The 135,688-nt window shown below is 46.1% G+C and overlaps 18 protein-coding genes, 2 long non-coding RNA genes and 1 pseudogene across 36 annotated transcripts; 9 read left to right on the forward strand and 12 right to left on the reverse strand.

Annotated features, from left to right (window-relative positions):
- Window positions 1-657: 657 nt before the first annotated feature.
- Window positions 658-42,636, reverse strand: LOC117892902 (calcium-transporting ATPase type 2C member 1). Of its 5 annotated transcripts, XM_034799201.1 has the most exons (5): window positions 41,920-42,636; window positions 8,641-10,354; window positions 2,623-2,938; window positions 1,536-2,555; window positions 658-962 (listed from the first exon to the last, which is right to left on the reverse strand). In XM_034799201.1, the coding sequence occupies exons 1-4, from the start codon at window positions 42,262-42,264 to the stop codon at window positions 1,856-1,858; spliced, it is 3,075 nt and encodes a 1,024-aa protein (XP_034655092.1). In that variant the 5' UTR covers window positions 42,265-42,636; the 3' UTR covers window positions 658-962; window positions 1,536-1,855. The 5 variants fall into 5 exon arrangements, with proteins under 5 accessions (XP_034655092.1, XP_034655093.1, XP_034655097.1 ...); XM_034799202.1 differs by lacking the exons at window positions 658-962; window positions 41,920-42,636 and adding an exon at window positions 27,532-27,815 and having other exon boundaries at window positions 1,789-2,555; XM_034799206.1 differs by lacking the exons at window positions 658-962; window positions 41,920-42,636 and adding an exon at window positions 14,715-14,848 and having other exon boundaries at window positions 1,789-2,555.
- A 768-nt stretch (window positions 42,637-43,404) lies between these two features.
- Window positions 43,405-49,428, reverse strand: LOC117894045 (ras-GEF domain-containing family member 1B). Its single transcript, XM_034800896.1, has 5 exons — window positions 48,631-49,428; window positions 45,246-46,715; window positions 45,018-45,161; window positions 44,732-44,934; window positions 43,405-44,663 (listed from the first exon to the last, which is right to left on the reverse strand). The coding sequence occupies exons 2-5, from the start codon at window positions 46,635-46,637 to the stop codon at window positions 44,375-44,377; spliced, it is 2,028 nt and encodes a 675-aa protein (XP_034656787.1). The 5' UTR covers window positions 46,638-46,715; window positions 48,631-49,428; the 3' UTR covers window positions 43,405-44,374.
- An 809-nt stretch (window positions 49,429-50,237) lies between these two features.
- LOC117893002 lies at window positions 50,238-52,840 on the forward strand. Its single transcript, XM_034799356.1, has 4 exons — window positions 50,238-51,177; window positions 51,256-52,103; window positions 52,161-52,345; window positions 52,415-52,840. The coding sequence occupies exons 1-4, from the start codon at window positions 50,478-50,480 to the stop codon at window positions 52,527-52,529; spliced, it is 1,848 nt and encodes a 615-aa protein (XP_034655247.1). The 5' UTR covers window positions 50,238-50,477; the 3' UTR covers window positions 52,530-52,840.
- A 481-nt stretch (window positions 52,841-53,321) lies between these two features.
- On the forward strand, window positions 53,322-57,196 carry LOC117893003 (alanine--glyoxylate aminotransferase 2, mitochondrial). Of its 2 annotated transcripts, none has more exons than XM_034799357.1 (4): window positions 53,322-53,504; window positions 54,678-55,005; window positions 55,081-56,161; window positions 56,749-57,196. In XM_034799357.1, exons 1-4 carry the CDS (start codon window positions 53,483-53,485, stop codon window positions 56,890-56,892), a joined length of 1,575 nt encoding a protein of 524 aa, XP_034655248.1. In that variant the 5' UTR covers window positions 53,322-53,482; the 3' UTR covers window positions 56,893-57,196. The 2 variants fall into 2 exon arrangements, with proteins under 2 accessions (XP_034655248.1, XP_034655250.1); XM_034799359.1 differs by lacking the exon at window positions 56,749-57,196 and adding an exon at window positions 56,395-56,619 and having other exon boundaries at window positions 53,324-53,504.
- A 158-nt stretch (window positions 57,197-57,354) lies between these two features.
- LOC117893004 (transmembrane protein 64) lies at window positions 57,355-61,257 on the reverse strand. The gene is made up of 4 exons (XM_034799360.1): window positions 60,235-61,257; window positions 59,182-59,305; window positions 58,619-58,780; window positions 57,355-57,521 (listed from the first exon to the last, which is right to left on the reverse strand). The coding sequence occupies exons 1-4, from the start codon at window positions 60,927-60,929 to the stop codon at window positions 57,393-57,395; spliced, it is 1,110 nt and encodes a 369-aa protein (XP_034655251.1). The 5' UTR covers window positions 60,930-61,257; the 3' UTR covers window positions 57,355-57,392.
- A 253-nt stretch (window positions 61,258-61,510) lies between these two features.
- LOC117893699 lies at window positions 61,511-63,668 on the forward strand. Of its 2 annotated transcripts, none has more exons than XR_004648813.1 (4): window positions 61,511-61,764; window positions 61,882-62,076; window positions 62,133-62,393; window positions 62,453-63,668. It is a non-coding gene; the product is annotated as an uncharacterized LOC117893699 (long non-coding RNA). The 2 variants fall into 2 exon arrangements; XR_004648812.1 differs by having other exon boundaries at window positions 61,913-62,076.
- A 1,590-nt stretch (window positions 63,669-65,258) lies between these two features.
- LOC117895617 (transcription elongation factor, mitochondrial) lies at window positions 65,259-66,690 on the forward strand. The gene is made up of 2 exons (XM_034803367.1): window positions 65,259-65,508; window positions 65,586-66,690. The coding sequence occupies exons 1-2, from the start codon at window positions 65,324-65,326 to the stop codon at window positions 66,550-66,552; spliced, it is 1,152 nt and encodes a 383-aa protein (XP_034659258.1). The 5' UTR covers window positions 65,259-65,323; the 3' UTR covers window positions 66,553-66,690.
- LOC117895616 (protein maelstrom 2) lies at window positions 66,603-68,901 on the reverse strand. Of its 2 annotated transcripts, XM_034803366.1 has the most exons (6): window positions 68,688-68,901; window positions 68,188-68,431; window positions 67,924-68,128; window positions 67,712-67,861; window positions 67,223-67,647; window positions 66,603-67,160 (listed from the first exon to the last, which is right to left on the reverse strand). In XM_034803366.1, the coding sequence occupies exons 2-6, from the start codon at window positions 68,305-68,307 to the stop codon at window positions 66,723-66,725; spliced, it is 1,338 nt and encodes a 445-aa protein (XP_034659257.1). In that variant the 5' UTR covers window positions 68,308-68,431; window positions 68,688-68,901; the 3' UTR covers window positions 66,603-66,722. The 2 variants fall into 2 exon arrangements, with proteins under 2 accessions (XP_034659257.1, XP_034659256.1); XM_034803365.1 differs by lacking the exon at window positions 68,688-68,901 and having other exon boundaries at window positions 67,712-67,863; window positions 67,920-68,128; window positions 68,188-68,483.
- Window positions 68,902-69,966: 1,065 nt separating this feature from the next.
- Window positions 69,967-72,079, reverse strand: LOC117895612 (serine/arginine repetitive matrix protein 2). Its single transcript, XM_034803361.1, has 2 exons — window positions 71,993-72,079; window positions 69,967-71,893 (listed from the first exon to the last, which is right to left on the reverse strand). The coding sequence occupies exons 1-2, from the start codon at window positions 72,011-72,013 to the stop codon at window positions 70,100-70,102; spliced, it is 1,815 nt and encodes a 604-aa protein (XP_034659252.1). The 5' UTR covers window positions 72,014-72,079; the 3' UTR covers window positions 69,967-70,099.
- A 932-nt stretch (window positions 72,080-73,011) lies between these two features.
- Window positions 73,012-74,678, forward strand: LOC117895614 (annotated as a pseudogene).
- Window positions 74,679-74,842: 164 nt separating this feature from the next.
- LOC117895613 (ADP-ribosylation factor GTPase-activating protein 2) lies at window positions 74,843-77,678 on the forward strand. 3 transcript variants are annotated; one of them, XM_034803362.1, is made up of 7 exons: window positions 74,847-74,933; window positions 74,998-75,176; window positions 75,269-75,592; window positions 75,778-75,912; window positions 76,024-76,167; window positions 76,229-77,096; window positions 77,157-77,678. In XM_034803362.1, the coding sequence occupies exons 2-7, from the start codon at window positions 75,096-75,098 to the stop codon at window positions 77,318-77,320; spliced, it is 1,716 nt and encodes a 571-aa protein (XP_034659253.1). In that variant the 5' UTR covers window positions 74,847-74,933; window positions 74,998-75,095; the 3' UTR covers window positions 77,321-77,678. The 3 variants fall into 3 exon arrangements, with proteins under 3 accessions (XP_034659255.1, XP_034659254.1, XP_034659253.1); XM_034803363.1 differs by lacking the exon at window positions 75,778-75,912 and having other exon boundaries at window positions 74,844-74,933; XM_034803364.1 differs by lacking the exons at window positions 75,269-75,592; window positions 75,778-75,912 and having other exon boundaries at window positions 74,843-74,933.
- Window positions 77,679-77,843: 165 nt separating this feature from the next.
- LOC117895618 (transcriptional regulatory protein AlgP) lies at window positions 77,844-79,347 on the reverse strand. Of its 4 annotated transcripts, none has more exons than XM_034803370.1 (3): window positions 79,129-79,347; window positions 78,803-78,994; window positions 77,844-78,727 (listed from the first exon to the last, which is right to left on the reverse strand). In XM_034803370.1, the coding sequence occupies exons 1-3, from the start codon at window positions 79,205-79,207 to the stop codon at window positions 77,976-77,978; spliced, it is 1,023 nt and encodes a 340-aa protein (XP_034659261.1). In that variant the 5' UTR covers window positions 79,208-79,347; the 3' UTR covers window positions 77,844-77,975. The 4 variants fall into 4 exon arrangements, with proteins under 4 accessions (XP_034659261.1, XP_034659260.1, XP_034659263.1 ...); XM_034803369.1 differs by having other exon boundaries at window positions 77,844-78,742; XM_034803372.1 differs by having other exon boundaries at window positions 78,803-78,973; window positions 79,129-79,346.
- A 1,939-nt stretch (window positions 79,348-81,286) lies between these two features.
- On the reverse strand, window positions 81,287-84,024 carry LOC117895625. 4 transcript variants are annotated; one of them, XR_004648943.1, is made up of 4 exons: window positions 83,786-84,024; window positions 82,757-83,487; window positions 82,439-82,700; window positions 81,287-82,358 (listed from the first exon to the last, which is right to left on the reverse strand). It is a non-coding gene; the product is annotated as an uncharacterized LOC117895625 (long non-coding RNA). The 4 variants fall into 4 exon arrangements; XR_004648942.1 differs by having other exon boundaries at window positions 82,439-82,705; XR_004648940.1 differs by having other exon boundaries at window positions 82,439-83,487.
- Window positions 84,025-91,847: 7,823 nt separating this feature from the next.
- LOC117895624 (spore coat protein SP65-like) lies at window positions 91,848-93,614 on the reverse strand. Of its 2 annotated transcripts, XM_034803378.1 has the most exons (2): window positions 93,222-93,614; window positions 91,848-92,019 (listed from the first exon to the last, which is right to left on the reverse strand). In XM_034803378.1, exons 1-2 carry the CDS (start codon window positions 93,478-93,480, stop codon window positions 91,886-91,888), a joined length of 393 nt encoding a protein of 130 aa, XP_034659269.1. In that variant the 5' UTR covers window positions 93,481-93,614; the 3' UTR covers window positions 91,848-91,885. The 2 variants fall into 2 exon arrangements, with proteins under 2 accessions (XP_034659269.1, XP_034659268.1); XM_034803377.1 differs by lacking the exon at window positions 91,848-92,019 and having other exon boundaries at window positions 93,010-93,590.
- Window positions 93,615-94,365: 751 nt separating this feature from the next.
- Window positions 94,366-94,758, reverse strand: LOC117893216 (osteocalcin 2-like). Its single transcript, XM_034799751.1, has one exon. It carries the CDS (start codon window positions 94,756-94,758, stop codon window positions 94,366-94,368), a length of 393 nt encoding a protein of 130 aa, XP_034655642.1.
- A 177-nt stretch (window positions 94,759-94,935) lies between these two features.
- Window positions 94,936-95,559, forward strand: LOC117895621 (general transcriptional corepressor trfA-like). The gene has a single exon (XM_034803375.1). It carries the CDS (start codon window positions 94,981-94,983, stop codon window positions 95,449-95,451), a length of 471 nt encoding a protein of 156 aa, XP_034659266.1. The 5' UTR covers window positions 94,936-94,980; the 3' UTR covers window positions 95,452-95,559.
- Window positions 95,560-96,164: 605 nt separating this feature from the next.
- Window positions 96,165-96,724, forward strand: LOC117895622 (spore coat protein SP65-like). The gene has a single exon (XM_034803376.1). It carries the CDS (start codon window positions 96,291-96,293, stop codon window positions 96,666-96,668), a length of 378 nt encoding a protein of 125 aa, XP_034659267.1. The 5' UTR covers window positions 96,165-96,290; the 3' UTR covers window positions 96,669-96,724.
- Window positions 96,725-100,616: 3,892 nt separating this feature from the next.
- Window positions 100,617-101,700, reverse strand: LOC117895619. Its single transcript, XM_034803373.1, has 3 exons — window positions 101,504-101,700; window positions 101,128-101,442; window positions 100,617-101,007 (listed from the first exon to the last, which is right to left on the reverse strand). The coding sequence occupies exons 1-3, from the start codon at window positions 101,567-101,569 to the stop codon at window positions 100,792-100,794; spliced, it is 597 nt and encodes a 198-aa protein (XP_034659264.1). The 5' UTR covers window positions 101,570-101,700; the 3' UTR covers window positions 100,617-100,791.
- Window positions 101,701-101,741: 41 nt separating this feature from the next.
- LOC117895620 lies at window positions 101,742-102,625 on the forward strand. Its single transcript, XM_034803374.1, has 2 exons — window positions 101,742-102,013; window positions 102,094-102,625. Exons 1-2 carry the CDS (start codon window positions 101,933-101,935, stop codon window positions 102,598-102,600), a joined length of 588 nt encoding a protein of 195 aa, XP_034659265.1. The 5' UTR covers window positions 101,742-101,932; the 3' UTR covers window positions 102,601-102,625.
- A 7,001-nt stretch (window positions 102,626-109,626) lies between these two features.
- LOC117893218 (circadian clock-controlled protein) lies at window positions 109,627-110,716 on the reverse strand (the record flags this gene model as incomplete). The annotated part of the gene is made up of 4 exons (XM_034799752.1): window positions 109,627-109,945; window positions 110,007-110,290; window positions 110,349-110,502; window positions 110,560-110,716. Coding segments are annotated over 4 exons (795 nt in total), but the record flags the coding sequence as incomplete, so codon positions are not given.
- Window positions 110,717-132,882: 22,166 nt separating this feature from the next.
- LOC117893715 (S-phase kinase-associated protein 1-like) lies at window positions 132,883-134,200 on the reverse strand. Its single transcript, XM_034800403.1, has 2 exons — window positions 134,110-134,200; window positions 132,883-133,452 (listed from the first exon to the last, which is right to left on the reverse strand). Exon 2 carries the CDS (start codon window positions 133,432-133,434, stop codon window positions 132,973-132,975), a length of 462 nt encoding a protein of 153 aa, XP_034656294.1. The 5' UTR covers window positions 133,435-133,452; window positions 134,110-134,200; the 3' UTR covers window positions 132,883-132,972.
- Between the last annotated feature and the right edge of the window lie 1,488 nt (window positions 134,201-135,688).

A 135,688-nucleotide genomic window follows, 5' to 3' on the forward strand; every position in this document is an offset into this window, starting at 1 on the left:
GATGATATGAATCGAATGTCGATGATATTGGGAGGATTCAACAATAAAAGGGAGATTACACGTTTTAGTTACTATTACTTTTAGATCTTGTGTCTACAAATTCACTTTAATATATATGTATATTCTTCTTAATACGGTCTCAAAATGTATTAATTGACTATTATTTTGGTTTTCGTTTTTTGATTTTCCCATTGAAACTGTCTTTTTGAGGGGGGAGATCTTTTTTGACTTTTCAAATTGTTTCGCTTATTGCTTTTCTGTTCAATGTTATGTTCAACCTCGATACTGTAGGGTCGTAAGTACATTGGGTTACTTGCTACGAATACCTTTTGAATTTAATATACGAGTATATTTGAATATATTTGAATAAAATACGTTACTTTCCAGTATTCTGGTGCTGCTATGAGAGGAATTGGCTTTGCCTAGCTTCACATTCTGCTCATTGTTCTGTGCATTATTTTGTTTCATTTGCTTGCGTTTAGTGGCAAACTATAAAACAAATTTGGTCCACCTAGGACTCTCAAATTCAAATGATTCAAATATTAACACACGTATGTAATATGCAAAATCATTGTTTTATATACGCGTAGTATTTGTTTTGGCGATCCCCAGTCTCCCTTTGATGGTGATCGGGGGCTGGAATCGCTGATTAAATTGTTTTGGCTGCTAGCGCGCCAGAGACTCGTTTTGCTGTTGTTGTACACAAATTTGTTGCTTGTTTTCTCAAACACCGAATAAATTAGATAACAAAATTACTAAAAACCATTTTCTTTACTCCACTGCGCCTGGGATCCGTCCTTGTCTTATTTATGGCCTCCTGCGACTCCTGCACATTTATTTTACATTTTAATCGGATAGGGGATGGATATTAAGTAGGTTGTGGGTTGCATCTACATCTGTTGGAGTGATCTGGTACACTTAAACGATTGCTCGGCTGAATTTCTCTCGTTCTTGGCTCGCTGCTGTGGGATAGAGACCAGGTCGATTATTATAAAACAGAGAATCTCTTGAGGATTTGCTGCAGTTTGCTTTTATTGTTGTCAAAATGAAAATATTTGGCGCCACGAGCCGAGAAGCAATCCAACTTAAAAGAAAACTTAAATTTGCGATCCGCTCACTTGCAGGCTGCTGTTGTCTATGAGCTTAAAATAATATCACATTAAAAATGTTTCGCCGACATACTCGTATCAAACAAACACTTTGAAATGACTTGATTCGCCAGCTTAGGAGCTTAAACTAGAGCAGCACATGGAGCTTTAATGGAAATGGGTGGCAAGTATGAGAAAATAGAGCTTGGCCTGAGGCCTGCTGGAGCCAATGGGGTGCGATGTACGCTGAGAAATTAAAAAGAGTTTTAGAGACGTTTGGCTTTTTCAAATACTTGGACATCCATGAACATAATACGCGAAGCGAAAAAAACTAAAATACCTCTACAAATTGTCTACTTAAGAACTAAATACAATACGATACAATAAAATAAGACAATACAACTGAACAAAGTAAAATAAAGGTAGTAGAATCTATGCAAAACTTACATAGAGCTAACGCGAAACCTTGAGGCTTACGTCGAATATATTTATATATGAAATATGGGAATATATGAATCCGGAATGGGGCGCATTCGCCCAACTTTGCTTTGCTGACTAAATATTGGCTAACTTTCGAGTCGAGTCAAATGTAAAACTAAACACACACTTCGCTGCTCTCGTGCTTCTCTCCTGCTGCTGCTCCTCGGTCCAGTCCACCACGCTCCTCCCTTGGTTTTGGCATGGTTTTGCTCTTTTTTTGTGTTATTTTTTTGTTATTTAATTTACTCGGCTTTCGGGTGCAACTCGTCTCTAGCGCTTGCGTTTTGTCATACGAAGTCCAGCTCGGAGCGGGTGCTGTACATCTTGCGCTCCATGGTGCGCTCGAACCATTTCTTGATCTCAGAGACGACTAGCACAGAGGAGGTGAGCGAGACCAGAAAGAGTATATCGTAGGGCGTCAGGGCCTCCGTTTGGAAGACCATCTGCAGCGGTGGAAAATACACGACCAGCATTTGGCCAATGATCGAGAAGGCCACGGCCAGCAGGAACATGCGGTTGGTAGTCAGGCCGATAGTGAACACGCTCTTTGTCTGCGATCGGCACGACAGGGCGTTGAACATGTCAAAGAATACGAAACACGTGAAGGTCATGGTCGTGTCCCGCTTGGTCTTCCCCAAAGTCCCGTCGGCCATTTCACGCTGGAACACCCACAGCGTACCCAGCACTATGATGCTGGCACTCAGCAGCACATTCGCCACCACCGACTTGGTGATCATCGGCTGCTTCACGTTTCGCGGCTTCTGCTTCAGAACGTCGTGGTCCACGGGCTCCACGCCCAGCGACTGAGCGGGCGGTCCGTCCATTATAATGTTGATCCACAGAATCTGCATGGCATTCAACGGATTGGCAATGTCCATCAGCGTGGCCAGAGCGATCAAAGCCAAGGCAGCGATTGAGGTGCTCAGCTGAAAGCGCACAAAGTTCCGGATGTTGTAGAAGATGCCCTTGCCCTCTTCGATGGCAGCTCTGCATGGAAAATGAAAGAAAAATCGGTTAGAGGCTGACTGCTACAATGGCTGCAATGGCTACTCACATGATGGTGTGGAAATCGTCGTTGACCAGTATCATGTCGGCCGCCTCCTTGCACACATCCGTGCCATTCTTGCCCATGGCAATGCCAATGTCTGCCTTCTTCAGGGCCACGCCGTCGTTCACCCCGTCGCCAGTCATGCCCACAATGTTCCCGGTGCGCTGCAGCGACTTGACTATCTCCAGCTTGTGGCGCGGCGAGACACGGTAGAAGACGCTCACATTGTTGGCCACTTTGTCCAGCTGGTGTTCGTTCAGCTGATCCATCTCCTGTCCGGACAGCGTCTGGTGGTGGATGGTGTCGATGCCTATGAGGTTGGCTGCAAATAAAAAATTAAACACGCTTAGAAATACTCGTCTGTGCTGTATGCGATTACAGGTCGCCGCTGCCTGGATGTATAGTACATTTAATTGCATGGTGTGGGAGCTTCTATCTTGGCGTAATTCTCCCTTCATCCTTGAGTCCACTTCTAAGCCCTTGTAATCCCTCACCTGCCATGGCACCGGGGCTCCTCCGCTTGCTCTGTTGTTCCAGGGCAGTCGAGTAAATCGTCTTTCATTGCATTTTCCAAGCAATTGGCGATGAACTGTGCAAAGCAACAGGCAAGTGGAGCTGCCTCTTGGCGCGTGTGTGCCGGCACACAGCTTGATGCCGTCGACTTTGGCTGTAATCCGTGGAGCCAATGCAAAAACAATTGTTAATTTGTCGGGTGTGTTGGCTGTTGGCAGGCAGGTTCCCTCTTTGCAAATTCAATTGTAAGCCAGGCAATAAACTTGAAAAACTCCAGAGGGAATGGCTCCCAATGCCTCGCCTCAGGCATCGTTTCCCCATTTCCCATGTCTCGATTTTGTTTTTTTGTTTGTGTACTTGAGCGCATTTATGAAGTTCGCAGAAGAGGAAGCGCGGCAGCTGGCGGAGACACAGAGGGTACACTTTTACGAAGAGCCGCGACGCCATTTTTCATTATGGCGCCCTCGAATTTGTCTTTCCGCGGTGCGGGGGGACTGACTCTGTCATCCGCCATCCTGCCAACCATTGGACGCCATCGCATCCTACTCCATCCGTGGGCTCTGTTTGTATAACATTTTTAGCTAGAGTGCGCTGAAGTATATTATAACAAACAGCAGGAACAACAGCCACGGGACGGAACAATGGAGAGATGCGCGGCAAAATGAGCAACAGCAAAACGTAATTAAAACGCATTCAGAACGCTGCTGCCCATCATCTCCTGCTTCTCTTGCTGCCTCTACCTCTGCTCCTTCTTCTCGTCTGGGTGCTCTTTCAGCTCCCAGACAATTAAAGGCTGCATCGCCATCTCCTTCGCCATCCGAGTATCCTGCGTCTCGGCTTCCTGCTGCAGGAAATGACAGAGGTGGCCAGCAGCAGCGGCATCTCTATCTCTCTCCCTGAGATCTCCATGGGAATGTTTCAGTTTCATTTTTCTTTTGCTTTGCTGCTCTATTTTGGCTTGGTCTGCTGGCTTAATGGCCCAGACGATAGACGCTAGACGGCGGTCGCCTTGGCGCAAAATTAAAATGAATGCAAACTTCAATGAGGGCCATTATCTTGGCCAAGCTGCAGTTTTGTGGTTCCCGGTTATGATTCTCTGCTTTAAGGGTTGGCCAGAAAGGTACGGAGATACTCAGAGCTCCTCAGTCTGTTAGAGATTCCCATGTTTTTCGGTTTCAATTTTAATTTAAAATTCATCATCACTCTGGCACCATACAGGAATTCCGCCTTCAACCTCCATATCTGTCCGCCATTGACCGCAAAAACTAATCATCTGATTTTAATTTTCACGCGAAAAAACCATAGAGATATGAGAGAGGGTTCAGACTGCTATCGGCATGCTACAAGGATATCATCCATCATGCTCACCTGTCTACGCAGGGGGAAAACTGCAATTTCGATTTTAGTTTCAATTTCTGCTGATGACAGCCGCTCGTCCGGCATGCCAGAAAACCTTCATAAGCAATGCATAAAAAATTCGATTTGTCGCCATTCTCGCCGTTTGGAGAAGCGCGATAAAAAAACATAAATAAAACAAGAGAATACTGCTTGCATGTCCTGACCATGAGATACCCGCTACTTAGCCATTCAATTTGGACCAATAAACAAAACAACAACAAAAATCAGCCCATATCCGTCGGCAGTCGAAGAATAAATCTCGGAGCAATGCTAGCAGTTGGGATCAAGGATGTGCCCACCGCTGATCCAAAATATTCAAGCAACTCCTTCATTTTGAGTTATAAACTGATACTTTGAAGAATTTTGTTAGATTAATGGATAATGTGCTAATGTATGCTTAATCAAATACAAGCGTAGTTTTAAATCAAGCGGTGGGCACGTATACAAATGTACATCCATATGTAGGTGCGTATAAATTGCATTTAAATTGTAATTATTGATCCAAATTAATTCAAATTCATTTTTCTATCCCTAAAATTGTAAATCTGTTAACACATGCATTTTCTCTGAAACAATATACCCCTGCTGTCTTTTGGAATAATGGGTCTAAAAATGAAACAAACGGCATAATTGCAACTCGTGTTTTTTACTGCTTTTACAGAGTTTTTCCCTCTTACCCCACCTCTCTGCGGCAGCATCAACATTGCATGCTGATTGAACAATTCTCTTCCCACATTGACTTTGACACGCGCAGTGGATGCGACGGACGGACGCACAGTGGGTGGAATTTGATAGTTGTTTCTCTCCCAACAGGTGGAAAGGTTCTTGGCTCTTCCGGGTGAATGGATTCGAAGGTGTCCAGAAATAATAAGAAATACTGACTTAGCAACGAAACTTCCTTTATTGAGAGAGTACACGCTCGTCTATAACTGGTCATTAAAAATGATTTAAAAGATCATTAGTCTCGAAATATATTTATCTTTTTGGGGACCGTACTTCTCTTCGCCGAGCATGGATGCCCAGAGTAAACGAACAGCTGTCGTCAAAACCAAACAAAAAAGTTTGTAATAAAAAAATCTGGAAACTACTCGGCAAAACCCAAGGAAAAGGCAACACGATTCTCGGAGAAACTTTGCTTTGGCCTGATAAACAGAGCCTCGAAAATGGAACCAGACCAAACTTGCAGCAGCTTATAAAATTCATCACCAGGCAGACCGCAAGCCGAAATCGGATTAGACAGAAGAGGAGTCTTGTGTGCTCATGAAAGCAAAAGTTGTTGCACCGAAAGCGCTGCCAAGTTTATGAAACTGTCGAGCAGAGCCTAAGACCGTGCAGCAAGCATTTTGCTTACCACTTCAGCTGCCACTTTGAAAGCCGAAACCATCCGGCAAGAAAGAGCCTGGCCAAACGGGAAAAAATCAAAGCAAAATTGTGCACAATGGCGGAAAAAACAAAGCAGCTAACAAAAGAGGAAAAGCAAAGGCAAAGCAAGGTCTCATTTGGTAATTGAAGGCTCCACATGGGTAGGGCCGTGGGGCACAAGTGGGGGGAAATTGAAAGTTGTGCCCGCCTGCCAGTGAGTGACATTTGCATTTGTATCAGCAGCTGTCGGGAGCAACAGAAGCAGCAGCAGCAGCAGCAGCAGTAGCTTCAGCTTCAGGAGCAGCATTATTCGGATAGCAAGATGCTGCTCCTTGCTCTTGCCTGGCCCTGTTTATTAAGCGTGTTCATGTACGTGACAATTTCTTTCGACTCTTCAACCCGTCATACGGCTGTGCACTGTAGTGCGCTAGGAGTATGATTATCTCCCGTTCTTGCAATCAACATGCAGAGGATGTATGTTCCCGTTCCCGTTCCCCACACCCCACACACCACAATCGCTCCGGGCGGATACCGATTGTCAGTTGTGCCGAGTTTTGCATCGGATTGTGGAGTGCATTTGAGAGTGCACTCCGCTAATTGGATGTGTGTCATGTTTGAGGGGCATCGACATCCCCAAACAGAGTTGATTAAGATGGCGGAGCCGTAGGCTCAGGGAAGCCATGGGGAAAGTGTAAGCCGCAGATTTGATCTGGAAACGTGACCAACAGTTGTTTCCCATCTCAAGATATCAAATCCAAATCAAACTCTAATCGATCTGGCAAGGGGCGGCAAGAAAAGAGAGTGCCCTGGACCTGAGCCACTTTAAACGAGCCACAAACTCAATTACGAGCAGCCACAGCTCTTGGCTTAAGCAGGGAGTGGTACTGGCGCATACATTGCCCAGCAAATTGAAAATGAAATACATTGACTCAATTATGCCTTCCCACAGCAACAGCAGAAGCAGCAGCAGTTCCGCAGTCCATCCATCTTCGTTTCCATGCACCATCAAACGTACAAATTGTCTGGGATTAGCCGATGCAATTGGCACCCCAAACTGCTGCGCAACTGTATATACAATAGCCCCGGGGGCACGGGCACAACTTGCACGTGGAATGAATGGTGCCTCGAATGGGTGGTATCCCGGCCAATTAGGTAGCCCATAAGCGGATTGTCGACTGAAATAACAAAGCAAAGTGTAGAGACCGACAGACAGAGAGAAGGAGAGATACAGAGTGGAATGGAGTTCAATCAATATGCAAGGGCAAACTGAAAATTAAATATTTTAAATCAAATTTCACAAAGATGGAAAAACGAGAAAGGAGCAGAAGAAGCAAAACCACCAAACTGAATAGAGAAGTTTTTCCATCTAGTGGAGCTTCGAGTCCCGCAGCTAGTCCACAGTCCATGCAGATGATGAAATCATGTCCGCAGCAGATGCGCCACTGATGAGAAAGATGTACGAGGATGTAGATGACGATGAGGACGATGATGATGATGATGATGGTGATGATGACAAGAAGAGGGATGAGGACCCTCCGGCTCGTGAGAGGTGGAGCCACAGTTAATTATTTCTACGACTGACAACGATGTAGATGTGGCTGCTGTGCTGCTGTTTTGTGCCCTCTTCTGCTCCTTTCTCGTGCTGTGCGTTTCAGGATATTAGATGTGGGGCTGCATGGAGGCCCAAAGGAGCTGGTTACCTGCGCAGGAGTAGCTTCCATTTTCGGCTTGCCGCTTTTCGTGGTCTCTGCCGTTGTGCTTTGTGTGCGCCATCTTTTCCAATTTACTGCGCTTGCTTTTTGTATCTATTCGGCAGGTCCTTCACTGTCGAATTTAAATATATATTCCCCTGCCCTGCCTTCCTTTTCCAGTCCTGCCCTACCCGATGCACTTGCCATTAATAGGTAAGTTTCTCTCGAGTCCACACTGGGAACAATTTCACGCAACCTCAACTTCAGCTCCACTTGGAGAGTTTCCAACTTGAGGAAGCTCCACGGCCAAGTGCAGTCCTCGACATACACACACGCAAACGGCATCGTACAGTGAAGAGAAGAGGCTGCGCCGGAAGAAAAACTCCTTGAGCCCAAGTTTTGGGTTTGAAAACTTGTAAACTGCTCCCCAGATGCCACAACCCAGACCCCTTTCCTCTCCACCCCTGACCAATGGCTCTATGGTTAATTAATTCTGTTTGCATACTTTTAGGCTGTCCAGCAGGACGTTGCGTTTCATTGTGTGGTCCCGAAGAGCACTTCTTTGACTTCTCCTGCCAAAGCAGAGGTCTCGGTCTCGGTCTCTGCCTCGGCCTGGCGCTAGGTATACCGCTCGCATGTCCCACTTGTGGCACAGCCAGTTCAGAGTTCATGCATCCGCAGTGGAATATCTCCATGGCAAACATACATAAATTGCGGCTAAGCCAGAGCAGGGCTTGTGCCGTGCGAGCCATGCCACTTTTAATTACGTGCCACGGACAAATTTATTTGCATAGTTTCGGACGGCTCAGCACTTTAGTTAAAGCCAACAATTTGTGGCAAGAAAAGGGTCCAGAAGAAGAGTCCGGTGTGTCTTTGTCTGCTTAAAGAGTTTATAATTGAGTTTTGAGCTGAGGTAATCATCCAGGAGAGTGGATTTTTGTGGGTTTTCAAGAGAGCGAATCTGATTTAGGATTAAGTTTCCACTTGTATCAGTTGAAATGTTGACAGGAATATCCCTTGAGAATACTAATACTACTATGTGCATAAATAATCTACTCACCAATGGCCAAAGCCGTTTCCTGGGCATCGCCTGTAACCATCTTTACCCGGACACCGCTTTGCATGAGCAGCTCGATGGATTCCCTCACCAGGGGCCGCGGTGGATCGGTGATGCCCACCAGGCCACAGTAGATCAGATCCTGCATGGACCGTCCCTTGGCCAGGGCCAGCACTCTGAGGCCCTTGCGTCCAATCTCGTATGCCTCGGCCAGAAACTCCGCCTCGTTCTGCTTGGTTAGGGGCACGGTCTGCGTGCCGAATTGGTACTTGGTGCACTGCGGCAGGAGGGTCTCCAGCGCCCCCTTGGCGAAGAAGAACTCCTCCTTGTTGTTGTTGTACTTGTGGATGCACTTGACGGCCATCATCTTCTGCTCGGAGCTGAACGGATACTCCTGGATGCGGACGTAGTTTTCAGCCGTGGCGTACATGCCGTTCTTCATGGCAACCGCCACCAGAGCACCCTCCGTTGGCTGGCCCAGGAGCGTGCCATTCTGGATATAAGCATTGTTGCAGACAGCTCCTATCTCGAGGAGATTCGTGATGTTGGTCTTGGCCATTTCCACGTTGTTGCAGTGCCGGATGTGGATCTCGCCTTGATCGTTGTACCCGGCGCCAGTCACGTCCGCCATGTAGCCGTCGGAGGTGATGATGATCGTGGCCGTCATCTCATTCTTGGTCAAAGTGCCCGTCTTGTCCGAGCAAATGACATTTACGCAGCCCAGGGTCTCGACGGTGGGCAGCTTCTTAACGATCGCGTTGCGCTTGGCCATCCGCATGACGCCCAGGGCCAGGGTGACGGTCACGACGATGGGCAGGCCTTCGGGTATGGCAGCCACTGCCAGCGAGACGCTGATGTTGAACATCTCCGAGAGCGGCTTGCCCTGAAGCCAGCCCAGCAGCATGATGACGCCGATAATGAGGAACGAGTAGAAGCTCAGCTGTGCGCCCAGAATGTCCATCGACTTCTGGAGCGGCGTTTTTGGGGCCTCCTCTGCCTGCATCATCTTGAAGACCTCGCCGAACTCGCTGCGCTCCCCGGTGCTGACCACGATGCCCTTGCCGTTGCCACACCGCACCAGTGTGCCCATGAAGGCAATGTTCTTCATGTTGCTGTGGTCCTTGACGTTCGTGTTGTTCAGCAGGACGTCGGTGATCTTCCGGGCTGGCTCTGTTTCGCCAGTAAAGCTGCTCTCGTCTATCGAGAGATCCACGGCCTCGAACAGACGCACATCGGCGGGCACACGGTCGCCCACGTTTAGATGCACCACATCGCCAGGCACCAGTTCGCGGGCCAGGAACGTGTCGAGGCGTCCCTCACGCAGACAGTGACACTCGGGGGGCACCAGCTTCTTCAGCTCCTCCAGACTCTTCTCGGAGCGATACTCCTGTATGAAGGCCACAGTGACCACGATTAATATGGCAATGGTTATGCTGACGGCATCGTCGAACTGTTTCATGATCACCGAGACCAAAGCGGAGCCGAGCAGCAGCAGGATGAGAGGGTTTCTGAACTGCTCGATGTACTTCTTCCAGGTGGGCTCCTCCTCAATCAGCAGCAGCTCATTATGGCCAATGATCTTGGCCCGGTACTTGGCCTCTGTCCATTTGAGACCGGTCCGCACGTCGACCTGCAGTCGACCGGCAACCTCGGAGGCGCTGTGCGTCGATGACTCCGAGGTGGAGAGCAGCATCTCGGGCGTGAGGGTTAAACCCGTCTGCGAGTGAGAAATAAGTGAATTAATATCCGGAAAAATACATACATAGGAAATCATATATAGAAAAAGCAGCTTAATGCTACAGCTTGGAAATTGAGAGGATTTTTCTCATTGTAAAGCAAGCACTGCCTCCTGACCAACTCTTCACCAACATTACTGCCAGCCAATCTTCTCGACTCTTGTTCCCATTTCCCATTTCGTCCTGGCCACAAATTGAATGCCCTTCGCTTTTCACTCCACTCCACTTCTCGCCCCTGACCACTTGCAGCTAATTTGCAGTCGTCAACAAGTTTGTCATCATTCATGGCACAAAGCCAGACAGCAGACACAAGACAGTCCACACTCCAACTCCCACACATGGACTACCACAACGAACTCCTATCTCCGAGAATTGTCATCTCTTGTTACATCCTGCTCTCGGTCTGCCTCTGTCGTGTCCATGTCCTGACTGTGGGAGGGATTGCAAAACGTGACTTACGGGCACTGCCTCTGGCGACGTTTTCTTATTTTAATTTATTTTTCGTCTTTTTGAGGGGAGTACTCCCCCTCAGGAAAATTAAAGCGTAAATTTCCGGTCACGTTACAGGACTCCCGAGAATGAATCTCCGATTTTAATCAGACTTTAAAATATGAACTGTTTTCGTGCAGTTCCACCTCTGTGGTCCCATCTCTCACAAAGTTTTCCCACTCGCAAGCTCCATTAATGAGCTCCTTCCGAGCGAGGGGATTCCCCTGAAGGGAATCATCATCCATCTTCTAACTGGGAGTCATCTTCTGGCTTTATGGTGTGCATTTTAATTAAACGAATTCTGTTTGCAGTTTTTGGGGCCAGTGAGCAGTGGGCAATGGTCAGTGGGGCCATTGATGCACACAAAATGCAAATTACCGTGCTTCATATTATGCAGTGCCCATGGATGCGGCGGGTGGGTGGTGGTGGTAGATGGATAAATGGTTTTTTAGTTTTTGTTCAACTTCATGCATCATTTAAGCATAAAAACTATCATTTTCTGTGGCTTGGCATGGGCTCACAAATAATATGCGAACATTTTATAATATACAGATGATTATTTAATTTTTGTGCCTTTTGTATGTAGTTGTTCGTCTGTGTCGATTGGGGTTAAGTGAAATGGAACAAACTGGTATTCCGGCAATTACATCCATGAGTCGCCCTCCCCAAACTCTGCTGCCAATCCACAACCAACAGCTTTGGGGTCCAAGCCCGAAAACTCATCAACAAGTCAAGTGACACGTCAAATATTCCGCCCTCCAGCTGGCTGTGAACGAATTTAGCCATGCCATATACGATACGCGGCCCGAGGCCGCATTCTATTCCCTATTCGCAACGAGAAGCGTCGCATGAGCCACTCCAATAGCCATTTCCATTTGCCTCGACTGACGTTTACCCATGTGTGTGTGTACGTATGGTATGCAAACTTTTCTTGTTTTTATTGGCCCACATTGAACTTTGGTGCCCTACCGGCCGTAATAGTCTCTTTTTGGCCCTATGTGTATTCAAATGCCGACGAACTGGTTCACAGTTGTCACTTTTTGAAAGGTAAATAGTTTGGGCTTTGTAAGGCGTTTTAGCTGGAATTGTGCACTTGAATGCGGTGCCTCTTTGGAAAACATTCTGTTCGTAGAATGGGCGAACAAGAATTGGGTGTTGGGGCAACGTTCTTGGCACACTAAAAGAACTCCCATTCCAAATGGATGCTAAACTCCGCCACTGAGAAGCTAATGAGAGGGAAGCACATATCGCTCCAGACACAATGGCTTCTCCGAGAGGTTCCCACTAATATTCATATGTATTTTATACTTGGGTTAATCGCTCATCAGCATGACAGCGACTGGAGGGTACCAGGCAGTGGCAGTCCCTTCCTCGGAAACCGGATAGATCCCGCACCAGGGAGCAGGGCTTTGTGGTTCATAATAATTATACAACAGAATCAAGCGATTTGCAACCAGGTCTCTCAGGTCTTGGGCCATAAATTCCAAACTCGACTCAGATTTGCATTTCAAAAGTATTCGCGGAAACTTCAATTATTCGTAGATGCATAAACCGCAGAGCGGCACGTGCCACAGCCCAGATAAGCGAATGGGCCCAAAGTACAATAAGTATCTGTGTGGAATACTGGATGGGTGTACCTGCTCATCATCAATGTATATACTAATAGCGCGCCTAGCCCTGAGCATCTTTCAGTGCTTTTCTGCAAGTAGTAGAGGGGGAACTTTTAAATAGTGGACAGAACATGACCTTCACCACAAGACATGACCACTGACGAACAATCGTTGGACAATCACTTAAAGTTAAGTCCACAACCAGTTAGAAACCATCGAAAAAATAAAACGAGAAGGGACGTGTGAGACGCTTCTTACGCGTCAAAACTTTTATACACGGCACTCAGTACTACATCTGCACTGTAGCGGTTATTTGTCAAATTTTAAATTTTTTCTTCATCTGTCATCTACATCAACAACACTGCTCACGCCAACACGCTCCTTTAGCTCGCCACCCTCCCCTATAGACACACACTGCAGAGTCGCGGCAGAGGCAGAGACGTGTCAGGGGGAGAGGCCATAAACAGCGTGAAGCAGAGTGTGAATGCTGCGGGACGGGGTGGGTTTGGCCACTGCAAATTAATTTCTTCATTGTGGCTATAATAATGATCCAATCGGATCCCAATTTGGTGATCTGATAGATATGGTCATTCCCTACGGAATGTTGCATAGTTAGTTTTCTGTTATCTTCAAAATTGTAGATTTGGGAAGTTTTTCGCCCTTTTGCGGGGGCGGAAGGAGGCGGGGCTAATTTTTGAAATACACTGGTTTCAGTGTGAGCATACAGCAGTCTGGTGCCAAAATTTGGTGGCTGTAGCTCTTATAGTCTCTGAGAACTAGCCGACAAACAAGACGGACGGACAGACAGACATGGCTCAATCGACTCGGCTATTGATGCTGATCAAGAATATATATACTTTATGGGGTCGGAAACGTTTCCTTCTGTGCGTTACATACAACCGTTATCCGCACAAATACAATATACCCTATTTACTCTTCGAGTACCGGGTATAAAAAGAGGAACCAAACAACATACAAACATATGAGATATGAATATGAGGTAGGTAGGGGAATTTCTGTGTGGAAACCACTTACGTCAAAGGCATTGATGACTATCATTTTGGTAGAACAGAAACGACGACTCTGGGGCGAGTTCTTATCATTAGCGTGAGAGGAGGGGATGGATGCCGTCCGTTCGGACCCGCTCTCACTCTACATTTAGTGGATGTCTAACGGAACGCCAATCGATTCGGCTTGCGCTGGCGATTAGATTTAGTGGCTTGTCCAATTATCTTTTTGATCACGCACGGAACGCCAACATGAATATTAAAATTTATCTGGTTTCAAAATACGAAGTAACTATCTCTTCATACGTGCACTGGAACAGGAGTAGCGCCAATCGAACTTATTCTTCCAGAGTGACTGAGAAAGAGAGAAAAGACAGTTCCTTATCTAATTTCCACGGACAGTTATCACAGAGTGTCATCAATCGCAACAAAAGCAAACCAAACAACGAAAGGTGACAGATCAAATCAGGCACATTGATAAGGAAAATATCGAGTCGCAATCAGACGACGTGGGTCATTGACAGATGAATAAAGCTTTTGATGATTCGACCGGCACTTCTTTGATCAACAGTTGAATAGAAAATTCGCCAACAAGAATGCTTCCTTACGAACTGGACCAGAGGGAATTTCAGACGGTGAATTTCTGGGGAATTCGAATCAAGTTTTTTCTTCTTGTTAGAAACCCGATGTTTGGCAGACAGCAAGAGAGAGCAGTGGCGGCCTGCTGCAATTGATTTATTGGTTTGCTTTCGTTGCTGATCTATATTTTTGCACAGGCACTGGCACTAGCACTGGCACACTTTCACTTGGTATGTACGTTGGAATAAGATCTCCGATCGTAATATCAGTTCGATATTGAACTGTAAGAGATGCTTGAGACTTGAGAATTTCCCGGTGTAGCGTCGGTGCCACCTAGAACCCGACTAAACAAATACTTCTCGACAAAAACTTGTAAGGTTGTTGGGCAAATGAATTGATGTTTGAAATGCGAATGTGTGGTAGGCGCGGAGCGATAAAAGACAATTGGAGATGGAGACGGACAGAAACTCAAACGCAGACGGCTGGCTGTACACAGGTAGAAAAACAGAGGCAAAGATAAATGAAACTGCGAGAATCGACAATCACGGCACAGCAGCAACAACAACAAATACATAGTAGCAAAAACAGTTCCCGTGAGACAGAGAGAGACGCGTCAAGAGAGCGGCGCTGCCAGCAGCACTTTCTTTCAAACTCACGCGACAATTGTTGTTTTCGAAGCGGAACGGGTAGGAGATTCAATTGTATGGTATCACATGGGCCTGACTTTACACAGACTTTTTACTTTATTGTTCTTTTGATTACTTTTCCTTATTAATTCCTCAATAATTTGTTCTGTACGAGCGGACAGAAAACAGAAAACAGAAAACAGAAAACAATGACGAATGTGGATCGGAGGCAACGTGTACAGCGGCAGAGAGCGAAATTCCGATCAACAGTCAACAGTGAGAGACATCAGTGGTGCTATTTAAGCCTTTTTAGCGCTATGTCTGAAATTTTGTAAAGTGCAAGTTCTCGTCCACTTTTTAAAATTTTCTTAAGTTTTATACATAAAGCATTTTTTGTTAATTTGTTTAGCTTCTTTTTCCTTTGCATGTTCATTTACTTTATTAATTGTATGCTGCATAAGAAAAATCAAAACTATTCTTGTTGGCAGCACTGACAATATGAGAGAGGGGTATTGGACAGCACAAAATGTGCTGTTGCGCGCAAAAGCTTGTTTGGTTCTTAGAGCAAGAGAGTGACAAATAGAGAGAGGAGAGCAGTGTTGCCAATTTAGCTATTTTCCCACACGATCTAGCGTTTTTAAGTGGCAAATGCTAGATACATTGTAATATTGAGTATTGACATCTGACAACTTCCAGTACCATTTTTTCCATTTGAATGGTAAAACAAGATCAATAATTCAAAAGAACACTCAACTAACTCTGGTTTTACACTGTCATTGACGAAATATTTTACAATTTATGAATCGATCGCGAGTGTCAGGTGAGAATGCCTAAGGATATAAGTATATGCAAAAACCGCGTCATGCCCGGGTGCAAGACACCGCATTCAACGTTCTTCTTAGCTACCATTACCATTTTTAATTATTTTTTGCGACCCGAAGAGTGCAGCCTGCACTGTAGGAGAGACGGACGTGCCTTCAAATTGAATTCCAGCAAGCTTGCATTTTGTGCATGCGTGTGTGTATGGGTCAAGTTCAGATGATAATGCACATGCATATGCATGTACATATGTATGTATATTTATGTAAAACACCCAAAAGTAGGGGGTCGGTGTGGCGGTTTCATTTACAATTGTTTCGCCACCAATAATTACTCAATTACATTGCTGCACAACTATCTATCCCGATCTTCGGCGATCGTAACAAACCTTTAATTGGCTGTCCATTATTTTTGGGAAAGTGCTGTTGTTCATTGTATCCCCAATCGCTGATCTTCAATTAGCATATGCAAATGAGCCGAGTTCAGTCTAATCGGAGCCGCATAGTATGTGCGGTAAAAATGTGTGAGATTTTCTCGATTCGCTTCTCCATTAGCACCCCTTAGATATGTTTGGGAATATTACCAAACAACACAAATGATCGTTAACAATTATTGACTAGTAGTTGAGGGAATTGTGGTTATGATTAGTTGTTTGCAAGGCAGAGCTGGGAAAAATCTGGTCAATGAAATATATAGATTCTGTATCTTAAACATTTTATTTTTTATTTATTTTTAAAATAATATAGATAAAAATCGCATGATTTTATCATATATGTATCTACATATGTACATATGTATACTATACATTGTACATATAGCCACCGATTACAATGCCGATACCTGCTTCAGGAAAGATTTGCTTAGGGTTTGAAGCCGCTAAAGCTCGCATTCGTTTCTTTTCGTCTTTTAATCGCCTCAGACTAAGTCCCGTGACTAAGTAAATCACGATTACGTAACCATGAGATTATCTAAAGGCGACTGGAGGAAGGTTGTAAAAAAAACGAATCAGCCAAAGAAAGAATCAGCTTCGCTAATTGATGCCACAAGACATGGGCCAGGCCAAGTGAAAGGAGTCTTTGCGGCTGTGACGGACTTCTTTGAGCGCGAAAATAGTTTAAGCAAATTTTAATTACGCTAATCAAGTCTTTTACTTCACCTTCAACATTGGCAGCTCTTACACTTCTCTGCCTTTCAGTCGCCTGCTACCTTGGTGCCTTATTGTCTGAGCGTCTGTGTTTCGGGTAAGCTTTTGTCGGCGAACCTTTCCCGTTTCCGTTTGTACTTTGGTGGAAAACAGCGTTGACTAATGACGCCACCCTGACAGCCGTTGTCTTGACAGTTCCCTCCCCTCCGCAATTGTGGCTCTCCAGAGGCAACAATGCCGTGTGCACAGCAACAGAGGCGCCCAATTCGTTGTGGGTGTGGGTGTGGGTGGCACTTGCACCGCACAAAAACAATTGGCATTGACTTCGAGTTATTATTTATTTACGCTGTTTTCTTGGGATGGGCGAACAGTTGCAGCCAAAAAGGATGCTTTCAAAAGATAGCTGCAACAATTTCCGGCATCAATTACCTGGTCATCACAGGGAAGGGAGCAGATTGTGCTGGAACAATTGTGCTTAATAGTAGAGAAAACCTTGATGAAAAGTTTACGTAAGCTGCTTACGTTCTCGGTATACTTCGGGTCAGCAAAGAATATGAAACTAAACAAGTTTTCAGGTCGTACAAAAAATTTAAAATTAGCGTTCGATTTGGGCCAAGGCACTTCACCGTTCCGCCCACTCCCGCTACCTCATGCAACTGTTTCGATTCGAAGTGCCACCGCCTCGTTGCTCGTCCTCCTCTGTGGCACTTTGCAGACGTAGCCACATCTTGCGGTGTGAATGGCGTCAAATTGGCATGAATATTTCATGGGCATAATGATCTGAGCAGGATGGATAAGCTCTCCATTAAAGCAATTGAAGCTTTAAGCTGACGCCCACGCTGAGCCCACATGGCCACACAGCCCGTCTGTCCTGCATCCTGTTTCGTGGGGTCGGTCCTCAGTCAATGTCCATCGACAATTGTCATGCATTTTCTATCACAGTAATTGCAATCAAGCGAGTACTCAGATTGCAATTGTTTATTTGCTGCTGGGCCAGGGTCAGGCAGCAGGGTGCAGAGTCTAGGGTCCGTTTTGCTGGACAGGAATTGCTGAAATTCGTTCTGTTATCCCAAAAATCACACTTGGTTGCCCCTTTGCACAGCCGAACGAGTGACAGGCAACGATTTGGGGCTTTCGACCAGGACTGGCTGCTTAGCAGCTTCATTCAATTTCGAATCTGTCGCATTAGTGCGGTTCGGTTTGCATGGTGCCCAGTTCTGACCAGTCAGCCGTTCCCCCCGCAAACTGTTGCTTGGACACTGCTCCGATTGTCTTTATGCCCGTACAACCCCTAGGACACAACACCTCAGATAACGTGATTTGAATAACAATTGAGGAACATTCAACTGCAAAACATTTCAAACCATTTAATACAGTTTTAGCCCGGTTAAGAATTATTCACAAAAATCAGAGCCAAGTATACACCAAGTTGTGATTAAACAAAGAACCCGGATTCATAAAATGAATAAACTACCTTTCGGAAGCCCAAGGAATAGCTCAAGATCCGACTCGTTAACTAAAATCAGTCACGTTTTGTCCAATTTATGGGCAACTGACTGAAAAAATGGCCAACCATTATTTTTAAACGTTTTAGGCAATTGAGTAGGGTACAACTCAGCTATTATTTCGCATGCCATTGCTATGGTTGGCTAAACTGTGGCTTTGCATCCTCCTCGCTCGAGTGTAAAGCTACAAATATAAATCTGACCACTAGACGAGACGCATTCATCATCCAAATGCCATCGCTCAAGCTGGGGCAGACGACGCAGATGGCGATGCAAAGCTGGGTTGGATGCGGAGCTGGGTTTCAGGGCGTTTTCGTGCCACGTAAATGCTGCGTTACTTAACGGGCGGTTGGTCTCCATAGCCATCAAAAATGGAGAGCAAGTGCAGCCATTATTCTTGCCGTTAGCCCGAGTGGAGGGGCCTGTGCAGACCATTATTATGTTTGCGTAGCAAATGTCTCATGGAGCTGAAACTGAAGCCAGAGCTGGAAAAACCAACTCCCACGGAAAAGTAAAATTCTAACGAGCTGGCCGGATGTGTAGAGGGGAAGAGAAAGGAAATGACAAGCTCAAGAGGGCACTCACAGCGACAGAGGAGTGGGAATTTGGGGAAAGAGAATGAAGAGGTGCGAAAAAATGTTGAATTCTTATTCGCCGTTCAATACTCCAGAACGAGGCACAAGCGGATCCGCTAATGATGAGCAAATAGTCTCGTTAAAGATGTCAAACCATCAAAATATGCAAATGAGGTATGACATTCCTCTTAAAACGAGGGAGCTCCAGAAAATGCAGAATCTGATAGCATGCAAAAAGGACTTATATCTAAAGGTTCCACTAACGACTTGCTATCGATTCAGCCGCCAATCCATCGCGATTTTCATCACAGAAATTCGACAAAGGCTTGGCTGCACTCTCCATTATTGGAACCTGAAATGTTCTTCTGGGAGTTCTTGTCTGCAAGTTTTCTAAGAGAAGCCCTAGCCAGGGAGAGCTCATACATCGTATGTTATTGTACTTCAATTTCAACCGAATAACCTTCCCCAGTCAGAGCTTGGATACACATAATCACACAAGGCACAAAAACCAAGGTCAGATGCGATCTGGAAGCCAATAACGCCAGACTATCAACGGAAATCGGTAATAATCAAATTTCTTTTAGAACTTTAGGAATTTGCCGAGCCGAATGACAACAGTATTCAGTGTTCAGTGGGCGCCCCTGCCGCCACATTCCTCTTGCCACTTGAGAGCATAGTTTATGGCTTGTAAGCTGCTTACCCTAATGGCTTCCCCTGGACACGATGTTTATGCCCCAGGCTTTGAGTGCAGGCTGGCTGTGGCCTGGCCGTGGGATCTTTAACATTTTCTGCACTATTAAATGTAACTCGAGTTGACGTTGGAAGGTTGAAAGGTTAAAGCGAGCTTTAACTACAGGTCCTCGTTAGGCCCCGAATCAATCTGCAACCCTAGTCGAGTAAAGGCGAGCCGAGCCGAGCCAAGCCAAACAAATGCGCCGCATTTGATTTGCAATCCAATCTAGCTGCTGGCTCCGTGGTCGGCTGCCAGCTCCAGCTCGCAGCCGGATTTCGTGAGAGCCCAGTCCAGCCGAGCCTTAATGGAACCCTTAAAAATAGGCAGGCTGTCACTTTTGGCCCCGAAACGAAAAGCTTTTTAAGAGCCGAAGTGACCGTCCTCGTCCTCCCACCTGGCAGGGGCAATTACATGCAACTTCCTCTTCAGTTTTCTGGATGGAGTAGCAATTTTGTGTCCACCTTTTGCTTGAATTTTCAGCGTGCCATAATAAATAGCAGAGCACTCCGCATTACATTGAATTTCAGCGGGTTCTTCGTTCGCTAGGCTCCAATTACTTTCACAATGTCATAATCACACTTGGCAGACCGTTCGAGGCACGAACGGGGCAAGCACTTAACTTTGTATCCAACGAAGGATGCAGAGGAAGTACAAACACAGGGCGGGAGACGCAATAATGGATTGCATTCGATCTGATCGAATTGGATTCCCAGTGCTGGGTGTTGCATTTACATATGAACGTCCCTGGACCCAGACATGAAAGCCAGAAGCTGAGAACCATACAGGGATGCACTCCCGTCTAAGAAGACGGGGGAACGGTGTGTAGGACGGCAGTCACAGTAATGGAAACGAATAAATCCTGAATGGATCAGTTACTTGCAGAAGGCGTTGTCTCCGCCGATGTGTGTATGTGTGTGTGTAGCCTCATGTTGCAAGCAATAACAAAACAAACAAATTTCTATACAACACTTGTAGCAGGGGATGCAGTGGCACAAGAAAAGAAATGGCGGAATGGAGGACCATTATAATAGTTTACAACGCCTGCAGCAGCATGCGAAGGAGTTGGAAGCTGTTGGAGAAGTCTCCACTTTGACACTCGGGAGCCGCAACGAGATAAAAATGGCAGACATTCAGAAGAACGGGTAACGGCGATGGAGGCGGTGCCTTGTCTCGTCTTGTCCTGGGGTCGCATTCCCGGCATGCACAGACGCCTTCGAGGACGACGACGACGACAAGGCCAGGCATTGCATATAAATGAAAGTGGGGAGCGGTTTCCCACCCGACCATACTTTTAACCTACCCTAAACAAGTAAGACAACGCTTTTAAGGAACTCTTCGAACTATAAAATACCTCCACTAAAATTCAATTTCTTATGGACTCTTTCTTAAGTCGAATGCAAGTGAGAACGAATTCCAAAGCCTACATTTCGATTGTATAATCTCCCTCCATTTTGGTTGTGCCAGAAGGTTTGCTAGCGAATGACAAGATATTCATATATTTTACTCGTGCCCACCTAAATACCATCTGTTGATTTCCTGATAATATTCAGTATTTTTATTAACTGATCTGCTTGTTTCCATACGAAAGTCATCCCTGTTTTCGGTAGCTATCTGTCTGAGCAGAATTTGTACAAATTGTGGATGACCTGGATACATACAAATATTTTATATATACATACATATATGTATATGTACGAATAATTATGTAATTTGTGTAGTAAATACATTTTCAAGAATAGAACATACCCTTGCTGGGTCTGGGTATGGGAGCATCGTTGAAATTCGATTCTCTAAGTCGGGGTTTTTGCTGCAGTGTCTGGCTTACAAAGTCTCCGATCTAGCTCTTGTCACATGAATACACCCCGAATTGATGCATTCCAGAGAGCTTTAAGCCTGGGCGCGACCACTTAAAAACTTGATAACTATGATTGGAAACTGCTGCTACTGCGAACCAGCCAGACTCCACCTCCACTCTCTTCTGTTATTGCGTATCCAATGATCTGTGTGTGTATTTATGGCCTCCGGCGCGACGGCAGGGGAGAGATGCAAATTGTCAATTTTTTCCGTTTTTGTGGAGCGCAAGAGACGAAAGAAGTTGAGTGAAAAAATGGAAATTCAGACGGAAAAAGTTGCACTCTTTCTATGTTTTGTCTGTTGTCTGTTGCAAGCTTCATTATGTCGGAGTTACAACTGGGGGTGATGGGCGTTAGTGTTCCCGAAAATTGTTGCCTTCAAATTTATTTGCCTCTCAGCACCACTGGCGGAGATTGGGGCGTTTTGGTTGAAGTTTTGGCTGTAGTTTTAGTTTTTGATTTGTTTTTTGGAATGTGTGACACTTTGGTGTGACAGCAGCTGTCGCAACTGTGCCGCTGTTGTGCCCTCCCCTACTAAGCTCGGTCCAGAGGCCGAAACTCTCCCATTAGAGTAATTACATCCCACAGACAATGAGAGATAATGGGGGGAAGTGCATCTCATCGCTGGTGGCATATCAAGAAAATTTAGCCAGACACCAAATGTAATTCACTGAAAAACATTTTCAAGTTCAGAGACAGACAATGGGGGGAATATAGAAAAATTCCGATAGCTTATTGTTTTGCAAATATATTTATGAATGTATTTGTGTTTGCGGGGGGCTATCCGATGCATCCGCGTATAAGTTACAATCCACAATCAAAACGTTCGGAAAATTGTGCAATAAGCAGTCGAACAATTTTTATCAATGCCAGAATACAATGCGTGAAACCGAAAATAGGGAGCGTAAATATGGAAAAATTATCGTATAATAAATATGAGGCAACATATGGCTCCGGCTTAATCGGTGGCTCGTAGGGGGGAAATTAAATTGGAAACTGTCATCCCAATTGCTGCAGCAGCACACTGCCACGGAATTTATGTGCGGCAGGGACAGATAATTTACATATAATTGACTGCCCGTACAGGTCCCTTTGTCCGCCTCCCAGACCCTTTCTCCCATATGCAATTATCGGAGATGTGGGGCCATTTTTTCAATGGAAATTCATGCACACTTAATGGCCACGCCTCTGACCGCAGACAACGGCTGGCCACGCCCACTATCCTACCAACCCACTCGCCCACATCCTGTCGATCTGTTGAATGCGCTCGTTAAGGGTCCAGAATCTCAACGAAATTTTCCTTCACTTGCAATGAATTATGCTTTTATTTTATTTCACTTTTCACTGTCCCTCCGTAGCCACAGTGCTCCCTCTGTCCCACTACCTCACTCTGTCCTCTTGGTTTTCCCTGTTCCGTTTTCCTTTTTCCTTGCGGTTTGTCGCATTTTAACATCCAGTTACGTGTCCATTCGAGACCTAAAGAGTCCTGTGCAAGAACATTGTGAATTGAGTTCTGGTTCCTTCATTTTCTTTCTCTGTTCATTTTTTGTTGTTTCCCTCCCGCAGATTCAAAGTGGCTCATTCCATTTGTGGTTTTCTGGCGAAGCACTTTCGGATTCATCCTTTCGTGTGCATTATTCAATTAAATTGCATTCATCCGATCAAAGGTGCGTGGACAAGGGACTTCTCTGCATCCTTTGCTCTTTAATAAAACTCTAATTGACTGATGCTACTAGCCCATAGCTTAAAAAGTTCACATATGTATGTGAATGAAATAGAACGAAGGGAAGGCACTCGACCCGAATGATTCAGGCTTCAATTAGTCGAAAAAAATAGAAAAGCCACCACCAGTCGATGTTATTGAAACCCCTTTCATTGGCGATTGTTGACAATGGGGTGGTGGAACCATAGTTGAACCTCTGACGCACCACACCACGCAATTTTCCACATAATTTATGCAACACCAATTTCTGGCTTTCCCCATTGCAAAAAGTTGAAAAATAACCAACAAAATAATAACAATTGAGGAGGGGAAAAAACATAACTTTGGCAGCGACAAAAGACAGGCAATGCGGCAGTAAATTTGTGTGCCACTGCAAGAAGCGCAACAACTCCATTGCAAAGTTGTGAAGGTACTCTGGGATGGGTTGGGTATGGGTACGCTTCGTGGAGGTTCCCCAGGGACATGGACAGGAGTGTACGAAACGGGACGTAAAGTTTGCCGTATTTTACTTATTTTCGTCTGAACTGAGTTGAAAAGTTATTGCAAAATGAAAATAATGCGCGCACAATTGCCGGAAAAGTGGCGTCCAAAAAAAAAGAATATAGAAATAATAATGGAAATTGTTTTAGCCGAAAAGGGAAAATGCACAATAGCAAAGTTTTCCTTGGTCTGAAAAATATTCATTGCAAAGTTGTTAAAGGAACGAAGACAGGAACAGAATCTGGTATATGCTCTTTCTGTTGACCCCGAGCAATACCATTTCTATTCCGGTTCCATTTCGCTCCAATCCGAAACAAATGGCCTCTTCCCAAGACGTTTCCTGCTGTTCACTTAACTTAATTCATTCGGCACATAAATCTCACCTGGTTGAAAGTGCAGGCAGCATGTAGAATGCCCACGGGGCTGGGCTGTTGCTTTGAAAGGGAAATCTCATTAAAACTGCATGAGTCTCGTTGCTCGAATGATTTGCCAGCATAACACAGCACCCATGGCAACTAATTTGTTGAGTTTATCAAAGCGGGTGCCTCAGATATGTTCGCACTGCCTTTGGCCTGCCCTGCAATCAATAATGCCCATTCTGGACGGCAGGTGCCGGGGACATCCGGCACATCCTGCCGCTGGCCCATTTAATTTCATTTTTCAATTAGCAAAATCAACAGCGGAAAAAGGTGAAAACAATGCATTCACACGGCGAGAGTTTTAATTGCATTCACAGCCGCGCAACCAGAGAGCATTCTGTTTTTGTTTGCCCAATGGGAATGCAATCAGCGACACCGAAGAGCGACTGCCAAAGCGACAGAGATAATGATAGTGCAATTCTATTCCTGTCCATTTTTATTTCCGATCTCTACCACCTTAATCCTCAGAAAATGTTCTGCGGATAGGGCCGAGGGCAATTTCTATTCATTGACCACAACTCGCCAATTCATTATACCCATTACAAAGGGCTTTCTGAACCAATAAGGTACATCAGCATTCTGTATGCATATTGATCTCTTTGAACAAGTAAGAGTAGAATTATACCCACTTGTAATATTTTCACCTTTACAGCTCAAGGCTTTTTTATGTCTATATATGAACATATGTACAAATCTATTTCTATAGATTAGCCTAGATCATCTTCGACTCGACACGCGCAAATGCTGAAAAAAAGAGAATGGTGTGTATTTGTGTGTGCAAAGAGTATCCTGCACTGAATATCAGGGTATTTCAATGTAGAGCCACTCGACCATAGCCCGACTCTGTTGATTATTTAATTTTAATTGTTTCAAACAAGCGAAGCGGACATTATTAATGCAGAAAACGTGTCGGCCGCTCAATAAATGCATAATCCGTGGCAGAAAGAGTGGCACGAATAGTTATTAAATTTATAAACATTTTGTCAGCAGAAGCCGCATAATTAGTTGGGCAAAATGATCTCCGCGGCATGAACTCGGTGGCCCGAATGCGGAGAGGGTGCGTGGAATAAATAATGTGGTGCAGTCTCCCTGCCTACTAGCTATGCCTCCGGCTTTTGTGGATGATAAATTATGGAGCACAGTATTTGTTAAGCTATAAAATCGAAATGAATTGCGATTGCCACACGATTGCTATAGATTGGATAAACTATAGATACTTATTAATTATTAAACTAATCCCCGCCGAAACAAAGACATTTCTCTGTTTGTTTGCAACAATTTTCACCCCGATTGGCTAATTTTGTGCTGGGAAAGTGCATCCAGTGGAAACAGAGAAGATGCGAGCCATTCTGCAAATACAAATCCAGGTCAATGCATCGCAGGTATGGGAAGAGTTGGAAAATCAATTTCCATACACATAGACCAGACCGTACCAATCCACTTGCTCTTCCTCAGAGATGAAGAAGGAGGCGTGCAATGCACTCGGCTGCACCCCAAAAGAATGCGGAAAGAAAGTAGAGTTAAGGGGCGCTACTGCATGCAGTAATTTCCAGCCACTTACATCATCTAGAACAAGTTTGCAACTCCATAAAGTTCGTTCCCACGTCTCAGCCATTCATCCAATCCAATGAAAGCCGTTAAGTGCCCCATGAGCGACCTACCAAGTACCAAGGAGTCCACAAGTCCTCCATTAGGCAAGCATGGCGGAAAAGCCGCAAAAAGTAATATGCCAGCGAAAGGACCGGCAGAACCTTCCGCCCACCAGTAGTGGATGGTGGTGGCAGGCGAAAAAGCAAAACCCATCGACCCGAGAAAAGTGTTGATTTAAAGACGGACACCCGCCACACGGTGCACGGAGCACGGTGCACGGCTGGGGCGTAGTTAAACAAAAGCCTCGCCTGGCTGCACCGAAATCAATATTGATGTTCATTCGATTGTGCCACAGTGGAGTGGGAGATTGGAGCGGAAGGCAAAGTGTCACTGGGCGGCGGCGGTTGGTTCTGCATCTTACAACACGAAGAAAACCCCAGCTGGCGAAGCAACTTATGGAAATAATCAATAGCGTGGAGCCGATGACTTTTTTCCCTATTCTATAAGTAAGCAGCCCTTCCTGTGAGAAGAGCAACTTTGAGGGCCGAAGATAGATGTAAGCCGGCTGTAACATGCAGTAGCAAAAGGATATATTGCATGGAGTGGATATCTGCGCAAAAAGTTAAGCACCCAAAAGTGTAAGTAAAGCAAAGGCTTCATTCCGTACCTTCTCAAGATAATAATATTCTCGGAAAGGTTATAGCAGTTTAACTTGCACCTCATCTATCCATGTACGCCTCCTGCAGCTGCTGCCCCTCATTAGCACACCATTCATCAGGGCAGCAAGCAGAGCCATGGAAAGTAAATCGAGAAGCCAGCAGAAACTTTCGTTCTGCTCGCGCACTGAAATAACTACAAAATAATCGAAAAACTTTTTAATGTGCCACATTTTTTCTTCGGCCCCAACTATGCCATTTACTTCCGTTTCCTGCTCCCTCCCTCCCCTTTGTTGCATTTAGCTCTCACTAATTCAGCATTTCCTGTACCCCGCTACGCCTTTCTAGTGGACCCAAAGTAATTGAAAAGCCGCGTTAATTGCAGACTCTCCTACTCCTGGCCCAGATTCCGCCCTGATGCTCCTTCGGCTCTGCGTTTCGTCGTGCTTTAACTTTAAGTCGATTGTCAGTGAGTGATGTCGAGCTATTCTCACAGCCAATTGAGCGAGAAGTATATCGGGCCACAGCCATCCTCTCTGGCCGCCCTGTCGTATTCGTAGTATCCCCTCTCTGTCGCTGCCGTGACTTTTTCAGGGCCATTTGCTACAACGTGCTCCACGGTGGAGCCGAGACGCCTCGAGACTCCACAAACACAAACACACACACACACACATACACACACCGACACACACTAGCCGTGGATGTGGATCAGAATGAGGTTGAGCCTTTGTAAATTTGATTATACGCCTGTTCTCTGTCTCAGGGAAACCCGACTCCGCCCTGACTTTTGTGGCGGTTTCTGTGAGACTTTCTCCGTCTTCTGTTCTGTTTTCTTTTGGGTAATTATTTTTGGTGTGAATTATGCTTAGGGGAGCGTTACCTTGATTGTTTTCTCTCTGCTTTGCTTGTTTTTCTTACGCTTCTCGTCCGATACAGGGGCTCAATGAACAGACACTCGAGAGAGGGTGTGTCTACCCTCTTGAAAATGATTGGGAAACTTCAACGGGACTCACCTGCAAAGATTAAAGGAGTTGGGAATTAATTAAATGTTAAGAGAGAGCACTCAAAGGCAAACACACCCTGTAATTCCACAGAAAAAAGCGAATAATTATACGAAATTGCGGGAAATGAGCAACAATCGTGTTAATTTTCCTAACGTGTAGCCCCCACTGTGATGTCAAACGAAGACACGTGTGTGTGTGTAATTAATGGATCCACGAGTGTGCCCCGAAAATTATGCAAAGCCACGTCTAGGTCGGGCAGCTGTGGCGGGTCCTTTGTTTCCAAAAACAAACAAAGTACAGCAGCAGAGCAGGTCTGAATCAAAAAACGGCTTCCACCGACTCTCACCTGCCTGACAAAATCCATTGCCGAGTCATATACATCGATAGTTCTACGTGGATTGAGATTCAGGCCCGCATCCACATCGCCGTCCTCATCTGCTGGCAGCAGCTGCAGCTTGGAGGAGCTCTGGGCCCGCGAGCTGCCACGGCTGCCATCCTGCTCCTTGCGATTGCGCAACAAATTCACTTTTTCCGGATACTCCTCCGCAGCCAGGTCCGTGCCCACGAGCAGGAGCTCCGTTGAGCGGCTAAGTGGCAGACCGACTCGATTCTTCCTCGTTTTGCGTGTTGGGGACTGAGACATTTGACATAAGACTCAATGAACCCGTGTGGAGACAGGGGCAACAGTGGAGCTTCGAGCTGCCATTCTCATCCCCAATTGCCAGTCGCCAGCTATTAATGACCTGTGCATGTTGTCCTGCTGATAATGTCCATAAAATTACCCAAAGCCTGGCAATAAGTAATGTGATTAACGGCCTAGCATCCGGGAATGGGTTCTGTTTGCCAGAGCAGTTGGAAGGAGGTCATGTCCAGATCATCGGGGTGGGTGGGATGAGGGCATAGAATTGCGATACAAACTTTCTTCCCGCTGCCTACAAATTCAAGCTGGAAAACACACAACAGCCGCAGCAGCGACAACCGCAAAGCCGCTCAAAAGGGAGCCTGCCTGTCGCCGTGCCACCTGGATTCCAGCTCGCATAGTTGTGTGGTCGCGGGGCAAACATGCAGCGTGCAACAACTGCAACACGGCCCTCCGACATCCACCATCCGCACCGCATTCCATCGCGCCAACTCAATCCCGAAATGAGTCGCGTGGAAATATTGAGACAATTAAATTGCCACGGGAACGAGCATGGGGAAGACAGGGGACACTCAGGTGGAGTCGTGGCAGGACCGGGTGCTTGTAGTTAGTTTTCCCGTTAACCACAGATCCCTTCCCTTCACACCATCCCCCATCTGACAGTTGTCGCAGCCACCGATACATACGATGCATAAGGGGGGGGCATAAGTTATTTATTGGAATTTGAGTGTCACTGTAAACGGAGCCGGGGGCTGTGAGTGGAGTGGAGGGGCGGTACCGGGAGTGTGGTCGTTGGCTGCAAAACCGCAACGCATTGAGGTTCTCGCCCCAACATAAAATATTGCCCGCCTTCTAAGTGGCATGCAACACGGTCGGAGAGGGGAGGAAAATTGACATTACCCTGGGGTGTGGATGGGGCACACGAATGGGTGATGTTAAAGGTTTAAAGCGCCGTGCCACACTCTTTTGTTTCAGCTCAAATGCATTCAAGTAGTGTTTTCATTACTCAGACCAACCATCCATTCATCCATCCATTTCTCCATTCAGAGATAGACGCAAGTTTTAAATACGACGCTAGCTTGGGGGAAAAGTTTTAAGCTGCCTGCACAGAGCTGAAGTGCAATCATAAATAGTTAACTTGCCGTTTCTTTTCCTTTTTTTGCACTGTGCCGAATGGAAAGTTTTCCAATTTGGATTTATAAACCGACATAACGGTGCAGCACTTGCCACATAAAGCACTGCGATGTGTTTAAATGGAGATTCCCCGATCCCCCAGAGAGCCAAAACGCAGAGACAACGAAAGAGTAGTGAAAGTTACCCTGGGTCAGCGGCAAACGAAAAAGTTCTCCTCTCTGGTATAGCCACAGATCCAGACAAAATTGCACCGCATCTAATTTTCAAGCGATTTGGGGCAGATGTTGCTTCTACTTCCAATTCTGGACGGGCAGACCACCAATGCCACTTCCTTGCTCAAAAATGATGCCAAATATACAGCGAGATTTTCTCTTCGTGCCGGTAACGCCACTCCCCCGTCTCTAGCAGTACTAACCAAATTTGTATCTGTTTCCCAGGCTGCGTGCGGCTTGCCGCTGACAGACATTAGCACGGCTTATGTCTGCCCCACCCACGGACACCTACCGACACATCTGCATTTGCAAATTGTGAAAACTGCAAGCTGAAAGTGGAATTTTCCTGCATGAGAGGTGCGTTGCCTCTGTGTATGTACATATGTATGTACATCTACATGTACATGTGCATGTGCATGTGTATGTATCTGGCAGATACGAGCTAGAGTTATTTTCATAAACTTCTCTTTTCTGCTGCGTGCAGTGCTGTGCTGTGCTGTCCCCTGACCCATGTCCCCTGTCCACTGTCGGTGTCCGCTTATCTGACGGTAGCCCTGGGGCAGACAATGTTTCGGTGTTGCCAGTCAAATGAAATTCTAGTTATTCCTGTTTAGGATTCATTCCATCTCCATCAATGGCCATTATCTAGCTCTTAGCTCTTAGCTGCTTCGCTACTACGATATTCGTACTTAAAGCTTGAATATTCAGTTGGGAATATTGCATACTTCTGAGCGAACACGAATTCTCAAAAAAATACTTGACTACTGTCGAGAATTCCTGGCACTACCTCTGCAGAAGGGTAATATCATTTAGAAAGACAGGTTTTTGCCACACAGAAAAAGGGATCAAATTTGTACAGGTTTGTACTTTATCTTTAATGTTCCCTTAAATATAAATATAACATTAAATCTATGTGCCAGAAAAGTATTGAAACTAACTTATATCAAGCAGCTAGCAGCTATTCGTTCCAAGAATCAATTGAAAAGACTTTGTGTAAAAAAGTTTCGATCTTTAGGTAGGGTATCTGAATTTTCGCCATCAAAGCTCGAAGCCTTTCTTTGTTGAAAATATGTACATACTTCTAGGCATTCCCCAAGGTAGCTTCCTCTTCCACATTATGTCACCAGCATTTGCCAATCTTCATCAAAATGCGCATCAGGACCTGGCGCTCAATCGCACTGCCTTTCGCTTGTCGTAACTGAACTTTACGTGTGCTTGGCGCTGCCTGATAACAGCGTTAAAGGGAGCAGGAGAGCAAGAGGGTAGCTGGGACGAAAATATTACCCATGCCGGAGACGTAAACCTGATGCTATTGACACAGCCCCAACCCGCTTCATACAGCAACATGTCAACGATGTTGGTGCGGGGACGTGGACCGGCAGAGTGCTGAGTCAGGCAGACGTACACATAGGGGACATACATACATATGTATGTATGTATGTACATACATATGTACAAACATAGGAAAATATTCCATTCCTTCTATCTCTCGAAATTTTAATTGTTTTTGCAGCTTGCTTCTGCTCTTTCCCCTTCTTTCCCTTTTATTCACAGCGATCCAGTTAAGATTTTTTTTAGGAATAGTTACACGACAGGTTTTATGCTGCAGAACAAAATCGCGCCTCTAAATCGAGCGAAATCCTCAAGCAACTAAGGATGTAGCTTTTGTCGGGACATGCCGCTCGATAAGAGCATTCAAATGAGCTTCCGCTTATTGCCAGTGGTATTATACAGTACATTGTACTGCCCACTCTACTGTACCACTGTTGCATATGCTTGCGCAGGGTTGCCTTGGCTGTGCCGTTATTTATTTCTCCTCATCTCGGCCAGCTCTCTCCCACTCTTTTGAGCTCTCGCTTTTCTTTCTTAGATTCACCTTCATTGCGGACACGGTTATTGTTTGGCCTGCCTCCCCTTTGAATTAACTGTGAACTAGTCTTCAACTGACATCGTTTTGATCTTACTCTCATATACTATCTACAACAAATGTATTTAAAAACAGATATACAACATACACATGCTCAAAATACTTTTCAGCTATTAGCCAAGCCACATGCTGTACTATTACATACTGTGCAATAAATCTAAACATTTAAAAATTGGGTTGTTGTCCCAATATAACTTCTTAAATTATATTTGCATTACATGTCATCGAGCCCACATAATTATTTGTTTTTGCTATTGGTTGTAATTACTTATCGCTCTATTAGATCTCTCGCTCTAAAGCTTGCGCTCTGCGCAACAAATCGTTAGCTTTAATCGCACTGCCTTTGATCTGAGCTTTTGGCTGCTGCTGCATTTCGGAGCGCTGTTGGAGCTAAGTTTAGCTCCGACCACAAGCATACAATAAAGATAACCAGGAACTCGCCCAAAGAACCTATAGGGCTGTGATCCCTAAAACGGTCGGTGTAAAACGTATCGTGAAACAGCAAGCCCTTAATTTTCCCATTCACTATTCCCTGCAGAAGTTTCAATTTTTTCCATGCGTTTACCAACTGGCACTTTTTTCCAAGAGCAAGCAGTAGCAATACGGGTGAGGGTAAGGGTGCGGGCATGTCTGTTGTAGCTTTTGTCGGTATAGCTGTTAGTGGTAGTGGCCATAACTACACATTGCACATGCAGCAATCATTGTCATCCCCATCATCTCGAATCCTGCCTGGAGGCATCCCACCGCACCGCACCGCACCGCACCGAATCGTTCCTCCTCTTCCATCATCATAAATTTCAGGGCTTTGTGGTCATGTTCCTTCTACAAAACGTTGTATACATGTGTTCTGTGGTCTGTTTGTGCACTGGCGTGTTCCATCCTGTTGCCACATTCTTTTTTAATCCCTCCTGGTGGCCCCTCTCCTTCGGCTGTTCAAACAGCTTGCAGAATTGCAAGGCCAGCATTCGCTTATCCGAAGCTTAAAGCTTTCCTGCGATTCGGTTTGAGGGTCCTGTCCTATAACGACGCCGCCAATCATAAAGCTCACCATTAATGCAATTATTCTAATGAAAATTGATGGCTAATTATAATGTTTGACTGAAAATTCAATGAAAATTTCGGGTACCATTATCATAATGGTAACCATCGTGCGGTACGATGCTGCGCGGTGATGTTCGGTTCACTGATGTACGGTGGAGCTCTGTTTAAAGAGCTGTTCCCTGCTCCGGACATCCCAAAAAATTATCAGCGGAAGTGCAGAATATTTGTCGTTTTGTGCGTTGACACAGTACTCGTAAAGGGAGAGCAGAGATACAGGGATGAAAGAGTTGGGTTCTGGGAAAGGCTGTGAGGAGGATGGTTGAATGGTTCAATGGTAAGCCAACCCACAACCGACATTGGAACAATGCAGGTCGGAGGCATTCAGGCATATGGAATGTTCACAGCCCGATAGGCCTGGTTTTCTCGACTCTACATTCACTCTCTCGTTCTTTTTGCTCTATTGTACCATTTCCCTATCAGTGGGCGGAGCCAGCCTCCCCCATATGTTGCTCTTGGTTTTTAATCCATTTTTTGTCTGCTTCTCCAGCGGACTGCCTCTACTCGTAAGTTGGAGGCTAATCCTTGCAGGCTTTCCATCCTTTGTTAAGGTCAGCGGACAGTGTACCTCCTTTACGAGAGTACTGCCTTGGAAGTGTGCTCGTATTTTTATTATGTCTGACATGTCGCTCTTCATACTTACTCGTATATTTTGATGGGATTTTCTTTTGTGCGCTGCACAAGCTTAATATTTGTATAAGGGGCTTACCATCCATCCATCAGAACCATCATCATCAGAAGCAGCAGCAGCAGCGGCACAGTTGACGTTGACATTGCATGGCAAATATTTATTTTATTTCTTCAGTGCAACATATCGAAGTGGGCTTGCGGTGTCTCAAGGAAATGCTCAACATTTCACTCGGATTATGCCAGGTGCGGGGGAATGGGAATCAACGGCTGTGGTTCGGCTGATAACTTGCCCATGAATGATGTATGCTTATAAACAGAAAATCAAATTAATTGGCCAATGCATTATTCAAGTGCAACTGCAGCTGCAGAGTCCCTGGCATGCACACAGGACAGCCATGGATAAATATGATTCCCATATGATAGCAGAACGAGCCGGGGGGGAGGGGAGCAGCAGAAAGGGATTTCCTCCAATCAATTAATACAATATATTTGTCCTCTGTGTGGACTTTGGCTTTTGTTCGTCAAAGGATATTGAATGAACGTGTAAAAGAACAGCCGTTGACAGTCGCACAAAGGAGATGGATAGCCTGAAAATGTCAATGAGTGGACGTGGAGTGCTCATAAGGCAGCAACAGACAGAACTGAACAAGAACGAGGACCCGACCATTCCGACCTCGACTTTTTCCAGCAAATCCTTCTGGGTAGCCGCAAACAAAGAGCAGAGCTCCCACACCCACCCACAGCAGCCAACCCAAACTCTCGAATAAATCATGGAAATTCAATTTGCTGTAAATGTACATTCGACTGGCTGCCTGTCAGAGTTATGGCTGACACTAAACGTCAGTTTCCCTCTCGACAAGGGCCTGGGCTTGGCTGGCCTGCTGTCTGCTGTCTGCCTGTCTGGAGGAATATGCAAAAGATTTCAACAGTCACATTACGGTCTAATGGCATTTGTGCTGATGCTGAACGTGTAGGGGCGATGCCCCAGTCCTTCCCATCTCAAATCGGTGCTTATCGAGGGAACCATCCCACGCTGCGATGTAGCAAAAGGAATCTCTAATTTTCGCTACTCGAAAAAGTGAGGCATTAGAGTCAAGTTCCCTACTAAAGTGCAACGCAGATTGCCACAACTCAAGGGCTCAAGGGGGGCCATTTGCCAACGCTAAGCGGCCATAAAATATTCCAAATTATGTCCAACAATGTGGCCAGCAGTGGTCAAGGAGAAGCAAATTGAATTCCATTGAAAAGTTCTGAGCTTGTTAGCGCCGAGCAGTCCCACCGGAAGGTAGTGGGGTATGTGAGAAGGTGGGACTCCCTACGTCCTGGCTGCTAATGTTAGCAGCTGCTACTCGCTGCTGAGTGTGCGTCAGTTCCGTCCACCTATTGTTTGGAATTTCTCTTCCTTCATGGCATGTGCGTCACTCGCATGGTACCCAAAATACTCGGCATATGGAGCTCAGCCTGTCAATGCCCAAGTTGATATTATGAAATGTCAGTTAAAGTGACAGCTGTCACCTGCTTCAATCCATGCCAGAGACATGAGCTTCTGCCTGACTGTACATATGTGTCTTTGGCAGGGGCTAAGCTGGGCGATCTTTACTTCTCAGACTCCTCAGTAGTGTATTGTGCCACCTCCATCGAATCGTTCATCCCTAGAAACCCTAATCAGTGGCATTGGACCCGCTGCACCGACCTCGATTCACTTGTTTACTAATCTGTGAATTTGTTGCCCTTCTTTCTGGCCCCGAGTGTTGATGAATGCTGAATAAATTTCCAAGGGTCTCCGCTGGGCTAGCATTTAGCCATGCCCGTGTTTTGGCTGCCACTTCGGGCCACTCTGCGGAGACATTCAAATTTTGTTTGGTTCTGTTTGGTCATGCTTCATAAGCTTTAACGCGTCAATTCGCGTCGGATTTGTACAGTGTACAGATGAAGATGGAGTTCAGGAAGACTGGCGGACGGACAGTGAAGAGTCCTACGACGCAAGGATGGTGTGTCTCCGACAAAGTGGCTGGCAAATAATTTAAAGTGCATAATCCGCTTACGGGCAGGCGAGCAAACAAAGGCGAGGAAAATAGTGCGAAAGCAACATGCTGCTAATGTCCTTTGGCAAGGACAGCCAGAGCAAACGTCTTGGCGAAGTGGAAAGCAGCGGGCGACAGGAAAGAACAGAACAGAACAGAGCAGGCCCAGACACAAGACACAGGACACGACAAGACAGGCCATAGAAGCTTCAGTCATTTTTCACCTCCACCAATTGCACTTGCTCGACCCTCCGCTTCTACACTTTGCTGTTGGCCCTGGATCCAGGACGAGGCTGGGACACTCTTCTGGACGATGCTCACATTTTACTTAGCAACAATTAATTTTCCATTAGCCTGCCCTACGCCCCATGCCCCTTCCCCTTCAGCTGCTTTGCCCTCTGCCCAAATGTCAATCAAAATTATTTCAGCTTGTCATAACAATGCGGAGGATGGCTTGACAGCCCCCTCCCCACCTTATTGCCTGCTCACGTTTTCACTGACGTCAAAAGTATGAAAATTGGATTGCTATGTGAAAAATGTATTATTTCCTTTTAGTGCTCTTATGTGTGTTTGGTCTGTGGGGCACACAGCACAGTCTCTGGATATCATTAAAACTGTCAACAGAAAAATGTTTACTGAAACTCTCTGTCCTCTCTTCAAAGTGACACTTGCAGCTGTCTCCCTGCTACCCAGCATGGCCCCATCCCCGCCGCCCCTTTCTCGGGCAGACCATTTCAAACTGTCATTTGCTGCAAGTGGCGCTTGAGGCGAGTGAATTACAGTTATTGCTCGCACTCTACTCAAGCAGTGTGACCACATTTGCGTACGACCACCACTGTGACCCGATTGGTAGGTAGCCACTGCCACTACGGACATCCCTGTACTCTGCATTCAATGCCACTCTTAGTGGTGGAAGTGGAGGCTCAATTAGTGAAGGAGAACGAACTGCCATGCACACAAATGCACACTTCCATGCTGCGGACAACTGTACTCTCCAGTCCATTCAATCCGCATTTATTGAAGGAAACTAGACTCCCCATTAAAGTATTGTTCATGCCACAGATGCAAATCAATTCAACGTGTTGCATTAATTAAATAAATCCGCACACTTTCGGCAGCCAGGAAAACAAACTATCCATTAACTGAATGAAAAAGTGTGTGTGTTTTCGTTTTAATACTTTCCCAATTTCCTGTTAAGCAAACTCTCAACATTTATTCGGAATTTAAACATTTTTTGGACCCACTGCAGTGGTAGTATTTATTCGCTCGCCTGTACTTACAGGCCTTCGCTACCGAAGGGAGTTCTGCTTTTCTTTTTTTTTGGGAATGTCAATACGAAAAGAAAGAAAATTAAATTTGTTTGAGCCGTTGTGGTGCTCTGTCGAAATATGCCACAAACTGCGTGCCACAAGAAGCAACATAGGCAGCCCTATAAAGGGGAACCTGCCATTTTGGGTCCCGTCCCTGCTGTGCCGAATTGCCGCCTCCCCGCGGGCTCGTTTTTCTGGGCTGAGATTTTCGCTCGTTCTTTGTCACCTCGTCCTCGTTATGACTCCTGACTGCCGTCTGCCGGCTGCTCCCTGCTCCCTGCTGTCTCGTTCCTTTGTTGTGGGACCTAAATTGTCAATTTTTGCATGTTTACAAGCCAGAGGCAGAGGCGGAGACAGACACACACACATACACATACACTGAGTCAGAGTCAGGGGCAAAGCCAGAAGCAGGAGTCAGCCACAGTTGCAAGTTGTTTAGCACTGACGAGAGTTTTTTCCGAAATCCTTTATCTGGCTGCCGCTGAAGCTGCCGAGTAGAGCGGAAGTGGCGCACTAAGGACACACGTGAAGACCTACCGAACCGAACCCACTTCCTGTTGTTTGTGTTGTCTACGATTGGTCCCAGTCTCTCAGTCCTCGACTCCTTGGCTCCTAGGCTGGGAGACATAATCCTCAGCGAGTCTTGCACCAAGACGGCATCGTTTAAAATATATTTATGCGGATATGAAATTATCTAGAGCTCAACTTTGGTTTCAGTTCAGTTTCAGGTTCTGTTTCCGCTCCTGTTGTTATGCTAATACTCCTCTCGAAATCGGGGTCTCTGCCCGTTCCGCTCTGCAGCTTTCATTCGTTATTATTTGCCTCAAAAATCGTTTTCCCGCAGACCCTTCTGGCAGCTATTTTTCTACAACTTTTCAAAGGATGGCCGCAAAGGGAAGAGGCTAAGGGAAAGGAAGGATGTCCAACCGACAGTTAGTGGCTTTATGCTCTCTACACTTTTATATTTTCGGCATTTTGCACGCAATTAATTCAATTTGTAAAGTTTGTGGCTGATAAAACATTTTTGCGGTATAGTCTAACAAAAAATGTGAGCTTTTTAAGTTAAAAGTGAAGTTTAAAGTTGAAACCTGTGCGCCTCCAATCAGATGATGTGTCCGAGAATATGCCAGAGATCAGAGCGAAATATGAAGTTGCTGCCTCTGGGGCAGAATGAGATGCGATTATGAAATAAAATACAAAAATAGCAAGAGTAAAAGTCTGAAATCCGAGTCCGAATGGCAATAAGCATAATATTCCGACATTGGTTAGTCCGTTTTCTGACTGTTCTGTGGAGTTGCGGGTGCGCCAGTCCCACACCGTAACCGAAAACACGGAAAAGGGGGAAAGCACCTAAAAGCATTTTGATGTCAGGTTTACGGGGCATTACAGTAGAATGGCAATGAGGTGGCGGGGGAGACATTATTGTAAGCCACGAATAAAATGCAAATTTTAGCGCCAGCATTTATGACAACAATTGCAACACACGAAGCAGTTGTGGCAGAGCATAAAATTACGAGGATGTACAGGAGAAAGTTGAGAGTCACCGCCCGCAGCTGCCACACACTGCATGCAGCCTGCACCCCTTATTCCCTGCCACTTTCTCGCTCTTTTACGGCTAATTAAAAGTGCAAATTATATTTGTCCAAGTAAATGCGGAATGCAGCACAAAAACAAGTTTTTAACTTTCTAATTATGCGGCACGGACCGTGCTCGAACAGAGCGACGCAGCCGAGATATCCAACCATCCAGAGATACTGAAGCCACCCCATCGATGGAAACATGATCCATAGGATCTGGAAATCTTGTCGAGTTGTGTGCCAAAACTTTGGCCCATTGTCGCTCCATTCAAATTATGGAAGTTGTGGAAATGTAGAGCAGAGCTGGAAGAGGAGCTGGGCGAAGCCAACTTCCGCTCCAGCTGCAGCTGCAGACCATGGAGCATCTCCCAACGACAATGCATAATAATGCAGTTTTGTAGTTTATGATTATAATAAATGCTCTTAAATGCCGCCCGTCACTTTTCTGTCCTGCCGCTATCACTGCCCTGCCCTTCCCAGCCCGGCATATCTCAGACAGCCCGATTCTAGATGGTAAATGAGAGAGGGCCATGTAAGCGGGCAGGATGATAAATTCATTTTGTGCAACTGCACTTTATGCATAAATTTGCATGTCACAAAAGCAACAATAGCGAAAAGCCAGCGCCACAAAGAAGAGAGGCATGCAACAGAGTGACGGCGCGCCCCAACAACCAAACGCCTATCCAGTGCCACAAAGGACCAGACACGTCCTGCGTCCTCCATCCACCGCCCATCGCTTTGCGCCTTCGTTGCTGTGCCATTGTGTGCCCGTATACTGAAAATAAACAGACGCCACAGCGAAAATAAAACAACAGCAAACGACTTGGCCCCAAAATGAAGCTTAGCACGTACCACATGGTGTATGCAACTGCGTGCAACTGCAGCTACAGCGACGACTCGTTGCCACAAATGTAGGTTAGATTGCGAGCAGGTCGTACTCGTAATGAGGTGCACTTGCACACACACCAACACACGCATATGTACATTAATTGGTTACGAAAGGTGAGAGGAGAGACCCCCAAACGAACCGGGCCAAAGTGCCCTGAAAGACTGACTGTATGTACAAGACTTTTTGAATGGAGACGCATCCGAGTGGGCCAGAAGGAGAACTGGAGCACTGAGCTGAGAGCACTGGGTAATCGCCAGCCTGAATCGACTGATACGACGGACACTAGTGACCAGGTCAAGAGTCGCCCCCGACCCGGTTGAAATTGCGTTGCTTTGATTTCCATTGAATTGAGATTCAGTCTGGGTGAGAGGAAACTTTTCACTGCCAGACTCTTTTCAGACTTGAAACGATATGTTGGTGTTCCCCAGTGATAACCGCTTCATCAGGCTCTAATCGGAGAGATGAGAATTGTTCCATTTATTCATCAGTTGCATTCTGACATTTGGAGTGCGCGAATCCTCTTTGTGGTTTCTCTAGCCATAGCTGCTGGAAAGTCATGCAAATCAATCAAGTTTGGCGAATTTTTTAAATATTTACTCAATTATTTTCAGCCATCATGGTCCCGAATAGTCCCATGTTGTCCCATGTCGGAGCGGCAGGGACACTTACCGCTAGTCGGCCTATTTATACCTAATTATACTGCCATTAAAGCCTTTTTCCATTACTCCTAATTATAGTCCAGGTCTATTTATTGGGAACGAGGGAACCATCAACGCTGTCAGTAACCGCCGGAAGGGCGTTAGGCGGATTGTGGAGCCATGGTCGAAACAGTTTTCGGAATAAGCTTTATGAAAGAATAAACTAGAAAGAATTATACTCTTCGAAACCCGAAACTCTAGATACCTTTGCGGATTTTTCGCTCAATTAAATATGCAAAAATCAAATCAGCTACAGCTTAAACTATCTTCAAGATTGGAGGATATCCGTTTAAAAGTAGTTTCGGTATGTTAGTTCTGCTGCTCCGCTACATTTACTTATCTAAAAGCGTAATACACTCTGCAAAGGGTATGCGCATTACAGCAGCTAATTGCAAAGGCCGGATGAGAGAGATGGCATGCGTGTAATCCCCTGGTTGTGGATGTGGTTCTGTTACTCAGAATACCTTGCAATCATACCATACCGCAGGGGCGGAATGGACCCTGTTTTGTTTCCATTATGCCTATTTCTGCCCACTACGGGGTATCGCACCAGTCGAGGCACTACACAACCCACCAAATGTTACTTTTTCATCGCTACCACATACGCAGCATATTCAGAAGCTCCAATGAGATTGACAAGCTTGTCAAAGCTTTTCCGTCGGCAAACCGCACCGAAGGGTCGGGCAGAAGTAAGTACAACAATTCAATCGCTGGAGCTGATTGGGGGCAAGGGAACTGGAACTGGACGCAAAATGGCACGCAATATGACTGTCCAGTGCAGCCGCTAGAGGGAGCTGGTGACACAATTAACGGTAGTGGCAGGAAGGAGGGGTGGGAGTGTGGGACACGCAACGTTATGATTGACACGGGTCTGACGCATTATCGATTGGGGCACGCGTCTAGCTTTCGGTGTGGGGGAGTGGGTACAGGAGGTACGGACCCTATACTTTCCATCAAATGAACTGAATTATTTATTTATACTCGCATACAACTCGTAACGAGTTCTGGCTGGGCGGAAATTATAGATTTTTTGATTGATTTTCCGGGGGATTGCGCGTGCCCTATCTAGAACGTTCGGATCGCCGCTTTAGCCACTTGAAAGATAATCCAAAGCAAGGAAAATTGATGGCTTGGTCGAAGAAAAACGAGGAGGGGCGTGTGAGACGCTTTTTACGCGTCACAACTTTTATACCCGCTACTCAGTAGTACTTCTGTACCTAAGCACTCTTTACGCTCGCCCCACTCCGACAGACATGGCTATATCGACTCGGCTACTTCTGTGCGTTACATACATCCACTTTTGTGCATAAATACTCTTCGAGTACCGGGTATTAAAAGAAACGACTAGAAGTGAGAAAAGACAGCTTATCTTCATCTGCGGCCCTGCGAACATTCTGGGAGGACAGACATCATTACGGCACCTAGCGGTAACGATGACTCGACTTTGTCAACACAAATTCCATTAATATCGGACCGCATTAACATCACGGACATTTTCGTTGGCTAAATCTGTCCACCCACTACGACCAGCAATTTTCTTGGCTTTCCTTCTGGCTTCTACAATTGCGTGACATTTTGAATTACTTACTCGGTGTCATTTCCCACAGTTCCCCCTCCCACTCGGTCTGCGATTAAAAGTTAACAGGGATTTGTTTGGGAAAAACCTTTGGGGCAGGTGGTGGGGACGGAGAGGGCAGGGCTGAGTCAGAAAACGGAAAGATATTTCTTTGTTGCTTATCGATTTTTTTCTGAATCTGCTTCTATTCACCGCCCCACCGCGCCAAGACTGTTTTGTTTTTGTAGGAATTTCGCTTTGTTACAAGCATAACCTTGTAGAAAGTATTTGTATTTTTACCAAAGGTTTGCAACGCAGAGAAAGTGGAGCAATGCCTCATAGCGTATAGCAGGTAAGACTTAAGATACTATTATTCCCAAATTACTAACGCGACCTTCGGCCCACAACATCCTAAAAACACAAATTTGAAGGCTTACCAATACAAGAAAAACTATATGCAACTATAATCAATTATAATTATTAAATATTTTTTTTGAAAACTTCTCTAAAAATGTATGTTTTCTTCTCGCTCCTGTGGCTGTAATGATATATGTACATACATATGTACATATGTATGTACATATGTACGTAGGTTATTCCTACGATTCCTACGAATAGACCTACTTACATATGTCTGTAGCTATAAACTACATATATTCATTGGTCCCATAAGTCCCACATCCTGATACGCAACCTTTTCAATCACATAATTATATAAATTTTCATTTGAGCGGTAAGGGTATCTAAGTCTTCGGACCCCTCTGCTTAGAACATAGAAAGAATGCTATGTTGCTTTGTTTTCCTTTGTTGTGTGGCATGTTCATTGCTGTTCCCGTTGTGGGTCGCATTTTTCAGATTGCGCCAGAGTATATTCGGGAAAAAGGAATGCGTCTGGGCCCCAGACAAGGGTGAATCAGCCACAAGTTGCACTCTGGCATGAGCTCTGTCATGGTGCGACTTGTATGGGGGCGAACGGAGCGTACCGGAGAAAACTGTGAGCTCTGATAACAAATGCAATTCTACCGACTTTTCTGACTCACCTCGATAACACTGTCGCTGCCAAGACCGCAGATTTTGTTCTTGCTGTGGAAGTTTTGCTCTTCCAAGGGGTTTTTGCGCTGCTTGGCTTTTGGTGCTAGACGCAGGCCACCCTTGCCACCACCGCTACCGGCGCCGCTGCCACCGCCACTAGTGGCAATCACAATCTCGTCGTCCTCGTCGTCGAGGAGGTCCAGAGCGGCGGGCGAACTCAGGTTGAGGGCATCCACGTCCACATCTATGTCGAGATCGATGTCTGCCGCTGTGTCCGGTAGCAGGTCCAGATCGCTTTGGAAACTCAAATCGAGGTCTTGGGGCAACTTGGCGTACTTATTGTGGCTTTTCATTGTTGCAGCCGTGCATGAGTCATGTGGCCGTGTCGGTGGCCGAGCGGGGGGAATGCAGGAATCGCGTAACGAAGCCGTCAACCAAAACAAAAACAATGAAATGAGAACAATCGATTTTTCCGCCTAAAATTTACCGCTAGAACACTAATCGAAAGCGCTGCAACAACAACAGGTTTTTTCCCCGCGAATGTCGCGATTTGAAGGCGATTCTACCACACGGAGACGCGCAAATTGTCACTGGAGAATCCTTCCTGCCCACCTTCCGGCACTATATTCCGATTTGATCTGCCAGTGCTCTTGATTGGAGTTCAATATTTCATCCGGTCCGAGACTTCCGCGAATCCAATAACAGCTGAATTGGCGGCGAAGAACCGTTCGTTTTCTGCGCATGCATGGTATAACTTTATTAGGTTTGGCCACCAGTCTACTTTTTGGCTACGTAACAAATTGTCCGCTCTTTGCGTCTTGCGTCGACGCAAGAAGTTTGCATGGTATAACTATAAATGTGAGGCACCACTCAAAGGCCTCTTAGGCAGGACACAAGTACTAATGACATGTACTTATGTATTATTGTCTCAGAGAGGGATGACCCTACCTAATATTAACAACAAGGGTAAACGCATTTTTATTGTTGTTCTCGATAAAAACTCACAACAAAAATTTAAGAAACACGAATGAACTTTAAACAGATTATGGAATAGAAAATTTGTTATTAATTTTTTCCCAAAATTGTATGTTGTTAGAGATAAAAAATTAAATTTGACAGCTGTCTTCTGCCTTTTGACATCGCTTTCTTCGATTAATTGCTAAATAGAATTATCTAGATAAACAACAAGTTTTCTTCACCTCTTTTAAAAGAGATTCCACGTGAGGGTTATGACGGTCCGGGAAATATATTAAGGCAGCACTAGAAATATACAAAATAAATATATACGACAAGCTGATAACTTTTGTTTGTAATTTTGATTCAAATTCGATATGTATCGATTCATATAAACGGTGTCGCTGCACTTGTGGCACTTGCAACCAAATACGCCAGGTGGCGTAATAGTGCGTAACAGTCAAAAACAAATGGCGGTATGTTCAAATTAAAAAAAAAAACCATTCACTTGATGAAAGCGAATAAGTAACCCGGACGAATTTGTTTTGAGAATTGTTGTTGTTCATTTCTTTATTCGAAAGCAGTTTTTAAATCAATAATGTTGTTTTTAGACCCTTTATAGTTAATATCATCTATGACCATCCACAATTTCACTTAATTATGCAAATTTGTTTAAAATAAAATTCTTAAAATAAGAAGCATCTTTTGGAGCTACCACAAGGTGTACTTTCTGTTCTTGTTGTTTTTGTTGTTTTTGTTGTTCTTAAGTATATGAAACTGTTTTTGCTCAGCGAATGCTTTGCAATAGAGATTTTCCTGAAGCATGAAAAAGCCTCGAGACAAAAGCATCCAATCTGTCAGATACTAATCGGATATAATCGTTATAGAATATCCAAAAAGATTTCATTTAGCTATAAAATTGTGTATGTATATATAAATATAAATACTGTTCACTTACAAATATCGCGCACTCGTGCGCTTTGTCAGATGGTTTTGAACATAAATTATGACATCAAAAATGTTTTGTGTAACAAAAAATATTACTTGTTAAGAAACTAAACTAGTTGCATTAGCTGGTTGTTAGCAGTAAAATGCTTTAAGTACATACATTCGCTTTGCTTCGGTTCGATTCGACTCGCCGTTGCTAATATTTGCTTAATAGTTAAATAATTTAAATTACTGGCAACATTTCGGAGATGCTTTGCGTTCGTTCGTTTGTTCGATTGGGGGAAATCAGGGGACATCAGTGCTTACAAATTCAGGAGGATCCAATTGAGAGAGGGTTGACAAGACAATGGTTAATACATAGCTTCAGAAGCTTTACTTTCTCCAAGAGAGGCTAAGAAGGGCTTGCGGATGGGTCGGGAGGGTCTTACTTCTACCTGCTCCTGTTACTCCATCGATTCAACTTAGGCTAACAAACTGTCCCCAATCTTACACATCTAATAGAAGATACAATCATGGCAAGCGCTTAAGCGTAGCTTAGTCTACCCCTCTAAATAGTGGCTACTACTGCGACTGGTGCTGCTGCTGCTCCTGCAACTGCTGCAAAAGTTGTTGTTTCGTCTCGGCTTTCACCGTTTTGTAGCGATCCTTCTCCTCTGTGTTCTCGGGAGGCTCACACTCGAAGGAGGCCATCGAGAGGGTGTTCTCATTGAGTACTGCGCTGTGCTGCAGATAGGCAATGACATTCGGAAGCTTCTCGAAGGGACAGGTCACCTTCTTCCACTCGTTGAACTCCGTCACCTGTTTGGCCAACTGGGAGCACTTTTCAAAGTTGATATGATTGTTTGGCAGCCTAAGGGGGACGAGAAGAAGAGAATGATCAATCATCTATCCTGCTTTGTGGCTAATGATTTTACTCACCGATTGGAGCAGCCCTCGTTTAAAAAGTACAAGTCCTTAACAAATAAACTAAAGAATGGAATGATTATGCGTTCGCGTTCCTCTGTGGCACCCTCGGAGCGCCACATAGCAGCTTTGAGCGTCGAGCGATAGCTATTGAAGTTTGATGTTGGATCCATTTGATGTTCCAGCACTGAGAATTTGGCCGATTGCACTTTCGACCACTAATTATGAGATGAGTTCAAAGCAGAATTATAGTGTAAAATATATTTGCATATACGAATAGTTATATCCCCTTTAAACTTACTGTCTTCTTGAGCCTGCCTATTGGCGCCAGATTTAGACCTGCTATTATGGCCATCAGACTGTTGAAGTTGCCAATGTTGAAGCACTCACGGGCCGTCTCGATCCAGTACTCGATGATGCGAACACGCTGTTTCTTCTTCGGATACTGCAAGCAAAGGATGGACGTAATAACAAAACCACGTATGACATATGCTCGGCCGGGAGGGATTTGCTTCCGCCAGCTACCCACCTTGACAATCTCGCTGGCCGTCAAGTAGCTGAGGCGATTAAACCACTGCACATACGACTCCAGGTTGCGCGTCTTTTTCATATCGTTCAATGAACTCTTGCCTCCACTGCCTGCTCCATCCTTGACCTGCTGCTGGGGGTAATCCTTGGCAAACGCCTGGACAAACTCCTCTGGCCCAATGTGCGACAGACGCTCCAGTTCGATGGCCGTCAACTGGTGGGCCAAGTGGGCGCAGCTCGGACACATGTCCATGATGCCAAAGACTTCGTCTGGCTGAGGGGTGGTCGAGTTTGAGTTGGATGTGGAGGATGAGGTGTTGCCGATGGAGTAGGAGGAGTTGGATGTTCCGCTGGCCGAGCCCCCACCGCCCACGCCATTGGCATGCGAGTGCGAGCTGCCCAGAAAAGTTTGAAAGGGATTATGCAAATGATGATGGTGATGGTTATGGTGGTGTTGACTTTGGCCAGCAGCCACCGCCCCAACCTCCCGCTCGCTGGCCTCTGTGGTGAGCGTCAGCAGAAACTCCTCGTACTGCTCCAGGGCCGTCAGACGGGACACGAGCAGCTGTAGAATGCGAGAGACCTGCTTGCCCAACGAGTTGTCAATGTAGACGCATTTCCGGGCCAGGATGCGCACCTGCTGCATCAGACGCTCATCTCTGAAGTCGTACGGGAAGATCTCGATCCACTCCGAGAGCAGCCGTATGCAGTGCTGGGCCGACCGCTGTGTACTCGTCCGCTGCTGCGGCTTTGGCTCCAGCTCCGTACTCGTAGCCGCCGATGCCGCTGCTGCTCCTCCCTTTCTCTGGGTCAGAGGCGAGGCAGAGTTAATACTGAGGTACAGCACCTGTCCGGCATCGTCCACTACATCGCATCCGCCTCCTGCTCCCTGCTGCTGCTCCCAAGTCGTTGAAATCTGCGCCAACAGCTCGTGCGGCCGCACAAAGAGCCTGGCACTGAGCAGGAAGGCAAAGACAAAGCTCTCGTCCGGGTAGTACTCGTGGGTGGGTACCATGTGGGTGATGAGCGACTTCAACGGGCCCGAGTGGAGCTTTCCCTCACAGTATACCAAGTGGCCCTCCTTGGGTTCCTTTCCCGTGGCCCGACTCTGGGCCGGGGCATAGCTGAGCGGCTTTTCTGGCGGCTTCTCCGTGGGTGCGACTCTCCTGTTGCCGGAGTAGGTCTCCTGGCTGTGACAGACGCTGTTGCTCCGCTGCGTCTTCAGGTCCGGCAGTGTTTTGTGTGTAATTGACGTGGTTGTGGCGCTTGTTGAAACTGCTGCCGCTCCTCCAGCCGCAGGCGCCTTGATATTAAGGCTGATGTTGGCACTGCCGGTGCTACCACTGCGGCCATTCGTGGCGGCACTATTTATGCCGCCGTTGCTCGACGACATCTGGACTCTTCCCAATCCCAATCCGTCCGCTAGAGCATCTAAGTCTCGCGCATTGGGGAGCCAAAGGGAGAGCTGCTGCTGAAAAGGCATAAAGAAGACGGTAACCGGAGTGTTAATCGAGGCAAACTGTGGCTCCAAGAAGCCGTACGAAATAGCAATTAGAGACAAGGAAAGCAAACAAAGGAATAGCTTAATGAATCGAATTTCCAGTCTGTCTGTGAGGAGATGTGTATGGGAAGGCGATGTGAAGAGGGAGATTGCGAAGGCAAACAAAGTGAGGAGATCTCTCTCAGATCTTGGCTATCCCAACCAACTGAAGCACCATTGAAGCAGCACGGATTTGAGCTTAGCAAAGCGAAAAATCGGCAAGCAAAGTGGAAAACTAGAAAAGTGCCATTGAATGGCAGTTCAGAGAAAAGACCCAACGTCAACGTTATTGATCGCTGGAATGGGGGCACCACATCACTTAGCATAGCGTACGGTAGCCACATTGCCAAATGGGAGAAGAAAGTGGATGGTCCTTCTCCCCCTCCCGATTGGCTCAGAACCCACAACTCATACACAGACACTAGACTAATAGTATCAGGAAGATAATGAAACTATAAACTGGAAACTAAACTGTTCATTTCTGATGAAAATCATTCGGCAGCGAAGTGGAGCGGGAGATGCGGTGGGAGCGGGGCTTATCACAGGCCACCGAGCAACGAGAAACGGAAAATAAACGAAACTAAATGAAGCTAGGCAACGACCCTCGACGGAACTAAACGACACATGAGACTTCCAATATTAATTAACAGCAAAACAGAAATACCATAAATATGGGTCAACATATTCTTTGGCCGGGGTGGAGGAAGGGTGGAGCGATGCAAGGGTAGGGGAGGGAAAGGAAACGAGAGGCATGCTAAACACGTTAATTGAATTACCAAGACGCCAATGGAAGGTAGGAGCCAAAAGGAGAATAAGTTGCCGAAGATGGGGGTGTCTTGCTCCACCAACCACCCACCAACAAGTAAAAAAGGGAAGGGCATTTTCACTTTTCTTGCGATATTGCATGCTTCACAGAACACCACCAGGAGCAGGAGGGGGGGCTGGGGGTATAAATTATTAACTGCAGACGAAAATTGTAATCAATTTTCAAATGCGGTAGGCAAAAAAAACAACAACCAAAGTAAGCAAAAAGCATATTAAGGTCTATATTTATCCCATTTATAAAACAACAACGAATACAACTACAACAAATGAGTGGAATGCACTGCCATAAAAGCTTAAAACAACAAAATGCAACAACAACTGTAAAAACAAGAACAGCAACAGCAAAAACAACAACACCATAATTTGTATACAAAACGCAAGAGAAGAGAAGAAGAAGCAGCATCAATGACAGACGTGAAAGGCAAAGGCCGGCGCGCACAGTGGAGTTAATTAGTAACTGATCAATATACACATAAACATACACCATATGGGTAATTCAGAAAAGACTAATTTATTTTTGGTATACCCTTTTAGTATGCTCTTCCAACAGTTTTAAGTGGTTGATCTCAACATTAGATGTACAGATTTATGGGTATACATACATATGTACATATTTATGTATGTACATATGGTAAATTCGTTATAATGAATATCATGTACGACTACTTCTGAACAAGTAACTTTAGTCCGTTTAAAAAGACTTAACAAATGTAATTTTATTCTGCACCACCGTGCAACGACGTGAAAGAAAGGCAAAGGCCGACGCGTGTAGAAATGCAGGGGGAAAAGCCAAGAGGCCAGCAAAGAAGTCAACAAGAGGAACAAGGACAGATAGAGAGAGAGAGAGAGAGACAAGTCAATAAATGGGGCTGAGGCCCGACCCGTCCCGTCCATTGCTGCTTTCCCATTTCCCACTTGAAACGCACGAGTCGAGAGGGGTGTGGGAACGAAAGGAGGACAAGATGCAGATGTACTCAGTTAATGGGAAATGTCTAATTGGACCTCGGTTTTATTTGCTTACCTGGAGCAGCTCCCATGCATTTCGCAATTATCCTGGCCCAGAATCTCTTGAACCATCCACGCCGCACACCGCACGCACACACCACAGAGCACACGCCCCGCCCGAACGAAAGAAATTTGTCCTGGTTGCACTTGCCTCCTGGTGGCAGAGGAAATCAGGACAGTGCGTCGCGTCGCTGCTCGTGGCGACGGCGATGCTCTCTGCCTATCAAAAGTGGAACACACGATTCCAGCAAAAGAGGGAGAAGGGAGTTGGTTGTATTCCTTTATCTGCTTGTTTGTGTTTGCAAAAACAATTTACAATACGCGAACGGCAAACATTTCAGTTTCAGCTTTCAGAGCACCCCACCTTTGCACCTTCACCCCCGCAGCAGTCGCATATGGCCGCCTTTTGCGTCGCCGTCTGCTTGGCACAGAAAAATTATGGATATGGCAAGCAAATACTATATTTCAATAAATTCAATGTCTCAGTGCTTTTTGTGTCACACGAAATGCGTTTCCTCGACTTTGATAGCGCTTTTTCCCCGAGCACATACGGGTTTTTGTTTGCATATGTGTGTGTTAAAGAGCGCCGACCGGTTTGTTTGCTACGCAGAATTTTCTTTACACACAAAACAATAAAACTTGTCTTGTAATAACGCTGGCCACCGTTCACTTTTCAATAATTTATACAAATCGTTGCCCCGCGGCATATTGTGTGGTTTCGTTGTTGCCTTTCGCTTTTATTGCATTTACATTTATAACAAATGCGCTTACGTTACGACGCGCAGACACCGTTTTGTTTTATTCTATTTACTTTATTTACTTTATATATACACCGTGTTAGAGCTGGGAATAATTCGATTCAAACATCAATTTAATCGATTGTTTTTGTTTTGGTGTAAACATCGGTTCTTGTTTTGTGACCACTTAAAAAAAGTTCCATCACCTCTCTGCCACAATTGAACGCGAATTTGAGTGAAGTGAAGCAGATCCTAGACTCAGATCCGAAAAAAGAGAGCCGCTAGAAAAATCAGGGATGATATTCGTATTTAACCGATAAGAAATGTTGTCGAGCACACAACCCTTTCTAAATGCAGTACTCAGAACCGAAAAAAGAACTTGCCGATGAATAATAAGAAAATCAACCGATGGGATTTTATGGCATTCGATGGCACTTTGCTAGCACCTCGAAAAAGATAGATTTGTTCCATCTTCCGCCAGGGTATCTAGCAAACAGAAAGTATAGTCTCAATAAAATGGTGGGAAAACCCCGACAAAGTGGCTTGAGGCCAACAAAAAAAGCTTCATATATTTCCGTTCAAGATGGGAGTTTAATGTCGGTTGTTTTTCAGTTATATTTTCTTTTGATCTGAGTACACAACTGCGAAAAGCAGGCTGTGAAATTTTCTGTCGAACAAAAAACAGGTATGATTTCTAATTGTTTTCATACGAATATTATCCCTGATTCAGTCGACCGAACACTTATCGCATCTAAGTACTTGTCTTCAGTTTTGAAATCAGTTGTCTGTTAAAACTATCGATGGGTGAAAGACATCGTTATGCATACTGGTGTGGCCAGCCGTGGTTAGGGCGAAGATATCGCGAAGTGGATGCTCCACCAGTGCTGCAAAATGCGACTCTGCCTTCACAAATCTGCACAGAAACCAAGAGAAAAGAGAAATGAGATGAGAAATTAGAAAAGTCGAGGAAAAGCATCAACAAAGGAAGCAGCACAACGGTCGAAGACAGCAGGAAGCGCAGACCCTCACTCATTCAGGCAGGACAGCCTCGTAGGGAGTTCAACAGAGTGACAAACGAGATTCCAAGCAGTCAACTCGCAGTGCACGCTCCAGTGTGTGCAATTAAATGGCAAATGGGAGTGCTAACGATGCGACAACGGCTACCCAGGAGGAGCAACAAGCGCCACAGAAGGAGCAGCAGTCCCTCCTGACAGGAGTAGGACGAGGCAAGGCGCCCCAGAGGGAGGAGCCATGCTCGTCGACATCCAGAGGAGTGAACGACCTGGTGGCAGACCTCTGCCTGAATGGGAGTCTCTCTGGCAGCGGCAGCAGTCGCAGTGATTACACGAATACACGGGCCAGCACATCCACCGGAGCTACAACGGGAGCCACTGGGAGCTCCTTTTCCTCGTCTTCGTTCTCATTCAAGCACTTTCTCAACAGCAGTGGCACTGTGACCGCGCCCTCAAGCACGGTAACGTCAGTGGATACCACAGCCGCAGTTCAGACATCGACGGGAGCCCGGCCCAAGGTGCCGCAGTCGACCTCGGGCTCGCTCATGCAGCCACCGGACGCAAACGGGAGCAGTGCCTCCTCCAAGATGAAGCGCTCTCCGCGCTTCAGTTCCTTTGACTCGCAGGCGAGTCTGGCCGAGTACGCGGCCTGTGGAGGAGGAGCTGCAGCACCCAGCAGCAGCGGATCCCGTCAGCGCCCGGACCTGCGTCTGGGCCATGATGATGTCCATGCCCTAGACAATGACGACGACGATCACGTGTCTCTGGCCCAGGTGCGAAACAACAAGCTGTTCGACGAGCGCATAGACGACGGTGAGTGGATCTAAACTTAAAACCTACAAAGGATCCCCAACTGAGCTGACTTTTTTATCCAACTCTCCAAACCGACAGACATCTTTCCGTCGGCATCCTCAAATTTGAATTCAAGCAGTTCCAGCTCGCGGTACGTGCCGCGCTCCTACTCCAGCTACGACATGCCGCCCCATGTTCCATGTCCTTCATCCTCGCCTCGACGACGACCGGCCGGAAATCGGGATTTGCGTCCCAACCGGTTGGTTCTGACTGCTGCTCCCAAAATGAAGCTGGACCTGCCACTGGATACAGCAAACATGACAGCATCCGGACCTGGTTGTGCTGTTGGTGGAGGCGGAGCAGCAGCTGCACTGCCAGACTTTGTGCAGGACCACTTGCCGGATGCGTGGTGCGCCGTACAGGATGCACACCTGCGCTCGCCACCAAACTCTCCGTTGGGTGCTGCCGAGGCTCCTAGCGGCGCAGTTGGTGGCGGCCTGCTGCCATCAGCGCTTGCCTCGCTTGGCCTGCCTGGTGTTGCTTCCCTGCCCGGTCCACCAGGTGGATCGTCGGGCGAGTCCGGCCCAGGACCGTCCGCTGGTTCCACAGCCAAAATGCTGCCCGACTTCCTCTCCGATGGCCCCATCATTCACTCGTCCCAGCGCCTGGCCGATGTGGCCATTGGGCTGCCATCCAATTCTATTGACTCGCCGCCCCAGGAGGCGGCCGGCCCGTTGCAGCTGTCGACGATGCGCCAGGAGAACGAACGACTGCAGCGTGAGCTGCAAGAGACTCGAGTGGAACTGAATGCTCAGACCAGGAGAGCTCACGATTTTGAACAGCAGCTTCTTCAGCTAACGGAGGCCTCGCGACGGCGAGAGACGCTAGCCACGACGGCCAACACACAGAACACGCAGCGTCTGCGACGACAGGTTGCCCAGTTGGAGGTGAGTCTTGAATCTATAACCAAAAGGGACCTTTCTTATCCTATGCTTTTTTTTCAGGCGGAACTCTTTGCTCTGCGTGGTGGCACGGATGGCGCCATGGGAGGAGCTAGCGTCGGTACTCCTGGTGGTTCCAGTGGCAGTGGCACCGGCAGTAGCGCGAGTAGCACAACGCGTCCGTCCAGAACGCATCAAGTGTCGCGGGATCTACGGAGTGCCGCCGACAACGCTGAACAGAATTTAAGGTGAGTGCGGTGCAGTGCCCTGCCGACTGCCTTTTCAATAATTCGCTCCCTTCGTCTTTCGTCTTGCAGGCAACTGCTGACTGGCGTGGAAAATCTGCGCCAGATTGCGGCCAGCCTCGAACAGTCAACAGCCCAGTCAACAGCCACGCCAAGAAGTCCAGATCTGTATCCCGAATTCAACTGAGCGACCACCGCAGCAGCAGCAGAAGATTGAACAGAACTCGGAAAGAGCAGCAGCTGCTCCTCCAGTGTTTCGGTTATTGTTGTTTGTGTCATCATTGCAGGCCCCGGATGCCGCCTAGAGCTTGTTTTTAGAGAACCCCCGCCCCCGCGCATAGTTTATGTTTCTCGTCGTCTCGTATATTTTTTGCAAAGGGTTGCGTTAGGTCGGATAGGGGTAAGGGTCGACAGGATGGACTATGTGAGAATCAAAGCGCAAACTCGTGATGTTGATTGATAAAGGAAAATCCATATATTATATTATATTACACTATATAAACCAATGTATTGTAGCATATTGGTAGAAAAGTCACACAGAATATCAAAAAGAAAAGAAGAAAAGAAAAGCAAATGTAAATGTAAATTAAAACCGAATGTTAATTCCAATCGCAGAATAACCTGCACATTGCAAGTCAGAGTCGAGCGATCATCCAAAGGGATCTGGACCGATCCCATGCCGAGAAGATATACATACATACATATATTTTTTGTTAGAAACAAAACAAAGGATTACCTGTGCGCACTTCTGTTTTTGTGCTGCTTGAGTACACAGCGAACAAGAATTGAAATAAATTATTATGAGAAAACCGCACCTGCCCACCGCACCTCGCCGAACAAAAGTGAGAGCTTTCCAACACAACCTTGACATTGTAGGGCCCGCTCTCTCCGCTCAAACACAGATAACATTACCCAGCCGAAGCTATGCCAGCGCTTATCACGAACGATCGCAGCCGAGCCAAAGTCACTGGCTGTGGCACCTCCACTGTTTAGTTGCTTTGTCGACGTCGTTACGCGCGGACGGGTTTTCAGATTTGGCTTCGTGTGAGATCGACACCGGCATTGAGATCAGTCAGAGCAGCTTCTATTACGGATCATATCAGGAAATTAAAGTATTGCACACTAGGAACGTGAATAAATATGATGTCCAAGCGCTTGCTGGGTGAGTTTTTGTCTGACAAGGCAGGGATCGCTTCATCTAATTCCTGACGTCAGCAAAAGTTTGTATTCTAATCTCTTGGGATCAATTTGAATGCTACAAATTAGAATGTTGGATGAACCCTTGGGGTCATCCACTCACCCGTTCATTCATCCTCGCACCTCACTCTCACTCATTTGAACTAAAGCATCGTCTGATCACGGATATTTCTCACATCTACGTACCAACTTATCTATGGCTGCTGTCCCCTAATCATGCTTTTATCACGCGGCGACTCGCGTGGCACCATCGCCCGCTTTGGATCTAAGTATATGGCCAAACATTTGAGTGTGTGTTGATAAAGCGCAAGTTGATAATTCGGCAGGTGGATGGAGCAGCTCTGCTCCCAAGGTACCGAGGTACACTGATTGTTCGGGTGGCCTAGGCTGTCCGCAGGGGGCCAGGCCAGACCAGGCCAGGCGCTTATCATCTCAAATGGGGGCAAGTCGTAAGACTATTTATAGTCGTACATTCAATTATGCTTCCAACTGCGCATTAGAGGAGGACAACAGCCAGAAGAATAGAAATGCGAATGGGAATACCCTCCTGTGCATGTAGGGTACATTATTTTAGGCATTCTTCCGTGCCATTGAACTGTTGAAAGTCTGTTCAGGTTCCTGCTGGTATCACTTTTATGTGGACAAGTGCAGTTTCAGCTGGCAGACTTTGCATAGCAAATTGCGCCTCGGATCAATTAATTCTATATAATACACATAGTACAGTACCAAATCACTTGGAAGGGCACTCTGAAGTGGTAATGCCTGGAATAGATAATACGTAAAATAAGTGGTCCAAGGAAACACAGCATTGCATGGGAAATTGGGGCATAGAAAATAAAATGTTTTTTTTTGGTCGATGGGCAGAGCTTTTACTGTACTCGCATCGCATTTCATTTCATGGATTCCCACAATACGTGTTCGGTTCCCGGCGACCTCGCACTTGAATTCCGCTTGTCCGCTGCTCCGACCACACATCAATTTGCATATCATCAGGTTCGCGCCGACACTTCCACAAGTGTGCCTGCGCTCTCCCACAGGCGTAGCAGAGGGTCACGTCACGTGTTCTGATAGGAGCATCTTGATCCCATTCACCGTAAATGTTAATTAATAATAAAAACATGTCCGATCTGTCATGCAGCTCACACGAGGCGGGTGATGCCGAGCTCCTCCTCGAGCCGATTCAGCTCTAGCACCACCCTCCACTCCAAGGCGGCTCCAGCCGTGATGAACCTCGTGCAGAGCGAGATGCCCGAGACGGGGCATCGGCCCAGTGGCTACGTGGGACCCAGCTACGAGCAGATCCTTGAAACGCGCAAGACCCATTTGACGCCCAATTTGGTGGCCCACTTCAAGAAGCCATTGGTCATCCACGAAGGCCACATGCAGTGGCTGTACGACCACGAGGGTCGTCGCTATCTGGACATGTTCGGGGGCATTGTAACCGTCTCCGTGGGACACTGTCATCCGTAAGAAAACAAATCTGTTAAGATCGATTTTCACAGTCATTCATTTGGATTCCCCCTTCTTCCCCTACGGCGCAGCAAGGTGAACCAGGCGCTGAGCGAACAGATCTCCAAGTTGTGGCACACGACGAACATCTACATGCACCCCAAGATCCACGAATACGCAGAGCGGCTGGTGGCCAAGTTCCCGGGTAACCTGAAGAGCGTCTGCTTCGTCAATTCCGGCTCGGAGGCCAACGATCTGGCCATGCTAATGGCACGCGTACACACGGGCAACCAGGACATTCTCTCGTTCCGCAATGCCTACCACGGAATGTCGCCGTACACCATGGGCCTGACGGCCCACTCCACCTGGCGCTTCCCGCTGGCGGGAGTGAACAACGGACTGGTGCACGTGATGAATCCCGATCCGTATCAAGGCATCTGGGGCGGCGCCGCCTGCCGAGACTCGCCCGTGCAGACGACGCGCAGCTGCCAGTGCCAGGAGGGCGGCGGCTGTCAGGCAGGCTCAGCGTACTACAACGAGCTGGAGGAGACCTTCAAGTACAGCTTGCCCCGTGGCAAGGTGGCGGCTATGTTTGCAGAGTCCATTCAGGGAGTGGGCGGCACAGTGCAGTTCCCCAAGGGCTACCTGAAGCGGGCAGCCGCGCTGGTCAGGGCCAACGGCGGACTCTTCGTGGCGGATGAGGTGCAGACGGGATTCGGCCGCACGGGAGAGCACTTCTGGGGCTTCGAGGGGCATGACTATGTGCCGGATATCGTGACAATGGCCAAGGGCATTGGCAACGGCTTCCCCCTGGCCGCCGTTGTCACCACCCCCGAGATCGCCGCCTCCCTGGGGCAGGCGCTGCATTTCAACACCTACGGAGGCAATCCCATGGCCAGTGCGGTGGGCATCGCCGTGCTGGACGTGATCGAGGAGGAGCAGCTACAGCGCAACTCCCTGGAGGTGGGCACCTACTTCCTCAAGTGCTTGGAGGAGCTGCAGCAACGCTTCGAGATTGTCGGCGATGTCCGGGGCAAGGGACTGATGATCGGCGTCGAGCTGGTCGAAGATCGCGAGAAACGCACGCCCCTGGCCACTCCCCACGTGCTGGAGATCTGGGAGACGTGCAAGGACCTTGGTGTGCTCTTCGGACGCGGTGGCCTCCACGGCAACGTAAGTAGAAAAAATCAACCATCACGAGTGATGAGTGCATCCGCATCTGGGATATTCCGTTCCATTTTTGGGCACATCTGACTAACCAGAAAGCACGCACCAGTCCCTGTTAAGGAAGGGGCTCCCAGAGCATAGAGCCAGAGCTTTGCCGCTCCTCTTTGGGGGCTCTTTCCGGGGCAAATCGCACCTCTTTCCGTCTCTATCTGTGCATCCCTTTTCGTGCATCTCCACAGGTCCTGCGCATCAAGCCGCCCATGTGCATCGATCGATCGGATGTGAAGTTTGCCGTGGATGTGCTGGACCGAGCCATCACGGCATCTCTGGCCAAGAAGAAGTAGGGCGTGCAGCTGCCGCCGCCAGTGAAGAGGAAATGATTTCTCAGGGTTCTCAGGTCACAAACGAATGCATTTATTAACAAAATTAACTGAAATAAAATCCAATATCAAGTCATGATCTAATATTCTCCTGTTCCTCTAACCACTTCCTCTGCTAACCCATTCGTATGTACATAGTCGTATTATGTGTGGTGGCGTTCCTCTAAGAGCTCATGCTTTGACATTCTTTCCTCTTGTTACTCCCACTCTCAGGTGCTGAGTTTCAGGCCTCCGCTCTGCGTGGGCTTCGAGGACGTGGAGTTAGCTCTGAATACGCTCGAGACCGCCTTCCAGCAGCACATGAGCAAACGACTACGCGGCTGGAGATACGGCCAGGCCCAAAGCAGGAGCTGCTAGCCTGGTTGTACTTCAGATTGGCTCATTTATTGGCTAAGCTTATTCCGCTAGTAATTGAACAACGTTTATAGAGCAGCATTATGACCGCAAGAGCGAGGCTTCTTCGACTTAGTTTTCGATATTCCTAATACTAGTATATATATGTATGTATATATAAATCCTTAGTCTGAGCACTGTGTGGTGTGTGGTGTGTGTGGGTGGGTGTGTGGGTGTGTGTGTGTGAGGGATGCGGAATGTGTGAAATGCGGTGTCATGGATAGGATAGCAATAAACCGTTATCCGTAGCAGTATAAAGGTAGCATTAGCTTAATGTTTGGCATCAATGGCATCACCTGAACTCTGCAAGTTACTCTTAACCTACAACAAATCCAACTCCAGTTCCACTTATAAAAACTAATTAATGCACAGTTGCAGTCTTGTGCGACTCCTGCGGAGATTCAGTCGGGGAGCGGGCAGTTCTAGGGGATTGCCTGCAGGCAATCCTCCTTACAGGCGCTTTGCTATACCTGGATGTCCGGATGCTTTCCCTCGTTGCTGCTGCTGCTGTATTCCGATGCGAGCAGCGTCTCGGAGAGTTCTTTGCGCGCCTTCTGCACCACCCAAAACATCAGAACTACGCCACAGATAACCTTAAATGAAGAAAATAACTGATATACAATCAAATTGACAAGCACGATTTACAAGGTATGTGTTTATGTGATGCATACAAAGATTTTCAGGCATTTCTTGCTGTCGCTAAGAAGCGAAACATGTCCAAATTGATGGCAAGGCAACTTGCAAAATGTTCGAATATATTTCCGCAAATCTACCAAGAATTGAATGCTGTCTCATGTTGGTAAATAAAGCAGATTTGTTCTACAGAATAAGAATCACATATTATTAAATACATTTGTATGTATATAAAACCTGACCTTATTTAAAGCTTGAAAAATAAGCTAATACATTTTGTATATTCGCTGATTAAATTATTAACTAGTAACTAGTCGTATGACATACTTTTTATCATTGTATATCTCTATGTTTATATAAGGACCATTGGTATTCGATAGGTGATTGGAAGCTTACTCGATATGTACACACTACATTCACTTTATTTTGATTCTACCCAGTTCAGTTCAGCCCAAAAACTATGCTATGAATTTTAGGAAATAAGAATATTTACCATACAAATATTTTATTTTTGTCAATTCCTTTGTGATCTCTGTGAAATGAAATGACTATTGTGGGAAAGGCGTTACCTCTAAAATTAGCTAATTAAAAAATCAGTTTAGAGGACACGAAATAACAAAAGTTAAAGATACTTTCAAAGCACAGTCAACATTAAAGGTAGGTGCTATGAAACTATCAGAGTTGTCTGCTATGACACCATAGAAGCTGGCTGCTACATATTTCGTCTAACGGAGATTTTTCCCTGTGCGTTGTGCCATGGAATCTTCTGAATCAGAGCAAATATACAAATACCAAATGTTGGACATATGTACATTGGCATTGGAACCATAGATCAAAAAATTACTTTCGTTTGAGAAAACTGATGGAAAATTCATATAAAATTAGACCCAATTCTGAACCTTAAGCTCTTTTCTCAAACTCGTGAAAACATTTTGGCAAACTCCTCTCCCCAATTTTGTGCACTAATGAAAATGACAAACTTTAAAGTAAGCACGCAAAGTGGGGGACAAATCAATGGGTAAGCATTACCGAATCGGCGTAAGAGGAGGAAACTCACCTCGAGAACAAAGCTAATGTAGCCCGTCAGCTTGGTGTCGTTGTCGTTGAGAACCTCGTGCATGGATCGCAGAGTGGAGCCCAGGTAGACATTGATGGTCTGGGCAGGCAGCAGGCCCAGCAACGTGGCCACATGGTAATCCCTCGTGTTGATGGAACTGATCTGTAAAAGGCAAGAGTAGCTATAATATATGTACCTATGATATACATATATCGTTGAACTGAAGCGCTGAAGGGAGGTGGGGAAACCTGTTTAATTTCAAGTTCAAATTGTATTTGCTCCAGCGACATTTACGGGACGACTATGAATAAATAATGGGGCTAAGTAAGAGTGTGACTAACGATAAGTGTGACTGAATATCATATGAGGTTTACTCAGGTGTTCTCAGCCAAAGAAAAATGTTAGAAAAGTCCGGAGGCAGTCAGGAAATGTTGCCAATGATACTCATATTCACACAGACCCACGGATCGTGAGAGGGTAATGGAATTTACGTGGAAATTAACTACTCTGAGTAGTTGAACAAACGCATATGACCCATCGTAAATTCAGATCTGATTACTTACTCCGAATATCACATTTTGCAGTCCAAAGGGGATGGGCGTGAGGCGGGTGAAGAGCACCACACGGAAGGCCCTCGGTCCAGATATCACTCGCAGTATGGCCCGACCCGTATCGTTCTTGACCAGCCTGAAAATAGAATCAAATTGAACGGAACAAATCAGTGGGGCATATAAGGGGGGGGCACATCAGACACACAAACAAATCTATAATCAAGTGAAATGGCACATATGTACATACTTTTATACGTTCGAAAAGATATCTATTGCCCGACATGCCGCCACTGTCTGCGTTTATCCAAGCAATCATCAATTATGGCTTTGTTGCCCAATTATGAGGGGCAGTAAACCCGTCCACCCATTTACCATCCCCCATAAATGATAGCCACCTGACCAGGTTTTAGTGGGGCAATGTTTTCACTTGATTAACCAGTCATTACGTAGGCCTACATGACTCGCAAATCATTTCTGATGGATTGGAGTGGCCGCATACTCTACATTACCCCCCACCGTTTGTAAGTACGAGGGAGTATTGTGTCGCTAATTGGAAAATCAAACAAAACACTTATGGAATTTGTATCACTCTCCCCTCTGGTTTAGGTGCGGAAGTGTACAAACTTGTCGTTATCAAGTTTCGCTCTGTGCCATTATTTCTCCAAGTTTCGCAATAAATACGAATATGTATTTATAAATAAGTACGCGTCGTACGAGTGCTGAGGCCTGATAAGACCAACGCAGCAATAGGCGACAGCTGACAGACTGCGAAACACGACAATTAGACTGTCATTGCAATAGTGGACCATAAACTAACGAAATATTTAGTGTAGTCGCGGGGAACCATCCTCATCAGGCATAGCGTTAATGATACATCGGATTTTAGGGCCGAGCTCCGCATGGGACGAGGAAATTTAACGACATATCTCGATACGGTGCCTGCCGTTATCAGTGGTGGATTCCTCAAGCAAATTCCATTATGAAATCCCCCTACCTTGAGGGCTCAACAGTCGGGGGTACGACCGGGTGGGGATCAAAGCAAAGCGACTCCCCAGTTCTACTCACTTCTGCACTGGTATCCGATGACGACAGCTCCGAATGGTGGCATGTGCAATAGCTATGCCTAGATTGGCGCCCAGTATTACGGTGAACCATCCGCGGAGGCAGCCAAAGAGGTACCCGGCCGTGATGAGCAGTACAAAGTAGCCGACCACGACGGGAAAGCTGACCACTGTGAACAGGGCCATGAAGATGGCAAATATCAGCCAGGCGTTCTGAGTCTCTATCCAGAAGAGAAGTTGCTTGGCATAGTCGCGGGTCATCCAGCCGACGAAAAGCAGGGCACCCAGGATGGAGGCGGGCACCAGGCAGCCCAAGTACCAGTTGCGTGTTACAAATGATTGGGCGCGCATCCAGCAGGAGTTGCGCATCTTGCCGCGGTACAATGTGGATGAGGGTCGGTTCGTTCGCCGACTGCCGCTGGACGGCCCGCTGCTTCTACTGCTCCCCACACTGCCTATGAGGAAGGTATCGCATTCTGTGCTGTCCTCGTTGACATTCACGGAACAGTCCTGTACAGGCAGGAGCGTTGATGCTGTAGCAGATGTATTCCCTTCGCTGGCTGTCAAGTCCATCTCCAGAAAGGCGTTGGAAGGCGCCGAGGCTATGGGGGAGGCAGTCCCTGATTTTTGGAGGATGCTGTTGTTGTTGGCATATCTGTATGTGTTGTTGTTGCTGGTGGTGGTGTTAGTCGTCGTCATGGCTACGCTGGATGTCGGGATTTCTCTCTTTGGATTCCCTCCTCTTCGTTTTCTCTTTCACTTTTGCGTTGTTTGCTCTCCAACCGAAACGAAATTTCACTTTTATGCACCCGCATCGGCGCTGGAGCACAGATGTTCGCTTTTGTTGCAATTGTATGTCACAGTTTTAAAATAATGTATGCGAGTCGAGTGTATTTTGTGTCAGAAATGGCAAGGCAACCGAGAGTCTGTTCACAACTTGTTGTTGCTTGCCTTCGTTATTGTTTTAATTCAATTAAGTTTACGATTCCATGGGTTGATTTATTTATTCCGCAACTCAACACGACGTGTTTCCGAAGCTTTTAAGCTTTTTGATTTTGTTTACTTCAAACCAGAGAGCCAGTGGGACCGCGGCATCATGGATGGAACATACCGTCTGACCCTCAAAAATATACCGAAATGTACCTTGTTATTTTCAAAATATACCCTGTATATACCGTAAATCCTAAAACATATTCCCAAATTTTAATATTCGATTTAATATTGCAAGCCATTATAATTCTAGTGTTCGTTCGGCAAACAACTCTTTTTTGAGTTCAAAATTTTCAGTAACTTTTTATAATATTCAACACAAAACTGAAGTATCTGGTCAATGCGGACTAATCTCTGCGACCAACCAATTTCGCTGTAGCGATTAAATATAAAAAAAAAAAAAATAATATTGCAAGCTATTTTGGACTCTCAGCACTGAACTTAGTATTTTATCAGATGGACCAATCCATTTTCTACACGTTTGGTTCATTTCAACATCTCTTTTTATTGTATTGTTTATAAAAAGAAAGTTTAAACAAAGAAGGTACAAGTATTTTACGTAGTACATATACGGTAACCACAAGACAACCATTTATTGGTGGAGGATGAACCAAATCAATACCCTATTTCCATTAATTATTGTTGAAATTCTGTTTACCAGGCCTATTTGAATAATAAAAACTCCTTCGCAGATTGACATGAGTCCGATATAATTTTAGACTTATGTATACAGATTGTTAAACGAAATACCTTACCATTAAGGCGTAGGAAAATACAGGATTTAAGTACCAATGTAGTCTGCAAGACATTTAGCATGAGAAGAAATGCTAAATCGGTCATGTCTCCCAGCTAAGAGGTAAACTGTTTCAATTGTTGTTTGCAAAAATAATATTGCATATGCAACCATATTAGATCGAAAACAATGCAAACAAAAGCAGATGCGTACTTCCAACACATCTTTCACGATGATCCCATCAAACAAATGACTATCACTAAATTTTGCGATGCGCCTTCCCGCCATTTTGATGCTTATATACAAAAAATCCAAAAACTAATTAAAACTATAATCCACACAAACTTTGCAATTAGCCATAGCGCATTAGAATGGCGGAGCAAGTGACGCATGTATCTGTAAGATCTGTATAAATCGGAGAACGACAGAAACATTTACAAGTAAGTGAAAATTTGTAACAAGAGGGTCTCAATTCTCGATACTTAATTGCCCCGTTTAGATCTCTTGTGCTAGGCTAAACGTTCTGATAGTCTGGGTACCACCAGTCCACATCGGTCGACACCCTCTACTCACCGACCCACGCATCTATCAGGGCCTGGCCCACCTTCTGGACCATATGATCTTCATGGGCAGCATTAACTGGGATAACATGACATCGCTTAAGGAAAACGTTTCTACGCATACCTAGAGCGTCGAAACTGGGCATGTCATCTCGACGCTGGCATAGACGAGACCAGATAATCTACATTCTATCCACTCCATGCAAATCGATGTGCTGACCGACACCTTTGCCTATTTAAAGCTCTTCTCAAACTGTTCCATCAGTTGTGCGTCAGTTGTCGAAGAGCAGCAGTAGAGTAAGGCCGCGAAATTTCGTATCCCGGATCGTCTCTATTGCCATGATCCCGATGGACTGGTCTTCAGACGCAAATACTATCCCTATAGGATATACTCACCGCCAGGGAGCTCACATACGAGATTGACGAGAAGTCCCTTCCTGAATTGATCAGACACCACAATAGTTTTAAATTGAATCTAATGATTACCTCGCAATAGCCTTTCGAGGGCATGCCCTTCGTCAAGCGGAATTAGTGGTTCGGCACTGAATGCGCCTTTTCACCTTTTCCATGCCATGGATGAATTACATATTTCTTCCCAAAGCCAATCTCTTTGTGGCCCACGACTTAAACCTGATCAGGAATGAGCAGAGTAAGCCCAAGCTGCTTAGAACGGACACCAGCGAGCTGTGGTTCCGACACGATGACAACTTCAACAAGCCCCAGGCCTGCTGCGGCAACATCTGGCCAAATGCCTTCAGATCCTCCAGAGTCTCTGGGAAATTACACGGAGGTGTCGCAGATTGGCGCAGATCGAGAACTACTTTCAAAAAGGAGAGAAAACAAAGACAACTTTGACTAAATCATATCCGGGTACTAAATCTTCGGTCGTAATTAAAGCGGATATATGTAATAGTTTCCTGAACGACACGGAAGGCTCCAATTTGCGCAAGCTATCGGTTCAGATCATTGAGCGACGGCCAGAGGTACAATTCTTAGACCAGAACCAGGATCCCAATTGAAATGACTTCAATATAGTATTCCTGTCAGAAGACAGGGACGGAGATATTGTCGATATTGCCAATTTTAATTTTTATACAGCCTGCGCGCGAATTACTAATATAAATATTAAAAATAAACACACATTTATGTATAAAAGTTTTCCGAATCGAGGTACCAAGTCAGGCAAGGGATGTATTACCTTAGCTTACACACACACATCTGTTCAAATGGAACAAGTTTAATTAAAACGAGAAGGGACGTGTGAGACGCTTCTTACGCGTCACAACTTTTATACCCGGCACTCAGTACTACATCTGTACATTAGCGGTTATTTGTTAAATTTTTTCTTCATCTGTCATCTACATCAACAACACTACTCACGCCAACACGCTCCTTTAGCTCGTCTCCCTTCCCTAGACCCACACACTGCAGACTCACGGCAGAGGCAGAGCCAGCGGCAGAGGCAGAGCCAGCGGCAGACGGCCAGTGTACGGCCACTGCGCGAAGCAGAGTGTGAATGAGAGAATGTGCAAAACACAAATATAAGCTGCGGGACGGGGTGGGTTTAGCCACGGCTATGGCAGAGGCGGAGGAACGGCAGGGGCAGACGCCACACATTGCGCGAAGCAAATATAAGCTGCGGAACGGGGTGGGTTTGGCCACTGCCAATTAATTTCTTCATTGTGGCTATAATAAAGCTCCAATAATGCCCCAATGGTGAGCTGATAGATATGGTCATTCCCTACGGAATGGCGTTTTTAGTTTTCTGCTATCTTCTAAATTGTAGATTTGGGAGGTTTTCGCCCTTTGCGGAGGCGGAAGGGGGCGTTGATCTTTTTTGAAATACACTTGTAACAGTGTGAGCACACAGAAGTATGGATGCAAAATTTGGTGGCTCTAGCTTTTATGGTCTCTGAGATCCAGGCGCTCAACAAGACGGACGGACAGACAGACATGGCTCAATCGACTCGGCTATTGATGCTGATCAAGAATATATGTACATATACATACATATGTATACTTTATGGGGTCGGAGACGTTTCCTTCTGTGCGTTACATACATTCACTTTGTGCACAAATACAATATACCCTATTTACTCTTCGAGTACCGGGTATAAATATATAATATTAACAGTAAATGTCTATATATTTATCATCTTCACAAATGAATCTGTTCCAGTTAAAAAGGAAATCTCTACAATAAGTCCATACGAATACTGCTGCTGCCATTTAAACAGGCCGCAATGTTATTCACGCATGTTATTCTCGAACTATAACCTTAAGCGGCACTGTGTGTCATTATTGAAAATCAAGGCTCTTAACATTGAAGGTATGTTTGAAATCTTAACGAAATTTTTACATTTAAGAACTGTGAATGTATTGAGATCGAGATATGTATACATGGAAAGAATATGACTTAAAAAAGAGCTATTCTAAGATTAAGAATGGAAAACAGAATTTTAACATCAATAAACTAGCAACAAATTACGTAACATTACGTTCCCGCTTACGTTACGTTTTTATTCTTTGTTGTTGACATTTTGAGCTTGAGCCTTACTTTTTAAACAATACAATTTAAGGAAGCAATGAATTTTGTGGAGAGTTGAGTCATCAGTCAGATAAAAGTTAAGTTTTGGACTTTCAGCACTAAGTCAATCAAAACGGAGGAAAATTTACGCTATATGCATTTTGAAAAAGAGTGGGTATATTTTAGTATGTTTTTTATGGTCATGCTGTATATTTGATCGATAAGTTCGCGGTCACACTATCGCAATGTTCGCCAATGTTATTATTTACAAATTAAATTAAATATGCTGACTTACAACCGTGCACTCTGGTGTCTGCCCGGCAAACTTATGCGGAACCTTTCGACGGCTGGGACACCGGTTTTGACCGAAAATGACCAGACCAACAGCTTGCTGCCGGCTTATACTGATGAGGAACGCCAGAAGATACTTGCGAGGATCAACGACACCAGCATCGATCATATGCTCAGGTTGGTATGCATGGCACCACAAAACCTCTCCCCTAGACACCAGTTATCAAGAAGAATAATCTTTCTGCACACCACAGCTACGACATAACCAAGGGGCGAGCCAGCAAACTGCATAGCTGGAGGACGCGCAATGGTCCACTGCGTGATGTGAACGACATCTTGTTTGTGGAGGGCTTTGGCCTGAAGGTAGCAAAAAAGTTCTTCAGAAGCCTACTGGAACCAGAGGGCGCCAGAAGAGGCAGCGAGGGAAATTCCATCCAGAAACCCAAGTCCATCCGAACGGCTCCCTTCATAACTCCTGGAATGGACGAGGGACAGCGTACGCAGATTGTGTCCAGCGTGGGAGTTCGCATTGGCGTGACCAGCGTTAGTTGGGCACGAATTGAGATTGGAAAGAATGACAATGAGCCCTGCCGCCTCACCCATTGGCAGCATCACGAGCTGAACGACAAGAAGCTGCACTTGGCCGAGCTGGCCCGACGCTGCCTGTACGTGACCCACCAAATGCCACAGGCGGACTGCTATGTTCTAGAAAACCCACAGATGGCCCAGGCCAGCAGCAACCCGGGCAGCATCGATCAGCAGAATGTCAACATCCAGAAATCCCAAGTGACGGCCATATTGAGCTATGCCCTGCTGTCCCGGGCCGATCCAGACGCGACCAAGTGCAACAACCTCTACTACATGCGGCGCTTTCTCACAGCACGACTCTTCAACCACTTGGTGGGCACAGAGAGGGTCTCCTCAGAGGACACAATCCTGTCCATGATGCGCACCCACTATAACATGGAGGACCAGATAGAGGCGACGCCGCAGGCACACGCAGGAATACGCAGTCAGGTTCAGTTCCCTGCCGACCTGAGAAACATGTTCTCGCAGCTGGAACGCTATCAGCGTGAGCTGCTGGGCCAGGCTTTTCTGCTTAACTTGGCATTTGCACGACTCGTTCTCCTGCAGGATCCGTTGAGCATTTCAACAGTTTCGCGCAGCCCAAAAAGTTCCCTCCTTCCCAGTGCCGACGGCTGTGAGGCAATTGTTCAATAGCCGATTAGATATGTATATTTGTTTGAACTGTTTCTTATTCCTACAGAATAAATGTCATTTCCTTCGCAGAAGGGATGTGTAATAATACAAAAATGTCTTGCTTCGGGCGAGCGAGTTCAAGAACTGATTATGATGATAGTAAAGTAACAATGTATTTGGGAAAATGGCAATTAGAAGGGATGGTTTTTGCCATTCCCCATATTGAAATTACTTTTGGCAGGAGGCTTGGGACGGCGGCCACCTAGACTGGGAAATTCGCCTTCGTTGCTTAACCCGCCGTCGAAGGTGGTATGGTCTCGGGGCACATAGGAACTTGATACCGAATTACGTGATACCGTACGGCTGCTGGTTGCCGATAAATCACGCGATCCCATTTCCGTTTTGATTTGCGATGGAGCCGAATAGTATGAACCATCCGAAATCTCATCAAAGTTTGACGAGGAGTCCCCAGGAATGACGGTGTAGTTGGGCTTGACCTTGGGAGGCATGTGCTTGCCAGGCAGGAGCCGAATGGCCAGGTCTGCGCAAATGTAGTCGCTAAAGATGAATCCCCAACGCATGACCATGCTCTTGGTGCAGTATTTGGAGCGATCGATGTTCTCATGGTACTGGAAATAAAATTCTATGCTTGCCACTTCACTAAAACTAGAAATGTCAACTCGATACTTACGTCGCACGCAATATCAGCGGTAAATTCAAAAAAGTCTTTGGCGAAGAAGTTTTTGGTTACATGGAAGTTGAGGTTTTCGTTTGAAACGCCAGCCATGTCCAACACATTCTTCTTCAAGGTGTAAAACAAGTGGTAGATGTCATACACCACAATCTTTCGAGCATCTTTGTCGGTGGGGACATCGCATGCCAGATAACGGAAGCAAGACTTTACCACCGGCATTAGCTCTGCGGTCGTGTAGATAATGACCGTATCGTGGTCATTTTGTTCGTCTTTCTGATCATTGCCCACGGATAACCAACTCAATATATCCATGTACAATTTTATCATGTTAGTCTCGCCCATGGCCTTCGGCGGCAAGGGCAGCTTGTGGGTGGTTAGCGAATGATGTTGGGCATCGCTGCTTTGTCCAAAGGTAATTTGACCTGAGAAGAAATTGCGGTGAGAACGTGGACTAGCTCATTGGGCTCACATCCACTTTATGCTTACCCGGATTAATCATGGTGCTGTAAGTGGAGCTTATGCCCCCCTTCAGAGAGTAGCGGCATGCGGAAAACTCGGCGGGTACGTAAATATCCGCATTCAGGGCCTTGGTAAAATAATTGAAGCTGGCAAACACAAATTCCTCATTCTCCAACTCTGCAAGCAAAAATCAGCACCGATTTTTATTGATGACTGTCATTGAGAACAAATTGACTTACCCAAAGAATTCTTTGCGTTCAAAATAATGCGTTCGATCTTGCGCTTCATTTGAAGCTCCGCATTTGTGGCCTCGTTTTTCTCCATTTCTATTTTTGAGACGGGATCGCCCAGACATGTGAGTCGCTCTTTCTTTGCTGCTCTATTCAGCACGTTGGAATTCTTAGCCATTGAGTGGTAAGGGCCACGTTCCTGCTCGCTCATTTTCTAAAATCGAGACGCCAGTTTACAAGATGCTACTGACCACCGCGCGCAATAACACTTACCCTCCAAAAAGGCCCACACTTAGACACCGCCTCAGAAATGTTTAGGGCACGACCCTCGGGGTTGTTTGCACGCCAGGCTGAGACAAACGCCATGAACCCATTTACCTTTTTCGAGGCCATTTTGAACGCCTGTAAATCGGGCTAGGGGCGTGGATAATACGCTGGAAAAGCAAGAATGGCAGCAATCAACTGATAACCGTAAAGATGAGCAAGAAAGGTGAGCGTGAACGAGACAGCTTGGGCACTGAAAAACCAATGGAAAGAGCTGCAGCCGGTTTTTACTTAAGATATTGAGAAGTACATATGTGCATATGTATGTATGCATGTACATTTGTATATGTTCGTATGCCACACACACATGCATATGCGGCAATATTTTACAAGAAACGATTCGGATAGAAAAGACAGAAAGCCTCGTAGAATATTACTTCAGCATTATCAAATGAATGCGATGATCCTTATTTTATGTAAGCGGAGACAATAATTTCACAAACATTTACCTATTTGTTATATATAAGCCGACGCAACGAAAATAAGCTTCTGCACGAATTAGGCTTTGTTGAATAAGCGCATGAGCTATAAAATTGGTATAATGATCTTCACGCAAATTGAAATAATGCTCCTACGAATCTTTACTTTACTTTAATTGTGTATTGTGCGCAGCACAAATCTCTGGAGCAGAAATAAAAATTAGCCGACACAGCGAATTACAAGTGAAAAGAAATCAAAAAATAGACGCCGCCATAATTCGTTCGGTTTTACAGCACTTATTTCATAGCGAAGTTTGTCAACACTGGCGATATGCGGTTCTTAGAACTTTTGGCGAATTTAAATTTTTAAAGGAAACATTTGCTCAGTGTGAAGACCAATTGTCCCAGCGGCGGCATAGCACTCCATAAGGACTCTATAGGGAGACATATGATTAACTACTCTGTCGTGAAACGGTGTGTAAAATTCCGTAGGAAGCACAAGCGCAGCTACGCCTGCCAGGAGTTTTTCTGTAATTTGTGCAAATGCACATTCTTTTGCAACTCATCCATGGCCAAGCACATGACTACTTTGACCAGTAGTAGCGCGTCAATATCTGAGAAATATATTGAGGATATGGAGCAATTAATTTGCAGAATAAAATCTAAAGAGTTCCAGTTCGAATCGCTGATTGAAAAGATAGCCGACATTCTCTTCTATGGTTATGAGCACGAGCAACTTTGATATTTCAAATGTAACGACGATCTAAAAATAAATTCATTTTCCATCACTGATCACTCAGGGTTGCTTTTTTTGGTTCTTGGTGTCGGCGTCGCTGCTCAGAGCAGGCTGAGCCGTTTTGTTTACTTTTTCCTTGGAATCTCCCACAACAGGCCCACCACAGTATCCCCGGCATCTGCAGAATGTCGGAAGGGACGAGCCAAGACGTAAGGGCGCCGAAGCCCCCTGAAATTCACATCGAACGCTACTTCACAAACCTACGCTGGTCCATGGATAACGACAACAAGAAGTCGACTTCGGATATCGATTTCAGCATGAACGGCGGGCTGTTGGAATTTTTAAAGTCCAAATCGAAAGAGGCGTCGGAGCCGAAGCCGGAGCCAGACACTCTCTTGACATCGCCTGCGGAGAGCTCGGCACCACCAAGCGATCTACCCTGGATGAGGTGCTGCGGTCGCAACTTTAAGAGTTCCATATTCTCCCTCCAGCCCGCAGAGCCGAAGCGTCGTAGCTTTAGCCGCATTCCGCCACGTGCCCCAAATGGACACTTAAATTCAACTCGCTAGAATAATAATACGAGGAAGCCTTTGTATGATTATTATTGACACTGATGGAGAATCAAAATGCAAAAAATAAAGCGGTTCTCGGTTCACGGTTCTTGACCATCTATTAAAAATAAGTTTTAAACAGAATTCTTTGATATTTACAAAAAGTAGCCATTTGTGAAATATTGGCTCGGATAGCCCGTCTGGCCGAAGGTAGTTGTACTGGAAGGGGGGGCCATGTGTTCCTGCTCCGTGGGAAAGGAACTGTACTCTGTGCGGCCCTGGATCCGGTGGCGATGGTCGTGTGGGCCCCAGGGCACAGAGCGAGTAGAGCCCAGGCGGTGGCGCAGATCGTGGGGTCCCAACGCAGAATGCGTCGCGCCTGCACAGTGGTAGACAGGTGCCTGCCAGCTCGTACCATCTTGCATGGTCGTGGTGCTGTACTCAAAGTGAGTATAATGCGTTTGTGTATACCACATTTGGTTGCTGGCTACGGAACCTGGCATTTGCGGCAAATGTCTGTGCGGTGGTGGTGGATTTCCGAATCGACTGGTTATTATGGGTAGTATCGGCCTTGGAGAGTTGTGAGCCATTGGTGCGGCTTGTCCCAGAGATGGGTGTATAAAACCGCTCGCTTGCAAGTTCTCATTGGGCATCGCCGAGCAGACAGGAGAAAGAGTGTCTCTCATCCTGGTTTCATTATCAGCAAAAGAAGATCGACTTCTCGAGTGGCGTTTGGGTGGTTCGCGCGAGCATTGCTGTCGCGGTCTACGGCTCGAGTGGCGTGTAACTGGCTCACGGGAACGACAATGCCTTCGGGATCTACTGCTCGAGTGGCGAGCAGCTGGCTCACGGGAACGACAATGCTGTCGGGATCTACTTCTGGAGTGTCTTCTGCGACGCAGTCGAGAACATCGTTGCCGTGATCTACTTCTTGAGGGGCTTTCGGTTGGCTCACGAGAAAGACATCGCCACCGGGACATTCGTTTAGGGGAATAGCGACGAATGTATCTGGAAAACTCTTGTCGGCTTCTGGGCGGTGATCTTATGGGACTCACACTGTGTCCATGCCCGCTTCTTCTGTTCGATGAACCACTTCTAGAACGTCTACGGCGAAATACATTCCCATTCTCTTCGAATTTACGGCGCGATAGCCTCTTGTATGACATGTTCTTGCGAAACTGTTCACGATCGCTGGAGCACGCCCTGTTTGAGCTGCGTGTTCTATCCCTATTGGTGTCGCTTGTACTCGAGGTACTCTTGCTTGGCACTCTCTCACGATTCCTCTGGCCTGGTATTTTTCCTCTTGATTTGTTGCATCTTTTAGTTTCCATCGAGGAACTGTCTTTTGGCGACCCTTTACGGCTGCAAGTGGCCCTGTCTCCTTTGCGTTCGTTTCTGTTCCTGCGTGCTGGCCTTGTCGGACTGCATTGTCGCTCTTTGGAAGACCCACTCCGAGAACGTCTACGCCTAGATTTCTTTCTTTGCTGAGAACAACTGGATCGCCTGGACATAGTTCGACTTTTACTTAGAACTCGCACTTCATGCATTGGGTCCAAGGCAGTTTCGCTTCGATTTGGTTTCGGGGTCAGGTGTTCGCTGATGCTGGCGGAAGAACTGGCGATGGGAGAGGCTATTTCCACTTTCGCACGTCTATTAAACAAAAAGCAATCATCGGGCAGTGAGATAGATGGCGGTGGTGGCGCCTCTAATGGCATTTCAACAAGGTACACGGGCACGTTTTCTTCCTCGAGTAGCTCTGCCAGCTCGTCGAAAGGATCCCGCTCAAAGTCCACGGATTTTTGTTCGTCATGCGGCTCAGTTTTGATATGCCGCTGCGCATGCTGTTCTGGGATATCGAAATAATCCTCGCTCGGCGATCCCTGGATGCTTTCCTTCAAGCCCATTGGGTTTTCTATTTGGCACGGGGACTGAGACTCGTTCTTCTCTCGCTAAATAAATAAATAGATGGTTTCATATGCCATTCGTAAGTTACAACTTTTGTAGCGCCAATTGGGCCAGGTCTTCCAAGTAGATTCATGTTCACCTACCAGCCATGGTGATTTTACCATATTTTTTGAACCTATTCCCTTAATTTGAAATTATTAATTGTGCTACGCACCAGTGTGACCGCGGAATTATCGATCAAATATTCCGACAGACCCTCGAAAATATACCGATATACCCTTTCATTTTCAATATATACTGTAAGTATACCGTCAACCCCATTGCCACTAACCATATAGTATTTGGTTGGTGCTTTGGCCCTAGTATAAATAAGATTTAGTGCTGTAAGCGCACGCTTAACATGTTAACTACCGGATAACAATCAACAAGTGGTCACATGGCGCAACATTCCATTTCAAACCACGTTACATTTCATTCCCACTTAGTGGCACGCTTTTGTTTTTTGTTTACCTTTTTAGTTTAAACCTTACTTATCAAGTCAGCCAAAAAAAGAAGTCATAAAAACTAGCTAATCCTGTGGAAAATTTATTCATTAATTATACTATAATATATGTTCTGAATTTATCTTTTATTAAACATTAAACAAATTCAAAATCGTGAAATAAGATTTTCATCGACTCGCATGGTATATACCATTTTTGCTACATATTAACTACATATTTAAGATATTAGCAACAGGGCCACCCACTAGGAAATGAGTACGTTTGAAAACAAGTTTTGCTGTTTTTTTGAAAAACCGTTACCCGATTCTTTCGACATTTTGGAGAAAGTAAAGATTTTAGTTGCAAACGTTCAGGAATTGGATGTTGATCACAAATTAGATTGATTATAGATTAGAAAAATTATTTAAAAAAAATTAAGAGAATACTCAGCTCAAAAATGCAAAGTGTGTCTTAAACGATGTCGTCATGAACCGAATGATAGGAAATTTGATTTTGATTTGAATATTACTAGCAAATAAAGGCAACACAGAGCGAAGACAATCGGTTCACTAATGGGATTAAATAATAGTTTTCGGGCTGAGAATCTCAGATTGCTAGTAATATTAAACGGAATATCAAAGAGCTTAGCTTTCAAAATAACACACAACATCAGAAACGAAACAGAACTCAGATTAAAGTGTAGATTATTCAGTGCCATTTCCGGAGAATGCAAGTGTTTTTAGTGCTAGTGCTGCTGGCGGGCCCGGCGCTCTCAGGTCAGGCTACTAACCCGCCGCGCTGGGATGCCAACTATGTACATTGTGAAGGGCGCCTTGTACATACCATATGCCGAGATTGCGGAGCCATTTCACGCTTGGTATGATAAGAAAACCAAGCTATCCCACATCGACTACTATGGGGGAATGGTAAAGACGTATCAGCTGGCGGGGAAGGGGGATTACGTCACACTGCTGAAGCTGGCGCCCATCACCACGCGTGAGGAGATGAACAAGCTGACCTGCCTGCAGGTCAACGGCACGTCCGACCAGAAGGTGGAGATTCAGAGCATTCTGCCCGACGCCAAGCCCTTCCAGCTGATCGGTACTGAGACCTTCTTGGGCTTCACCTGCGACAAGTTCCGCCTGGAGCAGACCATCGGCCAAAAGAAGAACGTGTACACACTGTGGGTGCGCTACAAGAAGTCGCCCACTACCCGGCCAGCCGCATGCCCATCCCCGTGCGCTACGAGATGCGCGGCTACAACACGCTCCTGGGCTCCCACTACGATCACTTCTACCTTGACTACGACAGCTACGAGCACGACGATATCCCCAACGAGGTATTCGAGATCGACGAGAGCCTGACGTGCGTGGGCTTCCCCGGGCCGGGTACTGGCCATTATGCCAGCTTCAATCTGATCCAAGAGTTTATGTCACCCACCGACGAGCACATGGAGAGGGCCTTCCACCACTTTAAGCACAAGCCCGGCATGAGCTACCGCACTGAGAAGGAGCACGAGCACAGGAAGAACATCTTCCGCCAGAACCTGCGCTACATTCACTCGAAGAACCGCGCTAAGCTGCCCTACACGCTGGCCGTCAATCATTTGGCCGACAAGACCGAGGAGGAGCTTCACAGGCAAGCCCTTCCCCTACGATGTATCGAAGCACAGGGATGAGACTCCCGACCAGTACGATTGGCGTCTGTTCGGTGCTGTTACCCCAGTCAAAGACAAATCGGTGTGCGGATCTTGCTGGTCCTTTGGCACCATTGGCCACCTGGAGGGCGCCTTCTTCCTCAAGAACGGTGGCAATTTGGTGCGTCTCTCGCAGCAGGCATTGATCGATTGCTCCTGGCCCTTTGGCAACAATGGATGCGATGGCGGTGAGGACTTCCGTGTATATCAGTGGATGATGCAGGTGGGCGGCGTACCCACCGAGGAGGCGTACGGACCCTATCTCGTACAGGACGGCTACTGTCGCATCAACAACGTCACCCTTGTGGCGCCCATCAAGGGCTTTGTGAATGTCACCTCCAACAATCCGAATGCCTTCAAGCTGGCCCTCCTGAAGCAGCTTCTACTCGAACGGCGTGTACTACGAGCCGGAGTGCAAGAACGATGTGGATGGCCTGGATCATGCCGTTCTGGCCGTGGGCTTCGGCACCATCAAGGGCGAGGACTACTGGCTGGTGAAGAACTCTTGGTCCACCTATTGGGGCAACGATGGATAAGTCCATCCTGATGTCAGCACGCAAGAACAATTGCGGCGTAATGACTATGCCCACTTATGTGGAGATGTAGAACGCTTCTCGCATCGCTCGATTAAATTTTTTCTTTATATCTTTATACCTTTTTTTTTTTTTTTTTTTTTTCTCGCCCCACGGGCTCTAAATATGCAGTACATTGAAATGAGCTGAAAAAAAAATCGAGAAATCTGATTCTCATCGGTATATTCTTCGGTATATTTTCAGAGGGAGAGGCTCTTTTGCGGATTTTTTTTGAAGGTCAGACCGCATCTTTGATCGATAACTTTGCGGTCACACTGAAAACACACGTCCACGTACAAAAGTTAAAGAATTTAGTTTAAAAGTCTTAATTTAGGTAACTCCCAGGGTGTATGCTCAATCACACAAAACTTAAAAGACTCTTTTTGACATTGGTGCGGGGATTACAATATCTTCAAAGGTGAAAGAGCAACGGCCAGGCAACGTCAACAATTTTCATAGCTGTGAACAAACAATTGAGTTTCGTGCAGTATTCGTCATGTCCAATTCCGCTGCGGGACCCACCAAGCAGGACCTCGAGTCCGTGTTCAGTCGCCTGCGTGCTCAGCCAGCCAACAAAGTGAGTTGCCCTACTTTGGTAGTTTGCCCTTCGGCCCACAATTAGTAGTAGCCCTACACTCACCCTATGACCCGCTTTAACACCGCTTTCAGTCCTGCTTTGATTGCGCGGCCAAGGCACCCACCTGGTCTTCCGTCACGTACGGCATCTTCATTTGCATCGACTGCTCGGCCGTCCACCGGAATCTGGGCGTTCACTTGACGTTCGTGCGTAGCACCAATCTGGACACGAACTGGACGTGGCAGCAGCTGCGCCAGATGCAGCTCGGCGGCAATGCCAACGCCTCGCAGTTCTTCCGCTCCCACAACTGCACCAGCTCCGATGCCCAGGTCAAGTATAACTCCAGGGCGGCCCAGCTCTATCGGGACAAGCTGAGTGGTCAGGCCCAACAGGCCATGAAGGTGCACGGAACCAAGGTGAGTTCTCAGTTCCACTTCTGGCTCTGACCATGTTGTTTGTTTGTTCTTGCCTGGAGTTTCCTGACACTGACACACCTAATTAACATTTGCTTTTGCTAATATGCATTGCGCTTTTCCGAACTACGATTCCGACCCCAATCCCAATCGATATACCACAAAACAACAACACCAACACCAAACAGCTGCATCTTCTGGAGCCGGCGGTCGACAAGAGCGAGGGCAACGAGGCTGCCAAGGAGGAGGATTTCTTCGCTCAGTGCGACAATGACAATGTGCCCTCTGCGGATTTTAATGCGGAAAACAACAACATCAGCAAGGTAGGAGACACCCCAGAGAGACACACAGGAGACACGCCCGCGCTTTTAGAGTTGATTTGTTCTCGCCTGCCACCTCTGCCGGCCACTTGCTCATCCCTGTTTGCCTTTCAGCTGGAGACGAAACCGACTGCCTCGCTCATTAATCTGGAGAGCCAGCTAGGCGGCGCCCCCAGCGTGGATCTGCTCAACTCGGTGGTGGCATCCTCCGTGCCCTCCTCAATAGGGGTCCGCAAGATACAGCCTAAGAAGGGCGGGGTAAGTTTTTCTACGAGCAACATAGAAGTGCGCCCGATTAATTTGTGTTTTCCTTTTGCAGCTGGGAGCTCGTAAGGTGGGCGGCGGTCTTGGAGCTACAAAAGTAAAGACAAACTTTGCCGATATTGAGGCTCGTGCCAATGCGGCCAACGAGATGAAGACGTCCAGCGTCCAGGCAGCGCCCGCGGATAAGCCCCAAACTGCGGAAGAGGAGCTGGAGACGGTGGCCAGCATGCGACTGGCCTACCAGGAGCTATCGGTGCAGAAGACACGCGAAGAGGCAAAGCTAAAGACCATGGATCCGGCCAAGGCCAAGCAAATGGAGCGCCTGGGCATGGGCTTCAGTCTGCGTGGCTCCGATATGGCCCACTCCGCCATCGGGGACATGGCGACCATTCAGCAGACGGCGGCTCCCAAAAATAAAATTTCTTCGCTGGAGAATGACAATTTCTTCACCGACTACTCGCTGTATAGCGGTGGAGGCGGAGGCGGCTCAGGAGGGCATTCTAGTGAGAAGCGAGAGAGTTCGGCTGTAGGTTCCAGCAAACTGGACAAATTCGAGCTGGATGCGTTGGGCTACGAGACTATCGAGCCCATAGGCGGGACGCATAGCAATATTACGTCAATGTTTGCCAACAACTACGACTACGACAAGCCCAAGGCGTCGACCAAGACGAGCAGTGGTTCGGGTGCCACATCCACATCGACCTCTTCTTCCTCCTATGCGACCAGCAAAAGCAAAAGCACCGCCAGCAGCGATCCCGTAATAGCCCAACAGAAGTTTGGCAACTCCAAGGGCTTTGGCTCCGACCAATACTTTGCCAGCGAGCAATCTTCCTCTGATGTTGGCGGGAGTCTGAATCGATTCCAGGGATCACGTGCCATATCCTCGTCGGACTATTTCAACGACGGATCTCCAGTTGGCAGGGGTGAGGGCACATTCGTTTTTTTAGATGCAAATTCTGACCTCTAAAATGTCTTTCCTGTAGGGGGAAATGGAGGTGGGTATTCATCTGCGAACTTTAATGCGCCCGACCTAGACGTGGAGAGTGTAAAGGAGAGTGTGCGCCAAGGCGTCCACAAGGTGGCCGGCCGCATCAGCAATCTGGCCAATGATGTGATGTCTTCGCTGCAAGACAAGTACGGCTACTGATATCAGAAGGACGGCCACAGCCAGAGCCAGAGCCAGAGGAGTCGCAGAAGCAGCAGCGGCAGCAGTGGTGGCGGTGCAGGAGACACTAAATTTAATGTTTTTATATATTAGTCACACAAAAAAGCTTAGCGATTATGCAGAAAGTTATAAACAATTCCGAGCAGTTAACCATGTAGCCTAGCATCAGAGGATTCATCCCTGGATACCTCTACAGTTCTTGTATAAACAAAAAAAAGAGTAACGAAATGCAAGCAGTCTAGCGAGCTGTACAATACGCGTAGTGTCTTTTAAAATATACATACACATATTATGCTATACGAATGAGAAGGATCGATGCATGCCCCTTAGCCCTAATGATCGTTGATTTGTTTTCTTCACTTAAGAGCATTTACTTTGCCCATTTCCACTTTGATTGTATCTCGGGTAGGTTTAGATCGTGTCGCAAGACCAGATCATCAAATGAAATAGAATACATAAATATATTAGAAATGCATAGTGGAGGGTCGCAGAATAATCTCTTCAATGGCGTTTAAAAACAGAAAGAACTTTATTTAAATGCGCTCAAAGGTTGACAATTTCGCTAATAATTACAGGAGAAGCTTTAATTTACAGACTGGATCTAGCAAGATGTGGAGGATGGTCATCAGTCGGTGGCTTAGTGGCGGAACTTGCTGGGATTGGGACGGACGCGGGCTCGCACAGAGTCGGGGGAGCCGTAGGCGATGGCATGGCTGGTGGCAGCGCCTCCTTCGCCGGTACTGAAGGAGTTGGCAATGGCGATGGCGCCGCCGTTGGTACCTCCGAAGTCGATGGGGAAGAAGGTGCCGGCGGGCAGGGGAGCGGCAGGCTTCTTCGAGGGCTTGGCAGCTGGAGTGGCAGCCTTGACCGGCTTCTTAGCTGCTGGACGACGGGCATTGGGCACGCGGGCTGGGTTCTTGATCACTGGCTTGACGGGCACGACCAGCAGCTCCTCCTCATCCTCGTCAACATCGTCGGACACGGTGTTCTCGGCTTCCTCATCCTCAATGGCAGCGACCTCGGGCTCATCCTCCTCGGACTGCTCGAGCTCAACAATGACCTTCTTCTTGGCGGGCAGATAACGGTTGGCAGGCACGACGGGCTCAGCGATGGCCTCCTCCTCAGCGGCGACTGCGGCGGCGGCAGCCTCCTCGGACACAAAGTTGAATTCACGTGGCACCTTGGCGGATTCGTCGGTCTCCACGACGGCAGCGCCAGCCTCGGGCTCAGTCTCGGGCTTAGCCTCAGGCACGACATCAGCATCGATGGACACCTGGACAACAGGAGTCTCCTCGGGATAGGCCTCGGCCACGGAGGTAGCTCCATGAGCACCGGCAGCGGCCAGGACATCCTCGACCTGGGCCTCGGCGCTGAGCTCATCCACAGACTCTGCATGATTGCAATCTTTGGTTAGGAACCGCACGGTTAGTTCTGGCTGGGATTAGTAAGTGGGCGAGTGCTTACCCTTCAGGTAGGTGCCTGTGGCAACGGTCTCTCCGGCCACCAGGGCGCTGGCTGCCTGGGTGGAGCGGGCGTGGGTGCGTCCTGGCTGGACGTACTGCATGTACATGATGCGCTGCTGGGGCGCGGAACCGTACCACTCGGCGGCGGCGGGCTGCTGGTAGTAGACCATTCCTGGAACGAGGTATTGCCGATCTTCAGTAAAGGTTGACCAATGGAATGAGAGATGATTAATGATCGAATGAATAGCGTGATCTCCGGCTCATTTAATCCTTTGTGAGATTTGTGGACGTGGCCTCTCAGCTCCTGTATTCACTCGCTCAACTCACTTTTCCTGGCGGGCAGAGCATCGCCGCTGGCCACGAACCCAGCGATCACCAGCAGAGCCAAAGCAGCACTGAACTTCATGTTGGATTAAATTCGACTTGCGATTGGCGGTTGGTAGGGGAATTGCTATATAAGTCCTTGGTTACTTGAGGGAAACGCGCACTGATCACAGCAGGAGCTAAACTTGTCACTGAAGTTTCCACCAAAGAAGTGATGTCTGGGCAACGCAGCGCGTTAGATTTATATACGAAACCAAAGTGGCAAAAAGGCCAACAAGACGAGCATAATGAGAGGCAGCGACAAAAAAATCGGATATACCCATAGGCAGGCATATGTACATACATATGTATGTACACCGAGGCAGAAGCTGAAGCCGAAGCCGAAGCCCTGCTTTGTATGCAGTAGGGGATCGTCGCGGGTCTGTCGAACGTGCGAACCATCCGCCTGACAACTCCGATCGCTGGTATCTCGATGGTACTCATATTAAAGTCGCATTCGTATCAACGTACTGCGCGTTTATGGTGGACCGCCCGAGATCGGTTAAAGCTGTCAATTCGGGGACCTAATCAGCGATGGGTGTTGGTTATTGAGAGATATTTGGAGGCGGGCTGGGCTCAGGAGGTGATGGTTAGTCTCGATCCAATTCCCCCCATCGCAATCCCCGCCACGAATAGGGGGAGGGACACATGTTGGCTATAAAAAATAAAATTGGCAATTTAATTGTAAGGTCATTTCGCAGCCACTGGATAGGAAAAGCCAAATTATTCGAGGTTTATGGGTGCGTGTGCGCCTTATCGCCTTTTCGTCGATAGAAGTGAGCCGCCCAGAGAATAAAAATAGCCAGCCGGGGACATGCAGTGCATAAGATATCTCGGCCAGGAGATCAGCTTGGATCCAGGCTGTCGTGGAGCGTGATTCATTCAGCCCATTGACGTCAGTTGAAGAGTTCTTCTCTAGACTGCCGGTGGGCGCCAGCTGTTGCCTCCTAAATGTCAATTACTGCAGTTTCTTCCACGTTCCCCACGACGTGCACCTCATCGTTAAGTGAGTCTCCTCCGCCTCAGGCTGAGTCATTCGCATCAATCATAGTTGGTGCTGCTACTGCTGCAGGCTCACCTGATAGCGCGGCATGCAGGCCAGGGCATGGCCAAGTCGTATCGTTTCGTTGCGGACCCACTGCAGGCTGTCAAAATGGATTTTTGATTAATTTTTTTGAATTACGGCGAGCGACTTCTGATGTGCACTTCACATCAAACGTGGCGACATCTGGCCGCAAAATCGAAAATTGAATTGATTTTTTGCATATTAAGCCGCGTACTTGCCTTTGTGTGTGGAAGACTGGGGGAGTGGTGCATGGCGTTCATGGCGATTGGCTTAATGGCCATTTGCTCCATTAATTTCAACGATTTGGCATGCATTTAATAAGCTCTCCGTAGGTTTTGTATTCATAAATTGTAGGATACTTTGAGTGAATTTAGAAAGATTGCAGGCCAAGCCTTCGAGTCGCGGGGAATGAGGCAATGTGATCCTTTTTCACTTCCATTGGGGGCCACCCAGCGACTTAATTGCACATTTTGTATTTATCCCATCCCTGTATGATTTATCCAAAACACATTCCAAATTATCAACTTTTTATGCAAATGCCTCGCAACGTTTTCAAGCCAAAAAAACCCAACGAAGTGTGCTCCTCCGCATGATAATGGCCCTGTTCTGGGTTAGTTCTACGCAATAGTTGAATTGCTTCAGAGCAAAACATAAACAAGGCAAGGAGGCGTTGGTGACTATAAGCCGGACCTTGGTTGCTCTGCATTGGACTTGAGTTAACCGGAAAGGAAAAATAGTCTTACATTTAGAATTTAATTGTACTTTCATCTACTCAACTGATTAAAAAGCATTTGGGTTTTCCCCAAGTTATGGTAGGCAGTAGTTTAAGTTGTGGAATATATCATATTAAAAGACAAATATTTATTTGAATTATTTTTTTAAGTAAATTTAATTCCTTTCGCAAAAATTAATATAATCATTCAAATAAAGCCCGAATGAAATCCACATAGAAATTGAGTTAATTTTTAGCACTGCTCCCAGCTCTTCTTATAAAAAACTAGATATTAATAAAAAATATAGCTTATAATATGGGCAATTCAATAATCCATTGGTAAGGGAAACGTACAAAAAGGGAAGACGAAACAAATAGAAATAAGAGCGAATGGAATTTTATATCCTGTTCGACACCTGTTTATCAGGTGCCGCCTCTGGCCGTTTATGCAAATTGAGGGATCTCTGTGGAGCGCTTTACCTCTTAATGTTCTATTTAATTCCCGAATTTGGAACACCCAAGACCATTAAACTGAGTGTTTCCCGCCGCGCTAGATAATGGCCCCGCTCCCCTATCCCGGAGAGAGCTGGATGAGAAGAGGGGAGAGGAAAAAACCAACCTAATGTACGACATTATTGCCGATATGCAAACGGAATTTCAATGCGCGCTGCTTAAACAGCAATTTGTGGACGACTGTCGATTAGATGATGCCGAAACTCGAGCATGGAGCACCCGTGGCAGAAACAAAACACTTATTCGAGAACCCTCTCCCCCTTAATTATTAACCCGAAACGCACTGTACCAGCGCGAGAATTTCGTGCAATTAAAGTAACACTTTTGACTTGTTTCAATTGAATCTGCCACCAAATTGTATTAAAAGCGTTACTCTGACATTTAACACTTGGCATGCGGTTGCCACTGGGCCCTCCAGTGGAGCACTCTCACCAGCACCAGCGCAGGACATTTCATCTGGCCTGACAATGCAATTAATCAGCGTAAATTAAAATTAACTTAATTCCGGGTGCAGCTCGACATTGCGGTCGATCCATCGGGCAGTCCGACTCTATGGTAAACTCGGTGCATATTTATATCTCTGCAGCATGGGGAGCATCGCGAATTGCTTGGAGCTCCCGTTATCGCTCTCAATCTGTCCAATAAAAGTGCTCTCCTGGATGGCTTAGTGCCCGGACTCCACTCAGGTGACTCCCCAAAGGGCAAAGGCCCGTCCGGCTGCTCCGGGTCGCCACGACAGCCGGCTGGCCGGGGCAGTGATTAAGTGCAGCTAGCGCCGGACATGTGACACCAGCTGGTCGCCCAGAATCCCTCGCTGGACCTCAACAGTGCTCATTTTTCTCGCCGCCTGTCACTGGACAAGTTGGCAATTAAAGATATGTATAAACGGCTTTTTCTTTCCTCCTATTTTCTGTTTTTTTGTGTGGAAATAAATTGTAGAAATAGGAAAAAAAAAAACAGTGCAACAGCTGTTTACTGCTTACCGCTTGCCCGACCTGACCCATGCAGAGGAGTTCCACTGAAGTTCCTGTTTGTCGTGGGGCCACATGCAAACCAGTTGCCATTTTCACTTCTCCTGCGACTTTTAACAATTTATTTTCACACTCTCGAGGACAACTTTTACAGGACACAGTCGCCACATGGCCGGGGAGGCTGGATCCTCCTCAGGCGGATACTCTGCCTCTGCTCTGTCTGGGTATGTGTGTGCCGCAGTAGTCAAGATGTTGCCATGTTTCGCCTTGTCTGCTGCACTTTAATGGCTTCATATTTCCTGCAAAATTAGAGAAGTTACTTTTGCTTACATTTCTAGTTTCTCTTGGTCCTACGACGACTCCTTCTTTCCGTTGTTGTTGTGGCCTTTGTCTTGTCGACTTTGGCTTTTGTTGCAAGTTTCTCGCTGCTCATTATGGGCCACGCCGCGCCACGCCGCCACTCCACGCCACGCACACGAGCACGCACATTCTCCTCACAGTGTCGAGTCCATTAAATTGTAATTTTTGGCAACATTTTGGTTTGCATAAATCTTGGCCCCGACTGCAGTTGTTCCACGTTTACATCCACATCCTCGCCCTATCCTGTCCTGCCCTCTCTCTCTGAGGACCGGTCTCTGGTGTCCTTGTGGCTCACGCTTGCTCGTGTTTCAAGTTTATTAAAAAGTCCTCAACATATTATGGTTACTTAAACTATTAAAATAACAACTGGCTCTCTCAATGTGTGTGTGTGTGTGTGTGTGCTCCTTGGGGCCACTGTGCTCGTCCTCCGGCTGGCTCCTGTGCCCGCAGATAATGTGTAAATAATTTGAGTGCAAACAATGGGCTCCTAGTGCTAGAATTGCGCCGGGTGTGGACAAGGAAGGACCAGGACACGACTTGATATGCATCTACAAGTCTTGCTGGTACTCCTCTTCAAAGCCAATCCCAGGACAGTCCTCAGCCTATTGTTTGGGGCCCAACTTTGCATCGATTCAAGCCAGAGAAGCCACAAAATCCGTATGAGGCTCATTAAGAACGTTTTCCGGAGCATAGCAATAGCCCTAGAAAAACAGCATATAATAAATCGAGGTGAGCACGGAAAACGTATCGTATCCAGGTGGACGACAGAAAAACAGAACAACTGCAGCGTGACAAACAATGGGGAAGCACAGACGCAATCGGTTTTGTGGCAAGTCCTGTCCAATGGTTGCTGGCCCGTGTCAGGCTCTGACCCCCCCTTGGGAGCTCGAGCTAGAGCAGCCGCAGACAAACGGAGCCGAAGCCGGAGCGGGTGCCCGATAAGAACCAAGTACGGATGGACGGACGAGCGGCGATAGTGTCACAAAACAAATAACTTACCGAAAAAAGCCGCAAAGCCAGCAGCAGTCCAAGGGGCAGGCTCCCACAAGTGACCGCTAATGTTTAGCCACATGTGGCAGGGCAGGCGGGGATCGGACGAACGTCAGGCTTTTCAAATTGCATTGTCAAAGTTCGGTTGTTGGTGGTCTGGTCTGGTCGGTGGTATGCAAATTTCACTAAAATAATGAAAACGGGCAAACACAAAAAAAAGCGGCTGTGGGAATGTGCATGTGTGTGTGTGCATGAGGCAACTATGTTGCTTTATGTGTGTGTTTATATGCGATGCAGTGTGGCAAAACAAATGAGAGTCCCATTCGATTTTAGGACTGCCAACTTGGTGAAAATTGTATGTATGTTATGTAAATGCTAAGATGTGTGTATGTAATTTAAAATATATCTGTTAATATAAATAATTGGTTTTCTGGTTTTCAAGCTCATCCACAAACATAGATTGGGGTCTGAGAACGAGAGAAATAGATTCTATGTATGTTTGTTATTTTACGGCTATCAACACTAATTTAGCGTTTTAACTCTTGCTATCTCTCTCTAGCAACACGTTGGATCTGTCCAAGCCCCGTTGATCGTTGTTTTTTTTCAACGCAATTTATTCGAATTTCATTTGCTGTATCCCTAATTACATAGTCAGTGTTTTTCAAGTGCTCTGTAAATATTCCCTAATACATTTTGTGCTCGCATTACGGTCCGTTCGTAAGATTTCATTAGCCCGGCTCTCGAGGGGAAGTTTGCGGAACGTAATTAGAAATGAAATGCAGGCGTCTGCAGGAGTAGCCACGCAGCGAGTCGTGTGGGGGGCTGGCTGACTTCGTAGTGGCGATGCGGCTTCAAGCATTTGAGTGTGCTTTTGCCACGCATCAACGGAAAGTGGCCAAGGCGTGGATGGCAGAAGAGCTAAGTTCATCCGCACTTGACACATGCTAATGCGTGCGGTAAATGGCGGCCCTAACCTCACTTTCGGGTCTGCGCTTCGGGTCACCTTGAAGTAATGCAAAAATGGAGGCGAGGCTGCATTAAGGGTAAGGTAAATTTAACTTTTGAATGTTTTTTTATGTGTGTGTATGGCTTAGCAAGTACTAAGTGCCATCAACACCAGGGCCGTAATTAAACGCTCGCAGAGAATTTTCTAGGATAGAGTTGCAGCTCTCTCGTTCCCAGCAATTAGGCCGGAGTTGTCGTCAGTGCAAGTAATGATTATGGCCAGGAAGAAGCGGAAGATCTTCGGGCAAGCACAAAGAGCCAGCGCCAAAGACCGAGTTGGAGCCAGGGCCCAGGAGCACAGGACATGGCCAAGTGCCAATTAGCAAGCAAAATAGATTGTAGTAAATTTTAATGACATATACGGCAGCCGCATGGACATGGACTTAGTTCCTGCCTCCTTCGCCTCAGTCTCGGCCTGTTTTTTTGTGCTCGATGGTGGCCTTTTTGAAGGAGCCGGTTGCTTGCAAGCAGTCAAAGGCGTTGACCGCTTGCTGCATCATTGAATTCAAAATACCCCAGTAGAGTGGTGTACCCTATGCAGTGTCTGTGAGTGTGTATGTGTCCCCAAGTCCACTTCAATTAAAAAGACTTTCACCCACTACAAAAACGAGGAAAATGAAGGAAAGAAAGCAGGAAAACACTTCCGCCTTACTTTACTTTACTTTTGTGTGCGCCTTGGTAAACGTTTGCAATTGCTTTGAAATTGCGCAGACGTGCAGTGTCCCCCATACATAGTCAGGGTGCCTGGGAAAAAAACTGTCTGCCTAGTGGCAACGGCAGCAGCAGGGCCGGGTATTGCAGCACGACATGACTTCCGCTGTGTCTCTGTGGGACGATTGCCCCAAAGTGAAATCAATTCAAAGCCTTGTCCTGGCTCCAGCTGCTTCTCAATTGCCTTTTCGGCCATCATCAACGCTTCCACATGGCCCTCATCATCAGGCACAATTCTCATACCAATTCTCATTCCGTTGCCCATTCTCATCATGTGCGAAATGAGCCCCGCCGACTATATTCTTCTTAGTGGATGTTTCTTCAAAATGTCATCGAATCATACCCCGTATACGTCCGAACAGAAAATATGTAAGGCCTAAAAAGAATTTTCCATAATAAAACAAAACACTGCATTGCTTCAATATAAAATAGACCATGTGGTAGATACTTAAACTTCGATCTCCAAATAGCCACCTCCTGGCCCACCTTCCACCTACACATAACATACATTTGTAAATATGAACATCTGTCGGTATGTATATGATGTGAGAGTAACTTTGACACTTTATTTTTGTGGCTGAGCTGTTAACTACATTCGTATTTTGGGGAGTTACGGTTAGGATTTTTATTGACTTCAAGTCGCATATAGTATGTACATATGTACATATGTATAATTAGCATAGAAATTTTTAAGAACTCCTTTCCAATCTTCCGACTTGCTTTTATTATTGTTTTCCTGAAAATTTTTAATGCCGGCGATCAATTATCAAGCGGTGCAGTCAGGAGCAGGCCATCAAATACACAGTTACAAGCAATAACGAGCCGGTACGAACGGTAGCGGAACGAGACTGGCCTGGACTCCCAAATGTAGCCCTGTACACTGACATGGGTGATTGAAATGGGTTGAGTGAGTTGGGGTGTTCAGCTTCGGATTCTGGCCACAATCCTTCATTGTTGTTGCAGGCAGCAGCAGCACCCATTCGAGGCTGTCGGGCGGACGGTTATCCAGCCAGCCGGCAGCCAGAGCGGGCGATAAAATAAATTTGCATATGAATTGAGAATTAAGAACATTTTGCACATCGTGCAACCTCTCCCTTACCCGCTCTCTTCTTGTCTTTTTCCCACCAGCTCTCACTCTCTTCTCTACTCTTCTGCTCTGCTCTGCTCCGCATGTGGATGTGGATGTTGGCATTGTGGCTGCTGTTTGGCCTTTGAATTAGAATCCACACATACACATACATCCATACATATGTACATTTGTACATATGTATACATATGTACATATGTATATCCCTCACACGATTCCCCATTCCATGCACTCTCTCTTTCTCTCGTATCAGCTTCCGTATCAGCCAGAGTGTGAATGGCTTATTTCCTTGTTGCCTTTTTGGCCGCATTTCGGAATTTGCATTTGGCCTTTTCGGGGGCGAGCATTTTTATGCGCTTTTGCTCAGGGCCACAAAGCCATATACACTGAGAAAAAAAAGGGAAACATTAGGGATTTGGCGTTTGTCCCTTTGATATCCACACGAAGTAACTGTTGTTTTTTTTCGGAGTGTAGAGAGACGAGTGGAACAGCCCGAACAACAACTCGTTAGGCTATCGAAATTGAAAATGTTGGCCGACTGATGCGATAAGAATGAGCAAGTGGAGTCGAGGTTGGAGGTGGAGTAGAACTGGGTTGGGAGATTATAGTTTTGGGCATAACTGTGGTATTGGCCAGCAGCAGAAATTGAGGGGAAAGTTGTGGGTCAAGTGTTGGCTGTCGGATAATTGGATTTCTAACAGCAACCTCTCCTGCAAACGCCTGCAATCAATCGATGCTCCACAGCAACACCTCGACTAAACTCCAGACTGAGAAGGAGGAGCTGGATGACCAATCCCCAATCCCCATTTTGTTGTGCAAAGCCCGCGGCCTAAACCGCGTGCTAAACTTCCATTTCATTCCACAGACACAAATCGAATGCTTCAGTTGTGTCTTTTTTTTCTTCTTGGTATTTCGGGGCATTCGCAAAACTTTCGACATGCTCATAAAATTGCTCGTTTAACTCATTTAACTTTTTGTTGCTTGGGGTTCAAGTTGTATCTGTGTGTGTGTGTTTGGGTGTATCTCTTGTGTGGGCGGGTGCTCTTTTTTATTTTTAGAAAGTTTGCATAAATTGTAGCAACAAGAAAAGTTAATAATGCCAGCAGGCAACAGCTCGAGCTGGGGCGACAATGAAAATAATTCAATTAAAACACTTTCCAGTTTTGGGTTCTCCACGAGGCACCACCCTCCGGTGCATGCATGTCAAGTTACAATTACGCTGAACCAAATTAACACGTAGACCAGGACATCAGGACACCCGGCAAGCAGGGGACCAGGGGCAGGAGTTCCTCGTGTGTGTGTGTCTATGCGGATTGGCCGCGGGGCATTTGCCAGAAAGTTTTCCATCGGGCGGACTTTCCGTTCATGTGTCCGGGATACCGCACCAACTGCGACATCTATGCCATGTTTACTTTGCTACTTAGAGCCATGGATGTTCTTGTTGCAGCTTAAAGCAACAAAGTGCAGCTCCAGCCGGGAATTTAAATGTTAGGCAGTGGCTTAGGCCACAGAAAGTTCTTGGGGACGACTGCTGCTGCTCCTCCTCTCTGTGCGGAATTTTGGAGTGTTTAGTGTGTTATTTTAAGATTGGATTGGCTTTGCCTAGGGATTAGGGTGGGCTCTGTGTCATGTTGATTCTTGGCAGGGCTCGCTCCTGTTGCGCCTACCAATGGACTCCTGGGAGTATAATGCCAGTATGGGAGATCAAGAGTCAGCCATGTAGGAGAATATTTTAATCATAGCTCAGTAAAACCTCTTTTTCCACACGCTTTATGTACAATTTGTTCGAATGCAAATCCCCTCAATGGAAATATCCATAGAAGGACCTTAACGAAATGCACTATGCAATGCATTTAACGAAAATAATTTCGCTGTTTTTATGCACTCTTAAACCCTTTAATGCCGGACGCATGGCAACAATTTTTGCAGCAATTTAGTCCATTAAAAATTGTTTTTCCATAATTTTTTACAACCAGCATTAAAGCGGGTCGACAAAGAGAGAGGGGAAAAAATACGAAAAGAATTGATGGCGCATCGAGCGTCCATGCTCGTTAAAAATCAATCCCCCAATGGGCGGGGCAAAGGTGTCTCCCTCAGCCCCCGCCTCTGGTCTCGTGGTCAATATGCGAGACTATAAGTCTATATAAGCGCCATCGCCGCCAGCATCGGTTTGTAGGGGAATATATTTTCGGGCGTATCTACATATGTATGTACTTGCTTGTGTCGTCTGGCAGGAGCTGCTATTCGAACTCACGGCTATTTGGTTAGACATATTCGGAAGATCAGTCCAGCAATAAAAAACAATAAAAACGTTCCTCTAATTATTGAATTCTTGTGCATTCTCTTTAGCAGCTTTCACGTGTGCTCCTCGAGTCAACCATCAATGCGCCGAGTTATGTGGAACTCAGGTGTAGAGTATTTCGTTGCCGCACTGGCCCATAATTGTTGAAAATTGTTGAATGGGGCATCACTACAAACTGAGGCGCAATGAAGCGCAACACATCCACGCGACATTTGCAATCTACGCGGTGTATCTCTGCATCGTGTACGAGGCTATGTCCATGGCTCTGACTCCGACGCTGGACACCTCCACCAAAATGTGTCCAATGTAACGCCACAACAAAGAACGTTAATTGACGCCAAAATGCTGCAGCATAAAAAGCACAAAAAGGAGAGGGAATCTCCGGATGGAACAAAACTCTGAAAAAAGGCAAGAGAATAACCAGCAAAGCAGAGAGCAGATGTGAAAAAAAAGATATTTTCCAGTCGGACACATTTTGCGGCAGGAGCAGCATCAGCATCAGTGTCGTGTCTTCGCTGGGTTTTGGGTAAATTTAAATGCGCCTCCGACCTGATCTCCGTCCCGACCTGATCCGACCCGACCCGACCCGACTCCAGGCTCAAGTGGCTTTATTAACCCTATGAGAGGTCACACGGGTCTCCTAGGTCTACAATCCCCTGGACTTCACATCACTGGTCTACACTCCACTGTCCTCTCCTAACAGAGCAAATGACAGAGGGAAAGAGAGAGAGAGAGAGAGCGAGAGTGGGCGTTGTTGAATCAGCACACGTGATTAATGGCCTTTAATTATGTCAAAGCGCGACGGAAGGACTCTGGCTCTGCATGGGCTACGTGTGTGTGTGCCTGTGCAACGGTATGCCAGTTAAACGCTTGACATTAAAAAATTGACACCGTTCGGGGTGAAATGTCGGCGACGTTCTGGTTCTGGGGCGGGCACTCTGCCTCTCGGCCGACGTGTTTTTGCTTCTCTCTGACAACTGTCTGGCACACGGGACTCGGTAGCTCCCCCACGAGACTTGTCTTTTCGGCCTGGCCCGAACACACACACAAACGCCACTCCATGGACTGAGGCACAACTCCTTTGGACATTTGTTACCAAGCCCCGTGATTGTGTGTGGGCGTGTGTCTCGGTTGTCGCTTTTAATGAAAGCGTCATAAATTATGTTGCAGTTGACGAAAGCAACAGCGAAGCTATCGTCTCCGTCCAGAGTCAGAGGTTACAGAAGGGGGGTTACTTAGCATATGGCCTGAACATACACACCTCCTACGTATGTACTTATGTATGTTTGGCTTTTGGAGTTGGAGCAGCGCAGCAGCAAGGGATCCCAAGTGCTTTAAATATGTTAAACAGGTGAAACCATTAACCAGAGAATGATGCATTTTACTCAGTGATGCATTTAAGTATACAAATGCAACTAAATAGTTCTTAGAATAAAAACACAGACAGATATATTAGGTAGATTCCAAAGAGAAATTTCCAGATATCATCTGCCGTCACCTTCACCCTTTGTATCTGTTCCTGTTTCAGTGTTTGTTGCCCAATTTGTTTCGGTTTCGTTGTATTCATCAAACTTTCGTTAATCAATCTAATCTCCCAGGGTGGCATTGGAAGGGCTGATTCCCCGCTCATCCCCGCAGAGTCACTTGCAAATCGATGACTGAACTCCGAGCCACTAGTCGATTTAGCGCCAGCCGCGAGAACCTCCAGCCTGGTGGTGCACACGAGAAAGACCAGAGCGGAGAGCAGTAAGATCAACGTAATATACGACATTTTATTTTGCCAAATGTCTGAGTTCTACTGTTAATCTCACACCAGACTCGTTCGAATTGAATGAACAGGTGAAACACAAATATGTTATTTACACAGCATGCTTGTTCAGTTTTATTTCTCTTTCAAGTACAAAAAGCCGCCAGTCTACGATATTCAGATAATCCCTCTTCGATGCGGAGCAACTTCTGGTGCGTTTGGAACCAATTTCTGCGTAAAGATCTACCAGAGAACTGTCTTTATTGTTGGTTGCATGAAAACAGTTCTATATTTGCTCTCTTCACAGATGTTTCTCGGACCCCAGTCGGAGGTGGAGTGCGTGTCTCTTCAACTGTGGAAGCTTTTACCTTTCTGCATCAAAATATCGTGTGTTCTGGGTATGCGGCTATCGGTTCAAATTTGAACTGGAAATTGTGAGAATGCTTTGTGCTAAAAAATCTTTTCAAACTCTCAGTATATATCGAAGGGAGCCTCCCTTTTGCTAGCGCTGTGCCCTGTGCCCTTTGCTATTTGCCAAATCAAATAATTATAAAAGTTCTGCCCCCGCCACGCCCAGAGTCCGCCCACAGCCTTTGGCATAGGGCTCACAGAAACAGAACTTGAAACAAACTTTTGGCTCAAAAAAGGTGCAGCAGCAAAAGTTTCGAGCCAACTAGCAAAAATTTCATTTAGGCGCATTTAGGCGTCAGCTACAGTTGGAAGGTGAAAGGACGAGATCGGGGGACTCCCGCCCAGATAGAAATTCTTAAAGCCAGCACGAGAGCATAGACATCATATTTGGACACAAATTTTATGCAGCCTCAGCGGCGGCGTCGACGGCGTCGGCGGCGGGAAAACTTTTTTTTGCCAACGCTGCAGGCGAAAACTTTCGCCTCAGTCTCGGATAAAGAGGAGACGGTGTAGGCATCCCGACATCCAGTCTGTCCCGCCGTCCCGCCGTCTATACGCCTTTGTGCCAATTTCAGAGTTGCAGAGCTCCACCGAAGCGTGAGAAATACGCCACAGCCTCCGCTTTGATGGATTTGCAACTCAAAACGGGGCCAGACCCCAAGGATGCCAGCAGAACCGCAGCTAGGCAAACCCTTTCGTTTACATTTTCATTTCGTTTTTCCTCCTTATCCAAGCTCTTCACGAAAAATTGCTGTTGATTTGTTTTGGTATTTTATTCTGCAAATTTTGTATACTTTTAGCTGCTGCTCTAAAGACACAGCACTGGACGACTCCTTTCCTACAAGACTATCCGCGGAGCTGGTTGATCAGCCTACGCTGCCTCGCGTCCAGCTGTAGCATGCGACGCCTCCTGCGCTCCTGGCGCTGCCTCCTTAGCTGACGACGACGACGAATGAAGGCACGTGTGCGACGCCTGGCCGCTGCAGATCCAGAAGAACCGGAGGAAGAGGATGACGCCGTGGTCGTGTCCGAGGTCGAAGGGGCAACAGTGGTGGTTGCGGTGGAAGGAGCGACTGTTGTGGTGGCCGTGGACGCGACAGTAGTTGTAGCCGAAGCGCTGGTTGTAGCCGCGACGGTTGTGCTCGTGCCTGTGGCAGCGCCACTCTCCTGGGCCAACAGGAAGCAGCCGAGGACCGCGAGGAGAAGCACAAATGAGAAGCGCATGGTGACGTGTGTCCAATCTGGCAATCTGTGGTGACTTTTATACCAGATCTTGTAAGTCGATAGAAGTACGTCTCCTATCAGAAAATGCTATGCAATGTAATGAGCAAACATGGTTGACATTCGGAAATGTTTGCTCAGCTTTTCGATTGACATTGGTTTCGGTACATACAATACGTAATTGTTTAAGTGGCTCACCAGTTGCAAGTTAGATTAGTAGTTTGTTTGGGCTCAACCTCAGCGACTCTAAGCGGGATATCACTTCATGCAACAGATTGCAGAAGACCTCAAGCTCACTCATTTCGATTGGATTGACATTGCATATGTACATATGTGTGTATTTATCTTCAATTACAGATCCTCCTGGATCGTGTAATCTATATGGTATCAGACCGAAAAGACACTTCATGGGAAAATAGTTAAGAATTTCATTTCAATTCAAATATAAACAAAATTTCTAATGAACATTGACTAAAATTCTTAACCTTATCCATTACGGAGGATATCTTTTGTTCTCCCATGTAACCTGTGATTATGCATCTCTATCCTACTCCTACATAGGGACCTAAATGGGAACCATCGATACAATATGGTTGAGATAGACGGTAGATCCCGCAGACTACAAGATATGAAATTGGGAAGTAAATGACTAAGTGAATAATTGTCTGATCCCATAGCCATAACAGCGAGTCCCAGAGTTGGATATAAAGAAGTTTACAGACAGAATACATTTTCAAAATACTCGTATATTCAATTTTTCATATTTCATCGGTGCTTAAAGGTAAGGTTTTCATCAGGGAAAAATTTATCGGGAGTTTTGGATATGTCTCCTTTTTTTCCGCTTAACCTTGGAGTTCGTTGATCACACGGCGCTGGTTCTGAATCCTGTTGCGGAGCCTCTGGGTCTGGCGCTGCCTCTGGCGCTCACGGCGCTGGCGCTGACGAGCCAGACGACGGCGACGTCGACGACGCCTGGCCGCTGCGGAGTTGGAGCCTGAAGATGATGAGGACGCTGTGGTCGTGTCCGAGGTCGAAGAGGCAACGGTGGTGGTTGCGGTGGAAGGAGCGACTGTTGTAGTGGCCGTGGACGCGACAGTAGTTGTAGCCGAAGCGCTGGTCGTTGCCGCGACGGTTGTGCTCGTGCCTGTGGCAGCGCCACTCTCCTGGGCCAGCAGGAAGCAGCCGAGGACCGCGAGAAGGAGAACGAATGAGAAGCGCATGGTGGTTTGTGTCTGATCTGGCAAAGAATGGTGGCTTTTATAGCAGAAAACCCTCTTAGGTAGTTTTTGTAATTGTTGTAAATAACAGATAGTTCCACTGTTTTTCTATTGGAATTCGGCAATGTTTGCACAGCTTGTCGATCGACATTGGTTTCTTTATATAGCCAAATGTTATGTTTTGAATATTAGTTTAGGTGGAGATCATAATGAAGAATTGTAACCGTTTGAATATGTGGAAAAATATGCTTTGCTAAGAGCCGATTTCTTTGGCTGGCATATCTAAGCAATTGTCTAAAAAATATGCTGAGCATTGAGGACTTTAACTTCTTTACCACCAGGACTTTAACTTCTTTACCACCAGGAAAGCCATATGCTTGTCCATTGCAAAGGGAAAATTCATCACGATAGAGATGTTGACTAAATTATTATTGCAGGCTAAAACAGGAGATTAGGCCATACTAACATACTTTAAATTTTAAAGCCATGAACACAAATGCCAAGCTCTAATCCAAAAGTAATAAATGCAATTATCGGAAATATAATTTGATGGTAAATATATTCATAAGTAAAATGTTTATACCCGGTACTCGAAGCGTCTAACAAACGTTCCAGCTCGTTTTTATAGTTTATTTATAGATTTTTGGAAGCCCATTTCTTCAAAATTGTGGATACCATATATAAGTTAGAAAAACACTAAAGAAATTTTAGATTACTTTTTTAAGATGCTCTATATTTGCATTATATGTATATCCCGAAAGGATTTATATTAATTCTAATTCTATTCCGATTCACTATTCATACCAGGTTCTATAAAACGTCAATCGAAAGTTCTTTGGTTGGAAAAATATCCTCACTTTGCTCCTAGCAGATGGACAAGCTCATCGCTTATCCCCGGCGACTACGACGCTGTTGCCTCCTACGCTGCTGTTGCCGGCGCTTCTGTGCCTGCCGCTTGCGACGCTGGCGGGCCAAGCGCGCACGACGACGACGCGCACGTATCCTGCGCCGCCTGGCAGCCGCGCTGGCGGATGCAGAGGTTGTGGCCGAGCTCGAGTCCGTAGCCTCTGTTGTCTCTGTTGTCTCTGATGCATCTGTGACGGAGGTGGCGGGTGCCGCAGTCGTTACCCCAGTTTCGGGACCAGCAGTGCTGCCCGCCGCACTGTCTGTGGTGCTGTCTGTCGACGATTCGGTTGAGGAGCTCGAACCCTGACCGCTTCCCTGCTGGGAGAGAAGCAAGCAGCCCAGTAGACCCAGCAGTAGAACCAATGTGAGCCGCATCGCTGTGTTTTGTCGTAACTCCGAAATGTAAAGCCTTTTAAACAAAATCATTCCCGGAAACCAATGTCGATTAATGGTTACACCGGCATCAGTAGATTATTGGCGATCTATGAGCCAAGGGCCAAAGTCGATATTCTACAAGTGTTAGTCAAAATTTTGGGAATTTCCACTATCATTGACATTCGCCAGATACATAGCGGAGCAAACAAAAATATTTACACAATGTCGAGAAACCAAATAGTTACACGGCTTTCTGAAGCCCAAGATCTGTATAAAAGACCTGCTCTGAGGCAGATTCAAGCACAGCACATTACCATGCGCTTCTCATTCGTTCTCCTTCTCGCGGTCCTCGGCTGCTTCCTGCTGGCCCAGGAGAGTGGCGCTGCCACAGGCACGAGCACAACCGTCGCGGCAACGACCAGCGCTTCGGCTACAACTACTGTCGCGTCCACGGCCACTACAACAGTCGCTCCTTCCACCGCAACCACCACCGTTGCCTCTTCGACCTCGGACACGACCACAGCGTCCTCATCATCTTCAGGCTCCAACTCCGCAGCGGCCAGGCGTCGTCGACGTCGCCGTCGTCTGGCTCGTCAGCGCCAGCGCCGTGAGCGCCAGAGGCAGCGCCAGACCCAGAGGCTCCGCAACAGGATTCAGAACCAGCGCCGTGTGATCAACGAACTCCAAGGTTAAGCGGAAAAAAAGGAGACATATCCAAAACTCCCGATAAATTTTTCCCTGATGAAAACCTTACCTTTAAGCACCGATGAAATATGAAAAATTGAATATACGAGTATTTTGAAAATGTATTCTGTCTGTAAACTTCTTTATATCCAACTCTGGGACTCGCTGTTGTGGCTATGGGATCAGACAATTATTCACTTAGTCATTTTCTTCCCAATTTCATATCTTGTAGTCTGCGGGATCTACCGTCTATCTCAACCATATTGTATCGATGGTTCCCATTTAGGTCCCTATGTAGGAGTAGGATAGAGATGCATAATCACAGGTTACATGGGAGAACAAAAGATATCCTCCGTAATGGATAAGGTTAAGAATTTTAGTCAATGTTCATTAGAAATTTTGTTTATATTTGAATTGAAATGAAATTCTTAACTATTTTCCCATGAAGTGTCTTTTCGGTCTGATACCATATAGATTACACGATCCAGGAGGATCTGTAATTGAAGATAAATACACACATATGTACATATGCAATGTCAATCCAATCGAAATGAGTGAGCTTGAGGTCTTCTGCAATCTGTTGCATGAAGTGATATCCCGCTTAGAGTCGCTGAGGTTGAGCCCAAACAAACTACTAATCTAACTTGCAACTGGTGAGCCACTTAAACAATTACGTATTGTATGTACCGAAACCAATGTCAATCGAAAAGCTGAGCAAACATTTCCGAATGTCAACCATGTTTGCTCATTACATTGCATAGCATTTTCTGATAGGAGACGTACTTCTATCGACTTACAAGATCTGGTATAAAAGTCACCACAGATTGCCAGATTGGACACACGTCACCATGCGCTTCTCATTTGTGCTTCTCCTCGCGGTCCTCGGCTGCTTCCTGTTGGCCCAGGAGAGTGGCGCTGCCACAGGCACGAGCACAACCGTCGCGGCTACAACCAGCGCTTCGGCTACAACTACTGTCGCGTCCACGGCCACCACAACAGTCGCTCCTTCCACCGCAACCACCACTGTTGCCCCTTCGACCTCGGACACGACCACGGCGTCATCCTCTTCCTCCGGTTCTTCTGGATCTGCAGCGGCCAGGCGTCGCACACGTGCCTTCATTCGTCGTCGTCGTCAGCTAAGGAGGCAGCGCCAGGAGCGCAGGAGGCGTCGCATGCTACAGCTGGACGCGAGGCAGCGTAGGCTGATCAACCAGCTCCGCGGCTAAGCACTGCATGAGGTGGCCTCGCCCTGCGATGGGGAGGAAGTTAATATGTAAATAAAGTTAATGCCTTTACAAAATAGTTTCCGTTAAGCCTTGTCCGCTAAAGGGATTTGTGCTTTGGGGTCCTTGGGTTCTTTAGGGCAACATCATTCTGTAAGCCGCACCAGCAAAGGCTCTTTGGGGCGCTTTATCAGCGCTTAAACACATCTCCATCGCATCGTGCCACCACGCACATTTACATAGTTCGTATTCAATCAGTCGGTAGCACAAATATGGGGGCGGGCGCATATCCATGCCCTCAATCGTCAATCCTGAGCCGGCAGACAATTGGCCCTCTCCCAGGAGTTTATTATGCCCGGGATTGGGATTGAGCGCTTAAAAATGCTTTCCTTGTAGCCAAGAGAGAGTCAGCCAGGAATCAAATCAAATAAAATATTCATTTTGATCTTTGAACTGTGCATAAATATGCAGCTGCCTCCTGTCTGCCGTGGGGGAGAGGAAGAGGGAGACCTTCCAGCGCAGATATTTGTGCGAGTATCTGCGATATGTATAAAAATTTTGTGTGTATAAATGTATAAAAGATGCGGTTTGGCGACGGCACTTCATCATCTAGCTCGTGCTTGTCCTCGTCCTCCCCCTTGTTGGTGCCTGTTGAAATCCTACAATAACAGAGAAAATGAAAAAAGGAAAATGATTTCGCATTTCGCCATTGTGTAAGAAATCGAAGAAAAAGTGGATATGAATAGCTGGTGGAGCAGGGTTCGACGGGCAGGAGAGGGAGGGAGCGAGGACTCGTGGCATTGCAAATTGAATCAAGATTAGGGTTAAGGGATTCAGCAGGAGGCACAGTTATCACAGTATTCTGGTGCAAATTGATGGCTTTGTGTCCGTTAATTGCTCAGCTACACAGCCACACAGAGAAAGGAGCGCAAGTGGAGCTCCACGAAACTGATTTCAGATCGGATTTGCCTGCTTCAAAATTGCATTTCATGAAACTTTGTCCGCCGACTGGGCAGCCACACTGAGGAGGAGTATCAAAGGATAAGAATTCCGCCTGAAGCAATCAAATGCCAAGAAGAGGAGAACGAGAACCAAAAGTCTATCCTCGATTGTTGTTATATTTCCCTGCAGAACCCAGCAGTCTCCCATCAATGATGTCTCTAAATAGGAAAAAGGAGGATAATGTACGAGTTTCTTCACAGTCAGCCTCTTACTTCCTGAAGTTTGACTACTTTTTCAGCTTGATTGCCCCTTAAACTGATAAAGTAAACCCCGCGGAAACCAGGTAAAAACTGTTCAACTTTGCAGATTGGATAGCTTGGATAACTTGAAAAGAAGTCCCTGCTCGCGGAGACAGTTATTAATCCGTAATTGAAAATAAACAGCAGACAGACATTAGGGCACATCTTAGCCTCGGTGTGGTTAACTTTTGAAACTTGTTCCGGGCTTAAAACGATGTTCCAGATACCTGAGCAGCGCACAGAGAACAGGCAGGAGAACTGCCTAAGAGGCAGCAGTGCTCGGCTGTACCATTCCACCGCAACATGGAATTGGCCTTGTTTAGAGATTTAAATGAGATTGAAACCGTGTTGAGTAAGCCTGGAAAACAGGAGATTTATTGCTGCAAAATTTCCTGGCCCTGCCCCTGTCTCTGTCCCTGTCCCTGTCCCTAGTCCATAATCAACTAATTCAATAAAACGACAGCAAGGAGGACGAGATGGAGAAGGCAATGGCTGGGTGTGGGATTCCGAATGGGCTGCCGAATAACATGAGGCTCTGTGATTTATACCCAGGGAGTGTGAAATACAACGAAATAAAACATTTCCTCTGCGGCTGAGGGGATATGTGAATGTCCTGAACGTCCTGTATCCTTGTAGCTACAACTTAATGCGCAACAACGAACGGCATGCAATGGCCAAAAGAAAACTCCTCTGACCAGCAATACCAGACAACAAAAAAAGAATCAAATATCCAACTGCAGAGAAAGGCAGATATATGTTTTGTTTAGCTTAGTTGTCCTCTTTCTTTTTGTTTGTCAAACTAGCAGCAGCTCGAGGCTCTGAAATTGTTTAGCATGTCCTTTGCTATTCAAACAATTTGCATATCCTTTTAGTGCAGCGAGTGGACTTAAGAAATCAACAACAACAAGAACAACAGCAGCAGCCGTAAGAACGGCAGGAGGGATAACAGCAGGACAGAGTAGATAGGGTCCTGGGCCCAGGCATACCATCACGACAGTCAACCAAAATCCAATGTCAGCTCAAGAATTCCGGCGAAGAAATGAAAGAGGTGGAGAGTCTTGGATAAACATTTCAAATCTTTGAACACTCTTTCACAAATTTCGATTGTTGATAGGATTGATATATTTGCATACGTTGGAGCAGAAGTTTTATTAATTTAGATAGGTTTTATTGTTGGCAATATTCAAAATGAAAGGGCACAAACCTCTGGTAGAAACAGCAATGCTCCTGCTGCCGCAAGGGTATACTTAGCAGAAATCTTGGATGGAGTTTTATTTAACACGTTCGAGGCAAGCCAAGAGAGAGAATGCGCCGTTATAGTGCCATAGGGATGGGTTGCACAGACGGAGGGATGTGTTCAAGTGAATAGGTCCTCTTCCTGCAGCTCCATACTGGCCACGTCCTCGTCCTTGTCCTCGACCAGTTGGCAGCCATAATATTTATGCGCAGACGTTGCTCAATAAGCTGCTCAAGGATTTATTAGCCAAATGGACAGATTTGACTGGCTGGCTGGCTGGCGTGCAGGTCGTGCTCTCCGCTGTTGGCCTGCGGCATGTGGCATGTGGCATATGTGTGAGCTTGCCAAGTGGTTCATCCACCGAGAGAAATCCGTTTGTCGAATGGGGCTACTGCTACGAGTTGTTGGGCATTCTTTTTTGTCGGTGCAGAGGGCCGGGCCAGGACCCTTCCTTAACGCCACATTAGAGAAATGTTCATTGCTAGGGTGGTGGCCCAGTCGCAGTTTCTAACTTATTGATGAATGTTTTCAAAATGTTTGCATTGAATGGCAATTTTTCAAGATTTACTACTGTTCTGTACTGCAATCGGAACCCTTTTGGTTTCTGTGTGTGGTTTGGGTGTGGGTGGAGAGCAGCTGGGCCCCGACTTGAGGGGGGCAATGAATTTCCTTACACTGGACCTCCGGCTGTCGTAGAGCTTTGTGTGCTTGTCTAATGGAGCTTAAATGGCCGTTGGCTTGACCCCTGAACTTTTTCTTGGCTGTAGAAAAAGTTTTCCAAGTTCAACAAAGTGAAAACAAATGCATTGTGTTTGTGGTTCGGGCCATTTTCGAGGGCTTAGCACAATGATATTCACCTTTTTGCACCTTTTTTGTGTTCCCCGTTCGGGGTAATTGATAAAAGTTGTTTTTGGGTGCAGATTTGTCGAGAGATTTGTGCTGCGAGAGTATTTCGATTCCCCTTTCTAGGCCCATTATGCGCGGTAATTGAAATTGAAATTGTGATTGGCAATCAGGGGCAACTTGTTAGCATTCCGTTTGGCATTGTTACTGTCGCTTTATTGCTTCCTCAGTAAATCCAAAGCGCTGCCATTGAGTGGCATAAATCATACCCCGGGAGCCACCACAGCCACCTTCAATGGGCAGCTGACAAATAGCCGAAAGCGATTTTTAAAATTCGCAAACTGTCACCGTCAACGCCGAATCACAATAAACACGACGACGCACAAGTCACAAACATTTTATTGCGAATATATTGAATAATAATTCCGGGATGTTTGGACCTTTTGTGGGCCTTTTGTTTTCATCAGATTTGAATCGGGGCCTTCCGGATGGCGCTCCATTTTAATTCCATTTGTGGATGGTGTAAAAACATGCAAATGTCGAGTGTCACGCCCTCAAATGTCGAATCAAACGTTTTAAATGTCAAAAAATATGAAAAATCTAATAGAAGATGACACTGGTGGACTTGCTCTTGTTTGGTAAACAACTTTATTTGCTTTCGCTGCGAACTTGACATGAACGTGACACTAAATACACAAATACTCGTACCATTGAGACATCAGACACTACTTCTGAAGGCTGCGATGTGTGGACGATCCCGGGGAAGCAGGGGTCATCCCGGAATGACCATTGCAAGAGCGCGCTCTTAGGCGATCTTGGGTAGCATGGCGAATATGCCAGGCTTGAGGTTATTCACATCCTGAACGTTAAACTCTCCAGTAAAGTGATCGTTCATGATCAGAGTGCGCTTCTTGGCGGCGTCCAGCAGGTGCGCCTGCCAGATGATTTCGAACTCGAGTTCGGGCAGCATGGCGGTGGTTGGATCCTCGGGCCACCAGAACTTGTTGATGAAGTACGAGCCCTGTAATTGACGAGTGCGGTGTAAGTGAAGATGAAGTTTGCGATGCATTTTGTATCGGCCCTAGAACGGGTCCAGAGATGGGGACTGTCGCAGCGTGAAATGGGACGGAGGAATACTCACTTTGGCAACGGGACAGTTGTCGATGATGTTACCGAACTCCCGGATGAAGCCGTGCACGAAGCGGCCCACGGGGGACTGGTTCGCGAAACCCAGGATGCGGCACACGTTGAGGGTGGTGTTCAGGGTGGTGGTGTAGTGCGAGTCAACCTTGTTGGTGATGCGCACCTCCACGTGGATGTCGACGTCCTTCAGCTCCTGGTGCACCTCCATGGAGAAGTTGAGATGGGGGTCGCTGCTGTCGTACACCACCTTGTGGCTGACGAACTTCTCGTCGCTCCAGATCTTCACCTCCTTGAACTTGGGCCGCATCATTTTCTGAGGGGAAGAACCCATCGGTCAAGGACTTGTTGATTTTCTTTGACAGCTGAGAACTCACCTCGGCCAGGGATCCATGACAGAGGGCCAGCAGGACTGGCACCACCGCTAGAGTATTCAGCAACATGTTGGACCAACTCGGGAACTTCACTGTCTCTTCTCTGTGGCTGGGTGGCTATTTATAGCAGCTGCAGGCAGGCAGTCCGCAGGCAGCTCCAGGAAAATTGTCCAAGTAATTTTGACTCTGATCGTATCGGAAATTGAGTGAGCAACGAGTGACTGTAAATGCCTGAGTGCCTTTCCAAAGTCCATTTCCATTTAGTTGAATTAATTCCCCGTGGCCAGCCGAAGATGGATCCGATTCGATCGATTAATGCCCGCACCGCTTTGGTCTCCATTGAGGCCTGACTAATCGTGTAATGGCCCGAATATATAAGTGCTGCCTAATTGAAAAAATATCCCAGTGTCCCAGTGGATAAATTGAAACAAGATGCGTGAGGTGCTCATCCGAAGCTGCTACTACCGAGTGCTGCTGCTGCTCTTGGTGCTTTGCCCCATGACAGGGGCATGGGTGAGTTCCGTGGCGTGCCCCGGACGTGTGAGGGGATGAGGAAACACTCTGCTGCACCGACTAAACGCTCCCCCCGACAGCGATCTTTCAAGGTGATCCTCACGAGCATCGAGTTCGAGGCCAATGCCAAAATCGCGGACCTCAACATGCAGCTGCACAATGACTCCGGCGACTCGAGAGTCAGTGTGGACGTCACCACTCATGTGGACCTCCCGGATGTCCAGTTATCGATCAATGTGGGCCTGGAGACGGACAAGGGCAGCTTCTCGCCTCTGATCAACCGCACCGTCAACTTCTGCAAGATGATGAAGCAGCGCAGCACGGATCCCCTGATGCGGGTCATGTACGACGATCTGCTGAAGCACGGCAATATCTTCAAGGAGTGCCCCATCCGGAGCGGCACCTACAGCCTCCACAACTACAAGGTGGACGAAGAGATGCTGCCCAGCTTCCTGCCGGAAGCCAATTTCATGTTCGTGCTCCTCATCCTCAAGCCCAAGAACGAGAAGATCTCGCGGACTACCATATACGGTCGCATTGACAAGTCCAAGGGATTCGACAACCTCAAGAGGTTCAGCCTAGGCTGAGAAATGTTATGCGAGAGAAGACAGAGACTCCCAATAAAGATCCGAGTGCGTCGACTCGTCCCAAGACCCAACACTCTCTATAGTTTAGTATGCAAAATGCCTTTTGTCGCACGATTGACGTCGTCATTGTCGCCTTGTGCTGCTTCCCATTCCCATTCCCGTTTCCATCCCCATTCCCATCCGCATCACCATCCCATCCCAGTGGTTTCTCATCGCCTCCATCGTCACGTGTTTGCCTGCTCGACTGCGAAATTCACATGTTTGCCTGACGACGACGCCAACGACGGTGACAAGCTGTCTGCAGGCAGCCAGCGGCGGAGGCAGCGCAATTGATGACGATGATAATGGCACCAGAGATGGAGGAGAGGCAGGAGGACAAGTGCAAGGAGATTGGGTGTGCCTGATGAGCAACAGACGACAATGATTTAGCGATAGGTGTGTAGGAGCCCCCGAAGAACATGCACACCCACATGTTAGACAGCGCGAATGGACTGGACAGATACTCGTAAGTATCTGGGTGAATGATAGTCAACAATATTCAGGTCTCATATTCATAAGTAGATCTCTCGAATTGCATAAGCAGCACACGTAACCACAGCCTACGGAACTTGCCAGTACAACTTTATCAACCACAATAAAAACTTCCACAAAATACTTGTATTTAACATTTTCCCAGAGCAGCACAGCCCTAGGGCTAGGAGTAAGAGTGAGAGGAGTTCCTGGGAATCCCTCCTTCATGTCGCCTGTAATTAAGGATGCACTGCACATCGTTTCAGCTCCAGAGTTTGAGAGTCGTTGACAGCAGCACTAAAAAGTTCTGCTCCATGAGTCACTCGATGGATGCGGACAAAAAAAACCCAAAATGCTTGTATAAATGCTTTACCCACACAATATATCTAATGCCCGGCCTGCCTCGCTGCTTGGGCGATAAATCTCGCGTAGAAAAGTGCAATAAGTTAGAGGGTAGCGGCTCCTTTGAGCACAGTTCTCTTCCTCTGCCTATATAGCGCTACACCTATATCATTTTGGGGACGGGGCCTGATCGTAATTGCTTCAGCAGCTCAAGTCCAGAGTGTTACTTTGAATAATGGATATGGAACCCCCCTCGTTTGTCTGTGTGCTTCATTGAGCTGTTCCACACACTTTTTGAAGGCCTATAAAAAGCGATTCACGTTTGGCAAAAGTTGCCCCTCTTCCCAGGCACCTTCCTCCGTGTCCTTCCATGCAAATACAATTTATGCAATTATCGTTTCGCTTGAATTGTCCAAATTAAATTTGTTATATAAAAATGTTAATTTTTGTACGTTCCGTTTGGTTCTGTTTCTGTTTCGGTTTCTTCTGTTGTATACGCATTCAATTATCGACATTTGAGTGACTTTTATTGAATTTATTCCACTGCCTGATGCCTGTTTCTGTAAATAAAATGCAATCGAGTTGTCGCTTTTTTTCGGCCATAAGGTTATCAATTATTATTGTCACATTGTCGCAGATTGATTGGGGATCCACGATCCACGGTCCACGCTCTTCGATTCCAATCAGGTGCTCAAATAAAACCCGATTCTAATTCTATTCCCAGACCCAGCCGCTTCGGCCAAAATCCGTTTCCAAATTGCATTTAAATAGTTCTGCTGCTGGAATAACCAGTACATAAATTATGTGAGATAATAAAACAAAAAGAGTCCGAAGAGTGGAACTCGAAGAAAAACTCGACTCGGAGACGCGACTCGATAGAAATTGGGTTAGATATGCAAATCAATCCAAAGGGAGGCGGCGGAGGAAGGAGAATATTGATGAGCCAATAAGCCAGCAACGAAAAGTGCGATGCGTGATTATGGAATTGAAAAAATGATGTAGTGTGACTGTCGCGGATGGGTTATAGTTATGATGATAGACCACACCCAGTTATGATTTCGGTTCGTTGAACTGCCCCTAGATTATATCAGAGCAGTTCTTTGAACACTTCTCTACGCTGTCCCCACAAAACTCTTTCACTCTGTACTCGCGGCGGCGACGCTTTCTACATTTCAATTCAAGATTCCGGCAAGACCTTAACCCCGAAAGCGGCGGTTCTTTTGGGTTGCCAATCTCTGGCCTGGCCCCTAAATTTGCATTCGCTTCGTCTCCGATCTGCAGTCGAAATCAAACTTCAATTGGAATGCAAATGGTGGCCCCTCGGGCGGCAGTCAGCAGTCGGCAGCCACGGCAAAAAGAAAGGCGAAAGGGTGTTAAACTATATTTGAAGTCGCTCCAGTCGCTTTATCGGATAGATGGATGAATAGATGGATCCAAGTTTTGATTGTCGGGTTCAATGCCTTTGCCAAAAGTTTCACTATCTTTTTTTCGCTAGCTTGAGTGAATTGAATCTTAAAGTTTTCGCAAATGCCGCCTTAAGTTTGTTCAACTATGAAAATTCGCTTACAAAAATTATGTTAATTGCATCGAGAAAGGGGAAGACAAACGGCGTACCCAGCCAAGAGAAATGAATTCTTATTAAATCAGGCCGAGGACAGGGGACAAGGGGATAGGACTTCGACGGGAGATAAGCAGCATAACTGACAGACAGACAATCGTCAAACAAACAGATTGCCAAAAATAACAGTCGACTACAGCGAGTAACAGTTTTCCTCCCCCTCCCCCCCTGTAAAGTCTGATGAAGTCTCAGACTTTTAATACCCTTTCATGGGGTGCAATGACTTATAAAGGAGGCAACGCGACAGTGACAAGGATGCATTTTCGAGACTCTAAAACCATAGTTCCATTCGGATTGAAGTCCTGTTTCTTACAAAAAAAGAAATAGAATGATTTCCTCACTGCCATTGAAACACTAGATGGATCTGAAAGGGTATCTGTATACTCGGACCTCGTTTTCTGGCATTCTTTTCTTTTGGCACAAAGAGGAGTTTGAAGGCAGTCAAAGGGCCCGCTGGAGACCTAGACCGAGCCCAATATTTGCACTTTGAAGCATTTTGCCAGCTGAGAGTTAATTTGCAATGTCTTTTGGCATCTTTGTCTTTACATTATTGGCTCTGGTCCGGGCTCTGGGATCAGAGCACAGACATCATGAAGAGCTTTGCAAATAATCGCAGGCATTTGGTAATCAGTTTTTGCTAAGTTTTAATGCATTTAAAATAAACTTATACCCTGTCTTTGTGCCCGTTTAATATGATTGAATCCCAGAGGTACGGGTAGGGCGTTCCCCTGGGCACAGACAGCCTCTCTATCCACACTTAAAATGTGCGCATAAAAAACTTACTAGAATCGAAAGAATTTATTTGTTCCTGCTCGCAAAATTTCCATCCTAACAGCCGCCAGCGGCGGCGTCATCGCCGTCGACCAACTTATTGCAATTGCTACAAATTTTTACATAAATTTACGCTATGACAAGGACCTCTTCTTCCGCCTCCGGTCTCAATGGTAGTCCAAGGCATCTCCCTAGTTCTAGTTCGCCCTTACACTTACATATATCTCCTCGCATTATGCAGGGCCCGTTGGCATTTTCCGTATTTTTTAAGGGGCTTCTTTTTATTCCAGCGCTCGTTGCCGTTTGAGTCATTTTTTTCCAGGTGGAAATCCACTTTCAATTGTTTGGGGCTCTGCCTTTGGCATCCTGGAGGTTTACATATTGCTCATTTCGGGCTGAAGGAGGACCTGGAGCGGACTCCTCGCTTATTGCCACTGTCTGTTGAAGTGTAAACATTTTCGCAGAAGGTGTAAATAAAATCTTGTAAAGCGGTGCGACTGCCTCTGGCTGCCTCCTGCCGCTACTCCTGCTCCTGCGGAAGTCTGCTAAGCTCCTCTCCTGCCATTCCCTGATTGTTTGTTCCCTTCGCGATTGGGGAGATCTTCGTGTCTGCGTGTGTCAACAAAATTTGTGCAAATAAGCCGGAAAACTGGCTGAATATTGATGGAGCTCTCTACGTAATCGGGGTGCGGGTTTGGGAGTGTGGTGATAAGCCCAATTCATCCAATGACAATGACCAACAATTCGGCCTAATGGCCCTGGGGCCGCGAAGCCATCGGCTCGAACCGAAATGTTGTTTATTTTTACGAGATTGCCATTAACGTGGACGAGCTCATTAAACGCTCCAAAATTGCCAGCGAACCGCAAACCAATGGGCGTTGGACCTCTACTATTTTCCACCTATGTGTGCGCTAAAATTAATGCCAACAACTCAATAATTTCCAATAAATGAACAGCAAGCAGGTACAGTGGATGAAGTGTCTTTTAAAATGATTACAAATATAATGAACAAAATACTTAGAAATGTACAAATCGGACATTTTTAATGCAACTTCCATAACGATTCGTGTATCGCTTTGAGCATAATAAAATGAAATAAATTTGAGCCACAGGCTCCTCTCATCTATTTTTAATTTATTTAATTATATTATCTATTATGTGATTATTCTCGATTTTATTTGGGATCAGAAGTTTTTATATATTCTTCCCGAATTCCTTTGTGGTGTCGATTAATGGACAAATTCTGATTTTGTAAAATCGGATCAAAAAATACATCTCCCAACTTCCAGCTTGGAATTAAAACAGAATATTATCTTTATGGTGGAATTTCCATTGAAAGTTCCACAGATGCCATGGCTCCACATTCCCCACATCAGTTTTGTGGGAAGGGGTGCGTCCTTCGGGGGTGCATTTGTGGTGTCTATTTAATTACAATTGTCGCTGTTGCCGCAATCCGTGTCCTGTGCAACGGCAACTGCAATTAACGCACTCCAGCCATGGGGACCTGGCCGGTCCCAGTATTCATGTCGTTGAATATGCATGCTGGATGCGCACAGTATCACAGCCGGAGCCGGGCGCAGGACCTTTATCTCCATCGAGGGCGGGACTGGGCGATTATTTTACGCTCAATTATTGTTAAATATTTCACAAAATGCGAATATTTATTTTAACACACGGCAAATTGGCCCGCTCGGACCGCTGGTGTCCGTGTCATGTCTGTGTTTCGGTTTGCCGGCCGAGTGTCCTAATGAGATTGCAATTATTTGGCCATAAATTCGTATTATTCGGGCTTTAAAGTTCATGCACTCCCATGCACTACCGTGTGGCACATTTTTCCCTGTTGTGCAGGATGCTCTCGATGCTGCTGAATTAACCCTTGTGCAGTGACAGCATTTAATTTGAAATTATGTATTAATTAATTGGCCAACGACAGTGGACATTATAATTAAATATTTAATTTATGGCATCTAATTGGGCCATTAGTCAAGTGCGGACGATGTTTGTGTCGCATTTTAACATCCTTGATGAACTTTTTATCCGAATAAACTTTAAGGGACGTTGGTGACCTGTACAAATGGGATAGAGGGCTCTAAGCACCCAAGGCATCTTTGTAATGGTCGACCGTACTCTTTAAGAGCGTATGTTTGGAAGAGATTTAAATATGTAAATGATTCAGGCACTTAGATCCACTAACCTCTTACCATTTCCTCGATGGGAATGGTTGCCTATCAATCTGCCAAATCCAATAAAAAACGATCCGTTTGAATGATTTTAGTCTATGCGCATAAAACAAATTCTTTAAAGATTTTCAAATTAAAGGCGCGCTTTTGGGGCGGAAGCTTTAAAAAGTCACAGAATATTTTTAGGCCGAAACTGAGGCACGACCATCACGAAGCACGTTGGCCCCCGTCGAGTAAGGTTTGTATGTGGCACTCTGCAACAGAGGCACAGGCACAGGCACTGCAAATATTGAACAACATTGGCTGGGAATATTGAAATACTTTCGGCGACTGTTTCCGCAATGCCCTGCTTCTGCCATACACTCTGGGAATAGTTTTTCCTTTTGTGTTTGTCTTTTGGTTTTTCCCATTGTCTGCTGGGGATCCTCTTCTCCTCTCTTCTCTACTCTGGCCCTTCTGCTCGTGCTATTTTCTGTTTACCTTGTGTGTTCCAGCTGCATTTTCGGGGCCCAGAACTCGGCGAATTTATTGCAATCACGCACGAGATTTGTCGCTTTGACTGTTGCCAGGCTTTCAAGAAAAAAAGGCGCACATCACACTGGACGCTGGGGCGGGGGGGAGCATCAGGAAGAGGCACCGCAAACCGCAGAATGTTGCACTAAAAGGCCGAAAACGCATTGCGCATTAAATTTAAACTAATTGTTTGGCATTTGTAATGGTTGGGCCGCTGCGCCAAACGTTTTAATTGTGGCATCTGCAACAGAAACATCAGCAACAAGAACAACAACAGCAGTTGCAACAAATTATTGGCAGGCTTCAAAAAGCCAATGAGGCCTCAAACCTCAAAAAGTGTGAGTGCCCGACAGGATATTCCGACTAAAATATACCAACAAAAATCATTCTTAAATGGGGAGGAGTTGGAAATATTCTTTTAATAAGAATGACTGGAACAACGAATTTTCTGATGTTTTCCTCTGAACTCTCCTGTTGGCAGCTGAGTCCAGAATACTTGAAATACATATGCTGGATATACCCTTTTACTGGAGTACCCAGTAGCGGGCATAAAAAAACTAAAGCGAAAATCTGCATAAAAAATGTAAATTAATTTGGGGTCTGGGGTCTGCTTGCGGCAATTAATTTGAACACACGGCTCTCGCCTTTATTTCTGGTCGCGTTTCTGGTTCCGGTTTTGACTTTGGCATATGTGCGGTTACCCTCAACGCACGGAGGAGTCCACATTCCATTCCATCGCATTGCTTCTATCGCCCTTTGTTATGGCTCTATTTGTGCAGTATGCACTCGTATTTTATATCGGGGTGTTTAAGGGCGATGCACCGACTAGCAATTGCTGAATGTCTGCTCGGGCCGTGACGTCCATCCTGATATATTTTACCGGACTTGGCTGGACACTGTCTGACTGAGGTGCCACCATTAGTCTGCGACTTTCATGCTGTCCGCCATCGTACGACAACTAAGGCAACAGTTGAAGGACACTAATGCCTTGCGGAGGAGGCAGCAGGAAACCTTTTTGTCTCTGCTCCATGCGTGTCTGTATATTTACCTGATTGCTGGTACGTAAAAGGGTTGCTCGAGCTAATTTTTTGTTCGCACACTTTATTATTGACTGAACTAAAGATTTACCTTTCCCGATGTTCCCATTCCCATTCCCGTTGACATTCCCATCTGTTTCCGTTCCCAGATCCCAGTGGTTGTGGCTTATTTCTTCATTTGGGCTTCGGCTTGGCCTTCCCGTAGAGCTGCTCGGGCGTTGGAATATCGCTGACAAAGTAGTTGGCTGGAATGTAATGGAAAATCTTCTTCAGCACGTCTAGCAGAATATCCTCAATGGTCTGGGTGATGACTGTGTAGAGGGCATCGGCCAGCATGCGCCAGTTGTCGTTGAAGAACTTGTTGGTGCTGTCCTCTGCAGGAATCAAAACAGATGGATCAATGAGTATAGAACGCTGATAGTGGATCGCACTCACCCAATTGCTTGTTGCCGTTGAACAAATTGGAGAAGTATGACTTGAGCCCATCAATCTTGAAGTCTACGCGACAGTTGGTCACATTGTAGAAGGTGAAACCGCCCTTGGAATAAAGTCGCGTCTTGGTGTGCATGGTAACCGTCATGTTGTCCGCATCCAGGAAGACCTGTCCCCTGCCATTGAGCGGGATGAGTAGAATGCGTCCAAACAGACTGTAGTCGCCCTTCAGCTTCATCACCGGCAGTGTAAAGGTTGTCTTCCAGCTGTAGTCCTTCTTGAAAACCCTAGTAATATCATTCAATCGGGTTTCTTCTCGCAATCTCCGATAATCGCACTACTCACTGGCTCTCCAGGACATGGGTATGGCCGAAGCCCACAATTTTGACATTGGCCAGCTCCACTTTGAGATTGATGGCGTTGCTGTTGCCCTGCGTGATCCGGATGCGGTTGAGGTGAAAGGGATCGAAGCTCTTGATGCTGGTGAGGCCGGGTATGCCTGCGAAAGGTATCGGAATTTGTGTGGGATCGACTGCGGCCTGGGACTGCTACTTACCGTCGTTGAGCTTGTCGAATAGCTGCTGGATGCTCTGGGTGGAGCAGTTGACAAAGTTCTTATCGGCTATCCTACACTCTTTGATGTAATCTGCTGCGGTTCGAGTAGAAGTTTCGATTACGAATTTGTTTCGTATTTCGTATTTCGGTTTCAGTGCGATTGTGTGGGGGTAAGGCAAAACAAATACAAAACACAGAGAGAAGGCAGAGAAACAGAGATCCGGTTTAGTGGTGCAATATTTTTGGCCAATTCATATGGCAGATTTCGTTTCCTAAGTGGGTTAGTCACAGATGCGTATTATGGCCAAAGCCCGGGGGCAGGATCTCCAATTGTGAGAAATTTACAGAGTAATTATGAGTAGTAATATCATCACCATTCCGTCATCCATCATCACCCATCATCATCCATCACTCTACACTTACGCGGCTCTGTGAGGAACCCATCGTCTCCTCGAACTAAAGAAATGGCCAAGGCCAAGAGCCCCATCACAATCCAAGACCGTTCCAAGTGCACACTCATCGTAAACGCGAGTATTTGTTTGTGGTCAATATTTGAGGAACTGCCAATGTCTAATGCCCAATGTCGACCAGCTCCAGCGAGCTGCAAATGAAAACTGAGCCGAATGAAAAGCCCAATTTCGATTTCCATATTTTTAGCGCGGCTTTCGTTCAAGGGGGAAAACGAAACTTGATTTGAGTGGCTTGCGAATATTTCGCAATCCTATTGCCATCGTGTCTGCTGTTGCTGGCTAGTTGGCCAATCTGTTGGCAGCCAAGAGAACAGAGCACTACGATAGTTGTTCAACAGTTGTTGAACACTTGCAGCGGCAGTTTCCAAGTTTCCAAGTTTCCACTTCCATTTCGTCATCGATAGCTCGCATCGGATCGAATCGTATCGTATCGTATCGTTTCGCATCGTATCGGATCGCTATGTGGGTAAACGCAGTGTAAAGTAAAGTGTTGACACTTGGCCGACCGGCTGGTTGTTGCAACATCGTGTGGACAAACATTGGGGCACCGGCTTGGACTTCGTCGGTTGCGATGCGGTGCGGTGCGATGCGGTGGATCGCAGGTGGAAGCGTGCTGCAGCCCCGCTGCTAAGGGAATTACTGTCTATCAACGGGGGTCTTAGGTCCATATAGACCCAGAAACGAACAAGAATAAAGTCTCTGTCTCTTTCTGGCTCGCATACATGCGCCACCATATATCAGGATAGATGTCAGTCTAGTCCACCCTGCTAAAAGTGTGGACGAGGGGCAGCAACTCCTTGCAAGAAGTCAGCAATTTTTCATTGCCTCGTGCTTTTTAAGGGGCAATCAACTAAGTGAAGTTCTCGGCCAAAGAAACTGATTTATTGCGCTCATTTCATAAATTAAGTTATTGCATTGATGAAGTACGAAGAAAAAATCAAATTAAATGCGATTTCTCTTTCAGGTGGAACGACTCACATGCCTCAAAGTTGAGTTTATTCCATCAGGGGTGAGCTTAAAAATATGAAAGTAAACCCATTTCGCTTATCCGCCGTAATAATCAGTGGACCAGTGAAGCGGACAAAGGGGGAGTGAAGCTCCGGCAGCATAATTAAGTCCTAAAACAATGAGCACAACATAACAAATAATTATCTCGAAGAGGGTTTCCTTTTTGGGGCTCATGCGTTTTGGGCTTCCCATATTCCCTGCTTTCGCCAGATCCCAAAAAATTTCTCCAAGTTAATTTGCATGAATTGGGGAAAAGGCAGGAGCAGGAAAAGGGCAGCGAGACAAATAAAGGCGCAACCGGTGAGACACCAGGGACCAGGGACCTGGGACCCGGGACAGAGCAAATATTAATCCGCAAAAAGGAATTGTCACAAATTGTGTGTGTGTCTTTTGCTTTGCTTTTTCTCAGAAGCGTAGTCGCCAGCCCTTTCGAAAGGGGTCGTCTAAAAATCCTTAGCCCATGTGAGCCCTCTTTGCGGGCACTGCTGTGCCCGTGGCATCGTCTCTCTTGTGGCTGTCGGGGCAAACAACAGCTGCAGCTGGACAGAAAAAGGACAAAAGGACTCTGAAGCAGCGTGGAGTGGAGAGTTTCTGGGGTTGGATTGGACACTGGACCTTGGACCAGGGGGTCGCTGATTGTTTCAAATCGCAAGTTTGGCTTACCTTTTGGGGAATTAATTTGCCAAATAAACGCTGACAAAATGCAGGCAACTGGACCAGGACAAAGCGGGTGGCACAGCAGTACGGTGGAGATCCAACTAATAGGATTTTGATGATAGTTGCTTGGCCACGGCCGTGCGGATGCTGCTGTGGGGCATTGCTGTGTTGCTGCCACCATAATCAATTTTTGCCCAGTTTCTCTGCCTCTCTCTCTCTTTCTTGTTCTCTCTCTCTCTATCTCTCTCCATGTCGCATTCTATAGTTCAGATGATTGCAGCTCTTGACCCATGAAATGAGTTTTGCCATGTGTGAGAGACAGAGAGTTGTAGGGATGGAGCATGGGATGGTAGCAGGGCAAAAGAACTGCCAACTCAGCCGCAAAACCAAAAGCTGCGGCACATTTTGTATTCATGACTTTATCTCTCCACGACTCTCTCTTTCTCTCCCGCTGTATCACTCTGAATAGAGACCTACCAGGGCTGCACAGCCTCTACTGGTGGGGAACCCCGAAACCCCACAAGAACCGCAACAAGCTTTCCCCTTGTGTTTCTCTTTATTTCATTTATTTTGGGCATCTTTTGTGTGGTTCTGCAGCCCTGATAATACAATCATATCCCAATCTTTTTGCGGGTGTGGGGGGTGAAGTATAATTAATTCTAGTGGCCCAAATATGTAAATTTTTGATTACGAAAGCTGTAAACAAAAATGGAGAATAATATTCATAAACATTACGCATACGCACAAGTGGAATATGCGAATGCAGATTCCCCCATAAAAAAAGAAAGCTCCCCTTCTCTAAGCGGCTTAAACTGACAGGTTTCCATGTTGGTAGAGATGCCATCAAGCCTGCATCCTTTTCTTCTCCAACTCCCGCACTACCCGATTCACACATGTGACCATGTTCCGGTCCAGTCGCATAGTTCATCAGCAGCACTGAAACTTTGACTCGTTATAACCGGGGAGAAACTTTTGCTTCTCTTTTGCGCCCTTCGTTAGGATTTTTTCAGCGCGACTTTCTGACTTTAACTTTCAATGAAATTCCATAATAGTTTTTTGTGCCCGCCCGGCCAACTTTGCATAGATTAGCAGCAAACAGAAACAAAAATGAGCCAACAAAAAAAGAACGATGGAAACTTTTTCCTGGCGCATTGCTTGACTTTTGGTGGATTATTTAATTAGCGACCAGCAAGGACAACTTTTTCCTAGCTCTTAATTAACGATCACTGCGGTTTTCCTATGTTTTCACACTCATTTGAATCTACATACATATGTATCTTTTATTTGTATTTAGTGTGCGGACAAATATGATCTGAAATGGAGCAGAGGCATTCGTTGGCAGAAGAAGCAACGGATTCTGGCAAATGAAAAGGCTTCTCGTCAGCAGCGTCAGTCTGTAAAGTTTTCCCTCAAGCGAACCCACAATGTAAATTTAAACTATTTATAAACAGAACCCAAACCAAACCAATCCGACACCGACACCGACACCGACTGCGTCTCAGACTCGCACTGCGACTACGAGTTCAGCTGGGGATGGATGGGAGAGCTTCGAAGTAAATTTGCACAGACAAAACACAAGAAGAGCCAACAGTTTGACTAAGTCTATGGCCAAAGAAAACCTATTAGTCGTTGTGTGCTATGTGCTATATGAAACCGTCAGGCCAAGGCAGCAGAAACTATAAATTTCCATTGAGCCGAGAGCAAAGTTTTAGAATAAACAGCAGCAACTACAGCTTAAATTGCCGCCAGGGCACACATTCAAAAATACATCTATATCTATCTCCATCTCTATCTATGCTTTATTTGAAGAGTTTGTGCCATCTTGACATGGATTTGGGGCTGAGACTTTGCTGGGGAATGGAATGCATCATCATTTCGGGGAACAGCCTTGGTAAATAATTTGAAAAATCAACAACTGTCATTCAGGCGACAATTTGGCCCCAAAAGTAGACTTGAAATTGCGTCAAAGTTTGCATTGCATTGTGGCAAAGCACCATGCAAGGCACCCAACGACCGCCGCATTCGTGATGGTTGGTGGTGGCCTTGAAAAGTCAGATTTGGAAAACATACTTTTGCCATTTTCGAAAATCACACTCTCCTTGTCCTTGTTTGTGCATCGTAGTGCTGCTGTTGTTGCCACTTGAGCACTGAAGTAGATGAAAGGCTTTTGGCTTTCGGGTTTCGGGCTCTCCCACTGCGTGAAGACCTGAAGGAGAACTGGGATGAGGATGGTTGTGGGGTCTGGGTGTATAAGGTCGTTGTTTATTTTCGCAGCGTGTGACGGTGCTGCGGTATCTTTTTTTCGCCCTCATTCAGCTCTAAACTCGTGTAGCTGCCAGAGCTCAAGTATGTTTGCCAATTGAAATGCTAGACAAAGTATCTATATACACGACCAGGGGTCGGACGGATGGTGATGTTGATGGCTGCCACAGATATAGACAGACAGATATATAGATGGATGGACGTATCGCGGGAGAGGGACAAACTGTTTATACTGTATCTTTAAAAGCCAATCGATGCGCTTTTGAAGAGGACACAACAAGGAACAACAGTCGGACTTAAAGGGTTCTAAATGGAAAAGAAACAGCCTAAAAGTATATTACTGTTCCGAATCGAATTTAGATTAAACCATCAGACCAGACCAAGTCTTTAGTTTGAATAGAAATTGCTGATGCCACAGATTCCAGTTTTTGACATAAAGCTGGCCACAACAAAAAAAGGATAAAATGACAGACATGACATTATTTTGCATCAGGCTGATGCTGTTCAAATGCGCATAAAATACCAGAGCCAGGAAAATGGGAAATCGTACGCACAAAATGTACTTTTCGGTTTGCCAACGAAAATTTTGTGCTGAGCGCGTGAAAATTAATTAAAATATTCCCTCTGTAGCTGCCTGGCCGCCGCCGTTGGAGCATAACTGAATTTTAATTGAACGCAATCAATGCGAATTTATGAAAGCCTGTCCTTGCCCTGTCCTGTCCTGTCTCTCCCTCGCAGAACCTACAGGAGGAATAAACACCCTTCCAATACCATCCCATCGCATGCCGTGCCCAATTCCGAGTCGATTCGAGCAGTCCTGAAGGTCTCTCTGGCAATTGGCATGGCGTTAATTTGTCTGACGAGGAGATATTGAAAAGAAAAATCAACTTTACCTTACGGATTTTCAATTGAATTGGACAATGTTTAGGGCAGTGGGAGGTGGGACGGACGGAAGGTATGTATAAGGGCAAAGGAAACGTAATTAAATGCATGGAATTCTCAGTGGAACACTAAATGGGTGATGCCCCGCCCCACACATTTGGGCAGCACAATCCATTGAATATTTATGCGTATTAAAGGATTTAGAACAATCCTTGAAAAACTTCAACACTACGGGAAGAAGAATAGACCATCGAAATGGAGAATAGAGAGCTCTCTGGTTCGCTTAGATGCATTTGAAATGCAATTAAATAAATTTAAATGCCATCTCAGCTCACCGGCGCAATCGAGGACCGTCGAGACAATATTTATTCAGATCTTAAAGCCTGTAAGTGCAGTGGTAGTGGAGTGCATAAAAATAAATTCAGATTCGAAATGGAATAAATCGAGTAAAATCACTGTGACAGCAAGAAACAATTTAAGCATGTTGGACAGGATAAGCCTCTGAAAGAGCCCCTGGCGGAGGAGCGGGAGCATAGAGGTGTCTGCAACAATGGCGTAATGCAGATGGAAGATGGAGTGCAGGACAGGGCCATGGTCGTAGATATTGCCGGCTGGAAAAGGATTTGGAGAGCCAAACGAACCGAAAAGTGAACACGACACATGAGGCATGAGGCATGGGGCTGGATGAGCGGCGGCTGAGGATGAAATGTTCTAATGCAATTGTGCATACACACACACACGTGTGTGAGTGTGCGTGCATCTGCATCTGCAAGATACACATTGGAGCACAACACACGCACACACACAAATTCACATCTCTTCTGTTCTCCCACCGTGAGTGTAATTGATTTTATCGGTCATGTTAATTTTGATTAAATATGCAAATCGACGATACAAATTCTCATTTGTCGCCCCGCTCGCTCTCGCTCGCACAGCCGACACTCACGTGCGAGTAGATTACCTCTGCGGCGGCCGAGGAGGTTGAGCGAGGATTTAGAGCCCTTGCTGGTGTCCTTTTCCACAGAGATGGCCGCGTGACACACACCCACGCGTAAGAGAGCGAGAGGGTGAGGGGCTGCCGGTGTTGTAACTCACGATTGCATCTACCTCCCATCGGCCCACCCATTGACAGTTATTATGTTACGGTATTATCTCGTTATTTATGCAGCAGATGACAAATGCAATTTGTTGTTTGCACACCCAGGCCCGGCCACCAGACTAAACCAGACCCGTTCAGTCCAGACCGATGCTGGGCAGCTGGGATGCAGGCACATGATAATTTCCAATCATTTGAATAATCTCCTCCTGGTCCGGCCTGCGTCCGTGTTCTCTGCGCCGTGCGCCCTGTGAAAATATTAGCTTAAGAAAATGTCTAACGAGCTCTACGTGCTGCGGCATCCACAAGCGCCTCCCACTGCTGCCTTGGGTGTCGTGTCCTCGGTCTAGGCCAGCACTGAGACCACGCCCATTAGCTTCGGTGTGGACGTTGACTTTTGTGCGGTTTTTGGGTATTGATTAAAATTGCTGCTGCCAATGCGAAATTGACACACGAGATGCATCGACAATTAGCAAATGTTGAGGCTGAGTAGAAGGTGTGTGATATGAGCCATCAGAAAAACCAGTTGTGGGAAGTCTGACCTTTAACCCACGCACCCGAACACCGACCACCACTCGATGGAGGTCTAGTCAAAGGCCCCCCTTCCTTACATATCGAGGCCCCGCATTATCTTTGTGCTTTCTGGGTGCATAAGTTGTTTGCCTATGTCCAAATGCCTAATCATAAATCGAAATCACTTGTTAAAAGTAGAACACGCACACCTTCAGATAGAAGACTACGACAGGGACGGCGACAATGTATGGGTGTATGTATATACACTCGTATGCCTACTCTTATCGGGGCTATGGACGGCTCTAAATTAAACCAACTTCCAAGCGATAGATCGCATATAATATAAATGGGGAAAGGTATATAAACAGGCCACGAAGCGAGCACCGCAACTCTCGGGTACAGTCCCAGCGAAAGTTTTCTCTGAGTGAGGAGTTTCTTGGGAATTTCCCACTTTGGAGGTGCTTTGTAGGTGCCTCTTGATCGATGGCTGATCTTATAATTCTGATCTCCCCAGGTGACAGTAGCACAGAAATGAATATAGAATTAATGACTGAATGGATGGAAAGTTTCTTCCAATGATGTTTCCCCTTTGCAGTGAATGGGGGATTCAACATGGTGTAGAAGTAGATGTAGATATAATTGCTGTGCCGAGAGCCTGACAAATGATAGAAGCTTGATGCCTTTCTGCCTGCCTGCCTGGCTGCCTCCAGTAGATGCCACACAAATGTTGCTCCCATTTCAGTGTTGCAATTGTTGCCTGCAGCATTTTTCTCACCCGCCCAACAGACAGACAGACTGACAGACTGGCAGCCCAGTCAAAAGCCTCGCCCGCGTATGAGGAGTCTCCCCAACGACGCCACAGGGGACTGGATGACTGCCTGACTGTGTGAATGGTGTCATTAAACGATTTTTCATCGCAAGCTGCCGCAGGTGAAAATGTTCTATGCACCTTCGTGTCTGTGTGTGCATGTGACTTTTTAGCGGTCCACGACCTTTGGCACTTTAATCTGTTGAAGCTCATATTCTACACTGCAGCGTGGAGTTGAATAATTTTTCATCTGCTCTCTGCTTGCCCGGAAATTGAAAATCAACTCGACTGAAGCGGAAATTATTATTTCTTTATCAGCGAGAGTTTTCCTCAGGCCCGGATCGAACGAACCCCTTCGATTTCTCACAAATTTTCCTCAGGCCTCCATTATGAATGCGTTGCATTGTTCGGTTTCCTCGTTTTTCCCAAAGGAAGAGTAGGGTCGAGGGGCGGCGCTTTGCACTGCTGCTCTGCCTTGTCAAGTGCAACATTTGTGGGCAGAGGGCGGATGGATTATGCAATCGGAACACGTAGTTTTTAATCAATTTTACGTGCGAATATTGCCAAAAATGAGCTGACAGCCGGGTGTGTGTGGGTCTTTCCTTTGAGAAGAACATCGACATCGGTCAGACAGTCCAGAAATTTAATTAAAATTCTTAGAACTCGTTAATGACACAAACCCATACCTCCCACTGATCATCCCTTTCAACATTTTAGCAGAAGGGAGGGGGTTATCCAAGAATCCTTCACCAATCAGGAAGTGCTGTAGACGAAGGTCTCTTTCGTAAGCAGTTGCACCTGTAGTGGAGTTGACGCGCCCTGGAACACGTGCAAAAAGAATACTTGAGTTCTTGATGGGTCCGATCAATGGGGAAGAAGTACTTATAAAGTTGTGCCAGTGCCATATAAAAAGCACAGTGCTCCCCAAAAACATGTCGGAAACAAAGTCAAATAAAGATTGTGCGCATAAGTCTCCAGTCGACTGGAGTCAATGATATCGATTGGAAGGGGCATTCTAAATTTAGTGCGATGATGAGGAATGACCTGCTAGATTCTTGGCTCTCAAGACTCAAGACTTGTACTAGCCCTAGAGTGTGAGACCCCTCCTCATGCGACAGGTTCCTGCTCGGTTCCAAAAAGAAAGAGGTTTACTCACGGCTTATCGGAAAGATAAGTTGAGTATTGGGGCTTCGATGAGGAGCTACCTATATTGTATGTATATATGCTTTTTTTTTACTTTGAATCGCGATAAGATACGAGTAGCAACGCATACTTTTCGTATGCCCAAAAGCAAACTGAAACGGGATCGTAAATGAAGAAATTCGGCTATTGTTTACCAGGAATTCTCGTATTCGTTGGCCATGTGGCCCCAAAGTTGAGTTATATAACTATATCTGTACTTTTGTATAGTTAGTTAGTTAGCTATTAGTTCCACGACTATGGCGGAAATGACCAGGCCATCGATTGATAAGACAAGAAATGTGGGTTAATGTTTTAAGGGTTTAGAAGTGACATAGAGAACTCCGTCTCGCTGGCAATTGAAGGGTCCAGTCAGAGTTCTCTTATCTAAAATGTAGAGATTACAATCGTAGCACACAGGCATCGTAAAAAGTCTGGAAATTTACAATATTTGATTATCCCATGAAATCGAATTTCCAATTTCCAAACCGACTCCGTCCGCTGCCTTCTTGAATCGGCATGTATCGAAGGTGTCCCTCCCGTCTTCTATATCTTATCTCCGCCGACATATGCCGCGACGGTAGGTGGGTGCCGCAGTAGAAGCATGTACAAACCATACTACACACCGCTGTCGATCGAAAAACACACGAGTAAAGAGGAAAGATGTGAGAGTGAGTGAGAATGCGGCTCTGAGGTTTGGGGTTTTCTTATCGATGGACGACGACCTTTTTACACAATTTCTATTCTCTCTATCTCTCTCGCTCTCTCTCTTTTCGGTTGCTCTATTTGCTTAATGTCGAAGGCACAGAAATACTCTCTTACCAAGATGGAAACTGCTGCAGGCTGCTACGTTGTTTTCGGACCTCGCTTATCTGTATCAGATATCGCCTGACAGCTACCAGGAATCGGACTGCAGCTTGTAGTGGCACTAACTTAACCCTTCGAAGCAGAGGAACCTGTTTGCACTAAAATCTGCTGCTCTATTAGATATTTTGTCTGTTTATCCATCATAAGTACACTCACACGCATTCGTCATAGGTTCGTCATATCTGGATTGACACGCAGTCGACGTTTTCCCACTACACTAAACTACACCACAACACCGCAGTATCGATAAGAGTGTCCAATCCAAATCCAGTTATCTACCTCGCACTCACACAGACGCACCGAAAAGGTAAAGCAAATAAAAAACGCTCGACAGATAAGGAGTATCGTATAAAAAGCAATATCTATGAAAATATGTCATTATTTCGTTATTGAACTCCAAAGTGTGCAGTGCAGTGCGTTCGTCATCCAGTGTTCGGGTTAATTGTGTGTCTCCTGATTACTCCTATGTGCAGTGCCTCATTTCAGATATATGTACATTTCTGTGTCTGCGTATGATAGTGCTTTAATACCAAGGATGCAGTTTCCACGATCGGTGTGTCTTTGGCAAGTAGAATAGCAGGCTTATCACATGTTCCATTCAATCCGCTGTGAGATTCTTCTATTCTACTTTCGACAAACACCCGTTGACTTCTTATACAGCTGAGCCATAGAGAAAAGCACAGATCAAGGTAATTTTAATATCCCAGAGAGCAAACAGACAGAAAGCCAGAGAGAGCGAGAGAGAGAAATTTTGTTTTGTAAGCAAATTTTAGATCGTAAGTTTTTTTTATCTTACCGCGAGGTAAACCATCAGGCTATCAGTTCCATCACCATATCTACAACCAACACCCAAGTGAATCATCAATCGCAGACAGAGAGGTGGGGCTCGGAGCCATTTGGCGATACTGAAACTGTTGGTGGTTCCCCGACTGGTGGCTGATCTCATTGCCCCCGAACATAACCTCTTTTGGCGAACACCATGTGACACTGGGGTCGCTTATCGCGTATTTGGTTCTATATATTTCACAAAAACCTGCTGGTGAAATCAATTTCGACCAGCTTTATATTTTTACGTATGTATATTGTAGGCTATCGATAAGAGCAGGCTCTTAACGTGTCTGTTCTACAAGTACATTGATTATGTAAGAAATTAATTATTGAGACAAATTCACTATGCCCTATTTGATTTATTTATGCTTTTAATTATCTCTACCTTGGAAAACAGGATATCTTCATCCTTTATACAGAAAAAACGGTGCCTTGCCCGTGACCACTTGCACTTACGAGTGTGTGCCACACGATATCTTCATTCTTTATCTCGTACATTAATCTCATCGAAGTTCCACTTTCGTTTACACATTGCCATAAACCAAATTGAAGCTAACGACAGTTTAGTCCTTCCCATCGTACCACGCCATTCAATTCCATTTCACCCCATCCCACCCACTTCTGCACTGTCCTGTCCTGCCGGCTCGCTTTGGAGGGTAAAAAATAAGCGCCTATATCCATGTCATTTGTCTGTCTGCTCCACTCATCGCCGCTCTGGGCTCTCCCCTTTGACTCTGCTGCCAGTCAACATAATGAAAATGCAATTAATTTTTTCCAGCAATTTCTTTTGCGCCCTGGCCCCAGGACCAAGTCAAAGCTGACGCCTCGTCTGAACTCTGGCCTCTCTTTCTGTCTCCCGCCAGCCAGCCTGCTCCCAGGGCAGAGCAGAGATCCCACCCATTCCGATCCGACTCGATGCTGTTGCAATATTATGACTCCTGCTGTTTGTTCTGACAGCCGGCTGGGGAGGACGGACACCCATGGTGGGTGGGAGAGGCAGGGAGAGGGCGCAAAAAGAAATGTTTATTGTGAAGCATTTTCTATGGCAATTGCAACGAGGCTGGCCTGGCATGGACCGGCAGCTCGCTCCAACCATTCGCATTAAATGAGGAAACCAATTATTCGCGCTTATAAAGATTTACCGCCATACACTCGCGCGCACACTGAGTTAGACAGTTGGAGATATAGCAGATGAGAGTGGCCGGGCCCCCCAACAGTTCGCCATATATAGTAGATGCGAGTGCTCCAACTGGGATCTGCGAGCCGGCATCTGGGATGGGCCTTCACTCCTGCCTTTGGTCGTGGCCTTTGTTTCGCTTCGTTTTTAATGGGAGGACTGCTCTTTGGCCGCAGGCTCGCTGATTAAAGCCAGCCTCAGCATCAGCGAATGCATCGGGCCAGTGTCCTGCGAGGAAAAAGGTATTGTCGAATGGAATTGCAACCGCAATCCGAGCAAAGTTTCTGAACAAGATTTGTCTCGATGCAGGAGTTGATTATACGATATGGGAAAGAAATACAACTGAACATCAGTAATTACTTTAAAATATCCCAAAGGAAGGGGCAGCGACAGCTTTTTTGGATAATATTCTGGGCAGACTGCCGCAATCAATTCCGTCCCCAACTCCTTGTCTGGGGTGGTGGTCCCGTCCACTTATCCCTAATGTTGCCACAATTTCCTGTTGTCCAAAAAACATTTTCGCAACAATTTCGCACATTTCTGATGGAGATTTCCGGGCGAGGCCAATTTGTTGGGCCACTAATGTTCGGCGAGACAAAGGCCTATTCGAAGACAGCCGTCGGCTGTCTGGGAGCTGTCCTACCGTGCCCCTGGCATAACTTGTCATTTGTCTTGGACACCCTCTCGAGTAGGGAAAATCAGAGCGAGATTTCGCAGAAATTACCTTTCATTTTGTCATCAAAAACCACTTGAATAGGGCGCCGCGAAGACGGAAGCAGGAGTCGTCTGTTCTCTGTTCTCTCCTGTTCTGTTCTGTTCTGTACTGTTCTGTCATGTCGTTAGGGCCAGGGCCAGAACAGCCGCAGCAATTACAGACGGTACGAGTAATGTCCAGAGCCGCAGGGAGTGTCTTCGGTTTTTGGCTTAAAGCCTTTTAGTCTTGGCTTCCGGCCCGCCTTGTCTTTGGCTTTGGCCCTGCCTCTTGCTTTTTCTCTGGCTCATTCTGGCTTTTGCTTTTACAGCTTTTGGCCCTTTTGTGTGTTGCATTTCTTGAAACCGAAAGCGCATTGGGCAAGGAACCAGGCAGCACCCATAAAGGAGTGAAGCAGAACTGAAACAGAAGCGTTAAATTAAAACGTAAATACCACTTAGCCTGGCTATAAAGAAAGTGGCAGGACCTGGACTCCGACTCCGACTCAGATCCAAACCCGGAGCCAGGTCCGGCACTGTAATCAGTGGGTAATTAAGCGAAAGAGCGAAAAGTGAGCAGGACACCTTGAAATTGCTTAATTTGTGCAACCTGATTTAATGACTGAGTGGTTACAATGGGTGGGTACTCCTTCATGCATCCCAGAGTTGGGAAACTCTTGGCTCTGCCACATCCCAAATACCAACGAAAAAATAGAAAAGAAAAGCCAACTTCATTTCATGGCACGCTTATCACGAGCCAAACTATAAATAAGGTTCTAAACATTCGTTTTGACAGTTTCATCGGCATCCAAAGAGGCGAGAAAGAGTACAGTCACCGCTTCGGGCATCGCATCCAACTTTTTTGCAAGTTCCTGCCGGAACATGGAGCGTTATTCGGGACGATGGGACGATATTGCAACTGCTGCACAATGTGCAAAAAATTCTAAACTGCAATAAATTCATCAAATGTGCAATGGAACATGCTGTAATGTCACGCCCACTGCCCCCATCCATCCATCCAATCTCCGTTGCTGCGAGGCCGGCTGGTTCCGCTGCTTACTCCATTAAATGTTCTCCCCTTTTGGCCAGGAATTGGGTGATATTTTGTAGGCAAATGTGCAATAAATTGTAAATGTTTGTGGGGTATGGTTGTGATGGTCCCTTGTGGTGGTGTTAGAGGAGGCAGTGTGGCAGCTGTTCCACTGCCTCCACTGCTCCGTGGCAAATTTGTGACGCGCCAAACGAGTCGAGTTCCTCGTAAAACTTGTCCGCTGCACGCCTGTCAACTTGTATAAGTGTTTTTGCAGATTTTTTTTTGCGTTTCGATGACTTTTTCGGGTACATTTCGTTGGGTTTAGGGCAGGAGCAGGAGCTGCGATAACGGTAGCATGCAGCGAATGCAATTTAGTGGGTGGTCGGGGAGGGCTAAGATAACTTAACATTGGGTCAGGCAGGGATACTATGTTGTGGAAAAATGTAACGAAGCTGAATGGGTCAATAATGGATTGCTTGGATAAAGGATACAAATTCGAATTAGTTTTGAAGCCATTTTAAATAAATATTAAGTTTACCAATAATAGATTTAATCTTATTTTATCTTAAAAAAAATAGAGTATTCTAGTTATTTTATTCTGTTGAAGACTTTTACCAGTTTTACTTTTATTATTAAATGAACTGCTCATCCATTGATCTGATCGATTCTCGCCACACTCTGGCCACACTTGCACAATTACAGCCTCATTAATGCTCTTCTCGCTGTGGAATTGCGAAAAACAAACAGAACAAACAAATAAAAACGAAAGACGGAGACGGGGCCTCCTCTTGTATGTCCGGCGCTCATTCAATTATGCAATTATTATTTGGCTTTTATTTAATGCAATTAAAAAATTACGAAGAGTGCAGGGCTGGAAAACGCTGCATGTGCTCGATTCCCTTTCAACATTCCAGAACTGCGGAACGAGTTTGGATTGGGGGAACAATGCAATCAGTGGGGGGATTCAGTTGAGGTCAATGGAGGAGGAGGAAGAACTTGGAGCATGGAAGCGCCACAGTGTTGCCTAACGCAGCAGAAATGCCCAAAAACACACAAAAAAACACATACGGCTGCATTCCCTCTTCCATGCCCACTCCAATTCCCCCACATGTACGTAATTTAGCTATTAAATCGTATTTTTATTTAGGGGAGACTGAGTGTAGGGCAGCAGAGAATCCGAGAGATTCGGATATGGGGTCACCGCAATTGGAAGGCCAGCCCTGGAGCCCTGATGCTCTGGGCCTGGACTGGACTGGTCAGTGGCATGGGCTTTTCACACGTGCCGAGGAAACGAGTTTTCGGGGGAAACATTTCTGCCAACGCAACGGAAACGGAAAATGTTCTATTGGTTAGCCCCAATCCACCCAATCCCCATGCCATTCCATTTAGAGTAGGCAATGCAAATGTCAGACCTATGTATGCCTCCCTAGGATGGCTTTGGGTCCGGCACTGGACCCGGACAAGTCCCAGCCCCTGTCCCTGTCCATCCGGGTGGGCAGCAACAACAGCTTGACACAGTGGAGCGTAAAATTAATCGTGGCAGCACCACTGCAGGAGGGAGGTGGAGGTGCGGGAGCCTTTCCGGCTGCTCGTTTTTTACGATCCGGCCCAGCCCATAGCCCAGCCTGTTTCGGTTTCGGCTTCTGTCCGGACTTATTGGTGTGCTGCAATTTTTGCACTTTTATCTGCGGCGTGTGGCGCGGCTGCTCTTTTCGGATTCGTTTTTTCGGTGCACGGCCCTGGTCCTTGGGGTGGCATCAAAATTTAAATTATTAACTTGGGAGCGCATAAATCTTTCGAAAGGCACAAACGGAAATGCCTCCTTGGGGGGTGGACACATAAAACGTGTTGGCAATTAACGGCTTATTAATGAAACAGCAAAGGTAATTACTTCACTGAGTGAAGGCACTTCTTCGGAAATCTCAACATTTCTGATTGCATTTCATTATTTCCATTTATTTAAAGATTTTGTGTGTCCTTCTGTGGCTCCTCAAGCTATTCCCAATCTGTGATCCCCACGCGTGGCTATGATATGTCGGCAGACCGAAAAAACCACAGCAAAATGTGAGATGCTAATTTTCCGGCTTGATTCTTGGTTATTCATTCCATCAACCAATTTCCATTGGTTTTGGTCCAATCATCATTTCACCTGTGTGCCAGCCAGCAATCCAATTAGTTCACCTGAACATTTTCCAGTCGGTAATTACCAATATGACCAATATGATGATGGGGCCCCAATAGACTCCCACTGCAGCTGCAGCAGTGGCGCATTTTAATCTCTGAAGAAAGTGGGTTGGGAGTTCTGGTGGGTAGTAACCACAGAGCCTGACAGCAGGAACAGAAGCAGAAGCAGCAGCAGACACTGGACAATTAATATTCAAATTTATTAGCCACCTCTGAACCGAGTGTGTGCATTATCAGCAGGCACTTCACACAGACTGATATGCAGAAGGCAGGAGGAAGCCGTAATGGCAGTGGACCACCGACGACCGGTCTTTTCTCTATCTGGTCAAGCACGCAATCGACTGAGCAGTGGGAATAGCAGGACCCGGACCAGGACTCGAGCCCGGACTCGGTCCATGTGCAGAAGCAGTCAAATCGCTGAAAGTATAGGCGACAATTGCCCGATGGGGACCTCTGGGAGATATTTCAACGGCTGAACCGTCCTATGGACAGTTTTGTTCCTGGTGGTGGTGGTGGTGTGTGGCCTCGTGGTGTGGGCTGCTCTCGTGTCACACTGCGCTTAATTATTTGCATATGATTAGACTTAATGGTCGAGTAGACGCGTACCTCCTTCTACACCACCCTAATCACACGAGTCAGCTACGTTGTGTAATTGTTAATGATGATTAGATTCAATTTGGGGCATCATTAGTTAGCTGACGAGGCGGCCACAGTGGCTGCCGTCAGTTAGCAGCTGCCCTCCGCCCCTTAAGTACTGCCCCTCTCATTGTCTGGTGCTCTTTAAATTTATGCCAACGACGCAACTGATGAGCTACAGGAGGATGAGCTTGCTGGAGCAGGGAGCACGGAACATGCAGGCAGGGGAAGGTCCGAGATCCAAGTGACTTACGTGGACGATGCAACGTGACCTGAGGCCGTTGTCGAGTTTGAGGTTAATTTTGCAAAATTGTCGAGTCAACGGGTTAAAACCTCCATTCACCACCCATTTCACTCCTGTCATGAGTTCTCTCCGTGTTCCTGCTACTGCTCCCACTCCTGATTCCCCGGTTGAATAGTTCAAAGTGGTATGCAAATGTGAGGCATTGTGTGGTTTTACTTTTGCCGGAAGGCGTCCCCAGTTCTCAGTCCACTGGTGTCCGCAGTGCCCAGCCCCTCGCTGGTCATCTTGTGGACTGGACTGACCATTGTGCGATTTTAATCACTCTGAAAGCATCGACTCAAAAGTCAACTAATCGCCGTTAGTGCCCTTCCACCGTACTAATTGATGTGAGACGTAATTGGACTCGATTCCCAGGTTCTTGAAACCCATCTGCTGGCTCCATCTGCTGACAAGAGCAATCAAGTGGAACACAAAATGACTGATTGATTGATTAGCATAATCACAAGAACTGTTCTGGCATGGATTCCTTCTTTTTCTTAAGAAAATAATGGACAAAATCTACCTTTCACTCTCTCTAGCTCTAAAACATTAATTTTGAGAGTCAAACGCGTATAAAAGTTCCCTCCCAATAAAAAACAGAACGAATGACTATCTTATAAGCTCTTTTAAAGATAATCCAAACAAAACCCATCAATCTGTACCTTGATGTTTGTTTGTTATTTTATTTATTACTCTCTTATAATTGATATAATTCGGTTGGAAAAAATATGGATATTTTAGATGGTTTTCGTTTCTTGTTTATTGTGTGTGAATATCTCTGATAACTTTCTCTATTGCTCACTATCTTGAGCCTCGTGAAAGTTATAAAGACTTCTGTAATATATTTTTAATTATGGTGGAAACTTTGGAGGGCAAGCCCCAGGCTGGGTCTACTGTGCGCTCCATTTGAAAATCTGCAGTGCCCACTGCCGTTGGCAATTTGCCACAATTTTGGTTTCAGTTTCAGTTTATTAACGCAAATTTATTGCAATTAGTGGTGGTGAAATAACAAAAAAATACAAAATAAATCGCCTGGCGAGGGCGCAAAAGTTTTTAATTTAGAGCTAGGCTTATTAAGTACCCTTGCATCCCTCCTCCACGACCGACGACCAGGTGAGGAAATGATTAAAAAAGTTGCCAAGGAATTAAAGATTAGTAATGCAAAATTATGCGCAATTTTCATTTCATTTTACGTACTTCCCCCCTAGAAGACCATAGCGAAGAGCAAAGTTTGGCTTACACATGGCCGGAGCGGAATCCACCCAAATCCTTGCTATGCTCCGCCCTGCTCTGCATCATCATCTTCAGGAGAGAAGGAGAAGCTAGCGAACACACGGATCATTCGGGCATGAAATTAACAACGCTCTCGAAAATATTGCTAAATGCAAAAATATGGCTAGCCGGCGAAGACGCTTTCAGATGCAGTTGCCAGATACTTGCAGGCAGGGCGCACGGCAGGAGACAGAGGCAGACGACAGGGTCTTTGGGTATTTAAATAAACTCATCCTAAGCGATTTATGGTTATTGTGTGTCGAAAGTAAAGCTGCCATCGATGGATGGCTTTCCGTTAAAGGGTTAAAGTTGAGTCTGAAAACTCCACCAGAGACTAAAGAGATTCGTAGAGCCATTTCGATACCAATTAAAATTTGAGTTAGCTCTCTCGCAGCAGTGCCCAAAGATACAATCATTTTCGTGTAATTGTAAAATCAAATCATATTCCCTGTACCATAGAAAATATTTATGCCCCACTCCATGCATGGCCATGCCACGAACTCCCCCCTTACCTCTTGAGGCAATTGTGTGGCTGACTGGCAGAAAAATGAACTGCTTGTTAGGAAGCAGCCATCCAAGTCCAAGCCCTGCCTTAGGGTGCAGTTTGGATGATTTTATTTTTATTTTCGCCGAGTATTATTCTCCAAGTGCCTCCCCCGAGCGTCCTTTCATGGAAAATGGAAAATTTTTGTATTTTGTATTGTTATTATTCTTGTTGTTGTTGTGCGGAGCTCAAGTTGCTGCTCTTGAGGGTTCACTTCATGGCAACATATGCGAAAAAATTGACCACCGAGCTGGACTTCCACTTGCATGAAGGTGTACATAGCGCAGAGGCTGCCGAGAGGTGGTGCAAGCAAGTCTGTAAGTAATAATCTGAGTGATTGGATTGAAGATACATACGTACATATAGAATGTAATTGTTGTGAGGAAGTCACAACGCTTTAGCCGGTGAAATTAAATGAGTTGCAATTTGCAATCCCTCAGCATTTAGAGCTGTCAGAAACCCATTTAACTTAACTCTTGCTCTTGAAACGAGTTTTACCTTGCAATAGTCGTACATTTAAAGTCTTTGCTATGGCTTTAAAGGACACACAGAGCCGAGATGCATTGCCATTGCCCATGGGAGCTTTGAGAACTTGAGCAGCTGTCAAAAAACTTGTCTCGCTCCAAATCGAATTAAGTTCAATTACATTTCTGTGGATTGCAGGCGGCACAGCATAGCGCAGCAAGCCGGGAAAGAGTGCAGGCTGAAAGGGCTAACCCATCCATCCAGTGATGAACTGTCACACAGTTTTTTGGTGCTTCCTTTGGCTCCTGCTGGAAATGGAAATCGACAACAGAAACATGTTGCAGACAGGCAGCCAGCACACATGCATTGGCATAGGTGGTGCGGTGCGAAGCGAAGCGGTGCGACAAGCAGTAAGAGTGTGCGAAAAAGTGTGAAAACATTTTTGATTCATTAAAAATTTAAAAAGTTCAAAGTGTTTTGGCAGACGCCCACCCCTTCTCTGTCTCTCTGTCTCACTGTCTTTCTGTCTGATTGTTGGTGTGTCTATGGAAATGGAGCTGCCTACTGGTTTTGTTTTCGAGTGCTGGTGCTGGGGCTGTGTGACAGCTGTCGATGCACGCTCTTAGCCGCACTCTAGAGCATGTATTTAAGGCTTTATTGAATCCTTGGAGCCATTCGGCTCAGCTCACTGTAAAACTTGCAAATCACCAACGAGCAAGGTCTCAAGGCTCAAAGGAGGGATACTTGTCGCCCAACTGTGACCGGAGCGGACCGGAAATTGTTCTGCGACCATGAAATGTGCTCGGAAAGGATTTTCGAGTGCCCCGAAAATATTAAAACGTTGCCTTTTCATTCTGTTTCGGCTTTTGGAGAGGGCTCTCTCCACAAGTTCCATCTATGCAAAGGACGATGGCGAAGACAGCTTGCCACTAAGTGGGGTGTGAGGGCGTTTGGCGTGGGGCTGGCGGGGGAGGAATGACAACGACAAGGAGATTGTCCTCTGGCTTTGATCTGGCTGCCTCAGATTTTCGGCTTGTCCTCAAACGAAATGCAGTCGAGCGTCAATAAGCGCACCTGCGTACATCAAGACGAATCCAGGGGGCTCACAGTGGTACGGTGCTCCAGGAGACGATGACAGGACACTCGATGGCAGGGGACGATGCTCTTTTGCGGTTGCTGCCCCACTGTGCCTCTTTCTTGTGCTCAATGGGCGTGTAAGCAACGAGTAAGCGAATGAATGAATGACTGACTGAATGAATGGATGGTGTATAGGGCGTTGTCACACTCACAGTTCGAAGCGTTCTAGAGCTGTCCTTTTTTTTTCGCCATGCCACTTTTCTGGGAGAGGGGGGAACGTCGCACAAGGGGCAGTGAAGCATGTGGCAAAACGATAAACACATTGCGAGCCCTGCATTGTAATCACTTTGACATTTATGCATATCAGGCAAAAAAAGAAACCCCCAAAAGAGACTCTGTCATCCTCTCAACGTCTTCGTCATCGTTCTGGTTCGGGTGCGGGTGCTGGTTCTCGTCCTGTCCCATCCCTCGTCTACTCTCTACTCATCTCCATTCAAATGTGGCATTTTTAATGATGTCCAAATAAATATATTGTATAGAGTCCGATCAGCCTGTGCATATTTTTATGCTGGTTTGATTTTCATTTCATTTTAAATTCAAATGAAATAAATACGAATCCACAAGTATCCATCCATCCGTCTATCCATTCGTTCTGGTCGAGGCATTACCTTGCATCTGTGTATTTATCTCTCTGTTTGTTGAATTTCGTTTACTGATACCCACTAATCGGTAGGATAGGGCGATATTGGTCATACTTGTCAAAGGAAGAAGAGAGTTATGAAACATCTGTTAATGACAAACATCTACTGTGTTTTGAGTTGTAAGAGTAAGGGCCATTTTTTAAGAAAGTTTTACTCTTTTGTGTTTTACGTTTACAACATAAACGTTTAGTTTCGTCATTGATGTGATTTCTTAGCTTGTGTGCTGTTAAGAGCACAATTTAGTGCTGTTGGGCGCACTCATTTTTCCCCGCCTCTATTATGTTTAACAGAGAATTTATTACAAAGTATCGATAATAATGACAGCCGATTGCACGAGAACGGGTTAAGATTGGGTTAAGGTTCCCGGGACTTAAAGGTATTTTATAGTCGTGTTAAGATCGAATATATTCGTAAATTTTTACAATCATTTTTTCAGCAAAGTTTGCAAAACGCAAACTTCAAAGCGTGTTCACAAGGATTTATAAAATTTGAAGAAAGAAGCGAAACGAACCGCACCGATTTCGTTCTTGCATCTTGTTCAATCAGTGAAACTTTTTAATAGGCGTCAAATGATACAGAATGGATAGTCTACGGTAGCGGTCGCAAGGAGCAAGAGAGGGAGCATTAGCAGGAAGTGAAGAACACTCCACTCCAGCAAAACTATCTGCTGTCAGCGATCCCAGCAGCACCGCCTGGCTGAGTGGGAAACGTCTAACATAATAAAGCGTCGCGGAACACAATGTAATGAAATAATTTCCATTGTTAAAATAATAACAATATATCAGGCAGACACTGCTATCCAACTCCAACGCGCACGACAAGAATAGCAATGCCGTTAACGATGCTCCCCGTGGCAGGAGCATCAGGCACTGGAGGAGGACGGGGAGCAATGTTTGCCGCGGCTGACTTGACAGTTTCCAAAACAGAACCAAATTCTGCGGCCTTCATTGTGGATAGCATGGTGGGAGCAAGGGCACTGGTTGAGTAGAAAGGCTTGTCTGTGAGTGTCTGGGCCACATGTTGCCGGCGAAAAAACCAATTTGTTATGCGCTATAGTGCAATTTAACGGCCCTTTGATTCCCCAAATTGCGTGGATGCATTTGAAATGTTGAAACACAATGAAGACTCAGCCCGGGAATCCCAAACCCCAATCCTTATCCTGGGACTAATTGCCAGCGAAATCTCCATGCCGAACACGTGGAGCTTCTTTTGGGTGTTTTTATTGCAAAACTTTGACCAAAACAGAACTTTGCTCATAAAGAATTAGGGTCAGCCAGCCGCGAGCTGTACCATTTGTATTGCAGTCCGAACCTTTTTGGCTATGTTAATTCATTAATACTCGCCGTACAGCCTTGACCCAAGCGGCCGTTGTCTTAGGCCCCCACCCTACAGCGGTAATTGCCATTTTAATGCTGCTTTACAGTGCACAAAAGTAGCGAAATAAAAGTTAAACTCTTGGAATTACGTACAGAAAACTAATACCCTGGCGCATTGCTTACGCAATTAGGCCGATCTGGCTGAATGGCTCCAGCCGTGACTCGATTACCTTTTCATTCCCTTTGTTGGGCACTCTTGCTCCGAGTTTATGCCACTATTGATAGTCCTGTCTGCAGCAGCGGCACAGTGTGCCGATAATCTTTTAAAAACATACACGGCACTTGATCTTCAGACAGAAATTTATTCAGGCAGAGATTTTTAAGCCGTTTTCATTTTTAGTTTGAATTATGCAATCAGCCATCTGCCGAGAGCTCTGATGGTCCACCGCCGCTATGTAAGCCCGTCTCACTCCATTTCGTTCCATTCGTTCTCTTGGAGCATCGCCTCCTCGGCGGGAGTGAAGTCATTCGTGATGTTGAAAGTCTGACGCATCTCCTCTGGAGTCTTGCCCTTGATCATGTTGGCCACGGTCTTGCAGCACAGCGTGAGCAAACCCTTGACATCCAGATAGTTGGCGGCCATTATTAGCTCAAAGAGTGTGCCGTGGTCTACCTTAAGTAAATCAGCGTCCCATGGGCCGAGATCATGTTCAGGAAGTTCAGGATCGTCCTTATGGTATTCGGCCCAGTTCAGAACAATCCGCAAAACAAAGGAATTCACTTTCGTCAGGGGCACAATGGTCTCATTCTCATCATTCTCCAACTTGCAATCCTCGAGCATAAACTTGATAGTTCCCAAACACTTTGCGGTCTCCATGTCGACATCGAAGATATCGCCCTCCGAGGACTGCAGTTTAATCTTTGGCATTTTCGCAATTGGTTTTCTCTGTAAATGGTTGGAAATTGAAATATACATACTTACATATACATATATGTGTAGCAAAAGTTCTACAAAAATGTATGTTTTCACGTATGCATGTGTGTATGTATGTATATACATACATAAACACATACGCGAATACGGGTCAGTTTTCGGGTTGTATTCCCTTTTTACTGATCTTTACTTGTTGTTTAATTTGAATGCGTTTAAGTGGTTTTCCAGGCAACAATATTGTTCTGTGGGCAGCGGTGAAAAATAACGAAATTTAAAAATAAAGTTCTAGAAAAATCCAGCATTTTATGAAAGCTAGCAAACGTCATGTATATGTATGCAAGCACATGCATACACACTTAAGGATGAGTCTGTGTGCGAATTTGTTTCTCCATAAAGCGCGTGGAAGTGCACGATTCGGGTTGTCTTCCCTTTTTACTGATTTTTACTTGTTTTTTAATATGAAAGTACGCTAAAGTAGTTTTCCAGTCAACAATATTGTTCTCTGAAAAGCGTTGAAGAAAGTTCCAGAAAAAATAAGCACACAAGAACAAACAAATACAATTAATGAATGCGCCTGTGTGCGTTATTTTTTAGCAAAAACGAAGAGCCTGGAAGTGCAGATGTCGGGACTTCTTCCCGTTTTGTTTATTGATAAAACGAAACACTCACCGATATTTGTTGTATAATTTTAATGCTTAAAACGAAAATCCAGGCACTAATTTCAGTTTGACAAATTTTACAAATTGTAAATCCGTCGTGGTTCGTGCTGATTAAGAGAAGAGCTTGTTACTGTATCGATACAACATTGTATAGCAATCGATACAATGTTTTATCGATACAGTAACAAGCTCTTCTCTTAATATATATATTCTCTTTCCATATATAAAAAAAAAATTGTCTCATCTCTTATGTGGGCACTGGTAAGGTCACCTCTTTAATTGAATTTAGTGAATTTCACTCGAAATTTTGCAGTCAAATAAAATATGGTTTCATACAAAATAGTAGACACATGATTTATTTTTTTTTTCTACTTTCTCCGAGTTTTTAAAGGAACATTTTGTAAAAAAAACCTCACGAAAATCCACATTTTTGATTTCAAAGCTTAATAATTAATTAATTAACAAAATCGGAAGATTTTTCTTATTACCTACACAGCTTTGCCATTTTGGTGAAACCTAAATTAAAATTGTGAGTTTCCGTTTGATTGATATGATTGATATGCTTGTTTAAAGTTATGTCAGTTCATGACTGAAGGCCAAATTTCAGATAAAAAAATTTAAGTACCAAAATCGATATGATTTTTTTTTGAATTTTTGGATGTCATTTTATACATTTTTATGATCAATTAATTAAGTAATTATACATAAAATTTTGTTTAGTTAGTTTAGTTTAGTTTTCATGAAAAAAAAATTCCAGATAGAACTATTCAGTAATTGAGATTAGTTACTGAGATTAGTAACTATATATTCGGTTTTTCATTGCTTTGGTTTCTATCGATGGCGTATACATACATACATATATCGATAAGAGCACTCAGAAGAATAGTAATGTAAATAAAGCCCAGTACCGCTAACCATAGAATGAGCCCATGGTCAGTGATCCGATGCATGAATTATATCATCAAAAACACTAATCGTGTACGTTCACCAGAACTATCGCAATATGTAATATTTTATCGATGATTTGATCTGTTTATTTTGTTGGGGGAAAAGGCTTTTTTTTACATTTATTCGACTTTTCATTAACCTGGCAGCGATGGAATACACAACACAAATAAGGAATGTAGTTCTCAGAAATAAGAAGCTTCTAGTAGAGACAGGGTGTTATTCCCCAAATGTTTTCACATTTTTTGCCACTCTTGTCCCACTGTTGGATGGCCTTTGATTTTCTGCTGATTTTAGCGCTTTTGTAATTGGAAAATCGCTTCGTATATAGAATGAAATCAATCAAGTGTGGCAGGGTGCACACTATCGTCCCTAGCCAACTCCCACCCTTTTGTCTAGCTGGTGAAAAAGGAAACTTTACTTTTTTTCCATTTCACTTCTTTATCTCTGGCCCCCAGTTGATTTCTTTCGCTGAGCAGAGCCTTTCGATTTGGCCCTGCTGCTCTTCTGCTTTTTTTGTTGGCGGGTTGGTTGTGGCCTCGTTGGCGTTAAATTAATTTGGTTGCTTTGTTCTTCATTCCGACCAATTCTCCCACACACATACACACACACACACTGGAGAGGCCTTTGTATAGATCCGAATG

Source organism: Drosophila subobscura, chromosome J (assembly GCF_008121235.1).
Source record: "Drosophila subobscura isolate 14011-0131.10 chromosome J, UCBerk_Dsub_1.0, whole genome shotgun sequence".
Taxonomy (NCBI): Eukaryota; Metazoa; Arthropoda; class Insecta; order Diptera; family Drosophilidae; genus Drosophila; species Drosophila subobscura.

What these genes read in the sequence shown, in the direction of transcription:
- LOC117892902 (XM_034799201.1), bottom strand. Translation starts at nt 42,264, where the DNA reads ATGAAAAGCCACAATAAGTACGCCAAGTTGCCCCAAGACCTCGATTTG. An exon ending in GCAGCGACAGTGTTATCGAG is followed by an intron (nt 10,355 to 41,919) that starts GTGAGTCAGAAA and finishes TCTCACTCGCAG; the next exon opens with ACGGGTTTAACCCTCACGCC. An exon ending in GACGATTTCCACACCATCAT is followed by an intron (nt 2,556 to 2,622) that starts GTGAGTAGCCAT and finishes TTTTCCATGCAG; the next exon opens with AGCTGCCATCGAAGAGGGCA.
- LOC117894045 (XM_034800896.1), bottom strand. Translation starts at nt 46,637, where the DNA reads ATGTCGTCGAGCAACGGCGGCATAAATAGTGCCGCCACGAATGGCCGC. An exon ending in TAGGCAGGCTCAAGAAGACA is followed by an intron (nt 44,935 to 45,017) that starts GTAAGTTTAAAG and finishes TCTCATAATTAG; the next exon opens with TGGTCGAAAGTGCAATCGGC. An exon ending in AACGAGGGCTGCTCCAATCG is followed by an intron (nt 44,664 to 44,731) that starts GTGAGTAAAATC and finishes CGTCCCCCTTAG; the next exon opens with GCTGCCAAACAATCATATCA.
- LOC117893002 (XM_034799356.1), top strand. Translation starts at nt 50,478, where the DNA reads ATGGCAAATGGGAGTGCTAACGATGCGACAACGGCTACCCAGGAGGAG. An exon ending in GACAGGTTGCCCAGTTGGAG is followed by an intron (nt 52,104 to 52,160) that starts GTGAGTCTTGAA and finishes CTTTTTTTTCAG; the next exon opens with GCGGAACTCTTTGCTCTGCG. An exon ending in AACGCTGAACAGAATTTAAG is followed by an intron (nt 52,346 to 52,414) that starts GTGAGTGCGGTG and finishes TTCGTCTTGCAG; the next exon opens with GCAACTGCTGACTGGCGTGG.
- LOC117893003 (XM_034799357.1), top strand. Translation starts at nt 53,483, where the DNA reads ATGATGTCCAAGCGCTTGCTGG. An exon ending in GATGTCCAAGCGCTTGCTGG is followed by an intron (nt 53,505 to 54,677) that starts GTGAGTTTTTGT and finishes TCTGTCATGCAG; the next exon opens with CTCACACGAGGCGGGTGATG. An exon ending in GCGGTGGCCTCCACGGCAAC is followed by an intron (nt 56,162 to 56,748) that starts GTAAGTAGAAAA and finishes TCCCACTCTCAG; the next exon opens with GTGCTGAGTTTCAGGCCTCC.
- LOC117893004 (XM_034799360.1), bottom strand. Translation starts at nt 60,929, where the DNA reads ATGACGACGACTAACACCACCACCAGCAACAACAACACATACAGATAT. An exon ending in CATCGGATACCAGTGCAGAA is followed by an intron (nt 59,306 to 60,234) that starts GTGAGTAGAACT and finishes TTCTATTTTCAG; the next exon opens with GCTGGTCAAGAACGATACGG. An exon ending in TGCAAAATGTGATATTCGGA is followed by an intron (nt 58,781 to 59,181) that starts GTAAGTAATCAG and finishes TGCCTTTTACAG; the next exon opens with ATCAGTTCCATCAACACGAG.
- LOC117895617 (XM_034803367.1), top strand. Translation starts at nt 65,324, where the DNA reads ATGCTGACTTACAACCGTGCACTCTGGTGTCTGCCCGGCAAACTTATG. An exon ending in AGCATCGATCATATGCTCAG is followed by an intron (nt 65,509 to 65,585) that starts GTTGGTATGCAT and finishes TGCACACCACAG; the next exon opens with CTACGACATAACCAAGGGGC.
- LOC117895616 (XM_034803365.1), bottom strand. Translation starts at nt 68,307, where the DNA reads ATGGCCTCGAAAAAGGTAAATGGGTTCATGGCGTTTGTCTCAGCCTGG. An exon ending in GCAAAGAATTCTTTGGGTAA is followed by an intron (nt 67,864 to 67,919) that starts GTCAATTTGTTC and finishes ATTTTTGCTTGC; the next exon opens with AGAGTTGGAGAATGAGGAAT. An exon ending in CCGCTGATATTGCGTGCGAC is followed by an intron (nt 67,161 to 67,222) that starts GTAAGTATCGAG and finishes TTTTATTTCCAG; the next exon opens with TACCATGAGAACATCGATCG.
- LOC117895612 (XM_034803361.1), bottom strand. Translation starts at nt 72,013, where the DNA reads ATGGTAAAATCACCATGGCTG. An exon ending in TGGTAAAATCACCATGGCTG is followed by an intron (nt 71,894 to 71,992) that starts GTAGGTGAACAT and finishes TTATTTATTTAG; the next exon opens with CGAGAGAAGAACGAGTCTCA.
- LOC117895613 (XM_034803362.1), top strand. Translation starts at nt 75,096, where the DNA reads ATGTCCAATTCCGCTGCGGGACCCACCAAGCAGGACCTCGAGTCCGTG. An exon ending in GTGCTCAGCCAGCCAACAAA is followed by an intron (nt 75,177 to 75,268) that starts GTGAGTTGCCCT and finishes CACCGCTTTCAG; the next exon opens with TCCTGCTTTGATTGCGCGGC. An exon ending in TACAGCCTAAGAAGGGCGGG is followed by an intron (nt 76,168 to 76,228) that starts GTAAGTTTTTCT and finishes TTCCTTTTGCAG; the next exon opens with CTGGGAGCTCGTAAGGTGGG.
- LOC117895618 (XM_034803369.1), bottom strand. Translation starts at nt 79,207, where the DNA reads ATGAAGTTCAGTGCTGCTTTGGCTCTGCTGGTGATCGCTGGGTTCGTG. An exon ending in TGCTCTGCCCGCCAGGAAAA is followed by an intron (nt 78,995 to 79,128) that starts GTGAGTTGAGCG and finishes CCTTTACTGAAG; the next exon opens with ATCGGCAATACCTCGTTCCA. An exon ending in CACAGGCACCTACCTGAAGG is followed by an intron (nt 78,743 to 78,802) that starts GTAAGCACTCGC and finishes TCCTAACCAAAG; the next exon opens with ATTGCAATCATGCAGAGTCT.
- LOC117895624 (XM_034803378.1), bottom strand. Translation starts at nt 93,480, where the DNA reads ATGCGCTTCTCATTCGTTCTCCTTCTCGCGGTCCTCGGCTGCTTCCTG. An exon ending in AGCGGCCAGGCGTCGTCGAC is followed by an intron (nt 92,020 to 93,221) that starts GTCGCCGTCGTC and finishes CTGGATCTGCAG; the next exon opens with CGGCCAGGCGTCGCACACGT.
- LOC117893216 (XM_034799751.1), bottom strand. Translation starts at nt 94,758, where the DNA reads ATGCGGCTCACATTGGTTCTACTGCTGGGTCTACTGGGCTGCTTGCTT.
- LOC117895621 (XM_034803375.1), top strand. Translation starts at nt 94,981, where the DNA reads ATGTCGAGAAACCAAATAGTTACACGGCTTTCTGAAGCCCAAGATCTG.
- LOC117895622 (XM_034803376.1), top strand. Translation starts at nt 96,291, where the DNA reads ATGCGCTTCTCATTTGTGCTTCTCCTCGCGGTCCTCGGCTGCTTCCTG.
- LOC117895619 (XM_034803373.1), bottom strand. Translation starts at nt 101,569, where the DNA reads ATGTTGCTGAATACTCTAGCGGTGGTGCCAGTCCTGCTGGCCCTCTGT. An exon ending in GTCATGGATCCCTGGCCGAG is followed by an intron (nt 101,443 to 101,503) that starts GTGAGTTCTCAG and finishes TCTTCCCCTCAG; the next exon opens with AAAATGATGCGGCCCAAGTT. An exon ending in ACAACTGTCCCGTTGCCAAA is followed by an intron (nt 101,008 to 101,127) that starts GTGAGTATTCCT and finishes CGTCAATTACAG; the next exon opens with GGCTCGTACTTCATCAACAA.
- LOC117895620 (XM_034803374.1), top strand. Translation starts at nt 101,933, where the DNA reads ATGCGTGAGGTGCTCATCCGAAGCTGCTACTACCGAGTGCTGCTGCTG. An exon ending in GCCCCATGACAGGGGCATGG is followed by an intron (nt 102,014 to 102,093) that starts GTGAGTTCCGTG and finishes TCCCCCCGACAG; the next exon opens with CGATCTTTCAAGGTGATCCT.
- LOC117893715 (XM_034800403.1), bottom strand. Translation starts at nt 133,434, where the DNA reads ATGCCAAAGATTAAACTGCAGTCCTCGGAGGGCGATATCTTCGATGTC.